This window comes from Eschrichtius robustus, chromosome 6, assembly GCF_028021215.1.
Source record: "Eschrichtius robustus isolate mEscRob2 chromosome 6, mEscRob2.pri, whole genome shotgun sequence".
Classification (NCBI taxonomy): domain Eukaryota; kingdom Metazoa; phylum Chordata; class Mammalia; order Artiodactyla; family Eschrichtiidae; genus Eschrichtius; species Eschrichtius robustus.
This window is the reverse complement of record NC_090829.1, coordinates 143,876,935-144,019,727: the sequence shown is the minus strand read 5'-3', so window position 1 is coordinate 144,019,727 and position 142,793 is coordinate 143,876,935. Positions and strand designations below refer to the sequence as shown.

Sequence of the window (142,793 nt, the reverse complement as noted above, 5' to 3'; positions counted from 1 at the left end):
AATAAGGATATTTTCCGTGAGTATAGAATTCTGACTTGACAGGTTTTCTCCTTTAGCACTTTAATATAGTTGTTCCATTGCCTTCCAGATTGCATGGTTTCCGATGAGAGGTCACTTGTCATTCTTTTTTTTTTCCAATACAATATTTTTAATAACTTTTTTATAATATCAATTCTTCTAAAATATACTTTAGGTATGTTTCCATCCAAACCTTGAACTGACATTTTTTTTTCATTTTTAATTTAATTTATTTTTTTGGCCAGCAGGTTCTTATTCGTCAACCATTTTATACACATCAGTGTATACATGTCAATCCCGATCTCCCAATTCATCACATCACCACCCCGCCCCCACCGCTTTCCCCCCTTGGTGTCCATACGTTTATTCTCTACATTTGTGTCTCAATTTCTGCCCTGTAAACCAGTTCATCTGTACCATTTTTCTAGGTTCCACATATGTGTTAATATACGATATTTGTTTTTCTCTTTCTGACTTACTTCACTCTGTATGACAGTCTCTAGATCCATCCACGTCTCTACAAATAACTCAATTTCATTTCTTTTTATGGCTGAGTAATATTCCATTGTATATATGTACCACAACTTCTTTATCCATTCGTCTGTCGATGGGCATTTAGGTTGCTTCCATGACCTGGCTATTGTAAATAGTGCTGCAATGAACACTGGGGTGCATATGTCTTTTTGAATTATGGTTTTCTCTGGGTATATGCCCAGGAGTGGGATTGCTGGGTCATATGGTAATTCTATTTTTAGTTTTTTAAGGAACCTCCATACTGTTCTCCTTAGTGGCTGCATCAATTTACATTCCCACCAACAGTGCAAGAGGGTTCCCTTTTTTCCACACTCTCACCAACATTTGTTATTTGTGTTCTTTTTGATAATAGCCATTCTGACAAGTGTGAGGTAATACCTCAGGATGGTTTTGATTTGCATTTTCCTGGTGATTATTGATGTTGAACATCTTTTCATGTGTCTGTCCACCATCTCTATGTCTTCTTTGGAAAAAATGTCTATTCAGGTCCTCTGCCTACTTTTAAAATTGGATTGTTTGGTTTTTGGCTATTGAGTTGTATGAGTTCTTTATATATTTTGGATATTAACCCCTTATTGGATATATCATTTGCAAATATCTTCTCCCATTCAGTAGGCAGACTTTTACTGTTTGTAGATTTTTTGATGATGCCCATTCTAACTGGTGTGAGGTGATACCTCATTGTAGTTTTGATTTGCATTTCTCTAATAATTAGTGATGTTGAGCAGCTTTTCATGTGCTTCTTCTTGGCCATCTGTATGTTTTCTTTGGAGAAATGTCTATTTAGGTCTTCTGCCCATTTTTGGATTGGGTTGTTTGTTTCTTTAATATTGAGCTGCATGAGCTATTTACATATTTTGGAGATTAATCCTTTGTCCGATGATTCATTTGCAAATATTTTCTTCCATTTTGAGGGTTGTCTTTTCGTCTTGTTTATGGTTTCCTTTGCTGTGCAAAAGTTTTTAAGTTTCATTAGGTCCCATTTGTTTATTTTTGTTTTTATTTCCATTACTCTAGGAGGTGGATCAAAAAAGATATTGCTGTGATTTATGTCAAAGAGTGTTCTTTCAATGTTTTCCTGTAAGAGTTTTATAGTATCCAGTCTTACATTTAGGTCTCGAATCCATTTTGAGTTTATTTTTGTGTATGGTGTTAGGGAGTGTTCTAATTTCATTCTTTTACATGTAGCTGTTCAGTTTTCCCAGCACACTTACTGAAGAGATTGTCTTTTCTCCATTGTATATCCTTGCCTCCTTTGTCATAGATTAGTTGACCATAGGTGCCTGGGTTTATCTCTGGGCTTTCTATCTTGTTCCATTGATCTATGTTTCTATTTTTGTGCCAGTACCATATTGTCTTGATTACTGTAGCTTTGTAGTATAGTCTGAAGTCAGGGAGTCTGATTCCTCTAGCTCCATTTTTTTCCCTCAAGACCAATTTTGATATTCGGGGTCTTTTGTGTCTTCATACAAATTTTAAGATTTTTTGCTCTAGTTCCGTAAAAAATGCCATTGGTAATTTGATAGGGATTGCATTGAATCTGTAGATTGCTTTGGGTAGTATAGTCATTTTCACAATATTGATTCTTCCAATCCAAGAACATGGTATATCTCTCCATCTGTTGCTATCATCTTTAATTTCTTTCATCAGTGTCTTATAGTTTTCTGCATACAGGTCTTTTGTCTCCCTAGGTAGGTTTATCTCTAGGTATTTTCTTCTTTTTGTTGCAATGGTACATGGGAGTGTTTCCTTAATTTCTCTTTCAGATTTTTCATCATTAGTATATAGGAATGCAAGGGATTTCTGTGCATTAATTTTATATCCTGCAACTTCACCAAATTCATCTATTAGCTCTAGTAGTTTTCTGGTGGCATCTTTAGGATTCTCTATGTATAGTATCATGTCATCTGCAAACAGTGACAGTTTTACTTCTTCTTTTCCAATCTGTATTCCTTTTATTTCTTTTTCTTCTCTGATTGCCGTGGCTAGGACTTGCAAAACTATGTTGAATAATAGTGGTGAGAGTGGACTTCATTGCCTTATTCCTGATCTTAGAGGAAATGCTTTCAGTTTTTCACCACTGAGGATGATGTTTGCTGGGTTTGTCGTATATGGCCTTTATTATGTTGAGGTAGGTTCCCTCTATGCCCACTTTCTGGAGAGTTTTTATCATAAATGGGTGTTGAATTTTGTCGAAAGCTTTTTCTGCATCTATTGAGATGATCATATTGTTTTTGTTCTTCAATTTGTTAATATGGTGTATCACATTGATTGATTTGCATATACTGAAGAATCCTTGCATCCCTGGGATAAATCCCACTTGATCATGGTGTATGATCCTTTTAATGTGCTGTTGGATTCTGTTTGCCAGTATTTCATTGAGGATTTTTACATCTATATTCATCACTGATATTGGTCTGTAATTTTATTTTTTTTGTAGTATCTTTGTCTGGTTCTGGTATCAGGGTGATGGTGGTCTCATAGAATGAGTTTGGGAGTGTTCCTTCCTCTGAAAGTTTTTGGAAGAGTTTGAGAAGGATGGGTGTTAGCTCTTCTCTAAATGTTTGATAGAATTCGCCTGTGAAGCCATCTGGTTCTGGACTTTTGTTTGTGGGAAGATTTTTAATCACAGTTTCAATTTCAGTGCTTGTGATTGGTCTGTTCATATTTTCTATTTCTTCCTGGTTCAGTCTTGGAAGGTTATACCTTTCTAAGAATTTGTCCATTTCTTCGTGGTTGTCCATTTTATTGGCATAGAGTTGCTTGCAGTAATCGCTCATGATCCTTTGTATTTCCGCAGTGTCTGTTGTAATTTCTCCTTTTTCATTTCTGATTTTATTGATTTGAGTCCTCTCCCTCTTTTTCTTGATGAGTCTGGCTAATGGTTTATCAATGTTGTTCATCTTGTCAATGAACCAGCTTTTAGTTTTATTGATCTTTGCTATTGTTTTCTTTGTTTCTATTTCATTTATTTCTGCTCTGATCTTTATGATTTCTTTCCTTCTGCTAACTTTGGGTTTTGTTTGTTCTTTTTTCTCTAGTTCCTTTAAGTGTAAGGTTAGATTGTTTATTTGAGATTTTTCTTGTTTCTTGAGGTAGGCTTGTATAGCTATAAACTTCCCTCTTAAAACTGTTTTGCCACATCCCATAGGTTTTGGATTGTCTGGTTTTCATTGTCATTTGTCTCTAAGTATTTTTTTATTTCCTCTTTGGTTTCTTCAGTGATCTCTTGTTTATTTAGTAACGTATTATTTATCCTCCATGTGTTTGTGTTTTTTACGTTTTTTTCCCTGTAATTGATTTCTAATCTCATAGCGTTGTGGTCAGAATAGATGCTTGATATGATTTCAATTTTTTAAAATTTACTGGGGCTTGATTTGTGACCCAAGATGTGATCTATCCTGGAGAATGTTCCGTGCGCACTTGAGAAGAAAGTGTAATCTGCTGTTTTTGGATGGAATGTCCTATAAATATCAATTAAATCTATCTGGTCTATTGTGTCATTTAAAGCTTGTGTTTCCTTATTAATTTTCTGTTTGGCTGATCTGTCCGTTGGTGTAAGTGAGGTGTTAAAGTCCCCCACTATTATTGTGTTACTGTCGATTTCCTCTTTTAGAGCTGTTTGCAGTTGCTAACAGTATATATATTGAGGTGCTCCTCAGTTGGGTGCATAGATAATTGTTATATCTTCTTCTTGGATTGATCCTTTGATCATTATTTAGTGTCCGTCCTTGTCTCTTATAACATTCTTTATTTTAAAGTCTATTCTATCTGATATGAGAATTGCTACCCCAGCTTTCTTTTGATTTCCATTTGCATGGAATATCTTTTTCCATCCCCTCACTTTCATTCTGTATGTGTCCCTAGGTCTGAAGTGGGTCTCTTGTAGACAGCATATATATGGGTCTTGTTTTTGTATCCATTCAGCAAGCCTGTGTCTTTTGGTTGGAGCATTTAATCCATTCACGTTTAAGGTAATTATTGATATGTATGTTCCTATTACAATTTTCTTAATTGTTTTAGGTTTGTTTTAGTAGGTCCTTTTCTTCTCTTCTGTTTCCCACTTAGAGAAGTTCCTTTAACATTTGTTGTACAGCTGGTCTGGTGGTGCTGAATTTTCTTAGCTTTTGCTTGTCTGAAAAGCTTTTGATTTCTCCATCAAATCTGAATGAGATCCTTGTCGGGTAGAGTAATCTTGGTTGTAGGTTCTTCCCTTTCATCACTTTAAGTATATCATGCCACTCCCTTCTGGCTTGTAGAGTTTCTGCTGAGAAATCAGCTGTTAACCTTATGGGAGTTCCCTTATATGTTATTTGTCGTTTTTCCCTTTCTGCTTTCAATAATTTTCCTTTGTTTTTAATTTTTGCCAATTTGATTACTATGTGTCTCGGTGTTTTTCTCCTTGGGTTTATCCTGTATGGGACTCTCTGTGCTTCCTGGACTTGGGTGGCTATTTCCTTTTCCATGTTAGGGAAGTTTTCGACTATAATCTCTTCAAATATTTTCTCCGGTCCTTTCTCTCTCTCTTCTCCTTCTGGGACCCCTATAATGCGAATGTTGTTGCGTTTAATGTTGTCCCAGAGGTCTCCTAGGCTGTCTTCATTTCTTTTCATTCTTTTTTCTTTATTCTGTTCCACAGCAGTGAATTCCACCATTCTGTCTTCCAGGTCACTTATCCGTCCTTCTGCCTCAGTTATTCTGCTATTGATTCTTTCTAGTGTATTTTTAATTTCAGTTATTGTACTGTTCATCTCTGTTTGTTTGTTTTTTAATTCTTCTAGCTCTTTGTTGAACATTTCTTGCATCTTCTCGATCTTTACCTCCATTCTTTTTCTGAGGTCCTGGATCATCTTCACTATTATTATTCTGAATTCTTTTTCTGGGAGGTTGCCTATCTCCACTTCATTTAGTTGTTTTTCTGGGGTTTTAATCTTGTTCCTTCATCTGGTATGTAGCTCTCTCCCTTTTCATCTTGTCTATCTTTCTGTGAATGTGGTTTTTGTTTCACAGGATGCAGGACTGTAGTTCTTCTTGCTTCTGCTGTCTGCCCTCTGGTGGATGAGGCTATCTAAGAGGCTTGTGTAAGTTTCCTGATGGGAGGGACTGGTGGTGGGTAGAGCTGACTGTTGCTCTGGTGGGCAGAGATCAGTAAAACTTTAATCTGCTTGTCTGTTGTTGGGTGGGCCTGGGTCCCCTCCCTGTTGGTTGTTTGGCCTGAGGTGACCCAACACTGGAGACTACCTGGGCTCTTTGGTGGGGCTAATGGCGGACTCTGGGAGGGCTTACACCAAGGAGTACTTCCCAGAACTTCTGCTGCCAGTGTCCTTGTCCTCACGGGGAGAGAGAGCCACCTCCCGCCTCTGCAGGAGACCCTCCAACACTAGCAGGTAGTTCTGGTTCAGTCTCTATGGGGTTTCTCCTCCTTCCCCTGGGTCCCAATGCACACACTACTTTGTGTAGGGCGTCCAAGAGTGGAGCCTCTGTTTCCCTCAGTCCTGTCGATGTCCTGCAATCAAATCCCACTAGCCTTCAAAGTCTGGTTCTCTAGGAATTTCTCCTCCCGTTGCCGGACCCCCAGGTTCAGAAGCCTGATGTGGGGCTCAGAACCTTCACTCCAGTGGGTGGACTTCTGTGGTATAAGTGTTCTCCATTTTGTGAGTCACCCACCCAGCAGTTATGGGATTTGAGTTTATTGTGATTGCACCCCTCCTACTGTCTCATTGTATCTTCTCCTTTGTCTTTGGATGTGAGGTATCTTTTTTGGTGAGTTCCAGTGTCTTCCTGTCGATGATTGTCCAACAGTTAGTTGTGATTCCAGTGTTCTCGCAACAGGGAGTGAGAGCACGTCCTTCTACTCCGCCATCTTGAACCAATCTCCGGCTCACTTGTCATTCTTAATATGCTTCCCTGTAATGCAGTGTGTCTTTCTGCCAGTTGCTGTGAAAACATTTTAAAATTACTGATTTTCAACAATTTGATCATGCTGTGCCTTGATATGGTTTTCTTTATCTTGCTTGGCATTCATTGAGCTTCTAGGATATATGAGTTTATATTTTTCATCAAATTTACAAAAAAATTTGGCCATTATTTTTTCAAATACTTTTTCTTGCCCCAATATTTCTTCTTCTCCTACTGGTACACTAATTACATGTATGTTAGTCTGCTGACACTGTCTCACAGGTCACTGAGGTTCTGTTCCTTTTTATTTCAGCCCTCTTTCTCTCTATGCCCCAGTTTGGAGAGTTTGTACTGCACTGACTTCAAATAAATCAGCCATTTCTTCTAAAGTATCTAATCTAATTAGAATTTTTCATTTCAGATATTGTCGTTTTCATGCCTAGAATTTCCACCTGGTTCATTTTTAGTTTCCATTTCTCTATTCAGATTTTAAAATGTGTTCCCTTGTTATATTTCTATATTTCTCTTTAAGTAGTTGAACATTTTAATGCAGTAACTGGTCTGTTTCTATTCTCTGTTATTTCCAGTGGTTACAGGTCCTGCTTCTTCACACATCTAGTAACTTTTGAGTTTGTGTTGAACATTATGAATGCTATGTCATGTGTCTGGATTTTGTTGTCTTCCTTAACAAAATGCTGAGTTTCGTTCTGTTAGGCAGTCAATTTACTTACAGATTAACTTGATCTTTTAGGACTTGTTTTAAAGTTTTGCTAGAAGGGGTATAAAGTGGCTTTACTCTAGAACAAGATCAAGCCTACTCTTATGGCATGTTATGGACTGAATCTTTGTGTCCCCCCCCCCCCACATTCATATGTGGAAGCCATAACCCCCAATGTGATGCTATTAGGATGTAGGGACTTTGGGAGGTAATTAGGGTTGGAAGAGGTCATGAGGATGGAGCCCCCATGATGGGATTAGTGCTCTTATAGAAAGAGACAGCAGAGAACTTATCCTTTCTCCACCAGGTGAGCACACATTGAGAAGGCCACCATCTGCAAGCCAGGAAGAGAGCCCTCACCAGAACCCTACCCTGCAGGCACCCTGATAATGAATTTCCAGCCTCCAGAACTGTGAGAAACCAAGGTCGGTTGTTTAACCCACCCACCTGTGGTATTTCGTCGTGGCCACCCAAGCTGACTAAGACATGGCATGGTTGTTCTATGTCCCTACTCAGTGCTTGGACGGCCAACAAGCCTTTCCCCTGGGGCTGGTCAGGACTCATGTGAATCTGGCTGCTGACAGCCCTGTCTCCTTGGTGTGTGTTCCTTCCTGGGAGCTGTTTCTTCCTGGCCTTGTGTGTGTGGCAGCTTAGCATCTGACTAAACCCCAGGGAGCCCCCAGTCCTGTTTCAAGTGCTCCCTCTCCTCTGGCCCCCACCCTGGAAACCCATCACCCCGTGGCCTCTGATTCCAGCCTCTGTCCCTCAGCCCCATGAGCCTCTGATGCTCTGTGGCCAGACTGTGTTTCTAGACAGAAAACCAGGTGGCCTTGGGCCTCCCCACACTGCGTCCCTTTCCGTCCCACACATCCTGTTGCTCAGCATCTGTAAACGGTTATTCCACATAGGTTTAGAGTTACTTATGGCAGGAGGAAGGGTCTGGTACCAGCACCTCCGTAATAATCAGAAGTAGACTGACATGGGTGACATCTCAGGGACCCCCCCCATTTGGCTTCTGTTTCCTGTGAGAACTGATAGGTAACATCACTACAGAGGAGAATTGCAATCCCACTAGGCGCGGGATGGGTCTGAGACTGGGCACTCCTGTGGCAGCACCAGCTAGCACAGCAGGTGGGGTGGGAGGGCCTGGAGACGGTCAACGGATGGGTACACCTGGGGGTGATGAGACAGGGGGGTAGCAGGTGGAGTGGGGACCGTGGGAAGCAGGCTGGAGAAGGAGGGGAGGGGGAGATGCAGACGGTACGGTGCTCACAGAGGGGAAGCCGAGGGGTTAAGGGACTGGAGAGTTTAGGTGTAACAAGGAAGCAGTAGAAGCTTAGACATCCTCAACAGGAAGGACATTCGCATGTCCTCTTTCAGAGGTGGAGTACGGGTTCTGAGTGTGCTCATGGGAGGGGTGGCAGAGTGGAGGAGGGATGGAAGTTCCCAGAGATGAGGAGGAAATAAAAACCTGAGCTCCTGCGGCTTTGGGTGAGATGTCCCTGGAGTGCTGAAACCGCCCAGGATGTCACACATCTTGGTGTGACAAGGGACAAAGCGAGCGTGGTGCTAAACCCTTAACAAGGAGCAGGCTGATGGTCAGCCGATGACGGTGGGGCAGGAGCCTTGAAGGTGGTACAGTCACAGCGGCAACTCTGAGGAGCGTGGTGACACTGGGGCTCAAGGTCAATGTCCAGCCCCCAGCCTGAGCCCACGTGGTGGGAGCACAGCCACCCAGCACAGCTTAGAGGTTGTGCCGTGCATACAGCTCCACGTTCAGGTGGGTGCCACTCATACTGTAGACATCGTATCTATCGTAATGACTTCCCCACACGTGGACGTAACTTGTCTTGAAGAACATGTGCCTTTTTCTAAAAGCACAAAAATACCATGTGGGCAGATGTTGCCCTGGATGGGGGCCTGAGCACCTCCACCTGAGATGCATGCAAGAGGAGCATCTCAGGGAAAATGCAGGCTTCCATTAGGGCCAGAGCAGGTCAGAGACCAAGGGGCTGATAAGCCGTCTCTTTGGCATGGATCAGGCAGTTTCGGTGGGAATCCCGGAAGGGCCAGGAAGGCACAGTGGGAAGTCGGGCCAAGGGGGAGGAAGCAGAGAGGAAAGTGGAGATGAGAATCTGGGGGAAGAGGGAGGACTTGGGGCCCTATGTCTTGGTGATGACTAAGAGTGACAGGGGCGCAGTGGGGAAAGGTGACTTTCTGAAGGTTTGCAAAGACAGAGTCATGGTGGTTACTCAGTGGGGGAATAGGCAGGGGTCTGGAGGGGCTGGAGCTGGATCTGGCAGAAGCCCTGAGCTCTCCAGACCCTGAGGACCCAGGGTTTCAGAGTCCATGCATCTCTGGGTTCCTGGCTGCTCAAGCCGTGCTGGACAGATTGGTGGTTCCTGGAAGTCCCCCAGAGTAGGGAGTTTACGATCCTCTCTTTCCTCCACATCACATCTTTCCTCTTTGTGTGTTGTGTGTCTCATCTCCATTTCTCTTTTCTCTCTTTGGGTCCCATCCACAGAGTCTTTTCCCTGGAGCATCTTATCCTAGGCATAGGCTGGCTTACAGGTGCCATTTTTTAGGAAACACAGACAGTTCCCATGGAAGAAAAAAATGACACACTTCAGGCTTTGCTGAAACGAACTTGTTGCTTCTACACTCATCTGGGGCTGTTCCTTACACCCGGACAGCTTCATCTCCACGAAGGGCAGCCTCCTCCCCAAAACAGAGACAAGGAGGTACAGACAGGGGCTGAGAGAGGGGTCTGCAGCCCTGAAGGAGGGTCTCCTGCCTTCCTCGGAGACCCTCCCATTCCTGGAGGCGGGGTCTTCTCTCTGTCTGCGGCTGGCCCATTTTCCCCAGTAGCCTTGGGCCCAATATTTAAAAATTCCTGTGGTAGCCAAGTACTTTATCAGGAGAAATCCGTGACCTCTCCCTTCCTGGGTGGGACCCTGTGAGTATCCAGCGCCACACGTGCACGTGGCCCGTCTTCCATGTTGGCATCCTGGCACGACCTGGCTCCCTGCCTGGGTCGGGGGAAGCCTGACTGTGCTCGGGGAGCCCGGAGTCCTGCTCTGTCACCACTTGGCCCTTCAGCCAAGCTATCTCAGCTCCTTTTCCTAACAAAGGTTCCAAAGTGTCGGTGCCACAGGGAGAGAGGAGGTTATCTTGCTTGCTGAGCAAACAGAGAGAAGCTTATAAAACAACCCCTCGCAGTGGGGAGTGTGAACTCTTCTGGCGGCCCTGGGTTGCAGCTGAGCATGGACATGGGACCCCGCTGCGCCCGGCTCCTGGCTGTGCTCCTCCTGCTGGGGCTGTGTGCCCTGGTGGGGGCCCAGAAACCTGGTAAGCGAGGGCTCAGGCCCTCGAGGGGCCGTGGGGAGCATGCAGACCAGTGAGCCTGGGGAGGCCTCTAGTGCCCCGAGCGCAGGGAGGCCGTGAGAGGTCCGCGTTTTCTGCCCCTCGGGGTGTCTCTGTGGATGTTAGTTTCCCTCAAAGAGAAAAAGCAGGCGATGAGTCAACTTGAGAAGGGAAGCGGCTGGGAAGGCGCCCTAAGGTTTGGGATGCTAGCCACGCAGCCAGCTCCCGTGTGTGTCCACCCGCTTCCCGCCACTCAGGAAGGGCAGCAGGGGGGCGTTGGAGGGGGCTGAGACCGCCCAGGAGGACCCCCTTCAGGATCAGTGGGATGGCCTCAGGCTCGGGTGGGCGGGCTCCAGGAGGGGCTGGCTGGGAGGCCCACTAAGGGCTCCTAGGGGCCCGGCCTTGTTCACTTTCATCCCGACCTTGGCCTGAGTGCAGCTGTCCACCTTCTTGCCAGAAGGTTTTATTTTTAAACTAAGAAAACACTTTCCAGCCAAGCCCTGTCAGTTCCTCCGAAGGACACTGGCTGCTTCAAATACGAGCAAGATAAGCCGGCCTTTCCCAGGGTGGGAGTGGCACTGATGGGGGCCCCGGATGTGCCCGAGGGCTGGGGGGCGAGCGCGGGGGGCTGGCTGACCCAGGGCCTCTCCGCAGACCCCTGCCAGTGCTCACGCCTGAGCCCCAAGAACAGGGTGAATTGCGGCTTCCCGGGTATCACCAGCGACCAGTGCTTCTCTGCCAGCTGCTGCTTCGACTCCAGCATCCCCAGGGTCCCCTGGTGTTTCAAGCCCCTCCCCAAACAAGGTAACGTCCAGGAGAGCTGGGACCCCCTCCTGTGCCCTGGCTGGCAGCCCAGGACCTGGTTTCTTAGGGCTCCAACACCACCTGGGCCAGCCCCAGGGAAGGGAAAACGTGCCCCGACCCCCATGTCCACACTGGACCCCAAGGGCCAGCCGCCGTTTGCCCTTTTGGGGAGACTTGTGGCAATCCGTTTGACTGTACTTGAAGAAAAAACAACTCTGAGGCCCCTCTTCGCTGTGGCTCCTGAAGAAGCTTCTAAGGGACATTAGCATTAAAATCAGGGCATTATTAACATAACTGCAAACAGACCCCAAATGTTAAGAAATTCACTTAAATCTTCTTGAGTTACCTTTTGAGAGTGAGTTTTGTGCCTGTGCCTATTATCAGTTTAGAAGGTCTGTGTGAGGAGCTGATCCGTGTGTGTAGAACTGAGGACCCTGGCCTCCCGTCCACACCCCCCCGAGGCTGCCGGTCAGAGGCTCCCGGGCTCCGGGGAAAACAGGCCCGATGGCTGGCTGTTGGTTGGCTGGTTGTAGCCAGGGCTCTCCCGGTAGTGGAAGCATCGCTGGGTTTCAATTCTTTGGTCTAATGCTTTACATCCTTAAAGGGTCCCCACAGGAGGTACAGTGGGCCACCCCACTTTACAGAGCAATGTCAAGTCCAGGGAGGTGAGACGATTTTCCCTCCAGACCTTCTGACTTTTGGCATCAGGAGGAAGCGGTGGCCACCTGCTGGCGCCCACTCTTAGTCCAGGGGTGACAGTCTCAGAAGCCCCTCGTGCTACCCCGAGCCTGTGAGCCCAGCAGTGCTCCCCTGGGAGGATGGGATGGATGTGTCCGGTTAGCTAGCTGGCCTAACTGAGTCCCCGTGTTGTCCCCAAATCCGGTGGCGCACGGCAGAGTCAGAGGAGTGTGTCATGGAGGTCTCGGCCCGCAAGGACTGCGGCTACCCGGGCATCAGCCCCCAGGACTGCGCCTCCAGGAAGTGTTGCTTCTCCGACGCCATCCCCCAAGTGCCCTGGTGCTTCTTCCCGCTCTCCGTGCACGGTAATGTCCGGTTCCTGGACAAGCATGATTCTCGAGGGCGGTGGGAGCTGGGGCGGGAGAGGTCCTAGGCTGGACAGGATGACTGATGCCATCCTGGCCAGGCCCCTGGACCCAGTGGGTGACCAGTTCAGGAAAAAGTGTACTCGTGTAGGAAGCCACCTTTACTGTGAACCAGCTCAAAAGGCAATTCCAGAATGTTCTCAACAACGACAGCTTCTTTTTAGTACGTTAAGCCCTCCAGCCTTCCCACTGTGTCTTTTGGATGGTTGTAAAAAGCATCCCTTTCTCAGCCGCCCCCCACCCCCCCAGGTCCCAGCACAGCCAGGTGGTGTCACTATTTTGGATGCTTTGAATGCCACGTGCTGTGCTGGGCATAGTGAGAGGGACCCAGAGGAGTGAAGCAGATGTGTTCTCTTCTCTCGTGGACCCCTCTGTTCTCTCCCGTGACCACGAGTGACAGGTCCTGCCCCAGCGCCAGTCCCAAGAGAGCCCATCTGCCCTCCCCCACCCCTCAGTTACAGTGTGTCCCTGACACTGAGTTTGATAAGAGCAAGGGAAGACCTGGTATTCCAAAAGATGGGAGGAATGCATTGATCCTTCGAGGATGCCTCTTCCCATTTTGAGGAAATCAGTGTGCTCTAAAGAGCATGGCCTCTACTTTCAGAAATTTCCAAGTGATGTTTTGTGTGACCTAAGTGTCTACCTGGAAAATTACCAGTTATCTGGGGAGAATGGACTCCCAGAGGGCATCTGGCCCCAGGGGAGGTGCCCTGCAGGCAGCTCCTTCTCCAGCAGGGACGGCTGGACTAAGGGCTGTAGCCCCGTGAACCCACGGGACCTCCTAGCGCAGGCTCCCTTGGCTATCTGACGCCCTCACCAACCATGTCGCGTTTAAATTTCTAGACTGTCATTATTAAGAGGCAGTGGCTTCAGAGAACCCCTCAGGCTCCTTGGATGTCCTGAAACAACAGAAGAATATGCACCATCTTACGGTTTCAGATTTCATGTTTCCCGAATTCCTGGGTTTTCTTAATCTGCTTTTTATCCTTTTCAATGGCTTCGCATGCAATTTCTTTAAATAAAGAAAACCCTTAAAATCTGCTAAATTTCATTTTGGCTTCATTGACACAGAGGTGGCCATAGCAGTGTGTGTGTGTGTGTGTGTGTGTGTGTGTGTGAGAGAGAGAGAGAGAGAGAGGTTGAGAGTATAAGTATGAGTGTGTGTGTAATTTTAATATTCTTTCATTTGCTAGAAGAGCAAGAATTCATCTAATACGTTCAGGCTACTCTTACAGTGAAAAAGTATTGCATGTAAGGAATTTCAGAATCCATGATCCCTTTATAACTCTCATACTAAATCACTGTATAAAAATTCAAATGATTTTACCTCAAAAATCATACTAAAAATTATATGCTGCTCTTGCAGCAACATATAATTTCAGATTGCAATTACAAAACTGCTTTGCTTTTACAAATGCATCACAGACCACTTGCTTTTGAAATTCGTGCCAGGCACCCAAATACCTCTTCCAAAGGTGAGTCGGGGCTTTTTGTGCCAGATTAGCTCCTATGAGTTCTCCCCTAGGCTTGGGAGCGCACAGCTGCAGCGTCCATCGTGTTGCGATTTGAAAGCTGTTCCAAAGAGGTAGTTGACAGCTTCCATCAAGGCTTTTCTGAAGCTTGTGGGAAAGTCGTTGCGTGAAAGATATTTCAGGCATCTGGGTGAAGGGGTCCTGGCATTCTTCGGCTCAAGGGTGGAAGTGCAGGTGGGTGACCCCAGGCCAGACTTTCTGTGGCCTGTCCCTCCTCCCTAACCCTCCTCCAGCCAGGGGCCTATGGTCACCCTGGAAACCCAGGGCCTCTCCTTCTAGGCGACACTGGCTTTGCATTGAAAGAAGGGAATTTTAAAAAGTGTTTCTTTCAGGAAGGGACTTGGCCTCACATCCCCTCTCGGGACCCCTACTTTGAGAAGGGAGCCCCATACAGTCTTAGGTCACTGTTGCATCTTTATCTTGCTAGTAACACACACATAAGCTCCATGAAACAACAGCTCTTGCTGGAACACGGGGTCTGAAACACTCGAGACAAGTGGCCGGTGGAGACAGGCGCGGCCTTAGTGAATTGATTCCTCACCGGGAGCCGTGTCCTCACGTGCGGTTCGCCTGTTCCGACTCAGCCCCGCCCTCCGCCCCCGCCGAGCCAAGGCCGGCCCTGGTATTGGCACATTGGGGAAAGGGTCTTTGACACATGAATTCTTCGTACCCACACCCCCGGGCTGGGAATTGGGTTGTGCTGCTCCCAGAGCGGCCCCGGCTGTCTTGGATGTGGGGTCTGGTGGAAGCTTTTGGTCTCAGGCCTCCTGTTCCAGGGCTGCAGGTGTGGGAGCCCTGGCTCTTTCTCAGGAGTCCTCGCGCACGACCCCGATCCCACCTCCTCTCGTACATTCTCTCCGACGCATTGACGCCCTCATTTCCCAGCCGGCTCCTGATGGCCCTTCCGATAACTGAGCACAGACTTTTAGATTTTGAAGCAATTTCAGTGGCGTTCCCCGGGCGGGGATCCGTAGGCCATTTAAATCTGTTTGACGTTATTTCGATAACTCCTCTTGCCCCAGCGCCATTGATTACAGAGAACGGCGTGGCCGCCCCGAGTGGTTCAGATCATCCCCGTCCCCCGTCTGTAGGTGGCCCATGGGGAGTGTCCTTGTTGCCTCCGGAGCAGCAGCTGGTGACATCCGACCCCCCTCCGTCAGACAACCGACCTTTCTTCCTCCCCCCTCCATCCCCTCCTCTGCTGGGCCTAGGCCCTCCAGGGGCACCCATAGCCCCGCTGGGCTCAGCTGGGACATAGCTGATGGTGGCGAAGGGCAGGCTGGGTGCAGAGGGTCTGGCAGGGGGAGGGGACGGCAGCTCCGCCCCTCACTCCCACTGTCCTGGTCCCCCGGCTCTGGGGCTTCACCCAGGTCCTTGCCCGGCTGCTTCAGGTAATGAAGGTGCTTTGAGAGGCAGTCACAGGAGAGGGGATGGGCCAGGTCTTTGGGGCGGACACAACAGGAGACATCACAGTGCTCGTGTGTGACCTTGGGGAGGTTCTCCACATCTCCTGAGATGTGGTTAGAACAGTGTCGGGCACGTGGCGAGGGCTTCATGACGATTAGTGCCAGTTATTGTTATATTCACACATACTGACCCCGATGGTCCAGGCCCTATTAAGTGGGGGGACAGATGGGATCTCCTTACCTCAGTGCCCGACCATCAGCCCCTCCGAGGTCGCCCCTGCTGATGCAGGAAGGCTAATCCCTGCCAGGTCCCCTCCCCGGGGGTCCTGCTGTGGCCCTGGCTAATGCCATGGTCCTAGTGGACAGCGTACCCACAGCAGGCTGGGCCCCAACTGCTGGCCCTCCTGGGAACACCCTGGGAGTTGGCCTGGCCAGCAGCGTTCCCGTGAAATGAGGAGAAGCTTCATCTTCTCTCTCGCTACACTTGGTGGGGACCCCGGAAGGGATGCTGAGCCTTGGCACCCCACAGCCTTGAGAAAGTGGCTGAAGCATAGTGTCCTCTGCAATCCCCAAGGCCACCGCTTCAGGGTCACACACACAGAGTGCAGCGTGTTTCTGGGGTTTGCACACCTAAGCATCACCTGGGTGGTGAGCAGTGCCCCTTCCCCTGGCTGGTGGCCTGTCCTGCTACAGTGAGGTGACACTGTGCCTCCCAGCCAGGCTGGCTCGGGGTGGCGCCCTCATGGACCACCGCTCTCCCCTGCCCGGTGTCCCAGTGCCCCTCCCCACTGGTCAAGCCCTCCCCTTCAACCTCCTGGGCCCTTCCCTTTCCACAGCCTCTGTCCCTTCCCCAGGGTTTGTCTGCCTCTGTGTGAACAGTTGTGGGAGGTTCCAGGACATGCTGCGAGCTTCCTGGGCTTCCCTGCGGCCCAGACGGGTGGGGACCAGAGGAGCCGCCTCACTCCACAGCCCCTGGGGGCCGGATCCCCGCTCCAGCCCAGCCAGGCCTCCCTGGCAGCTCAGACACACGCCCAGGTGTCAGGCACCTGGGCTGATATTGTTCTGGGGCTGAGGGGCAGGGTTTCCAGAAGAACCCGTGGGTGGCAACTTCTGTATTTATTTCCTGGGATCCAAAGAGAGCTCAGCACTTAATGAAGACTTGACCTTAATTTAACACAGTCAGAAACGCGGCTTCAAGGAAGGAAGGCCCGTCCTGTGTCCTGTTCGTCTCAGGACACAGGTTTAACGAACGGAAGGTGTTTCCCCATGAAGAACTTTCAGGCCCAGGATGCTCGCAGGGCTGTCTGTCCTCCGGTGCCCTCTGCTGGCCACCCTGGGGACTGACGCACCCGCCTTCACCAGGGGGCAGGGATTTGTCTGACAATAGGTAGCGTCCTCATGTCCAGAGATTGGCCTCAATAACTATTGTAAAAGGGGAAAGGGGGGAGCGGGAGGAATTGGGAGATGGGAATTGACATATATACACTATTGATACTATGTATAAAATAGATAACTAATGAGAACCTGCTGTATAGCACAGGAAACTACTCAGTGCTCTGTGGGGACCTAAATGGGAAGGAAATCCAAAAAAGAGGGGATATATGCATACGTAGAGCTGATTCACTTTGCTGTACAGTAGAAACTAACACAACATTGTAAAGCAACTGTACTCCAATAAAAAATTTTTTTAAAAAAGATTGTAAGTTGCTAAACTTATAAAGTTGGATCAGGCTGAATTTACTGATGTGGGTTCACGAAGCAGAAATGCTGCATGTAGTGTTGCAGCCTAGGAACTTGGAAAGGGCTCTCTTGCTGGTTTGAAGACGGCCACCTTCTGGCTGTCCTTACAGGGACTTTCCTAAGTGTATATACATGGAGAGAGAGGCAGAGACTGAGATAGAGACAGAGCGGGACAGGGAGGGAAAAAGCTATAAGGCCTAATCCTATCAGGTCAAGACCCTACCCTGATGACCTCATTTAAGCTTAATTACTTCCATAAAGGCTCCATCTCCAAATACAGTCACATTGAGGGTTAGGGCTTCAACAGGTGAATTTGGGGACACAATTTTGTCATAGCATTGACCTTTCATTCAGCTCACTGTCTTTACACCAGTAATACTGATAATTGTTATACCTTGAGGTGGTTTCTTTTTTTTAAATTAGCCTTATTGAGGTATAATTCAAGGCAATAAAATTTGTCTATTTTAACTGAATCAGTGAGTTTTGAAAAATGTTTGCAGTTGTGTAAACACTACCACAAGGAAGATATAGAAGATCTTCATTCCCCCCCTCAATTCCCTCATGCCCGTTTGTAGTCAATGCCCTCCTCCCACTTCCAGCCCCAAGTAACCAATGAATCTGCTTCCTTTCACTATAGTTTTGCCTCTTCTAGAATTTCCTGTAAGTTTAGTCACGTTGTGCATGATCCTTTGCATCTTTCTTTATGAGATTTATCTGGGTTGTCCACGCCTGTTGCTTGCTGAGTAGGATTCTGCAGGGGGGCATTTCACTGTGTGCTTACCAGCCCCCAGTCGATGGGCATTTGGGTTGTTTCCAGGGCTTCACTGTTAGGGACAGACCTGCTGGGGACAAGTGTGTACGAGTCTGGAGTTGGCTGTGTAAATACCTTTTCTCTTGGAAAATATCTTCTAAGTAGGATCGCTGGGTCATATGGCAACTGTTCTGTTGGACTTGATAAGAATCTAACAAATTCTTCTTGCAAAATGGTTGTGCCATTTTGCCTTCCCACCAACAAAGCATGAGAATCCGGAGGTTTCCCACACCCTCTCCAGCACGATGTTGTTAGCTTTTACTTTGAGTCGTGCTGCTATGTGATACGCATCTCATTTCCACTTTAATTTACATTTCCCTAGTAGCTAATGATATGGAGTATCTTTTCATGGGCTTGTCCTTTTTTTTTTTTACTTTTTCTCTGGTTAAGCATCTGTTCAAGTCTTTTTGTTTTAAATTGATTTTTATTGGGGTAGAGTTGATTTACAATGTTGTGTTCGTTTCTGCTGTACAGCAAAGTGAGTCAGTTATACACATACATATATCTACTCTTTTTTTAGATTCTTTTCCCATATAGGTCATTACAGAGTATTGAGTAGAGTTCCCTGTGCTATACAGTAGGTTCTTATTAGTTATCTATTTTATATATGGTAGTGTGTATATGTCAATCCTACGGTTTTCATAAGGTGTTTTGTCTTCTTTATATTGAGTTGTAAGAGCTCTTTATCCATTCTGCATACAAATCCTTTATCAGATTTATGTTGTGCAGATATTTCCTCCAAGTCTGAGACTTGCCTTTTCATTTCCTTAAGTATCTTTCAAAGAACAGATGTTTATAATTTTGTAGAAGTCCAATGTTTTCAATTTTTCTTTCATGATTCACACTTTATGTGCCCTAGCTGAAAAAATTATTTGCCTAATCCAAGACCACAAAGATTTTCTAGTATGTTTTCTTCTAGGAGTTTTATAGCCTTAGATCCTATATTTTGGGTTTATGACACATTTTGAGGTAATTTTTTCAGTGTGAATTTTGGCATTCTCCTTTGCTTTTTTTTAATTCTCTGGAACAATATATGTTGCATTGGGACTATTTGGTATTTGCAGCTTTGTTAGAATTTCTCTGTGAGACCATCTGGGCATGGAGAGTTTTACAGAACAAATCTGTAAAACTTTATAACCTTCTTTCTTTCCTCTATGGTTGATTTGAGCTTCATGCCTCTACCAGATCACTTTGGGTAAAGTGTGATTTTCCTAGGAACTTGTCTATTTCATCTAGATTTTCAAAATTAGCTGCATAAAGTTATTCAGAGCAGCCTCTTATAATTTTTAAAGTTTCCTCTATTGTAATAGGTGTTTCCCAAAGAATTCTTATTTTTATTTGGGTTTTTCTCTCTCTTTCTCTCTCTCTTTTTTTTTTTTTTCCATTTTCTTTATTAGGTTGGCTAGTGGTTTGCATGTTTTGTTTATTTTTCAAAAGAACCAAGATTTTGATTTATTACTTTATTCTTTTTCTCTTAGCTACTTCATTAATTTCTTCGTCTTTGTGTTATTTTGGCTTGCGTTCCTATTCTTTTCCTAGCTTTCTGAGTTGGGAATTTAGTTCCATTATTATTGATATGTGTTTAAAGCTATACATTTTCTTTTGATCACTATTTTAAATACTCTTCATAGATACAGAAATGTCGTGTTTTTATTACCATGATTTTTAAGAAAGTCTGTAATTTTGGATTGTAGTTAATCTTTTAGCCACAAGTGTTTAGTAGAGATATTTAAATTTCCTTATGCAAGAAACTTCAGAAATGTTGTCATTATTTTCTAGCTTTTTTTACATTTGACCGTAGAGTGATTGTCACATGTCTACCGTATGGAACACAATGCTTTCTTTGTGAACAAACATATGACTAAATTTTGTGAATATTTCACATGCACTTAGGAAGTTGTGTTATGGAACCCACGTTCGGCTGCTCGCTGCTCCTAAGCCAATAATTTGAGAGGCAAGTGCCGGTAGAAAGGAAAGTTGCTTTAATCAGAAAAGCCAGCAATCTGGGGAGAAGGTGGACTCGTATCCAGAGACCAACTCCAGAGATTCTGCTCAGCCATGGCAGTTTTTAATGGAAAAAAAACCGGGGCAGGGGGAGGGGCGGAATCTCAGTGAATTATGGAGTCAGGAGGTTGGGTTCTGCATCCTTCTCCATTGCGCGCAGACTGGACGACTCTTCAGATGTCATCTTGCCCAAGTGGTCTGCAGGATTGCTGAGGGGCTGTTGGGGCAGAGAGCTGGTCACCCTTTGACTGCTTACTTCTTCATCCTTACTTATTCTTATCTAGGGAAAGAATCAACAGGTCAGACACGGCATGGTGGGCATTGAGGAGAGCACACGTCAGGAGTTAGTTTCAATTGCTTAGTGATCTCATTCCTATAATTAGGTTCTTTGTAAGGTTAGAGGGGAACAGAAAAGGGGAAACAGGAAAGGGGCAAAAGAGCCCCAGTTCTAAAGGGTTATGGGCAAATGTCCGTCTTCTGTAACTTATGGGCAAAAGTGCATCTTCTGTCACTTCTTCATGCTAACATAGGATGCCATATTCTTAGAGTGGAAGATGTCAACATGGGTCTGTAGCATCTCTTGGCTGACAATTTTAGTTGCCTGCTTACAGACATGGGCAGAACAAGCTACAATTATTTTGATGCCCACAAAAATATAGATTACTATGAGCAATCATGTTAATCCCATTCTCTTGAGACCAGTTCTTGGAATTGTGCTAGCCACAAACTCAGCACTGCTCAAGATGGAGCAGCTTATGTCATGGCTGCAGTCTGGTCATCATGCAGTTAGCTTTTCCCCTCCAGTGGCAGTTACAGTATCTGTAAAAGCAATTCAGGAATGTGCATCAGACAATGAGTCTGTGACTCTATTGACCTAATTATTAACTACTCGGTTTTGTACTTGGAGGGTGCAGGGGCTTCAGGGTTCTGCTCGGTTCCAGTTGTATTATCAGGCCTTAATTTCGACATATGTATGTCCATAAGATCTACCTTATTGATTATATTGTTTGTCTATCTTTTCTTACTCATATTTTTGTTCACATGACATACCCAGAATGGTGTCCCCATCAACACAGCATGGTGTTCCCAACTCAACATCAGCTGTGTTTTTCTCTCTTTCTGCATCACCTATGCTTTCTGGTTAGTAACGTAGAATATCTTTGCCCAGCCCCTTATTGGTACAAAGATATTTGTAACTGGTATACCTTCATTGTGAATTGTGGCTTATAAAGTGTCCCTCTTCGTCATGTGTAAGTGCTTTGTTTTGAATTCTATTTCGACTGAGGTCAAGACACATCCCCTGCTTAATGTCACATCAGTTAAATCACTTTTGATCCTTAGTGTTTTCAAGTTTACATTTATTAGCAATATATTGACTAATTTTTAATCATAATGACTACTAGTTAAAAGCAAGAAGCAAGAGAATACTGGTCAAGAAATACAAGAAGCTAATGAGGAGAAAAATCATAAAAGTAATAATACTGAAAATTCATCTTCAGATCTTCAGCAGAGAAGTTATCTGATGAATTGATTTAAAAATCTTACAGAGAACATCAAATTTCCCCAGAAAGTAAAAATGTTAAGAAATAAACACAACTGTAATAGAAATGACTGCAGTTTTAAGGAAACACCTAAAAGAAAATATTTTTATATCAATTCACTTTATCCTACACCATACAAAGTTACTACGACTTATTTTTTTGTAATTCCTAGAAAAGCGTTTGAGGGTTTTTATTTTTTACCGTGAAAAGGGCACAGTGGAAAGGGCTGGGAAGCCCGGCTCCAGTGCCTGCCTTCACAATTCCTTATCACTCTGAACCTCAGAATCACCCCACCAGTTATTTACTAGCTACAGAATCTCTGAATTTTTCTGCTTTATGGCTACATCATTCTGCAAAAGGTACCTTGGCGCAGTGAGTGTATTGAATTATGGTCCAAATGACCCTCATTAAGGCAGATACACCCAGCACACAGATCCTGCCTGCCTGCTCTCAGTTCGCTTTATTAGAGTCTATAAAAGTGGGATGATAAGCAAGGGCCCAGCTGATGGTTCTCCAATCATTTAATAGCCTTTGGGCACTCGCCCGGAGCTGTGCAATCTGCTGGACTGCTAACTGCCGGCCTCAGGGTACAGCCCTAGGTTACAGGGCTCCTCATCCATGAGCTCCAGGCCAGGTCACCTCCTTCCTTCTCCTCCGTTACCCATCCCACTTCCACACTCACCTACTGGGAGGACTCCCATCCCCCGCAGCTGGGGTGTCAAGGAATTGAGCAGACAGCAGCTTCCAGCTCAGGGAGAAGAGCTGGCAGGGCAGGGGGTGCCAAGGGTCTGGTCCAGGACTGGACAGCTGCTCTGGGCACGAAACCTAGAGTGGGACCCAGTCCCTGAGGCCAAGTCAAGCTGAACTGAGTCTAGAGGGATGGAGAATGTTTATAGGGTTTGCACCTCCAGATTGTCACAACTGCACTAAAGCAGTCGCCTTGTATAGGACTCCTGTAATGATGGCAACACCACCCGCGACCAGCACGGGAATGATGCTTCGCCCATTAGATTATCCTGACATCACTGCTCCAGCCTCATACCCACCTCGGAAGGCGTCCTAGTTGCCCATCAGGAAACCACGGCTCAGGCATGCGCGGACACCCATGAAAGCTTGAATCCAGTTTTCCGTCTCTAAATCCCACAGGACCATCCACTCTCAACCTTCCTGCACGACAGCAAAGATGACATCATGGAGGGTCCAGGTCATGACCACTGTGCTTGGTCCTGGAGCTGCTGCCACGTGGACACCAAGTGCTGGGGACCCTTCTGCCCAGGGCTATCCAGGGTCTCTCTCACCACGTAGGCTCCAGTGTCAAGACTGTCTCACTCTGCCCTGATGCCCTGGAAAGAGGCGTGTTCTCGCTACATCTTCATCTTCCCCTTCCTCACGTTTCGGACAACACACCCCATTGCCCTCTGCCTGGCAGAGCTCGATTCAGGGTCTCCTGTAACTTTCATATTGATATATCCTCTGTTAGGAAGAGTGATGTGTAGACCTCGGGGCCCCAACACTCACACATCTTCTCCTCCCACACGACTGCCTGTGTGTTTTGAATTTATTTTTGAAATCAGCATATTCACCCACTCAATCTTTCCTAACATAACGAATATGAAAAGGAATGTATATGTGTGTGTGTGTGTGTGTGTGTGTGTGTGTAACTGAATCACTGTGCTGTGCAGTAGAAATTAACACAGCAGAGTAAATCAACTGTACTTCAATAAAATAAATTTTTTAAAAAATGAGTAAGTTTGGGGAATGATAACAGCTTCCTCTTACGCAAATCGATGTCGGATTAATTTAATTATTCATGAAAGGCTATGTGTTATTCACCTCTATTCAGATAGAATTAAAAGGTATATATATAATAGAAAACAAAGCACAAAGTTGACTATAGAAGTTTTTCAATTAATTTCAGGAAGAAAGAATTCTAAGGTGAAATTAAACTTTGAGACAATGTTATAGCATTTCAATACACATACGACCATGTAAAAATAAAGAAATATGGATTATAGAAAAATAAATAAGTTGTTGTATTGTGTGTACTTTTAAAGATATAAGCTATTTGGAGTACAGTGGAGTCTTTCATGTCATGTTAACAATTTACTTAGTAAAATACCCCCCAAAAATCTAAACAAAATATTCCTAACGTTTGGAGCCGCTGGAGGGAAGTAGCTGCAGCAGAAGGAATGCTGCATGGATTCTGTAATGAGGCATCTGAGTTTGAGTTCATGATGCTCCCTTCATGACCACAGCTTCCCTATCAACTGTGACCACATCATCTTCTCCCTTTGGAACCTCCCAGGCTATCTGGGCCAAAGGCTGTGCACACAATGGATGTTTAGTAAATATTGACTGATTTTTCTTTGCTGAATAATGTATCGGCCTATGGGAGTTGAACAAATATTAACGCTTTGGTAAAACCCCTCAAGACAGTCAAACACAAGCTATCATGTGAGTGCTGCGGATATGAATCTTCTATTAATGAGCCTTGGTTTTAGTTTCTTTACATTTAATATGCGAAACAGGGCTATTCTGAGTCCTGAGAACATGTGAGCCCCTTTATAACTAAGAGCTACATGTAGGGAGGCTTCGGCGGTTGAGGTAGGCTCTGGCCTGTTGATGTTGCCATTCTTGATGGTCTCACACTTTGCTTTCAATTCCCTGGTGGACTGAATTCTTAATGAGGGGAATATATTACAGCCGGGGAAATGCATTCTCTGAAACATTGAAATGATGGTGAGTATGAAGGGTCAACCTGAGAGATATGCTTGCTTCAAACCCATGTGGCACCTTAGCACAAGCCAGCCAGAATCCCTGTGAGCAGCAGCCCTGGAGAGGTGGCAACCGTGAGGAATTCTCCTCCATGCAGAGAAAGCTCCTTTCCCCCTGTGTAGACAGCTTCAAGGGATCAGTCGGAGATTCCAGTCTGGGTAGCGGATACATTCCCTTTGCAGTTTTGATGGTCCAGTATGGCTTTGCTTTTGGCGACACGTTTCTCACAGGACGGATCTGATCTCCGCATCTTCTGAATTCCCTACAAACTACTTTCTACGCAGCTGAGCCAACAATGGTCGGGGATGTGGTGGAAAGAGCCAGGGGTGAGACATGGCTGCAGTTTATGAGATGTAAGGTGCCTTCAATTCTGATCATTCTTATCCTGCGTTGTAGTGAAAAATCGAATGGGCCATTTGTTCACCTCTGCTGGAACCACTTGCTTTCTGAACAGCTTAGTGGTCATCCCTAAGAAGTCAGAACCACAACCTCCAGTTTATTTTCTCTGACGTACTTTGAGGTGAAGGATAAGCTGGTGCATGGTGTGAGGGTCACAATGAGAGCACATTTGATCCAGGGATTCATCGTATAAAACATGGTCACTTACTGGACGCTTCCCTGGTGGGATGCCAAGCCACTCTCACGAATGTTGTCCATCCTCACCCAGGGGTGTAGCCGGGTCTTCATACCTGGTGAATTTGGCAAATCTACTAATACACAGAGAAAGTTGGGATTGCACTGCAGATGCCCAAGGACCTAGGAATTAAAATAAGAAAACTTGAAATGACTTGAGACTTTTATTTACTCTTAAGCTGGATGCTGGGTGGGATTTCAGTGGTTCCCTCCCTCATCCCTGGGCAGATAAATCTCTTTGGTATTGACCGGGCATCCAGGATGGGACGTTCAAATGGGTCCCAAACCGGGTCCCCAGGGTTCTGACCCTCTTCCAGGCCTGCTCACTCTCAGCCCTTCCTCTCCCTGCTTCCCGGACCACCCTATTTATTTGGATATTTTTAATGAAAATTTTAAGCTGCCATATTTTAAGCCCTTTTCCTCAGATTAACAGTATATAATGTTATGGGCATCTATATACGTGCTACCCAGATTTATCCACCTTGGACTTTGGTTCTATTTGCCTAGATACCTCTCATTTTATAAAAAGAAATAAAACAATAAAAATGCCCCCTTAACCCATCCTTTTCCCCTCCCTCCCCAGAGTCAACTGTCATTCTAAAGTCAGTGTACATTATTCCCATCATATCCATAAGCAATCTATAGTATTTGTTGTTGTTTTAAAAATAATCAGAAATGGTAGGGACTTACCCGGCAGTCCAGTGGTTAAGACTCCGTGCTTCCACTGCAGGGAGCATGGGTTCGATCCCTGGTCAGGGAACTAGGATCTCACATGTCGCACAGCGTGGCCAAAAAAAAAAAAAAAAAATCAGAAATGGTACCATAATATGCAGGCTTTTCATCTTATATTTTACAGTTAAATTTTGAAATTCATTTCTATTGATAAATAAGTCTGATTCATTTAATTTAACATAGAATGCATTCCCCTACTGATAGGCAATTAGGTATATTATTCCCAGTTTCTTCCTTTCGAAACGATATGGACTTGTTCAATTTCCTAGGTGTTGCCCAAATGCTTGCCAGGGTGGATGTGTCAATTATGCCCTACCAACTTTAAGAGTTCCTAATTCTCCACACCCTTATCAACATTTGGTGATATGTCATTCTAATGTTAGTTTATTTTGTAATTATCAATTATGAGTGAGGTGGAGCCTCTTTCCACATCCTTATTGACTACTTAGGTTTCCCTTACCTTACACTTCCTATTTGTGTATTCTAAAAACCATGTTTGTCCTTTGTGGCCTTAGTTTGTAGGAGCTCTTTGTGTATCCTTGATAGCAATCCTTTGTCAATTATGTGGGCTCCAAATATCTTCTCCGAGTTCAAGACTTGACTCTTTACTCATCTGTCACATACTGATAAATATGTAGTCTTGATTTTAATTGAGTCATATTTATCAACTGTGCCTTCACAATTTGTGCTGTTTTAGAAAATCCTAAGAAAACTTTGAAACAAAAAAGTTATAGGATACAAAGTTAATATAAAAAATCAATTGTGGTTTTATATATTAGCCACAAGCAGTTGGAAATAAGATTATCTTCTGTGAATAAAGACAATTTTACTTCTTCCTTCGTGATCTCTACTATTTTTTTACCTTGCCTTATTACATTTTCTGGAGCCACCATCATAATGTTAAAAGAAGTGGTGAGATTGAGAATTCTTGCTTTGGTCCCAATCTTAGAATGAGAATGTCCACTATTTCACCTCAAGGTACGATGTTAGTTGTGGGGCTTCTTTTGCCGATACCCTTTATCAGCTTAAGAATGTTCCCTTGTATTCCTAGTTGCTGAGAGTTTCTAACATGCATGGGTGTGAATTTTGTTGAATGCTTTTTATGCATTTATTAAAATGATTGCATGTTTTTATTTTCATTTTTCTATTAATGTGGTAAATTGCATTAATTATCTGATGTTAAACCTACCTTGTTTTCCTTAGATAAATCCACCTAAATCCTGATGTATCATTATTTTTGTATCTTGCTGGATTCAATTTACTAATGTTTTGTTAGGTATTTTTGAATCTATATTCACAATGGTCTTTCATAATTCATAATGTATTTGTCAGGTTTGAGTATTAGGCTTCCTGACAACTAAGTTTTGTGACTTTAGGGATCATGGGATCACCTGAGTTTTCATCCCAAAAGGAAAAGAATCGGTCCCCGCTGAATGGGAAATGAAAACAAAGACACTTAATGATGCAATCCCACGGGCCCTGTGTGGTTACTCCGCTCACTGACTACTGATTAGGGCCTGCAATGGCCTGAATGTTTGTGTCCCTCCCAAACTCCTGTGTTGAAATCCTAATGCTCCATGTGATGGCCTTTGGGGGGTGACGAGGTCATGAGGGTGGAGCCCTCATGAATGGGATCAGTGGCCTTATAAATGAGGCTCCGGAGATCCCCAGCCCCTCCCGCCATGTAAAGTGCAGACGTCTCTGAGCAAGAAGGCCCATCTATGAACCAGGACAATGGCCCTCCACAGAAGGCCTTGGTGCCATGATCCTGGGCTTCCAACCTCCAGAGCTGTGAGAAATAAGTGTTGTTTATAAGCCGCTCAGTCTGTGGTGCTGTTACAGCAGCCTGAACACACTAAGACAGGGCTGGATATTCACACGCATACCCACATGCACACTGCCCGCCAGTGCACAGGCATGCACGTCAGAGCGTGACGGACCATGATGCACTCATGTTTGCAGCCCTTGGCTTTGTGTCTGTTTCCAGAGCTTTAGAGAGCGCCTTGCCAGTGCCCCATCAAAGCCACACGCTGTTCAAATCAGACTCAGAAGGGACTGCCACCGGTGAGGGGCTGGTTGAGTGCCCTCTTGGCGGGTGGCCTGGGACCCCACACCTGCTGTCCTGGCGTAATCGCTAATAGCACCCCATACTCTCTGAACATGTCCCAGTTTGGACGACTCACGACATGGTCACCTCCCTTTGGGCCTCCCCTGGCGTGGGCTGCTCCCTGCCCTGGCCCTTGAGGCCCTGATTGGGAAGTGAGACTCCTGCACTTCCCTGCTGGTCAGTGTGGTCCAGCCTCCCCAAGACAAGGAAATTGGAATAAAGGACCCGTGGGGGTTATTTGGGTGACCTGTGGAAGCGTGGGAAGGGATTCAACAAGCACGTGGTGATTGATTATAGTCCGTGATACATAGGGACCAACAATCACATGCGCACAGCGAGGACAAAGGCAGGGGCCTGAGACGGGGGTGGAGTCACAGCCTGCACAGCAGGAGGGCCAGGGTCCCAGGTGGGGGGGGCAATGGGCACTGGGCACTGGGCAGAGTTCATCCAGTTCGCCAAGGGAGGGTCAGGGTGGGGAAGGAGAGGGTCTCTTTTCAAGACGACTGTCGAGATCTTTAGCTGTGTCCTCCCCTCCCCGCCCCTCACCCAAGAAAGTACAAGTTAAAATAGACCCTCAGAGCCAGGTGTCCCTTGGGGCAACCATAACAAAGTACCACAAACTGGGTCGTTTAAGCCACAGAAATCCCTTCTCCCACAATCTGGAGGCTGGAAGTGTCGGTGGGCTGGGCTCCCTCTGAGGGCTCTCCCCTCTCTCCGGGCTCCTCGGGTCTGCCCGCGTTCCTTGGATCTTAGCGGCATCTCCCGGTCTCCTCGGGTCTGCCCGCGGTCCTTGGATCTTAGCGGCATCTCCCGGTCTCGGTCCCCGTAGTCAAGGGCATCTCCTTGCCTGTCCATGTTCACGTAGTCTCCTTTCTGTGTGTCTGTCTCTGCATCTCCTCCGCTCTTAGAAGGACACCAGTCAGATTGGACCAGGGACCCACCCTACTCCAGCCTGACCTAGTCTTAACTGAAACACTTACATCTGCAACAACTCTGTTCCAGATAAAGCCACGCTCTGAGTTTCCAGGAAGGATGTGAATCTGGGGAGGACACTCTTGCACCCAGCACATCTGCAAGTCAGTCAGCGACAGTGGTTTGATTCACAGGGAAGACGAGCGCGGTGGCTTATCCAACTTGGCTGGCGGTAGGATGGGGCTCCCCGGGGTCTCCTGCTGCTGCTGGGCTTTCGTCCTGCCCCACCTGTACCGGGGGCTCTCAGGGACCACCTCTGTCTTCCATGGCTGTCCTCCTGGGACACAGCGCAGGGCCAGGGGCTGGCGTTCGTCAGGCTCAAGTGGAGGCACACCCAGGTGCCACCTCAGTGGCTGCCAGGCCTCAGCTTCCTGCTGGGGCCCGTCCAGCTGCAGAGAAAGGCCGTCTGGGTCCAAAAGGCAGGGCTGTCCATGAGAGGCCTGGTGCCCCCCGGCCGGGCACGTCCGCTTCCGGCTCTCAGCTCTGTTTATTTCTGACTTATCTCTGTTCCTTTGGGTGCCCTCGTCGTCAGCTGACTTGTTCTTGGGACCCTTCCTTGGTCTCACAGCACCTGGGGCTGACGCAATAGCTCCAAACCCAAAAGAGCCCTGGACGTAGAGGTCACTGTGACAGCATCACCGGATATGTACCTTGAGCTGGACGCCGCTTTCCCTGAAACCCGCAGTGGCTGTCACATGCCCCTATATGTGGTATGATGGATGCTGGCCCAGGACTGGGGGCAAGAGATCCAGGGTCCATGAGGGGCGTACTCGGGCCCATAACCTCTGTCTCAACTCAGGACCCGCTGTTCTGGTGTGCGATACATGTGCACGACTCTAAGTGCCCTGTTTGTCCTCAGTGTAAACCAGGAGCCTCCCTGAATCGGTCCGTGGGTGCGTCCCCAAAGCATCCACACTCAGGTCTGGCTCCCCAGGAAGGGGCCAGCTGGAGCGAACTCTGTACAGAACACAGAGGGCAGGGCCACACCCAAGGCAGCTGCGGAGCGATGCGACAGCTGGTCAGCAGGAAGCTCCCTGGGGAGGTCTGTGGCCCCAGGGCTACCCTAGGTGTGTCGATCAATGTGACTTTGTACCTTCTATCTCTGTGTGGCTCTCTGCCGGCTTGAGTAACCAAGAGGGACAATATTAGAAAGCTGAGAGGTGACATGGAGTATATAGCCCTGACTGTATTTTCTGTGAGGTGGTGAGTTCATAGTGACTGCCTGGAACGCTCTTCTGACCTTCACCCATCTGTGAACTCCTACTCATCCCTCAAGACCCAGTGCAGATTTCACCCCAGATGAGAAGCCTGCTGGGTAACATTCTGCCAGATCTTGTGGCATCATACCACAGTTCACACTTCAAGGCTGGCTCACCCTCACAGGACTGCAGGCTCCGAGGGCAGGACTCTGCCTGGTGTCCTCAGGGCCCGACATTACAGGACAAGTACCAGGCCTGTGATCACGTTCGGTCCATGCTTGTTGTATACGTGCCAGGGGCCATGCATCCTGCAGGTGGGAGGTTGCGACTCCAGCACTTGGGGCCAGACAGCCTGCTTCTTGGTCCTCGCCTTCCCTGGGCACCAGCGTACAAAGCCCAGGGAGGGAGGGAGGGTTGCAGGGCAGGCTCCCAGGACGGCCCAGGCAGCTCTTCACCCTGGTCTCTGGGACCACTGGGCAAGCCATCTGTCAAGGCTAGGCCAAGACAGGTGACCCTGGGGCCTGCCGCTCTGGCACTGGTGTTACATCATTCCCGGAACTTGAACTCCCCCGGGGGAACGCGGATGGCTATGGGCCTGTGCGCTCTGGAGGGCAGGATGGGCTCTCTGCCCCCATCTTCTGCCCCTGGCGGACAGCCCAGGGTCCCCAGAACAGAACAAAGAGAACACACACGGCTGAACTTCCCCCAGCAACATGCGCTCAGTTCTCGAGGCTCCGAGGCCGGCCTCACCCCCTTCCCTCTAAGAAGCCTGTGCTCCATCCCCCCCACCCCCCTTCCCACAGCTGCCGCTTCTATCAAGACCTGGAGTCTGCGAGGCTGGACCCTCTGCCGCTGTAGCTGCTGCACTGCACCTGGCAAGTGGTCAAGTGTGACCCCAGCACCCGGTTCGGGCTCACCAGCTCAGGCAAACCTGCAAAGGAGGCTCTGTGTGACAGGCAGGGAAGCTGGGGCACTGGCGGGAAGTGAAGCGTCCAAGGTCACGCAGCCCCGGACTTGGGACCAGGTCTCGTGGCTTCATCATTGTAACGGGGACCCCGTCTCCCAGTGAGGGAGTCTTTCAGGATGGGGATCTGCCCCCTTGTTATTCTTTCCTCGGCCCCAAGCCCCAGGCTCCTGCAGCGAGGGCTCCATCCACATTCACCGAGTGAAACTGAAGCAGAGCATCAGGCGGTGGCTGGCGCTGCTGCCGGGAGAACTCAGCGGTCTCGCAGGCAGGGCCCGGGGGTCCACGCCGGTCCGGCCCTCCAGGCGATTCCAAGGGCAGCCAGGCGGGCTCCCTGCCAGGGCGGCCTTCAAATAACTGTCCCTTCTAGGCCCGTTTCTGGGGGTCTGTGCTTTCCTGAAACCTGGTCCAACCCCAGCCTGGCCTGGCCTGGGGGTACTATGGGGAGTGGGAGGGCGGGGGTTGTGGCAGCAGTCTGGCTAGAAAAGGCTCCCAGGAATTTCCCCTACGATGACATAACAATCATGCCATGTGTTAGCTGGGACGACTGTCTCCCTCTGGGAACAGAGCAAGTGGCGTGAAGACGATGCAGAACCCGCTCTGTCTCCAAGCCTTAGAGCGGGGAGCAAACCAGATGCGGGTGTCACCGCCTGTGGATTCCCCCAGGGCTCACTGGGTAGCAGGGCTGGGCCAGGGGAGTCGCGCGGCGGGACAGGGTTCCCGTTCCCAGTGCGCGCACAGTCTGGCCCTATCGGTCGCTCAGGGGAGGACAGATCTGAGGAGGAACCCCTGGGTGGTTTGGGGACCCCCTCCAACACCGTACCCCCGCCTGGGGATTAAAGTGTGGCCAGCAGGTGGGCCCGCCCTGGGATGGTGTACAAAACCTACCCCACGGTTCCTGGGTCAGAGCTGAACAGAGAGAAGAATAGCCCAGCCAGGAAGGAAGCCTGAAGATCACACGATAACTGGACCCCAGGGGCTCCCTCTCTCCCCAGTCAGCCAGCTGCAGGGCGGGGTGGGCACCCTGAATGGAGAGTGGAGACCTCAGGGTCCCACAGAGGCAGGTCGAATCCCAGCTCCGCCGGGTCCCCTAGGTAACCTTTGACAGCCATCCTGTAACAGAGAAGAACAAACCCGACTCCATGTGGGATCTGTGCCCTCAGCTCTAACCTTTGTGCTCTGTGCTTAACCATGTTGCCTCTTCACCTGGGCACCGGAATGTCACCTATAGCCTGAAATATACATAACAGCCCTTTCTCAAGGCTCTGCCTCCCAGGCTTGACCTTTAAAGGTAAAACCCTTTTCATTCACATAGGGATAAAAAGTTGCACAGTAGAGAATAACACTTGTCTTGTTGGAAGTTTACAGGAACGCGGTGACTAGACCTGCATGGAAAGCTGCAAGAACAAAGGTCTGGGTCTGGCGGCACTAAGAAGTTTGAGGCAAACAACCACACCCCCTCCCCTTTTAGAATAAAAGAAGCCCGCATTCTAACTCGGGTAAGATGCTTCTTTGGGACACGAGTCCACCCTCTCCTGTGTCTGCGGGCTTTCCCAATAAAGCCACTATTCCTGCCCCAACCTGTCTCTCGATTTATTGGTCTGTTGTGTGGCCAGCAGTATGAGCTTGGATTCAGTAACAACATTTTGAGCCTTGGTTTGTTCCTCCAGAAAATGGGTAAAATTATACCCGTCTCATTTAGATTTGCTGTTATAAAATAATTTCCAAGATATAACCTTCACTTAAAAAAAAAAAAAAGCCAGCTGGGCAAGGTGTAAATTCGCCTTTGTGTTAAAAATGTGCTTAAATGTACAGAAAACATTCTGGAAAACACCTAAGAACGTGTTAAACATGGACAGCGCCATACAAAAGGGGGAGAGTCTTCTGTACTGTCTGATTTTAAAAACCTACTGCAGGGACTTCCCTGGCGGTCCAGCGGTTAGGACTTCACCTTCCATTACAGGGGGTGCGGGTTCAATCCCTGGTCAGGGAGCTAAGGTCCCACCTGGCTCCTGGCCAAGAAACCAAAACATAAAGCAGAGGCAATATGGTAACAAATTCAATAAAGACTTAAAAAAAAAAATGGTCCACGGCAAGAAAATATTAAAAAAAATAAAAACCAGCTGCAGGTATTATATTTTTATGAAAACGTATTGAATAAGTTTATTTAATATATTTGTTAACGTGTAGCTGATGATAAAAACAATTTTTTTGCTGCAGAAAAGCAAAAAAGAAAGAAAAGGAACTTCTACCTTTCAAGAGTTGTGAAATCTGCACGCACCACATACCGCACTTGCGCCGTCACCTGTCTTTTCAAGTACCCGAGGCTGGTCTGCGATTAAGCTGAGCTCTTGTCGCTGAGCAGGAACCCTGGTGGCCTGCTGCTGGGCGGGTTGCAGGATTGATGCCCAGGCCTGTTGACCCTGCCCTCCAGCCCCACGCTGAGCCTTTATCCTTTTCTCCCAGCCAGGCTAACACAGGCATTGACATGGCCCTGCCCCCTGACAGAGAGGTATTCACAGGCAACTGGAATCTGCTACCACCGCTGGCTTGCTACCAAAAAAGTGGGGTTGGAAGCAGCCTCTCCCCTTTGGAATGGACGACGCTCTGGGGGTTGTACCATCTTGTGCAGGGGAGAAGCAGGTGGGGCCGGACCTAGAGGGAAGGGCTCCCCAGACAAACAGAATCCGGAGTGCCTGTGTAAACACAGGGGTATAAATGAGTCTTCTCGGCCGACGTGGCATGTTCTCTGAGTCGACGGGTCCCCAGAGCCTGCCCGTGACCATGGAGGCCAGAAAGTTCTGGCTGCTGGTGATGGTCCTGGCCTTGGTGTCCTCCAGCTCTACTGGGCAGTACGTGGGCCTGTGTGAGTACCGCTCTGACCTCCTCCCACTCAGCAGGAAGGAGGAGGGGCCGGGTGGCGGGGTGGGAGCACATGACGAGGGGACGGGACGTGGAAGAGCCAGGCTGGGGGCTTCCTGTGGCTTGAGGAGAGTGACCAGGTCCCTTAATAATTTAATAATTGCCACCTACCAGACACACACATTTTCTCTCAACAGCTCTACAAATTGGGTCTTGCTGTCCCCATTTTACAGACAAGGAAACTGAGGCTCAGAAAGTTTATAACTGACCCTCTCGGGCAGTGTGGAAATCAGGATTGGAACCCAGGTCCACCTGGCTGGCAGCAAACACCGAAGCCCACTATCCCACTGCCTTCCTTGCTGGAGATTTCCGAATTACAATATAGGTCTTTGTGCATTATTCTGGCACATTCGCAAAACAAAAAGAAGAGACAAATGAAAACGATCACTTCCAGAACATTTTCAATACCTACAAACACAGTTTTCATTTAGCCATTGCACCGCAGTTCCAATGGAATGTGGCTGCTCCATTAACCAGGGTGTGAAGAAATCAGGGTGTGGCAGTTATCTACTGAGAGGTCTCAAACTTGTCACCCATCAGAATCACCTGGAAGATTTTAAAACTCTCAAAGCCCAGGATATGCCAACTATATCAGAGAGTCTCCGGGTGGGAGGCGGTATCAGTGGTTTTTCAAGATCCCCGGCTGATCCCAATGTGAGCAAAGTTTGGGAAGCAGTGGAATAAGGAATTATGAATTGGCAGCCATAGGAGAGGATCTGAGATGCCACGTGATTTCTATTTCCCTAAGGAAAAATCCAGTTTAAGAAATGAGGCAAAGTGGACTTTTGCTGAACTTCAGACATAAAGACTTACTTGGAAAATGAATATTAGAGGCCCAAGGATGTACAGGGAAGGTTTGACGGGGGGTAGGGAGATGCAGAGAAGAAGCAGAAAATAACACGCATTGTGATTTCCTCTTTTGAATGCCCGCCTTCTTCTTTTGTTTTAAGGGGGAGATTTTTTTGATAAGACAATGAAGGGGAACATTGTTTCCGGGTTCAGGGGCCCTGGATTCCCATGGGTACCTCCCAGCTGGAAGGAATCCAGGCCCTATTGACTTCCTGACAGGGTGCTAGGAGCACCCAAGTGAGAGGCACCAGGCAGCCAGCCAGATCTCCTACAGAACGTTTCTCTTTAAACATTTAAGGGGAGAGTGTCCTCGACACGCAGACAAGCACAGGTTATGGGAGGGGTGAGATCACAGCCTTTGAACTCAGGAGCTGCGGGAGGGTGCAGACCTGCAAAGTGCAGCCGGTAGACCAACCCCAAGCCAGCAAGTGCTCTGACTGGGCTTTGTTTGGGACAGCACCGAACCAGTGCAAGGTCCCGGCCAAGGAGAGGGTAGACTGCGGCTACCCCGAGGTCACCTCTGAGCAGTGCAACAACCGGGGCTGCTGCTTCGACTCCAGCATCTTCGGGGTGCCCTGGTGCTTCAAGCCCCTGCAGGAAACAGGTGAGTCAGCCCCACGTGCACGGGGGACCTTTCCGGGCCCCCAGGAAGCCACACACACCTGGGCCCTGGGTGGGACCCCCTGCGCCACGGCTGTCAGTTGGCCGAGGAGTTCTGTGCAAACTCTAATCATTCCAGAAACGTGTTCAAAGTCGAGGCCCTATGGAGAGGGAACTAGTTTAAAAACTACTCTGGAGAGAAATGGACAATACGTAGGTTTGGAAAGCTGGGCGGATTTCAAGGTCATTTTCAGCACACGACCCCTGCAGAGTCTCTGTCCTTTGCGACTGGCGACATGCTCTCGGCTGGGCTGGAGTCCTGGCACCTCTCCCCGCCCTGCCATCCCCCACCCCTGCCCCCAGCACGAGGTGCTCAGCCCTCCATCGCTGGAGCGGTGGGGTGCAGGACAGCCCCTGGGGAACTGCGTGTCAGGAGCAGGCTGTGCACGGGGCATTTGCTGTCTTGGCTCCATGCCTCACCCATCACACGGGGGGCGTGGAGGTGGCCGTGAGCCACCTGGCAGCCCCGGTGCCAGCTCACCGTCTAAGATGAACGTAGCTACCTAAGGCCCCTTCCTGGAATGAGCACCCGGGGGGGCCACTCTTGCCCTTCGTCCTCGAGTAACGACAAAGGAGGCCGCATCTCAGCCTGATCCCGGCTCCCTAATCAGCACGGGGCCCCCGCCCACTGTCCAGGGGCTCCTCCCCTTCCCAGCAAACCTGGGCAGAGGTCCAGATAAGGCTCTGGGCCCAGGAAGGAGAGTCACCCCTGCGCTGTCCGTCCCCGCTCTGCCGGCTCCTCGGCCTGCGACGACACTTCCTTGAACTCTGGCAGTGGCCCTGCCTGGGCCCGTCTCCAGTGCCATCTGCCCCGACAACCTGGGTCCCTGTGGGGCATGTGGCTATTGTCCCACGAGGGTCGGGGGGAACTCAACCCTTCCCCAGGGACTTGGTGTGGAAAGCAGCAAACGGTGCTGACCTTGGAGCCTGTCTGGAGCTGGAGAAGCGGGGCAGCGGGAGGGCAGGGATGAGACGGCTCAGGGTAATGCGTGTCTGTGCTTTGTTTCCAGAATGCACCTTCTGAGGCCATGCTGCTGCCCGACGGGTGGGAGGGGGACTCTCTGCCTGGTGCTAGAGCCGCTCCTGTTCTATCACCTGCTCCCGGCAAGCGCCGCCCCTAACGTGCGAGGCCTGATGCCTTAAAGAATAAAGCTCCCATACTCAGCATGAGGACACGTCTTGCTGAGACTTCCTGCTGTTGTGTTTTATTTCTGCCGAGTCACTCTCCCCCTTCTGAGCATTTCACAGACGTGGGCAGCGGAGGGTGTCTTAGCATCTCCCAGCAGAGGGTCTCCCCCAGGCCTGGGGAGGAGGGAAGGGCCCCAAAGTAGCTCCCTAGCTGTGAGGGTGCAGCAAACCTCACATCTAGGGCTGACATGACGGGGAGGGCAAGCCACCTTCTAAGTGTCACTTGAGAAACACCGTTTCAAATGTAAGTTCCAAAAAAAAAAAAAGATTATTAATGTCTTTCTTGGCGAAGAGAAAGCCAATAAAACCATCTTACCAATTGGCACTTTTTGGTATTTCTTTGTTAAGTCGAGTTTACCACCTGTGACAGCTTGGGTGGCCTTCTTTTGCTTCTTTCCTCTGAAAATGGATGCAGCTTTGTGGATAAATGAGCAAGTGTCACCACGAACGCTCATGAAGTCTTAGTAACCCCGAGATGGGGAGTTGTCCCCTCCCTCACTCTTGGGGACACGCAGCTCTCCACGGACACAGGGAGGGTTTCCACGGACACCGGGAGGGTTTCCACGGACACCAGGAGGGTCTCCACGGACACCAGGAGGGTCTCCACGGACACCAGGAGGGTTTCCAGCCATCCACGCTGAGCGTCCTGCTCTCCTTCTGCTGACAGGACTCTGTTAATGTTGCACAGACGATTCTACTGATTCTACCGCAGGGCTTGTTTAGGCCGCACGGGGGCCAGAAAGCAGCGCAGCCTCCGGAGGTGGGGTTTCTGGGTCTGAGCCATCCTTCCCGCTGGAAAAGAGACACTGGCTCCTTTTCGAAACAAAAGGCTTTGTTTTTAAGCTTGCACTTTGGGCCAGGTCTCTCGAGTGAGATCCTATGAGCATCCTTGTAGTGAGATATTACCTTTGTTGTAGGATAAGTAACTCATCTCAAAGCCCCCGCTGAGGGGACACCACCCCAGAGGCCCCAGCATCCCAGGCCCCTGCACCCGCCCTTCTGGATGGAGCTCGAGGCCCAGGGGGGCTGCTATCTCCCCTCACAGACGCTGCTGCCACCACCCACCCGTCACTCCCGTGGTCAGATCTGAGCCACTGCTTCTGTGTCAAGGCCACCGACACCATCAAGGGAGACGGTCCTCACCCCACACCCCCAGGCCCCAGGCGGCGGCTTCTGTTCCCTTGCTGGCTGTTCAGGGCCCCGTCTTGCGAGTGTGCTTTCCCGGGGACTTGGGAAGACCCCAGGCCAGACTCAGACGCTGGAGCGACCTTCATCCCTGCTCAGGAGAATCGTCCACAAGTGGGAGGATGGGGAGGTGGGCCTTAATCTTCCCGTCCTGGGGCGCACACCTCTCTCCCCAGCCTTCGCTCTGCTGTTCATGCAGGGGGCAGGGGGTGTCGTCGTGCAAGCCGGGCCCCGTGTGCCCTGGGGTCCCGGTGAACAGGAATACCAGCCCTTCCCCAAAGCCAGTGCTTCACAAGTGGTTGAAGCAATGGACGTGGATGTTAGAATCACCCAAGGAGTTTTCAAAAATCTCAGAGTCTGGTGATTAGGTCAGGGTGTCTAGGGCGGAGCACAGCCCCAGTGATGTCCAGCCGGGCAGAGAAGCCGGGCACGCCCATCTGTGCAGGGCAGACACCTGACAACGGATGTGAAGTGAGGGGCTGTGAGGGGGAAGGACCAGGTCTCCAGAGACTGGCCTGACCAGGCAGACGCTGACCCAGGCTCTGAGACTTGCACTCTCCAGCCTGCGGTAAAAGCGAAATAAACAAGCAAAACCGGTGGCTCACTTGTCCCCTGAGCCATGAAGACCACAGACATGTGGGCACCCCTCCAGGCCACTTTTAAAAAAATTACATTAAAATATCGTTACTGAGTTATGGGCACCCCCTTCGATCCCAGGCCTCGCCCTAGCCACACGGTGTGGGAGGCTGTGGTAGTCTCATAAATGTGCTCACAGACCACCATCAGGCCGGACCACCCTGACCACGATGGAGCCGGACACAAGCAAGCCTACTTCCCCGTCCGACCTGGCCCAAACCTCAGCGACCATCAGCACCCGTGCTGGCTGACCTGAGTGATGATGGCTTCCTGCAATCCCAGCGGTAGCCTGGCTTCAAGCCATCCACCTCCTAGATAAGATTTATTACGATACCCCACCCCCCAGCTACCTTGCCTGCTGACAGCATGCGCAAGGCTGAGCAAAGCTGACCCCCAGTGTCCACCGATTAAGGGAAAACATCTTTGCAGAGAACTTTGAATTTTTTCTCATTCTCTTTTCTCTCGTGGTTAAGTCTAACCCAAGGCATGGCCCAGTGCCCTTCATTTTCCGCCTCCAGAGATGTCCTCTGGGCCCGGTGGGTGGGGAGAGAGAGAGGCGGGCGTCTCAGGGAAGCGCCCTGTCTCCCCCTAAAAATACTGAAAGAGCCGCTCACCCTCCTTTAGTGCCCACTGCCGCAGCCCTGTGGGGTTTTACACATTTGACTTCCTTTAATTCCCACAGCAAAGTACGGATGATCATCTCCATTTCTGCAAGTGAACAAGCAGAGGCACAGAGAGGTTAGGTCAGGACCCCAGGGTCACACGCAGTGCAGGGAGATCTGGTTCCAGCATCCGAAGACACTCACCCACCCCAGCAGCTCTGAGCTCTCACAGTAGAGGGGGCTCTTTCTCCGTTCCCAGCCTGGACGCCTGACGGGGCAGCCTCCGGGTAGGGGGGAGGGGAAGATGCGTGGGGGTGGTGGGAGACTCCAGTGCCCTCAGGTCAGTGAGGACCCCGGTCTGCTGTGTGTCCTGCCAAAGAGAGCTGGAAGCAGCCCCGCTGAACCCGCAGGTTCCAGAAGGGTCTGGGAGGGTGTCCCATCGGGACCCCACCTCGGTGCACGCCAGCCCGGGGGCGGGGGGGCTTGCGGAGGTCCACACAACCCTGCCCAGCATGGAAGCCCGGACCCCAGCAAGCCCCAGCTCGCTCAGCAGGGAACGGGATGGAATTTGCCCCAAAGTGCCTGGGTGGGGATTTTAAGTTCAGCAATAGAGAAGACTCAAGTCACTGATGTGCACATCACAAATGAATTTTGGGGTGAAGCTGAAACACGTGTGTACCACATTTTGTGTGTCTGCCCTAATGGTGTGGTTGCCTCTCGTTTCACCCTTTGGGCAGACACACGAAGGGTCTGCGTGAAGCCCGGCATCTCAGGGTGACATCTGGGGGGTGGAAGGAACTTGGGGAGATGCGGTTCCCGGGGTGCTCTGCGTTGGGGGCAGGGTGGTTTCTGCCTTTATCCTTCCCCCGGGTACGGACATCTCACGGCGCAGCCAGCCGGGAGTCCCTGGCGGACACCCAGAGGAATCTGTAAAGATAATCAAAGCTAATGAGATGATCAAGCACTTGGCATGCGTCAGACACCCATCAGGTGCTTGAGATTTGCTAACTCCTCGGAAGCCCACGCGGTGAGGGGTACCACCATCCCCATTTTCATTTCCGGAAGAGGAAACTCTCCACGGACCCCTACAGTAACTTGGTCAGGGAGTGGCGCCCAGAGGCAGCCTGTGAGGACAGGCCAACAGCAGGAGGCGGGGAGGGTTCAGAGCCCTTCTAGAAGGTTGTGGCTGAAGCATAGCCCCTCCCAATGGTCATTCCCACCTAATTCAGTTTGTAAGTCACAATAGATTTGGGATAAGGAAATTAAATAGTTAATATGTTTCCAACCTTGTGTAAAGGTCCATAATAACTGGCTAGGTTTAGAAAGGAAACACTGAAATGCCGATAAACTAGAATAATTATTCTAATTACTGGCTTGCCAGGAGCCAGCAGATGATCCCACTGAGCCCTCTTCTGTCCTTGCGTTCTCTGTGACTCGATGGGGGTCTCTCGGGGGGGGGGGCTTCCCTTGGGAATTTTAAACAACCTTCTTGGCTCTGGACAGCAGATGTCAATTAAGTACCCAGAGAGTGCTAACCGATTTTAAAATTCTGGGATAAGAAGTACTACAGTGTGGACCGGAAACTTTTTTTTCTTTTATCCAGAGTGCAGTGAGTAACTTGATCTATTTACCTTACTTCACCAGTGAGGACACTGAGACAAATTCGCTCAAGGACACGGCCTTGCTAAGACTCAGACCCGGGGTGGGCTGGCCACTTTTGCTGGGCTGCGTCTAATATCATCATCATCGGTGGACTTCAGCCCCCCTAAAGGCACTTAGGTGACACTGACTGCCCACGGCCCACGTGGCCTTTACACTGCCCTTAAACCTCTGCACCTCCTGGTCAGTGCGCCTCTAAAATTTGAATCCACAAGTGGCTCAGGGTGAATTCAAATTATCAATTGAGTTTCACAGGATCCAGGGATCACTTTGATATCAAGTACCTTCCTCACTGACTAATGGTGCATATTTGTAGAACCTTCCAGAAACCATGGAATGAGAGCTTTGACTTGCCAAGGAGAAGCCAGAAGCCCAGTGCTGTTGGTGGAAAAGGAAGATAACACCAGGCTTCCCCCCCACCAGCCCCCAGCACACAGCGCGGCCACTAAACCTACTGATAACTTCTTGGGGTGTTTATATGCTTCTCCCTCCTCTTGTGTCAGTACGGTTGGTCTGTAAGAGCGTCGCTTCAGCATTTCTTATTTGGCAATGGTTCCCTCTGCACTGTTCCAGAATATGTCAAAAATTCACTGGAATTCATCATGCTATTCCAAGAATTCTTGAACATTCAGTGGCATGGAGAGGAGGATTTAGCTTCAAACTCAGACACCCGCACAGGGTCAGATGGTCAGCAGACTGATCGGGGGGGGGGGGACCCTGTGAGGAAGGAGAGCGGGTGCAGCAGGAGGTCTCAGATCTCACTGCGGATCTGACACCACTGAATGGAGTGGTGAAGGAAAGACTGGGTGGGCAGGGTCTCAGGCCACAGCCAGCTTAGACAAGGTCTCCAACAGGTGGATGGACGGTCCCTAAACCAAGGTGCCCCGTAGGGGAATCCCGTTTGGGGCAGGAATGGCCTGGTTGGGAGAGGCCAGGGGGAAGCGTCCCGGTGTAGGTGACATGGGACCGGAGGCAGCATGTGGGTGCTGGATGGGGCTGCCTTAAAAGCACCATGAGAGTGGGGGGCACCTGTGGGGTCTACAGTTACACCTCCAGTGGGAGACCTTCTCTGCGTGCCTGTTTCGCATTTTGGATTTCCTTCCACTTGAGTTTCCAGAAAAGCTTCTGTGGTTTAAATGGTAGGTTGTAAGGATATAAGTATAAGGATGTTTTCCAAATTTTCAGACTTACTGAAGCGTGGTTGTTATGGTAGAAACAACCACAGCAGGGCTCAGAAGGGACATGGCTCTACGGATTCTGGAACATTCTGACGAAGGCGTGAGTGCTGTACCTTCTGGGCCAGGGCGCTGTTGGCAATCTGGGGCAAGGGGCGGGAAGCGTGGCGTGAAGAGTGTCTTTCTGGGTGGGAAGAGGGGCTGGGTGAGAAACTGCCATCTGGTCGTCAGCTCTGGTTACCTCGAGGGGATGGGCTTGGGGAAGGATGGTTTGGGGCTGAGATTACTAACTTTTGTATTATTTGTTCAAAGAAGTGTGCAGAATATTTGTAAATTAAAATTTCTAATAAAGATCATTTGGGAAGGAGTGGGGATTTTGGTGGGGAAGGTGGCAGGTGGTTCGGGAGCACACGACAGCATCCAGGGACAGAGAAGCCTGGGCAGGGAGAAGGAACGGGGGCGCCAGGTCCTCACTGTGGTTTCTCTGTCCTGTCCCTGCACGCACACCTTCCTCCACAGCTGCAAAGGTAACCTAGTCCAACCCCATTACGGCCACACCGGGTGATTAATGCCAGAGTGACGCCTGAACTCCAGTGCTGACCCATATGGGGCCCTGACAGCACAAAGACCCCCAAAGCTGACTCCTGGGGATGTTCGCCCATCACCCTACCCTAAGCAAAGCGTCTGGGAGAAATTTCCCCTGGGTGTGGGGCACGGACTCCCCCAGGCCACTTCCTGTGACCCGGTGGATTCTTCGCTGTCAGTTCTTCAGTGTCTTCTTCCAAACGAGAGAATGCGAAGCAGGGGTCGGAGCGCCGGTTCCCCGGCTACTGTCACCGTCTGGATTCTGCCTCCATCACTTGCCTCGGGCCACTTGTCTAATCTCTCTGAGCCTCAGTTCCCTGGCCTGTGAAATGGGCTGGCAGTGACACGCTGGCCCCAAGGATGGCAGTGAAATGAGACCACATATAAAAGGCACCTGGGGGCTTCCCTGGTGGCACAGTGGTTGGGAATCTGCCTGCCAATGCAGGGGACACGGGTTCGTGCCCCGGTCCGGGAAGATCCCACATGCCGCGGAGCGGCTAGGCCTGTGAGCCACAACTACTGAGCCTGCGCGTCTGGAGCCTGTGCTCCGCAACAAGAGAGGCTGCGATAGTGAGAGGCTCGCGCACCGCGATGAAGAGTGGCCCCCGCTCGCCGCAACTGGAGAGAGCCCTCGCACAGAAACAAAGACCCAACACAGCCAAAGATAAATAAATAAATAAATAAATTTATAAAAAAAAAAAGGCACCTGACCCTGCGCTACCACATCACCTAACAAGCGGGGCTTGCACATCGCCACCATCACTCTTATTTTTCTTTCCAATTTCATCCAAAGCCATTGTAACACCTACCAGAGGAAGTTTTTCATTAAAAGAGAGGGCAGAGCAAGAAGGAGAAAATTCCCCACAGGCTCCGCCAGACCCCAGGCCCAATCCTCCTGGCTGGTCTGCAGGCTGCTGTTGTTAAAAGCAAAATGGAGAGAGAAACAGAAATCTGAAAAGAACGATGCTTTATTTTGATTTATGTCACATTTTCATAAATGGCATCTAACTTCAGAAAACAAAGTTCAAGTCTGCAAAAAATGCACGTACAAATTTTCTAAGGAGATCTCTGCAGAAATATACAAAGCAGGACCACAGTCTGTAGAGTCAGAAAGCTCACATCTTAGGGTCTGCTTGGGTCTATGTTCCAATAGACCCAAGGGAAACAGCAAAGGAGACAAGTACCCAAGGGAGCCGCTGTTATTTTATATATATATACATTTATACACACACACACACACGTATATGTGCACGTATGTATAGATGTCATTCTCATCTGGGACAGTGCACACCTCTCCCAGCATGCAAGCACAGTATTTCCTAAAGTCATGTGGCTAAATCAATGTAAGGTTATACACACAGCATTATAAAAACCAGACATTACATAATTACATATTAAATATACAGATATATGCACATCTTTACACGATGATTTAAAATGTTATTTGCATTGACTCTTGCTTTGGAAGGAAGAACAAAGGAAAAATGTTAAATAGCTAACCATTAAGTAAAAGGTAGCGATTCAGATTCAGCTGTGAGCAGGTATTAAGCCACTATGTCTGCAAAGGAAACACAAACCCGGGTAAGGGGGTCAGCTACACACACGCTAACTTTTTAAACATACACATTCTATGGAGAAACTCATTTCTGGTCACCCCCTTCCCCAGGGAGCATTTGACTAGAGAAACAGAAAACTCCTTGTGTGGGGTGGGTGGTCCACTCTGTTAGCAGTTTGGATGATAGGACCTTCGGCTACCATTTGTCACTGGCCGAGGACTTGAAATGAGACATTTATGATGAAGCTTGGACAGCCCGTGTTCCGAAGGTTGTGGAAAAGAGACCCCCAAGGTACATGTTGACAGAATTGTGAAAACATGTAAAGATATAAAAACAAAATATCTACCATGGCCACTGACATATTCTCAAAGAAACCAACCGTGGTACCTTTCAGATCAGGTTGCACCGGGGATGTCCAGGAACCCATGAATATAGGGACCTTAACCTTGACCCAGGTACCCATGACTTTCAGCCTTTCCCTTCAAGGCCTGATCCATTCCACCCAGCACAAGAGAGCACATGCTGGGGCCCCAAGAGCGGAGGTCGGTTTGGTAACTTCTTTGGTAACTTCTCCCCCAGAAATGGATGAACCTGCTGTTTCCTCTGCTTCAGCAAAGCCCTGTTGGGTAAACACCGTTTTCTAGAAAGCTCCACCGTGCCGATCCAGGGCTGTGATGGAAGGAAGGGGCTGACGCTGGACAATCACCTCACGGCAGGGGAGATGAAAGAACACTCCACGCCCAGTGCTGGCAGCAAGGGCTCCCTGAGCCCTCCTTCCAGGAGATGCCCTGGGGGACTTGAGAACTGGCCCCCAAGCAGGCGGCAGGGAGGGTCACACCTCATCACTCCGGCCAAGCCTCAGCATCTCCGTCCCAGCTCAGGTGCCCGCTGCAGGTGAGGGATGACGCCCGTCCTGCAGAGGTACCAGCAGGTGGCTTACAAGTTCCCCAGAATCAGACGTCCGAACATCAGTGAACGTAGGAGATACCATTTAACTGTACACAGCATCAGGGCCACGGTTAGATTCACGTGCAAAGTACAGGCCAAAGGCGCCCACAGGTGATCAACAGGGCTCTCTTTCATGCTTATTCAGACACACCAAGCAGAGGGTGGGGCGACGCCACTGAGAGAACACTTCAGCTGAATGTAATCATTTCCAGCTTTGCTATTTTTCGCTTGTGTGGCTTGGGCTCATGCCGTTCCCAACATCTGGGTCAAACCACGAACCCCAGGGAGAAACACACGTGCCTGTGGCCACGTCCCTGGCTTGGGGTGTCTCCCTGGGAACCGGTGGGCCGGGCCCTCCAGCTGTGTACACACATCCCACCACCCTCCTTCCCAAAGCAGGGCTCAGACCCGGCCTGTGACAACACAAGGGCACTTTTGTGCTCCTGTCCCTTTCTCTTCAGCTTTACAATGGTCCTTATATTGTGGAAAAGCCCCGAAGCCATGCCTCCACCAGTGATGACCCCTTGGCTGGACAGAACGTGATGGCCAGTGTGCCTGGGGTACTTTCTCCTTTTCGACACCAAGGGACTATTTTGAGAACAGGGAGGTGGTCAGGGGCTCTGAGCCTGACCTGTGCTCACTTTAGTCATTTGTAGAAACCTGGCTTCCTTGGCTGGCCTCAGGGCCCGCTCGACCAGGTCACAGAATGTCAGTTTGAGGAATGATTCCAAGTGGACTGTTCAGAGGTAACATAAAAAATCAAGCTAATGCTAAACCCTCGTTTCCTTAAAGATGGGGAGAAGAAGGGAAGGATACGCGATAGTTAACAGAAAACCTAGGCTAGGCCCGCAGAAGGATGGGCGTGAGTGCATCACCTTCACGGCGACTTCCTGCCCAGGAGGCTGGCTTTTCAGCACAGGCTGAGCGCAGCCTGCAGGTGTGAAAATTAGACTGTGCAATGGGGGTGTGGGGCTCCCCGACTTCTTCCTGCTTCTGGTCCCAGGGAGGCGCCAACAGGGACGTCAGGGACATCTGGCTTTGGCAGAGGATGACTGTCTCCGGGGAATCTCCCTGAGGCAGGAGGAGGCCAAGTGCAGGGACCTGAAGGACCATGACCTTAATGGAAGCCGCACAGAAGAAGGGCGGGGTCCGCAGGGCAGGAGGGGTGCAGAGAGGAGGCCAAGGGAGCCTTGTGAGCTTGCCCCACCCCAGGGCGCTCTCTGATGCTCCCCGCACCCTCTCTCCCTGTCACTTGGCGGGACTGCAGGGGCCGTCCACTCTGGGACTTGGCCCAGCACCGCGTTCTGCCCTGTGTCCCTGGGGAGGAAGGCAAGCCGGGGATGACAGCCTGGCCCTAAGCACGCTGCTCTCGGAAGCGCAGCTCAGTGTACTTTACCCACCGAAGTTGGGGAGCTGAGCTAAGACAACACCCTACACCCGGCTCCTAGGTCCTCCTGCCCAGGCCCCGCGTTCCCGGGGACCATTGCAAGGGAGGCACACGTGGGGCCCGTTCATCTGGGCTCTGGGCAATTCTTAAAGCCCCGGCCGACATTAACAAGAGGGAAGAGATAGGTGAGGAGGCTGGAAAACGGAGGAAAAACACAAAACTTTAAGACAGTTCAACCTAAAACATGAAAGTTACCAAGAGAGAAAGGTGACTATTGACAATGGGGTGTTAGACCAGAACACTGAGGAATGAACCAGAACCCATGCTAGACGTACAGCAAAGATATTCCAAATACAACCTAAAAATCCCCTTTACCTGGTACAGTTCAAGCCAGTTATTTTGAATTTGAAGCATTTAACACTGAACACAAGTAAAAAGTTTTATATAAAATATTTTATTAGCAGTCTTATTTCTTCAGAGCATCTAACTTTATAGCCATACACGCGGCACCACCCTCCGCCCTGCTGGGTTGTTTTGTTTTGGTTTTTGTCACATTCTAATTGAGCTGGCATTTGCTGAAAGACTTACTGGGTTCTGACTATACTTTATCTGCTCGGCAGGCATGAAGTGAGGGAATTTTCTCTTTCTTTCTTGCAGTAAAGGACGATGGAGGGTTTAGAAACACCACAGATAATACTATGAGATACATACCCGGATCAAGCTGGCACGTGCCCTTGTGTGTGTGCACACGTGTGTGCATGCACACGCTCATAGGCACGCACGCATGCACACACACACACACACACACCAGCCTCTCTCGGGCCCCAGCCAGCCCACCGGTACGCTGAGTTAAGAAGCCAAGGCTGAGCAAGGGCAGAGGAAGGCACCTCTCCACTGAGACAGGGGGGTAAGAAGCTAGACCCCCAGGCCAGCTCGGGACACCCCTACGCCAGGCAATTGAGGAAAGGGGCGCAGGCTACCCCCCATCTCAGCTGTCCGTTTGGTGACAGCAAGTCCGGAGCTAACCTAGTATTGCACTTCATACCTTGCAAAGCGTTTTCACGTACATTTGCACACTATGAACAGGAGGCAATACGGCAAAACAAAAACCAGAGAATTTGGGGTCAGACTTGGGCCCTTTCCCGGCCCTGGACCCGGGGTCTCACGGACCCTCTCCAGCCTCGGCGCCCTGCGTCTGCAGAACAAGATCCCCTACGGCCTGCCAGCACTGCAGGGCGAGCCCGGTCTGAGCTCCAAGCCCCTGTGCCTGGGCCACACCAAGCACGCAGGGATGGGTCAACACACGTCTGCTGAGTGAGTAATTGAACAGAGGCCTTGGTAAGGCATCCAGCCAGCTCCTGGGCCACCCGGCAAGGAAGGGTGCTTGGGGCACTGAGGCCCAAGCTGCTCTCTCCTCAGTGAACCCACCGGAGGGCTTTCTGCCCCATGGATCCAGCCCGCCCCTGACCTCCTGGCAGTGCCTTTCTCAAGTGGGAAAATGACCTTTTTGTGGGTCTCCAGGATGAGTTTTTACCTAAAAGCTTAAGTCCTATTTCTTGGTTCTGAAGGCCCCTCCCCACAAGGTGACTGATGCTGATGATTCCAGCATCTTCTATGTAAAATGTTTACCTGATTTCTTTCCTTCCCATGTCACCCACACAGGAGCTTTTGAAGCATTTAATTCTCGAGCTGATACCCAGCAAGGGTAGAAGAAACAGAGGCACAAAATGCTATGAACGTGGACAGAGGTGCACGGCCCCCGAGACAGGGCTGGTCAGCAGACCCAGGCCCTGACGCCTCCGTGGAGCGGGCACTAGAACCCAGCGGAGGCCCTTCCTCTCCCCAGTTCCATTAACAGCGATGTTCTTTGGACTTCCACTTTCATCTCTACTAACAACTGGAAAGGCTGCACGTCGTTCATCCAATGTTTCCTCCTTCCTTCTAAACGAAGAAGCGCAATCAGAGAGGAAAGGAAGATCCGAGTCATTACATTCAGAAATTACTTAAAAGGAGTAGATTTGGGAAGTCCGCCTGGTTTAAATTCCAGTGTATGAAAGACGGCACGTCACCCCCGCCCCACTTCTTAACGACACCTACTTAGAAAAATTAAATCAACAAGGTACTTGCATGTTTTCTTGGGCCAGTGCAATAAGGTGTTTTATCAATCTTCCCTACGGCAAAAAGCAGAGGGGAAGCATCTGGAGATCCAAATTGCTGCGTCTGGGTCTATGCTGCCAAGGGTTTAGGATGAGAAAGCTGGAGCGAGGGGCGAGGGGCATTGCTGACACTTGAAGTGTGATGAAGGCAGCTTCCTAGGTCGACATCCTCCCTGGAGCCGGCCTCAGGTCCTCCTAATCAGATTATCCTGCGGTGGTGACCTCAGTGTACTCACTGCACTCCAGGTGGCATCCTTTAAAAAATACCCGTGTGCATGTCCTTCCTGGGCTCACAGACCCACGACCGGAAGGACTCACCTGGAGGGAAAAATCTTTCAACACTGGCCTCAGCTGATGTAAATCTGAGGCATGGTCCAGGACCTTTCCTCTTCCCAACTCTCTATTTCACCAGGCTGTTCCCATGTGTATCTTCCTGCGTGTGACATTCGTACAGGCAAGTCTATCTTGAAACTGAATAAAGACTTTTTATAAAGGCTAAGTTTGACCCTGGTTAAGTAACTTAATCTGGAAGGCAACGCCACATTGGTGTAAAACAGGCAAACGTAAAATTACATTTAAAATACCTCAATTGTGTTTACTAAAAGGGATCTAAGGGTGACAAAGAGGCCCCTAAGCACCTGCAAATCAAATCCACGTGTGAGTAAAATTTGCACCTTCCTCATTCTCCTAAATAGGAAATAAAAGTTCTGGAACACAACCTAGGAACCTCAGAACCTTTCAGAGCTGAACATGACCTTGAGGACGATCTCGTGCTGTTCTTTACAGGTGGGGAAACTGAGGCTCAGGGAGATGAATGAATCTGTCCACAAAAAATACAGTCTTTCATTAGGAGACCCTGATTCCAGGTTCACGGCATTCTAGAAGGGGAAAGCGATTCCCTTTTCCTTCCGAGGACCTTCTTTGGCCAGAGTCCCCTTCCACCCTGGGGTCATACTGCCGCCAACAAGCACACGGGCACCCACCATGAATTCGAAGGCCGTTTACCCTGCAGATATGCCCACTGCTCCTGTGCTAGAGGGATTTTACTTATGTGACTGCATCACTGGAAAGGAGTTTCTGGTCTGGAAAGACTATGCTAGCCCGGCGCTGAGAAGGTGAAGGTGCCGCTGAGATGCCATGGAAACCAGATGTGGGAGACGGAATCTCCCACGGCTCTCAGTGCATGATTTGATGGAGCTCCAGACACCTCGGCCACACTAAGTCTTCGCCAGTTTCTGGCAAAGGCCTTGGATTCTCAGGAAATCTCACCATCTTCCTTCCTGTGAAGTTAGCGCATCTTTTGCGGGCTACACCTGCAGATACCACAATGTTCACACCTGGAGTTTCTCTAAGCCCAGCTTCCCCAGGTTCAGTGGAGGTAGTTGATGTGATATGTCAGGGAAGAGAAATGTTTGTAAAAAATCAACAGGATTGATTTTCCAGAATTTTTTTTTTTAGGCAAAATTAAGGTGCTTGGAAAGTTACGAAGAAAAAAAACCAATATATTTTGCTTAAAGTAAGAAGCATGGGGAAAATAAAAGACTTTGAAAGAGATGGCCAATTTCACCTTACAACTTTCTGTGTAACTTTAAAAGATTTCCACACGGCTTAGTGCATACGGTTCCAAGGTCATCCTTCAACCCGGGGCCGGCTTCTGTGTCTTTCCCAAGTTCTGTCTGTAAATGAGACCAGCTCAGCGATCAAGTCAAACCCCTCTCATCTCTAAACAAAGTATATTTACCCTGAAGAATTTTCTTCACCAAGTACTAAAAAGGTACAGTTTCTGGAAATGAGTGAAATTTATCGACTTTTGGCTTGGAAAATGACCTCATTGGAAAAAGAGACAAACCGTAGAAAGGTGAAACTACGAAAACACCAGTCACAGAATGGAATCGGCTCCGGGCTTCGCCTTTCTGCCCCTGGACGTCTGACTGCACAGGGATCCCCAGGAAGCTGCCTGAATCCCCCATCCAGGACCAGAGCTCCCTGGTCAGAAGGAAGAATTTTGCCGAGGAACCCCCTCGTCACCAGCTTTGTTGCAGTTTTAAATTCTGCCTCAGGGGTGGTATTCTAAAATCCTGCACATGGGAAAAAAAACCTTTCTACATCTTCTTCTTAGTTACAGCTAGAAAGGGTAATGGAGAGAAGGCCCAACCCAGCGGGGCGGCGATGTCCAGCACTGGACGCCCAACAACCAAACGTGGTCCCAGGGGTTGGGTCCCAGGAGTGTCTGTGTCCTCGGGCCCGGGCTTGCCACAGGTTCTGCAAGTGGCCCTTGGCCACTGTGTCCAATTTTCCTCTCTCTGGCTTTCCACTGCTTTACCTCTCTGCCCGGATTTTGTATCTCAGCACAAAGTAGGCAATGAGACGCAGGGAGATGAAGAAAATCCCCAGGACGATGAAGTCCAGGTAGAGCTTGGCGTTCTCCACGTCCAGCTCTCTGAGAATGGCCTCCGACTTCTGGAAGTGGCACGTATCATCGATGTCACAGTGTAGGTCTTCCCGGTCGAGGCCATAGATGGAGAGGATGACCCCTTCAAACCCATACCTGAGGAGGGAAGTGCCAGCGTGAGGACGGCTCAGGAACCCTCACCCCTGCCTCTGCCCACGTCTGCGGAGGATAAGGTACAGGTACCACGACCATCACCCCATCCTCAGCCTGGCTCCCCTCCCTCCCCGGAGATCTTTCTCCCTGGAGCACTTCCTAACCGCTCCACACCTTCCTAAGATAAATCCATTCAACGGCTTGACGATGTGTTTTCCAATTTTGTTTCCTCCAAAGTCTCCACAACAAGAAAAAAAAAAACACACAATAAAAACAAATTGAACCAAGAGTAGGTATTGTTCAAGGGTTTTACGAATGGAAAAGTGCTTTGATTACTTCTGATATCATACTTTTTTTTTAACAGTTAAATATAATAAAGGGTCCGATAGCTTTCCAAGGACTGGGGAGCATTTAAATAAAACATTTCTGCATCACCTTTCATTCTGTTCCAGCCCTGCATCATCAGAACAAAAACGCTAATTCTGAGAAGAAAGACACGGGTTTCTGATTTCTTGGTCTTGGAAAGTGCACCGATGGCTGAAACTCTGTACAAGTGCTTTGTCTTGATTTTGTTCTCCGGAACAATATACCTGGATCTGAATTGACATTCTAGAAAAGACAAGCTTGTTCACAACTGGGGACCCTGGCTGTCACGTGGAATGGCTGTGGCTGGGGAAAAAAGCTCTAACGACCGGCCCCGCCTGCCGAGGGCCAACGTGCCGAAGCACCTCTGAGCCGAGAGCGTGAAATCTGATCGCCTAAGTGCTGAGGCACCAGAACCGTCTTGTTCAAGAATATTAGGATGCTTGAAATGCGACCTGTTTTCCACCGGATTTCTTTTTAAGGTTTTAAGAGTTCAGAACCTTGTTATAAGCAGTGTTTATCCCAGAGAGGAATGAAGTTCCTAAAAGGTGGAAATATGCAAGGCAGCTCTCCAAAGCATGCAGGACACGGAGCCACGAGTGTGTATGTGTGTGAGGCATGCACAACTAGGAAAAAAACAAAAGGCACCAATACTCTTTGGGTTCATAATCCAAGAAACATGCCATCATCTAGCTGACAGCGAACAAGGGGCTTTTGTGAGCCTCTGCACATCCCCAAGTCCCTTCCCTCTGTTGTCCTGAAGTCCCTGAGTCGTAAGGGGCCCCCGCACGTTACCTGACGTAGGAAATGTAGGACATCCACTGCAGGTAGGTGGGGATTGTGTCGAAGCTGACGAAGAATCCTGAGAAGAGGAGGACGGGGATGGCTGTGACGGGGCCCACGAAGGTTGCCACCTGAGAGGGGACACAAAGGGGACTTACTCCCATCCACCTCCTCCTCCTCAGGTGGCCCGGAGGCCACAGCCCATGTCACCAGCAGCTGGGAAAGGGCCAGAGATTTCAGGACGGGTCACACCAGGGCCAGGACGGCGCAGAGAAGCACCCTGTTTGGGGAGCGAGCTGGCTGGTCTCTGGCACAGGGAGGGGCTGGGGTTTGTGCCCAGAGGCCCAGCTGGGCCCAGCAGAGGGGACAGAAGGTAATAAAGAGTAGAAACCCCACAGAGCAGGGGTAGCACGATGCTGGACATGGTTGTGAGGGCGCTTGGTTGGGAGGGAGGCACAGCACCCCAGGACCTGACGTCAGCGTGTTCCAGGGAGGAAGGGTCGGGAGCGCGATTCCCTGGGTGCTGACTGCAGCTGGCGTGGGCCGAGCACTTTCTACGGCTGTCGGCTGTGGGGTGGATGCCATCGCTATTCCCATCCACAGATGAGGGTACCGCCCAGAGGCTCTGAACACAGGAAGGAGACCATCACACGCCGGGGAGGGGGGCGTCAGAAGGCCACGGTGGTGCTGACTCCCCAGGGTTCTGGCTTTGTTTTCTAAGGGTCGGACTGGCCTGAGCACCAGGAAGCCCCAGAGGTGCAGAAACTGCAAACGCGGCGGGTTTGGCAGGTTGCGGGTGGGTGGTACCAGGCATCCAGAAGGGACACCTGGAGGGGCTCAGGAGGGTGGGAGCATGGGGTGCAAAGGGGAGTGTCTAGGGGACAGCTGAGTGGATCCCGAAGAGGCAACAAAACGTAGGCATTGAGAGCTTGGCCTCTGAGCGGCTGTGCGACTCTGACAAAATCACGTTGCCCCTCTGGGCCTCAGTCTCCCCATCTGTGAAATGGGGAGCACTGCACGTAACTCACGGGTGTGCTTGGACCCGATGAGCTGACGTTCAGAAAGCACTGGGACCAGCACCTCTTGTGCCCCAAGCTCCACACAAGGGCACCTGCTGCTGTCAATCTGCCCATCCTGAGCAGCCAGGACCACTCGATCCCTTCCCTGGGGGGTCAATCGACCTACCGAAGCCAGTCTAGGAACTCAGGGCAGAATCAGGAGGAGGGTGACAAGGAAGGGGTGCCGAGCCCCACCAGAGCCACAGCCCTGGTCACATGGGCCAGGGTGGAGAAGCGAGGCCTGTCCTGCGGTGCATCCTCGGCTGGTACCTGCAGGGACGTGGAGGCGGCTCCAATCAGCAGGCCCAGAGACTGCGCCACCAGCGAGGTCATGGTGCCCAGTGCCGCGAAGAGGACGAAGCGCACGGCGTCGGACGGCTGGGACGTCATCCAGTACACGATGCTGCAGTAGGCCACGGGGAACATGATCTGGAAACACAGGGCCTGTCACCCTCTCCTGCAAGCCGTACCTCCCTCTCCCCCACTGGGGGTACCGGAGAACCCCCGCCCCTCTTCACATCCTGCCACTGCCACTCGCATACCTGGAAGGGCACGTCGGCCATGGTCTTGGCCAGGTAGTAGGCCTTCAGGCTGTACCAGTAATTCAGGTGTTCTCGAAGAAACACTCCCATCTCCAGGGGAACTAGGGGGCGGGAAAACGGAAAGGGTCAGGCAGACATCGCAGTGGGATCACCACCTCAAACAGGTGGTCTCCTGCCGAGCCCTCTGTAGCCCCAACCTGTCCTACACCTCCCTGTGGACCATGCAGTACTTAAAAGTACCTGAAGTTTGAATGCAAAGGTGTGAAACGATTTACCCGTCTGGAAAAACTGCCCATCGTTTCTAGAACGGAAGCGTCATGAAGGGGAGAATCCAAGTGGGGAGTATCGCTGTAGTGATGGGTGCAAATATCTATGGTTGCCCTTATTTTCACTGAGCAACTGTAACCATGTGATTCCCTTCCTGGACAAGACCTCGCAAGCTGCTCTTGGAAATTCAGGGCAATTTAAGGAGGAGGCATTGCCGGGAGGGGGTGTTTAGGCTGGAGAGCTGGTGAAGCAACAGCTTTCTACACTGTCTCCCTGAAGTGGCCAAGGGCAGCCAACTTTGCAAATAGTCTAGAATTGCATGGAAATCCACCGAGAATAGCTTTACCCACTCAAACTTGGCCACACCAGGGCTGTCTTAACTGAACGAGGTAATGCTCATGCAGTAGTGTTTAAGGGGACCCTGATTAGAAAACCTTTTAGGAATGTCCATCAGCCTTCCACCAGGCTTACAAGTTTTCCTAGTGGTTCATTTCTTTGGCTTAAATATGGTATGTATTTTCTTGTCTAACAGAAAATACAATAATCCCTACATCTGTCAACAAAGAAAACGGTAGTGAAAAACATAAGACGCTGTGTGTTCGTGGCCAAGCAAGCCATGGCCTCAGTGGCAGATAAGGAGGGAGAGGTGGGCATGGGGTCCGCCAGGCACTCACACGTGAGGACGGTGGGCATGAGGGCTGCGAACATGAGGAAGAGCATGGAGAAGAAAAGGAAGCCGGAGTTGCTCAGGACCTTCTTGGCCTCGTTCCCGATCCCCAAGTAGAGCAGACCAATGAGGAGGCCGATGCCAATGTGGGAGGTGATCCGCAGGTGCGTCAGGACCTGGGGGCAGATGCGGTTCACACTCAGGTGCGCGGATGCTCGAAGGTGGGCGGTGAAAGAACAAGGCGGCCAAGGCCCCCCGAGGCGGCGGCCAAGGAGGATCACAAGCTCTGTCCTGCCCCTTCCCCCCACGAAACAAGCCCCCGACCCTAAACCAGCTCGCATGCGCGCGCGCACACACACACACACACACACACACACATGCACGCATGGCAGCATTTTACTGCTGTTAAAACAGAAGGAATTGCCATCCTTTGTGAAATCCCCTTCAAAAGTGGCAAACCAGGGAGGGCAGTGTACCTTCAGAGGGGAGGACAAGGGACAACGATGGTGGTGAAGGGGGCAAAGAATGGATACATGACAGGCCCGCCCTTGCAGAGCTCCGCCTGGTGGCCACCAGCCCCTACGTCTTTCAAACTGGATCCCAGAGGCCCCTGGGCACTCAGCCCCCTACACAGGTTGTCAGATCATCCACTCGAAAGGGTGGATCTCGTCATGGTCCCCAGTCCTTCACCAACTCCTTCCTGTAAGTGTCTGCACAACCCGCCATGCCCTGTGTCGGGCGGAGCTTTCCGGAGGGAGGAACACACTTCCCGATGTCAGCCTTGGCCAACGGCATGTGAGCACCAGTGACCGTTTCCCTCCAGGAGCCAGAGCTGTAAGGGCTGCCATTTGGTTTCTCTTGCACTTTCCCTCTGCCATGTTCCAGAAAGGAGCCGGTCCTCCATTCTGGATCCCAGGACGAGAAGACTCGTGGGGCAAGGCCATGACCCACAACACGTTACACGAACCAGACATAAGTATTTACTGTCCCAGCCACTGGCATCTGGGGAGTGTTTGAAAATGACCCTACAGCTTCCTTTGCCACGGAGAGTACTGCAGACCGCCTTACCGAATCCCTCATGATGCTGAGGAAAGTCCTTTTGAAGAGGATGCAGAACTGGGTGAGGCAGCTGGCAGAGAAGCTGTGACAGCCTTCCATGGAAGTGGAGTCCTGAGGACACACCAAGGAGGGAGGAGGGGTGAGACCCCAGCCCTGGGACGCCTCCCCTCTCGGCTAAGAAAAGTTCTCACGCAGCGGGCGCACGAGGGGGCGTGCAGCGCTGCTGGGGGCTGGGGCTTTGCATTACCTTTCTCCACCCCTTCAATCGTTTTGCCTGCTTTACCTCTTCAGAGGGCCGGTGCCAAAGAAAAGGGTTCACCTCGCCATCACCTCCGGGCTCTCTCCTGTACTCAGAGTCACACATGCCCTCCCGGACGGCTCTCACCAGGCGGCCGTTCTGATCGCCATATTCACCGGAAGCGACTTCCATGACTGCACCACGAGACACAGACAAGGTCACCCTAGGCATCGCTCATGTGAACGGCGGGCCTCTTTGCTTTACAGCAAAATCATTCATCTAGCAGGAATATTTTTAACTGATTATGTAGATGCTGTGTGATGATGCTAATGATATGATAAAAATCATTTAGTGAACACTGTTCTTTTGGCTCTAAACGCCCAGCAAGGCCATTTATCACGTCAGGAGCCTGAAAACGCAAATATGGATTGTGATGTCGGAGAGCCCAGGAAGTCAGGAGCTCCTGCATCTGTTAACTTATTCATCTGTCCAATATGTACTGAGTGCCGGCCACAGGCATTCAAGCACCAGGGTTGGAGCTGGGAGGAGAGAAGAAGGAAGCAGGATTCCTGCTGGGAAGGCAGTTCCCAGGGCGGGGGTGAGTGATGGGCGCTGTGGCAGCTCTCTGGGACCAAGGAGAAGTGCCAGGGGTCCTGAGGGAGGTGCACTCGGCATCCTGGGGACGTCGAGATCATGGACCACCGGCCCCGCCTCTCAGATCCCCAGGGACCATCTCCTCCGCCTTCCCTCCTTGGCCCCGGTGTCACGCCTCTGCACCCCAAACTGTCCAAGGCCCCACGCTGCTCCTTCTCTCCTGGGTCCACACGCCCCCTGGCGACCGCTGCTTCTGCTGTCCTCCCACCTGCCCTCTCCTCTCCCCCATCCTGACCCTCCTGGTGTGGGTCCCAGCCCCTCACCTGAATAAGATTCTTGCTAATGCAAAGTCCCCAGGGACCCCCCTCTGGCAAAACCAGCCGTCTGTTTCCTGAGCCAGGGTGGCTAAGCCGTCCTCCACCTGGTCACACACCAGGAGAGGCTGTCCTCACCAGAACGTCACGATCGATGACACCAAACGAGCCAGCACTGACCACTCTGCTGGTCACTCACACCCACCACCCTCCAAAGGGCCACTCTCTCCTCATCTCTCCCCCTCTCCTCAGGTGTGATAACTGAGGAGCTAGAAGCCACCAGAAGGGCACACCTTCCCCTTCTTGGGCCCCCCTTGCAGTCCCACGTGCCCTGTTCCTTCTCCCGTCATCCTTCTCTCCAGGCTCTCACCTCTTCGCAGGCCATGGACCTCACTGCCCTTCCCTGTTCAGCAGCACCTGTCCCCGACCGTCCTCTCTCCTGAACGACTGTGCAGCTACCAACCTGATCCATCCCCGCCTTTATAGATGCTCAAGCCTCCTCCCCCTCTCCCCGGGCCCTCATGTCCTTCCAGCTCCCGGCACTCTGGTTCTGCTTCGTCAGAGCCCCCTTCTTTTAAGAGAGAAGCATTTCCCAGCAACAGTGTCCCGTGGAACACAATTTGGGAGATGACATGTAGAGAATGCGGGGTCTGGATGCTTGAGCGTAAAACAACTGAGTGAGAAAGGCTGGTGACCAGGAGACCAAGGAGGTGGAGCCCATAAATCACAAGCTGCAAAGCACGGAAGCGCCAGCCTCAGGACCTCCGAGTCAGGAGGAGTAACTCGGACCACTAGCCTGGTCTCTGGCCTCCCACGGTCACATTTTTTGTTGGGTTTGGTCAAAATTCGAATCAGCATTTTAACATCTCCGTTAAGGGTTTTTCTCTAAGGTTATTTCTTTTCAGAAATAACTTCCTTTAGACTAGAAACATCACAGAGTAAAGTATGAGGAAATATTTCTCCTAACAATAGATCCCTTGTTGTAGTTCCCAGGTATTTTATCTGGAGGAAACAAAATCTCTTTTGACTTGGTCCTAAAAGTTCTACCTCAGGATGGCACTTGAGCTATCTGTGGAATATTCAAGTAATTCTTGATTTGGAGGCTTCAGGTAAAAGCGGAAACCCACCAAGAATAAAAAAGACCCCCTTTCTTTTCTTTCCGGCTGGTCAAGGCTCTCTACTTACCAAAATCGGCCGGGTTGTGGTAGGTTGGGCAATTCAGACCTAAATCCCTCAAATACGGTACAAGATTTGAGACTTTTCCCCGGTACACACACTGTCCTTGACTGAGGACATAAAGCTGGAAAAAAGTAAGAAGGGAAACATCAACTCCGCCTTCCTCTGTAAAGCAAGAGAAACTCTCAATCCATCCATCCATCCATCCACCCAACCACCCATACATTCATCCAGCCATTCATCCACCCATCCATCAATCCATCAATTTCTCTCTCAGGAGAGCTTTATGTTACCTCCCAAGGACTCAAAGTTCAAAGGGAAATCCATGATAAATCAGGGAAGACAGAAGATATCATATGACCAGGAATTATTATTATGTTGCTTTTTTCCCTTCATGCTAACCACCTGCTTAGGAAAGATTTTGGAGCTATACACATTTCATTCCTTGGGACATTTCTTTTGCTCATGATAATATCAAAACCTAAGATTTATAAAAGAGATGATATTGTCCAAATATCACAACCTGCTATCTCATTCTGTATGGCAAGTACTCCCCCACTGTCACCAGGGGGTGGGGAATGAAGCATCAGTAATGTCAGTGACTCGCCCAAGACCCCATAGCCGGACACCAGCCCCAGAGAGAGGATACTGACCAACTCCTCCTACCCACTCCGGTCCTGCCACCTGAGCTGCTTATGGAGCCAAAATCTTAAGAAACATAACACTTAAAGCCACTCAGAAATGAAGACACCGCAATGAACTAAGGGGAAGCCGTGAGTACCGGGATTTGGTTTCACTTGGGCTGATCACAGCAAGGCCTACGTACCTGGTCGAACAGCTCGAAGAGCTTGGCGCTGGGCTGGTGGATGGTGCAGATGATGGACCGCCCGCCCTGGGCCAGCCCCTTCATCAGGGAGACCACCTGGAAGCAGGAGGTGCTGTCCAGGCCGCTGCAAGGCAAGGGGCACCGTGAGACGCCTGTGGTCCCCAACCAGACCCTGCATTCAGTGTCCCGGCTGGGTCTGCGCAGGGAGGGGAGGGGATTCAGGAGGTATCCCCTCCTGCCGGCAGGGAGGGCAGGGGTCCTGCCTCCATGGCTCCTGCTTACCTGGTGGGCTCATCGAAGAACATGACCGGAGGGTTGTTCACCAGCTCCAGTGCGATGGCCAGGCGCTTCCTCTGGCCACCCGAGAGGCTGCCGGTCCGCGTGTTGGTGCAAGACAGCAGGCCCAGGGCCGTCAGGATCTCCTTGACCTGGGGGACAGTGGAGCCAGAGTGGCATCAGGGATCACCTGCCCACCTAGCCGCCTACAGGGCCCACGTGGAACCCCCAGCTGCCTCCCCAAGCCCACTCGCACGCCTGCCCTTGGCCAAGGTGGCAGACGCTCGGCAAGCGTGAGCCCAGGAGGCTGAGAGGCAGTGCTGGGGCCAGGCCGTCCCGGGCTGGAGTCCTGGTCCTGCACCCTGCCGGTCACCTGTCAAGTCCCTTCACTTGTAAGCCCCGCTCAGGGCCCGGGTCAGGGAAGATGTTGGATAAACACTGCAGAAAACGTGGATCAGTGAATACATAGGTGGACGAGTGACCAGGTGTCTGACCAGCACAAAGGGGAGGGCCTCCCTGATTGTTTGATGCCATACAGTAAGTCCCCTACATATGAACCTTCAAGTCGCGAACTTTCAAAGATGCGAACGTGCCCCTGTGTGCCAGCTGTTATACTGTACTACGGTACTTTTCAAGGTACTGTACTGTGATATTTAAAATGTTTTCTTTATTTTTTGTGTGTGTTTGTTTTTTATGTATTATTTCTGTGAAAAGTATTATAAACCTATTACAGTACAGTACCATAGAGCCTATCATGTTAGTTGGGTCCCTAGGCTAACTTTGTCGGACTTATGAAGAGATTGGACTTACGAACATGCTCTCGGAACAGAACTCGTTTGTAAGTAGGGGACTCAGCGCAGCGGATAAGATGCTTGGCACACAGTAAGCATTTACTCGAAGGCAGCTATTAGTGACACTGTTACTAGTGTACACAGCTCCTGTAGGCTCAATCACGCAGGCCGGGCCTCTCGGAAAGAAGGGGTGAAGCCCCTTTCACACTTGTAAACAGGCAAAGAAGGTCTCTGATTCAGCAGCAAGCCGAGGAAACTGCTTAAAGCTGCCCCCACCTCCCTCAGCGGCCCTGCCGATGCCACCCTGGAAGCAGCCTGGGCACCAAGATATAAACAGCCCGCTGCGCACTGAGCCCTCCCCAGCTGCTCCCGGTCATTGATGTGGTATCGACGCGGGGAGCAGGAAGGTCAGCGGACTTCGGTGCAGGCTGTGGCGTGGGTTTCCGCCGCAGTGTTCAGTGTTCAGGGTCCATCCCGGCATCTTCCCAGGGCAGCGGCCCTCCCTGCCTCCAACTCCAGGTTCACCTCTCGGGGGACAGCCTGCCACGGAGGCCCTGCCAGCATTCACTGGGCCATCGTCCCAGCTCCTGGCAGCAGCGGGGGGACCCCACTCCGGCGGCTTCTCTGGGGAGATGAGGTCATCCAAAAGGAGAAGAAACTCACAAGGAAGAAAATTTCCACCCCAGCTCTTGAATTACTTGCACGGTCAGGACAAAATGTGGCTTTGGTGACGGGAAGAGTCAGGGGATAGCGGTTCCACGGGCCGGGGAGCAGGCGGGTCAGACAGATCTGGGTTTGAATCCTACTTGGCCTCTCCCTTGCTGAGCGAGCCCTAACCCAGCTCCACTGCCTCTTCCCCGGAAGGCAGGTCAGCGCGGTCGCCCAGAAAAGGCCATCTTTCAGGCACACTTTCCCTCGCGTGGACCGTCTGCTGGCCTTCCCAGGACAACACGGCTCCAGCGGTCCCCGGGAACCCAGGCGGAAGGTGCAGAACGAAGACCACATCCCCACCTGCCCTCAGCCCCACCGGAAGGATGCTGGAGGTGGAGGTCAAGGTAAGCTCCTCCCGTTTCCGCCCTGTGCCGGCCTCTGGTCCCGGGTTCTCAAGAGTGACGCCCTGAAGGCTGGTTTTGTTTTAAAATTAATCAGAAAGAACAATGTTCCGGCCTTGGGAGAACTGAGGAAGGCTCCTCGCTGGGTGTTCTCGAGGGTTGAGGCTGCTTTTCTGGGAAATGAGGGAGGTGCGGCAACGTTCTACCACCTGCTGGAACATTCCATTCTACTGTGTTTCCTCGAGAAGTAAACAACCAGGACCTAGGCACACACAGGGGCTGGAGGGAAATGAGTCAGGGCAAGCCCTCAGCAGCAGACCTCTGCTTAGACAGTCACACAGTCCCGCTGATGGGCTCTGGGGGGGGGCAGGCCCCGCTGAGGACCGGGAGGAGGGGTCAGCCCAGCCGAGCTGGGAGCTTCCGGTGGGAAGCGTGCGCAGGGGCCCTGCCGGGATGCTCCCAGCCTCGTTCAGTCCAGCGGCAGAGCCCTCTGCAGAGAAGTACAGGGTTAGGGTTGAGTTGAGTTTCCCTTAGACGACGTGTAAACGTGAAGGGATGTGTAAATATAAACCAGGCCTCCCCACTAAGTCGGGGCTTCTGGCGCTCCCTGCGGGGTCTGCTTACCCAACACCCTCGTGCTCCCTGGGGTTTTAGGGAAGCAGAAACAAGCAATGAAAAGGATTAGGAGATCTCCATCATCCCAGAAACTTGTCTGTGTTATTTTTAAAAGGCTGGTTAATAACACGTAAGAACACAGTTTCTTCTTGCAAATGTGTCGGGGTGGACTCTGGTTATTTTTAAACGAATGATTAAGCATCTTCATTGTTGGTGTTGTATAAAAAAAAAAAACCAAAAAAACAATGGAGCATAACGTGTATTAAACACTGAAAGGGCAGAGCGTTGGGTCTAACCCTGAGGCTGGGTCCTCAGGCCGGTGTCCTGCACATCCTCACTGCGTCCGTGTGTCTGCGTCTGAGACCCTCTGGCGGCGTGGTCACTCCGGGTGTGTGCCAGCCCAGGCGCACACCGCGATGCCACCGTCACCCACACGAGGACAGCCGGGGCCAAGCCACAAACTCAACCAGCCCCCAAAGGCCCCTCCACGCGTGTGCGCTGAGTGGATTTCATGCAATTCTGGACCACCTGTGGCCTAAGCAAACACACTTACCATCTCCCTTCTGCCTTTGTCCTTCTCCTGGAGTTTCAGATGTGCAGACACCTGCAGGGGATGAAGGCAACAGTGTGGAATCAGAACAGGTGGCCGGCAACAGGACAAACTCACTCAGCGACCACAGGCCCAGTGCCCCAGGGGGGGGCTGAGCCGCCAGATGACGGAGGAAATCCTCAGAGGCCTGGGCTTCCAAGCTTCCTTGGTTAACTAAGGTAGGTCCAGGAGAGCAGTGAAGCCTGGGATGCACCCTGTTACCTCAGGGGATTCTCTGCTGTGCCCCGAGGGAAGTTAGATGTGGGCAATTGAGAGATGAGGAATCCCCAGGCATCGAGGGCTTGAAGCCGACTGGTGCCTATTCAGGAATTTCAGAAGCCACCTGCTAAACCACTGATAGCTTATAATTATCCATAGCACAGTATTTATGCCACAGAAATTGGCAAGTGGTACATATAAGAACTCCAGTTTTGTTGTTGCCGTTGTTTTGTTTTGTGTTGTCTTGCTTTGTTTGAGATCCTGCCTGCTAGCACACCATGGGGCCCCTGACCCTGCTTGGTGAAACCCTGAGTAACCATCACCACGCCCAGCATCAGCCTTGGTTCTTCTCTGCCAACGCCTGTGACCTAGGGAAGCAAGGACCCTGGCTTCCTCATCAGCACAGTGGTGAGGTTAGAACCTGCCCACCCGGTGAGCCAGTGAGGTTGTCCCGAGGCTCCATGAGAGACTAAGATGCAGGGGCGAGGGGCCAAAGGGCCATGGTCCCAGAGTCAGACAGAGCCAGCCACCGGCCATGTGACACCAAGTGTCACATCTTGGCTTGCCTGGTGGTGCCTGGCCAATATCATCCCTACACGTGGCACAGGACTTTGCAGAGCGAAAGGTACCCTTTTTCTCATTAACTCAGGTTAACTGTATTTATCAAAGGAATCGTGAAATTCTCAAAATCAAAATCTAATTGATTTTAACTCTGAAAAATAAATGGATTTCACAGCAGAGCCTGGTGACAGGTTGGGGGAGGATGGAGGTGACAGCAGGAGTCACCAATCTTGTTTGCAAAAGAAAGCAGTGATTGAGCTGGAAATCAAAGTGAAGTTTCTCAAACAAGTAACCAAGGACTTCATGCAGTAACTCTGACAAGCCAAACTCTGGTCACCCCAGATGAAGGTGAAGTAGCGATTAAGGAATCCACAGGGTCGGTAGAAACCTTGTATTTCCTAACTTTACCACCCTATTTTCAAATGCCTCCTGAGCTCCCTGTGCCCCCATCAGTATGCCCACTTGGAGGCCAGAGAAGCTACGTGGTCGGGGTGCCCGGCGCTCATGGCTGCTGGGGGAGCCCGTTAGAGGGCAGATCACGTAACCGACACCTTCCCTGCTTCTCTTTGCTCAGCTAAGGATCTCCTGGAATTGCCCTTCGGACAAGATGCGACCCCACAGAGAGGAAGCCTTGCCCCATCCGAGTCAAGAGCGCAGGGCAGCACTTCGCCCGTAGTAGCCCAAGAGGAATGCCCATCTACTGCCCAAGTACACGGCAGACCAGCTGGGAAGGTCCCAAACGTGCCAGGAGAGGCCTGGAGGTCAGGCACCGCCTCGTGCCGTGGACGAGGCAGCAGAACAGCAGGCAGCCCCGGGCGCACACGCTCCGTGACGGACAAGGGCGGCCCCCTGACCTTCCCATCTCCTCTGACTGCGAGGCTCTCTAGTGGCTCCCTGGCCCACGGTGGGTCAGCGTGGCCCCTGTCCACCTGGCACTTGGCTGGGTCATGGTCTGTCCAAAGAGCACAGCTGGGCCAGGCCATCCTGGACCACACTGTACAGGACGCCCGGGCTAACTGCTAAACTCTCGGAGGCGCCCTTCCTCGTGTGCTTTTGCAGGATTACACGTCTGATGACTGTGCCGGGCTGTGAAGGTGAAGGCCTGGGACCCAACCGGTGTGCAGCAAACTCTGGTTTCACCCCCACCTGGCGGGCAGGTGAGTCAGAGGACGAGACCCTCGGGGCCCTAACCCAGGCACCAGACTGCCTGGAACTTGGGCCCAAAGCCACAGAACCCTGATGAGAAGGGAAGAGCCTCAGCTGGGACACAGGACTGTGGTCACCCTGGAAACGGTCCCTCACATCAGCCAGGTTAATAACCTTCTCAGAAACCTGACCTCGATTTCGTCATCCAGGGTCTACAGAACCCAGGGCCTTGAGGGGTTGCCTTGGGCAAAGCTGTCCACATAGCACACCCGGTGCCAGGACTCTGTGTGAGGGAGGGGTGCTGGGCGCCGCGCTGTCTCATGCGAGGAGGGGGGGGGCGGCCAGGTGAGGGACTGCAGGCCCCAGGACGCTCACCATCATGGCCTCCTGCACGGTCAGGTGTGGCAGCAGCATGTCGTCCTGCATGATGTAACAGGACACCTTCCGGAAGCAGCGTAGGTCCCGCGGGAGGCCGTTGATGAGGACCTCGCCCTTCATGCCAGTCTCCCTGCAAGGCCAGCAAGAGCACGTGTCAGCCCGATCCCTCCTGCACCTCTTCCTCCTCCTCTTCCAGGGCCTGGGGAGGGGACAGAGGACGGCCCCCCCCAGCATCTTCTGACTGGACCAGTAGGGACACCAAGCCAGGCAGGGACGGGAGGCCCAGGACAGCACCAGAACTCAGAGGAGGGAACTGCACAAAGAAAACACTCAGCGTGGAAAGGGAGAGGCAAGCACGGGGCCTCTCTGGGATAGCACATTCGTAACAGCTGCCGGTGGACCAAACCAATGGAGATACACATGGACACTCCTACATGCAGCCACGAGGTCCCATGCACACCTCTGGCTTTGCAGGGTTTTATAAGGTGGGCGTATGAACAATCCTGTGTGTAGCCGAGGCTACACCAACCACCCCAAAGGCCCCAGAGGCCAAGAATCTTCAGTCTGGGGTGTGGCCACTACATCAGAACCAGTTCCTGGGGGTTGCACGACTATGACGCTGGCTGGGAGGACCACTGCAGGCCCCCTGGGCTCAGACGGCTCAAAGAGGAGGAGGTCGGCGCCCCGAGCCTCCTTGGCCAAGCGATGGGAAGTTGTTCTCTCTGACCACAGTGGAGGCGGGGCATCCTATGTGTACTGTGGAGACGGAAGGGCACGGCCCCGCCAGCCACGCTCACTCCCTCATCCACAGACCCACTGGGCATCTCTGTGGCCCGAGGCTCTTCTGGGTCCATCATCTCAGCCCAGGGACACAGTGGGAGCCATGGGCATCCTACTAAGGATCCCCTTTCTCCAGCCCTGCCTCCTCCATGCCATGAAGAACAGAAACACAGAGGGTCTATGGAGACCAGTGCAGTTATATCTGGTCTCCAACTTCCTCCAGCCCACTGCTGTGACCGTGGGCCCTGTGGTGGGTCCCTTCTTTCCTCCAGGGAATGGGTGGGATCAACTGGCGTTCCAGGGAACCAGGCTGGGAGCTCAGTTGTCTCCAGGTTGCCATCTGTGGCTCCAGGACGGCCACGTGCCGCGCAGGCTGGACAGCAGCTGAGGATGTGGGATGAGCTGAGAAACAGCTGCTCCCACCAAACAGAAGCTACTCTCCCCTCCCGTGTCCCCAGCGTGACACTGGGTGTTGGAAGTTTGGCTCTCACCTTTAGAAGTGAATACAACAGACAGGAATCTGCCATAAGTGAGACTTTTAAAAATCCTAATTTTCATCTTTAAAGACTAATTCAGAAGTCCTAAGGAAGGGGGTGGGGGTGTGGAATTTATCTTTCTTTGCCAGGAAATGAAGTTATTTTTAAAATGTATTTGCTGAAGTAGCAAATGGAAGCCATGAGATCTGAAGAGAACTGGCTTTAAGAGAGCATTTTGTTAACACTTCTGAAGATTCAGTTTTCAAATCATTCTTACATTAACGTCACCGGACCGGATGTCGAGAGCTGTGGTTTCCGAACGTCGGAACAGCTAACATGGCCACAAGCAAGAGTCGCGTGAGCTCTGGGCCCCAGCCTGACGCTGCTGCTTTTCTTCTGAAAATGGCTCATCTTACCTTTCGCCTTCATTCGTACTTGTCTCAGCGTTCTCCTGCCATCCCCCTCCCCAGCCCGGACCTCTCCATTACTTCCTGTCCCATAAGGCCCGGCCCTTCTGCCCCAGGACCTCCCTCTCCTGAGCACAGTATCCACCAGGTGACAACCAGCAGGTGCTGCCTTCTGACGCCCCCAAGGCCGGAGCTCTGTTCCCTTCCCAGATTCCAAAGCCTCTTAATGTGAGACACCCCTCAGGCTTCCCGGGAGCCTGCCCAGAGCCTTAAGAAGTGACGGGATGGACCATTCATACTGTTGGCCCCTGGCTGACCGCTGGGTGAAGGTCTGCTCACCTGTATCCGGCCAGGATGTTCATGAACGTGGACTTCCCAGCCCCGGAAGGACCCATGATGGCCACCAGCTCTCCACTGTTGAACTTCCCAGATATTCCTTTCAGAAGGGTCTTGTATCCTGTGAAAAGCAGATCACATTCATTTTCAAACCAGGACTCACTGGTTTTGCCCCCAGTACCGCAGAGGCAAACACACAGTACACTTGGCTGCAGAACCAAGGCCAAAGGCAAGGCTTTTCACACCATGGTACAGCGTTCCCCAACCTTTTTGGCACCAGGGACTGGTTTCGTGGAAGACAATTTTTCCACGGATGGCGGGGGGGATGGTTTCGGGATGATTCAAGTGCATTACATTTATTGTGCACTTTGTTTCTATTATTATTACATTGTAATATATAACGAAATAATTATACAACTCACCACAATGCAGAATCAGTGGGAGGCCTGAGCTTGTTTTCCTGCAACTAGAGGGTCCCATCTGGGGGTGATGGGAGACAGTGACACCCGAAGTGTGTTGCTATGTTCAGTCTACTCCGTAAGATGCAGCTTAATTGTCACTTGCCACTCACTGATAGGCTTTTGATATGAGTCTGCAATCAACTGATTTATTATGGTCTGTGTGCAGTCAAACCTCTCTGCTAATGGTCATCTGTATTTGCACCCACTCCCCAGCACTGGCATCACCGCCTCAGCTCCACCTCAGATCATCAGGCATTAGATTCTCATAAGGAGCGTGCAACCTAGATCGCTCAAATGCGCAGTTCACAGTAGGGTTCGCGATCCTATGAGAATCTAATGCCGCAGCTGATCTGACAGGAGGCGGAGCTCAGGCAGTAACGCGAGCCATGGGGAGCGGCTGTAAATACAGATGAAACTTCGCTCGCTCCCCCGCTGCTCACCTCCTGCTCTGCGGCCTGGCTGGGGGGCGGGGTTGGGGACCCCTGCCATAGTATTTATGAAAATGCTGAGTTCTGGGCAAGAAAATGGACCTCAGTTCTTTTGGATGCCTCTGCCTACTTCCTCGATTGCATGTCATGGGTGTATCAGTGATAAGTACCAGTGCACGTACAACGCTTTAGAGTTTACAAAGCCCTTTCGTGGACATCGTCTAGGGTACGAGGACTCCACCATTCTCATTTCGGATTGAGGAACTGGATGTCCAGTGGGCCTGGGCGACTTGTCCAGGACCCCAGAGCCAGCGTGAACAGATCCTAACCCAGGGCTGCACCACCCACCACAATGGTCAACTCATGCCTTTATCAATTAAGTGATTAATTTATTATTTCATGTATGAATGTTCTATTTCTCATCTCTACCGGTATAAATTATTTGTATAGAATTTATTCACAAATCATTACTTTATAATTAAATGACTCATATATTAATAATTCATTAATAATTCAAAGTTTATCATTTTTCAGTTGCATCACATTGCTTTGGACTTTCTGCCAAATCTCCATCCAAGAGATTTGTGAAAGGAAAAAAAAACTACACATGCCAGACGGAGTCACATTACTTTTTCTCAAGCAGACTGCTCAAATGAGCTACAAAGAATCAAACAGAAGCAACTGGATTCATCTAAAGACTCCTAATTCAGAAACATTTTTCAGGGACTCCCCTGGCGGTCCAGTGGTTGAGACTCTGCACTTCCACTGCAGGGGGCACAGGTTCGATGCCTGGTTGGGGAACTAACATCCCGCATGCTGTGCGGCGCGTCAATAAAATAAAATAAAATTAAATTAAAAAAAGAAGAAACACTTCTCAGTCCCTGAGAAACATTCCAAGGACATACCCTTAAATGATCAGAATCGGGCAAAAGCGGTACTTTGGCTTCCCACGCAGAGCTGAAAGGCGCCTGATGAGGAAAGGGCCTGTGGAGCCCTTGACTGAACCCTGGTCTTGGGCTCTGCACCTAGTCGCTCCCTAGACCCCCAAACCTGTGTGTCTACTCGAGCCCCAGCCTGGGTCTGGGGAGTCTCCTCCCAGCCACCTCTCGTCTTTCACAGATGGGACACCCTAAACACCCAGCCTGTCACCAGCTGCCTCCCTGATCTGGATGGCAAGTCCCTGAGGACCTTTCAATCAGGCAGAGAGAAGCGGAAGCAAAAGGCAGGAAGCATGCGGCCCTGCGAGCTGACTCGTTACGGGGGGCGGCGGTCACCCCCGGCTGGGGGGGAAGGGGCCACGGAGCAGACGGACGGGGGCAGGGGGGCCTGGGGGAGCAGCTCAGGACCACACGTGAGTCAGACTCCTACCCCCGGGACGTGGGTGATGGCAGGTGGGCAAACACACGGCAGGGGAGCCAAAGGAGACCAGGGTTGGGGGTCGGGGACCCTGAAAGATCATGTCTGCCACATGGTGGACAGATGGAGGGAAGAGCTGGGGGACAGCAGGGCCCCCTCCTCTGCAGGGCCAAGCCCCAGCGTGGGCTCCTCATGGGATGGAGCTCTGCGGAGGGGGGCCAGGTGCTCCGGGCCCCGGGCCCAGGGGACCTGTGTGACATCGCTGAGGGAGCAGTAATGCCGGGCATCTGCTCATTACTGGCCTCCTGGGGGTTCAGGCGGCATCGGGGTTACTCCAGAGCAAACCTTCCTTTAGGCTGTCCTTCCCCTAGTTCAGAGCCGATCCCCGGCTGGTCCCCTGGCAACCGGGAGCCACCCGGTTAGGGAAACGGATGGCTGGGGTGACCACTGGCCACTTAGAGGCCACGTGCAGCCTGCCCCTGGGTCATGACGCCTGAGGACAGCCTCACCTTGGGGATCTGAGGGGTCCCTTCCCTCCAGCGGGGCCCATGGTTGCTGCTCTCACCGTGACCCGTGGTGTTGGGGTCCACACGGGGGCACCAGATAGTAACACTGCCAGGGAGCTCCCACAGGCCGTGACACCCACGGCCAGGACACCAGGAACAGACATGGGTCTGGGAGGGGGGAGCGTCAGGCCTTTCAGGGGAAAAGGCAGGCAGACCGGGGTTATAGACCATGGTTTTGTCATTTACAGCCAGCAAACTGGAGTTGAGGGTCTGGCTGTGGACCCCAGAGCTAAAGTGATACACATGGAGCCAAGCGAGTTACCGGCCCCCCAGCTCTTGCTCTGGAGGGGCGTGGGCTCCCAGGGGGACGCGGAGCGAGGGGCAGGGAGTATGTGTGATGTGATGCAAGGCCGGCCAGCTGAGAAGCGTCCTCACGTGCAGCCCACCCTCTCGGGCGGTGTCTCTCTAATATCACAAACCTGTTCTTCTTTTAAAGCGACAGACTTGCATTTGGGATTGAAGAATCTCTCAAGTGGCACTGGACTCAGAAGTCCAGAAGGCGTCCGTCCACCTGTGTCCTCCCGGACCCACAGAGATGGGACGAGGAGACAGTGCACGCTCTGAAGCAGGCTGAGGGCCCGGGAGCTGGTCAGGGGCTCTCTCGTTGGAGCTGAGCTTGTGAACACGGGGGCATCCCTGTGTTCATGCAAGGAGATCGTCCTTCACTGCAGAGCCTCGCGGCTTGTGTCCTTGTAGAAATAGGAAATGGAGATGCTCCGCCCGCCCCCCCCCAGCCCTACTTTCCCGCCATAAGCTCTGCTCAGCCCAGTTCTTGGCGTAATGGATAAGCTACCTCCTCTGTGTGCTGCGGGCGCTTGTTCACACGGGTGCTGGTCCTGGGCTGCTCCTGGTCGGGACAGTGACCCCTCGGAAACCTCCTGAGAGGCACGGCCACGAATGCCCATCAGCTCCACGCAGGGTGTGGGTGTTCTGCCCTTAAAAGGCCAGACCAGAAGGCAGATCCAAACCCAGACCAGGGAGGAGGGGAAAGATGGAGAGAGACAGACAGACAGACAGTGAGATGACAGTGCCCCGGGCCCACCCACCCCAGGGGAGGGAACTCTGCTCAGACACTGGGTCCGGTAGGAGTTTTGCTAGCATCCTCTCAGATGGGGAGGGCACCATCTGCAGGGAGAAGACGGGGGCCAATGGCAGGAGTGCCCCCCGAGCCCCCAGCGGCAGGAGCGTTGGGGCAGATGTGTCGTTGGGCCGGAAAGAGGTGCCGCGGGGGCCACAGATGGAAACCCAGGGCTCCCGGCACAGAGCCAGGGCCAGCCGGGGCCAGTTTGTCTCACAGCCCCCGCTGCTTTACATCTAGGGGATGTTGAGAGGGGTCTTCCTGGGGAAGATGACAAAAGTAAAGTGTGATGTTTGAGTCTGGCTGAAAGACCAGTCGCACCCGGACATTTGGAGGAAATACTATTGTTGGAAGGGTGGCTAGAGCAGGTACCCAGCACACGGGAGGACCATGCGTCTGAGGGCGAAGAGAGGCCCGATGCAGAGGAGCAGACGTGCCTGAGAATCCTCGCAGCCCCACTGGCCCTAAGGGCAGCCCAAGGACCACCTCGCCTGGTTCGTCTTTGGTGTTCAAGAACAGTCTGTGAGAAGCAAGATTCGCTTTCCAGAGTTTTGCTTTACAAATGCCCTTGCTAGGCACGGTGTGTTATGTAAGGGGAGTGACAGACATGCCACAGCATTTCAAACTATCCCACAGATCCACTAAACTTGGAGCTGGTGGACGGGCCGGCCTTGTGCCTTGCCCAGTGGGCATCAGGAAGGAAAACCACGATGGTAAAACCGGTAAAGGCTTTCTCCGTAAACCCCGCTAGTGACACGAAAATGAAGCCAACTGGAAGGGACTTGTCCATGATCTAATCCTTTTCAAGGGGAGTTGTGACATGTACAGAAAATCCACACGTCCATTCAGCACCCACCTGGACTGTCTATTAAGACATGGAGATAAAGATGCTTATTAGCAGCTAGCGTTAAGTGAAACTGAAGGGCTTTCTTAGTTATGCCTGCAGTGACTTACTTTTAGAATGTTACCAGTTTGGAAAAAACCTGTCCAGACATCCTGAGTTTCGAGAATGAAGGAGACATCTGAGCAGGCTACTTCTTCTAAAGGCGACGCCCGCATGCTAGCGCCAAACCGAGTGCCCGACAGGAGCCCAGCACCTGATACCTGCCCCCAACGCACACCTCCTTTTGCGCCCCGGCCCTAGCATTGCCCCTAGAGGCCGTGAACACCAGCTCCACGAAGACATGACCAGAACAGCCTTCTGAAGCACCGTGTCCTGTGTGTGGAGCGGTGCTTGGCACGTAGTGGTCACCGAAAAAGCGTCTATGACGTTAATAATGAGAAGGTGAACTCTTTGCACAAGTGAATTCAGAGTGACAGCCACTGCCTCGGGCATTGCCGTTTGGTTGCCACTTCTTTCCAAGCCACCCCCAACAGGACCAGACCCCTCTGGCGAATGCTGGGCCAGCAGGAAGCGGCCAGGAGCTCCCGGAGGACCAGCTGTCTGGATGGTCTCTGAGATCAACTCACAGGGCGGGCACTGCCTTATGGAGGGGCCGTGGTGTCCCTGTGTCTCACATCCTGTAAGTATAAACCCACGCCCAGTCGCCAGTAAACTCTTAAGTAACAGCAATCAAAATGTGCACATTCCATCATTTCTGAGTAATCACTTTTGATGCAAATTTTATTGAAGTATAGAATACACAGAGAAAAGTGCACATGTCTTAAGTGTACACGCGGCTCAATATACGCCCCCAGACAGAACCACCCCACGGAACCAGCCCCCAGATCAAGAAGGAGGACGCACAGAGCCTCCGGAGGCCCCTCAGGTCCCAGCCGTTCAGTGCGTAACTGCTTTTGAATCTTAAATAGAACCCCTAGGGCGTTGATTTTTTATCAGAGGAACACATCTTTCCCAAACAGAGAAAAAAAAAAAAGATAATTTTCTCCCTTGGAAATGAAGACACCCTTCCTTCGCGATGGACGAGTCAAGGATAACCCCTTAGATGGGAAACCACTTCCCAGTGTCCGGCGGTGAGTGCCTGTTTGCGGCGTGTGGCCCCTGCCCTCCTCCGGCCAGACAGCAGCTCCTGGGATGAGCTGATTCTCGCCCAGAACGTACGTCAGGAGACCAGGGAGAAACAGAGAGAGCGACTGTCACATTTCCTACGTCAGCTAACGGCGCTTTAAAGAAAAACGGTCCTTGTCAACACCTCCGAGGTTCAGTAAGGTTGGTCGGGTAGGGGGATGGATTTTCTCACTGTAGACACGCGCCCTTGAAGGAGGGGCCGGGGAGCAGCCCCACCCTCGGGAAGCGCCAGCCCTGGGCGCCCTCACTCAAGGTCAGCACAGGCCAGCTTTGAGACATCTTCCCCTCCACGCCCCACAGCAGACTGAGTCCCGGGTGCCTCTCCATATTGCGCAGAGGAGAAACAAGGGCTCAGAGAGGGTTCGTGACCTGCCTGAGGCCACACAGCGGCTCAGCAGAGGAGCCAACATTCCAACCACTTCTGCCTGACTCCAGAACGGCCAGGAGCCTCTGCCAGCCCGGGGAGCACAGCCGGGGGGTCCAGGCAGCCTCACCCGTCCCTCCTTCCACGTGCAGGCCCACTCCCAGTGAATCCCGAAGGTCAGCTCAATTCGGGAATGCGCATTTAGTCTGCTGTTGCGTGAAATATTTAACAGAGGATGGGAAGAAAACACACACCTTCCTTCCCCAAAACATGAGATGCCCTTGGTCACCGGAGGCCGTGGTTGCCACCTGGGTGCCAGCAGCCTCTCCCAGTGGCAAGATGTTCTGAAAGCCAAGCTCCCCAGATCCTTCTGTGCGTCCAAAGGGCTCCTGATTCGTCCAATTGTCCCTCATCTTTCAATATCTTTTTCATTTTTATGAAATGTCCTGAAGTTTAAAAAAAAAAAAAAAAGGAAAGAAAGAAAACCAAACGCTTCTTGCCAGGATGTGGGAAGCTTCTTTTGCCGGAGCGGGGGACTCAAGCCCCGCTTCTGTTAAGGACCCTCACCGCATGTCCAGTCTCCAGCCCACGTGGACGCTCCCTGTGGTTGCTTCTCATGAACCCCTCTCGCCTTCACAGTCAGGAGCGGGGTTGGCGGGGGCCACGCACAGATTCGTGAAGAAGGGGCAGAGCAGCAGTGTCGCCGGCCACTTGGGGCCTCTTGCCTGAACCCCTCGGGAACCGTTAGGCCCCCGACCCCATTACCTGCAGAAAATAATAAGCGGCTTGTCCGTCAGACTCCAGCCAGTGGCCTGCTCACTCAGGTTTCATTTTAACAAGCTGCGGTCTTTGTAACAAGGGGCAGCTCTTCTAGGGAGATGCCAGGGTTGGTCAGTCTGTTTCCGAGCCGCACTGCACAGAGGCCTGTGGTCTGACCGTGCAGCGGGGCCGGGCCGGCCCGTGGGCACCCTCCCAGGCAGGCTATCTGAAGGTCCAGTGCCACAGCGGCAGCTCTGCCCTCGGGACCCTCGGCGGCGTCGGGGGGATAAGTGTGCCATAAAAATATTGGACGTAAACCACAGGGACCACAGCCAGCGCGTGTGCAGCTCACAGAGGTGACTGGGCCACACAGAACCTTCCTCCTCTGAGCCTCGTGGCAAAGAGGTGAGTTTCACCACAGAGGAGGGTCCCCAGTGGGCAGAGAAGCCGGCCTGCAGGGGAGAGGGGGAGGGGGCCTCCCAGATTCCCCTCCCTTCCCCCACCTGGTCCCCTCTCATCCACCCCCAGGGTCTCCACACCCATCAGCCAGGCTCCGAGACAGAGTTTCAGATCCCGCTGGTTCGTACCCTCAGTGGGAGACCCCCTCTCACACAGGAGAGGATAAAGCACACACCGAACCGCCCCCTCTAAGCCCACCCCCATCTCTGCACATCCAGGAGGTCAGTTTTCCAAGTAAAAAAACAGATCACTGTCAGCACTGACCACCTGACCACCAGGCGCATCCGAAACCCCTACGGATGCCTCCTTGTCGAGACCCCCTGCAGCTACAAGGAGGCCCCTAAGCTACCGGGGCGGGCTGGGGGTGCCCCGCGCCGTCTGAAGACGGTGCTCGGGGATTCCGTGTTGGAAGGGGAGGGGGCAGGAGGACACTGGTGAGGAACCGGCAGCCCACGTCGAATCGAGGGATGCCGGCCTCTGGGTGCTTTCCCCGTTCCCGGGATGTCTTTCCGTTTTTTCTTTCTGCTGATGGATATTTTCCTGCCATCAGCTCCTTGGCTCCCTGGCAGAAGTGGGGCTGGGGAGGGGGAGGGGTGGGCACAGGAAACCCCCGTCCTGCCTTCTGCTGCCACCTCTGGTGTCACCAGTCAGGTGGGTGGGTGGGTTCAGATCCAGGTTTCTAATTGTCCAGGATTCCACGCACGCATATCCGCACTCCCGCCTCCTTGCAAATAGCGAGCTTTTAGATATTTGAGCAAGCTCTTTTTAAATGTCTCAGCTCTAAAAGGACCACAGCAAAATCATTCAGAGGGAACAGGGGGAGGGGAGAATATGCGACTTTCAGTCACCTCCCGGTTTCAGCACAGTTCATGTGTCATCCAGGGACAAGACCCTGGCTGGTCAAGTGCTGACAACTCACATCTCAGGCCCTTCGGGAGGAGTCTGGTCCCAGCTCGGCCACCACCGAGCTATGGGACTCGGGCCAGTTCCCAGAAACGGTCGCTGCCCCATCTCCGGATCTCACCTCAGGGTAGAGGCAAGCGTCCGCTCTAAACATGCGGCCCGTGTCACCAGCTTTACCCGAGAGGTGGCACACGGTCCTCACCTTCCTCCACGGGTTGGTCCAGGAAACCGTAATCCTTTGCCCTTCCTGCCCTGTGAGCCCTGGCATGACTGGTGTTGACAGAACAACACGTCCAGGATACAGTGACCCTCACTGCAGAGGGACTGACAGCGTGGAAGCAGTGCCTCCAGAGGCCATGACCTTGTGCAGTAAATGCACACAGAGGGACTTCCCTGGTGGCGCAGCGGTTAAGAATCCGCCTGCCAATGCAGGGGACACGGGTTCGAGCCCTGTTCCGGGAAGATCCCACATGCCACGGAGCAACTAAGCCCGTGCGCCACAGCTATTGAGCTCGCGTGCCACAACTACTGAGCCCATGCACTGCAACTACTGAAGCCCTCGTGCTCTAGGGCAGGCGAGCCGCAACTCCTGAGCCCCAGTGCTACAACTACTGAAGCCCACGCACCTAGAGCCCATGCTCCGCAACCTGAGAAGCCACCGCAATGAGAAGCCTGCACACCGTAACGAAGAGTAGCCCCCCCTCGCCGCAACTAGAGAAAGCCCGCGCACAGCAACGAAGACCCAACGCGGCCAAAAATAAAGAAATAAAACAAATAAGTAAATAAACGCGTGTACAACTGCCTGACAGGCGCAAAGACGTGCTTCCAGCAATCCTGCCAATTTCACAAGATGAGTGACAGTTAGGTAAGCCAGACAATGGCCAGCTCCTCAAAAGCCACACTGGCTCCGGTCACCTCCGTAGTCCCCAGGCCAGCACGGCGCCCCTGCCAGGGAGGCCTCCAGGAAGCGCTCCTTGAATGACCGGCCAGGTGGCAGCAATGACAAGGTTCAAACCCTGCAGACCAGGCGTTGGCAACGCTTTTCTGTAGGGGGCTGGATCATCAATACTTCAGGCTCTGCAGGATGCACAGCCTGTCGGAACGACTCAACGCTGTGGTTTTGCCACAAAAGCAGCCAGATGTCACAAACAGACGCAACTCTATTCCCATAAAATTTTACTCAGAGAACCAAGCGGTGGGTCAGTTTGGTCCCCAGGCCGTCGTTTGCCGGCCCTGCCCTAGGGCCCTGGGGCGGGGTGAGGTCCAGCACCAGCTACAGCCACTTCCTATCACATTATCCCTCCAGTTAAGGAGGGGGCACCAGTTCTCGGGGCAGAACAGGAGGGCTGAGGCGGGTCTGAGAGCGAGGTGCCCACTTTACACCCAGAAACAAGGACGAGCAGTCACCTGGGCCTCAAGGAGCTCTGGACGGCACGTTCTCCAGCCTTCCGGAGTGAATGACGCCCGCTCGGCCAGCACGAGAGAGAGGGGACGGCCTGCGGGCGTCCCAGCCGCTAGGAAAGCTTTGGGCTGGCTGCTTTCCCATCCCTCCCAGACTCTCCACCGTGCCGCCCCAGTTGGGACACGAAGCCGCTGCCAGGGGCACCACCGGAGCCACGGCCTCGAGGGCCACCTGCGGGGCAGCCCTCATCAGATGTCCTGAGAGCAGGTGCTGCAGCTGTCCTGCTCCAGTGGCCCCTCCTCTGATAGAATGTTCTAGACCGTGTCTCCAAAGCTCACCAGGAACAGCAGTGTCACCTACAAATTGTCACTTGCCATCTACCTCTACAAGGATTAAATTATGAGCCACTGCAGCCACTGACCTTCAACACCGCCTGAAAGGAGTTCAGGGTGGAGAACGGGAATGAGGCGCTCTGTGCTCTGGGAAAAACTGGCAGAACAGGCCTTCAGATAGTTAGATATTTTCAGGAGAAGATTTTATGAGCCCAATTCTGGCATCTCCTCGTTATCTAGAAAAGCACTAAAATCCTTCATGCTGACATCTGCTCCTCGTGACTAGCAGCAACCTTCACAAGACTAGTAGAACCTTCTGCAAAAAATATGTGCTTGATTGCATGGACTCCCCCTTCACCAAAACCACATATGTACTGACCTTCCCCCTACCTCTTTGGAGCAGCTTTTCAGAGCTATCTGAGACGCTGTCCTCATTTTGCCCCAAATAAAACTTAACTCACAATTCTTACATTGCGCTTTTTTTTTTCCCCGTCAACAGCAGGAACACGTTCAGAGCAATCATCTCCAACTGCAACCCCCAGGGTTGTTTACAGGCCCAGATTGTTGGAGACTCAGGGTGAGGAGAACTCTGGGTGGAGGGAGGAGGGAGGGAAGGATGGATGGGGGGGTGGATGGACAGAGGGAGGGGGGGTGGGATTCATGCTCTGCCTCACTGGGGGTGGGGCAGAATAATAGTCCCCAAAGATGGCCACATCCTGACCCTTGGCATCTGTGAATACGTTGTCTTACACGGCAAAAGAGACTCTGCAGATGGGATTAAATGAAGAATCTTGAGACGGAGAGATTATTCTGCATTATCCTGGGGGTTCCAAAATCATCACAAGGGTCTTTACAAGGGAAAGAAGTAGCAGGAGAATCAGAGGCAGCAGTAGGAGATATGACGATAGATGCAGAGAACAAGAGAGAGAAATTGGAAGATGCAATTCTGTTAGCTTTGAAGGTGGAGGAGGAGGCCACTGGACCAGGAATGCAGGTGCCTCCAGAGGGAGAAGAGGAAGGGAAGGGATTCTTCCCCGAAGCCTGCAGAAGGAACACAGCTCTGCTAACACTTTGATTTTAGATTTCTGAACTTCGAAACTTTCAGGTAGTAAACTTGTGTGTGTTTTTAAGCCACCCGGTTTGCAGCCATCTGTTATAGCAGCCACACGAAACGAACACGCCCAGCCTCCCACTGCCCACACCAGCCACGCCCCCGCCAGGCCCCCTGGGTCCTCCCTGGGGGACCACTTCCCCCTGAAGATAACTTCCTGCTTCCTACATGAACATTATGTAAAAGTTGCCCACACCAGCCACGCCCCCGCCAGGCCTCCTGGGTCCTCCCTGGGGGACCACTTCCCTCTGAAGATAACTTCCTGCTTCCTACATGAACATTATGTAAAAGTTGCACTTTTTAGCCAGCAAGCCTTCACAAGGGGCAGTGTCCTGAGAAGGGATGTTCTAGAAGCAATGAGAGCTGCCATCTTGCAGCTTTTCCAGGGGTCCTTCTCCAATCCAGGGTCATTCTCAGACTTTCCTGTGCAGCCCACGTGGGCACGAAGCCAGTGCAGGCTTTTTCATAATGAGGTTAAAGGAGCCGATTAAGCTCTGTCCAATTAAATGTGAAAAGAAAGATGATCAGCCTTGGAGTTTCCAGTGGGGACCTCGGGAGAGGGGGGAGCACGGGCGTGGGTGGCAGCCCGGGCCTCGTTTCCAGCCGTGCTCATGGCTGGACAGTGGCCATGCACAAGCCGTCCACCATCCTGGCCTCAGTTTCCCCTGATGAAAGAAGAGGTCTACCCTCCAAAGACCCAGAATTCACCAGGTGTGCGTCACGTGGGGCTTTCTTCCCTAGACAACCAAATGTCAGTTGAGGTTCAGGTGTGGGCTTTTATCAAAACGGCCAAGAGTCCCAACCTAAGGGCCGGAGACACGGAACTCCATGTGCAGACTCAACGCTCACGGCAAATGTTGCTATTGAGGCTGAACCCAAGTTTACCGGCGTGCAGAGCCTGGCCCAGAACCTTTCCTCAATCTGAGGCAGGTCTTTCATTTCACAGAGATGTTTCTCAGTTGGTTCTAAACAATGACAACTAAAAAGAAACGAGGGAGCCCAAGCAAATTACAAAGAGCCAGGCAATAAACCCAGATCACTGACTGTTTTCAAATGGATGTGTGTCTTTAATTTTTTTTTTTTTTAATGGTAAATTTTTGCACAGCAGACTCACAGGATTCTAGAGTGAGACATTTCCTAGTTCTGCCAAAGAAGACTTGCCCAACCCCAATGCACTGCCCTCATACCACACACATCACTGGCTCTCCCCTACCCGGAACTGTGCTCACTGACTGTGTCTTTTGTCTGCTGAGAGGTAGAAACGAGGCAGACGTTCTCACCCGGCTGATGATAATTCACGTCGATGTCACGGGATGCAGAAATTACGGCAATCAAAGGATTGTCTGATGTGGTGAGCACGAATCACTCCAGGTCCTTCTCAATGTTTGGAAACCAGGAAGGGAACGTCGGCTGAATGCTGGGAGAGGGAAGTGGGGCTGCGGGACACAGAAGAGGCTGCCTCGGCGGCTCAAGAGAGGACAAGGCGTGTTCTGGTTGTCCAGTCGCCTCTGGGAGGAAGTGTAAATGTCTCCTGTGCTCGCCAGTGTCGTCCGTTGTACCCAACTGGCATAGAGCAATTCAGCCCGTATGCACATGGTCCATCCTCATGAAGCGTCACTTTCGAGAACTCCTTTGCTGGTGTGATAGCTGGTTTCGCTCTCGCCATGCAGGGAAGCACCTCTGGACTGCAGGCGTTTCGGTGGCCAGCTCCATCACATTCTAATGTGTGTGAAATTCTTCTGGACCACGAATTTAAACACATTCCAGTTTCTGGAGTGTTGTATCCACTGTGGGGGGATGAGCACAGCGGGTGGGTGGCCTGAGGGAGGGGTCGGGCCAGAGTCTGGATGTCCCAGCACCGTGCCTTCCCGCGGTCGGTGTCTATGCCCTCACACTGACCCAGCAACAAGCTTTGGGACGAGGCTGCTTAGAGGAGGGGGGACGGACAGCGGGTCTCAGCTCATCTATCCCCAGCACCAAGCAAAGTCCAGCAGGTGTCCTGCTGAAGCTGCGTCTCTCTTCACCAGCCCTGTGCCTCCTTAGTAATAACTCCGTAAACAACGAGGGATAATTCGGACCAGACACTGAATGGGAAATAATTCTGCAGAGCCGCCAGCCCCGTGGTCCCCAATATCGCCTGCATGTGGAGTCTTCCTGGAGCTTTGGAAACAATTCTGGTGGAGTCGGTCTGGCCCCAGGGGCCCCTCCGTCGCCCTACAGCTGTGCCTCTAGTTTGCTGTGTGACTGGGGCCAGTTCCGTCCGCTTCCTAGACTCACCTTCCTCACCTGGTGATGGGCAGGAAAGAGTACTTGACCTTAAGGGCGTTTGTGAAGATAGAACGAGATCACGTGTTTGAAGAATGTCACAAGGAGCTGCAGGTAGATGATGCAATAAGCAGTGGTCGCTAGAGATGCAACTGGGACAAAACGCATCCCGGGAACCGCAAGCCATGTGACATCAGTGTCTCTTCACCTGAGGAGGAACAGCTGGACCACCATCCTCATTCACGTGGACTGAGGCTGCCACATGTGTCCTGGCGCATCTGCAGGGAAGGGGCGCCCACCAACAGCGCCCACCTCAGGGTTAACATCCTGGATTTGGCTGCTCAGGCTTGTGATCATTTTCAATGAGCCAGAGCCCATTTCTGGAAGGCTCCAGAGTGCCTCCAAATGCTGCTGGGTGCAAAGAGGCCGGTCAGCCTCTGTGAGGAGGGACAGGGCTGCCTGGGAACCTTGACCCCAGCCTCCCCAGGAGAGGACTTGCATCTGTTTACACCATGAGAACCGCTGTCTCTCAGTGGCTCAGGGTCCCAGAGAACACTGATGGGACATTGCTGGGAAATCATTTCCTGTCACCCAGGCTACACAGCTCACCTGGAATCACAGCCCCCTCAAGCCAGCACTCCTGGGCTGGGTGCTCAGAGCAGCTCTGATGCTAACGCCAAGACAACAGGCTGTGCACCGCTACGTGCACACACACACCATGAACACACATACCGTGTACACACACACCGTGTACACACACTACATACACTGTGTACACACATACACACCATGCACACGCATACTGCGTACATACATACACTGTGTGCATATGCACACCTTGTACACACACTGTGTACACACACATACTGTGTACACACACACCATGTACCCACACATACCACGTACATACACACACTGTGTACATACACACACCTTGTACACACACATACTGTGTACATACACAGTGTACATACACACACCTTGTACACACACATACCATGTATATACACACACTGTGTACATACACTGTGCACACACACACCGTGTACACACATACCGTGTACACACACACCGTGTACACACACACCGTGTATACACACACACCGTGTACACACACACCGTGTACACACATACCGTGTACACACACACCGTGTACACACACTACATACACTGTGTACACACATACACACCATGCACACGCATACTGCGTACATACATACACTGTGTGTATATGCACACCTTGTACACACACTGTGTACACACACATACTGTGTACACACACACCATGTACCCACACATACCATGTACATACACACACTGTGTACATACCATGTACATACACACACTGTGTACCTTGTACACACACATACTGTGTACATACACAGTGTACATACACCTTGTACACACACATACCATGTACATACACACACTGTGTACATACACACACCTTGTACACGCACATACTGTGTACATACACACACTGTACATACACACACCTTGTACACACACTGTATATACACACACACACCATGTACACATACACCCCATGTACATACACTGTGTACACACACACACCCATGCCCCACAGGCAGCTAGTTCATCAGCACACTGGCAGTGGAGCCCCTGCCCCAGTGCAGATACTAAAATATAGACGGCAGTTATTCACATCTGCTTGTCAGGCATGAAGCAGTTTTCTATCACTGCAGTATTTTTATCCTTCTAAAAGAAGAACTGGTCTTTTTCACAAGTTTCTAAACCTGCTAGAACGATGAAGAAAAAAACATCCTTCTGATTACTTAAATTATGCCAAAAGCACCAATAAGGTTGCCAAATAATCTCCTAGTATCACGTCAACTTCAATCTGAAATCAACACAGCAGGTCCATTTCTGCACCCAAAGTCGTGCTTTTCCTCTAGATGCCAACATTGACCAGATAAGTCCAGCTGCATTCCCCACCCCTACCCCCTCCCCTTTCCCCTTCCCCATCAGTCTCCCCTTGGAGCTGAAAGGGGCTCTTGGTGAGAACAGGCAGCCTTATTCTCCAGAGCCCTCTTCCTCCCTCTCCAAGAGAAAGCTCAAGGCAAAAAGGACAAAGGTCCATACTCCAAACACCGGTGACATTTCCTTCTCCCCCGCCTGCTTCTTCCCCCTAATGCCCAAGGGTCGGCTCATCAATGCCTCACTTCTCCTTATTAAGGGGCAAAGCCACACCCACAGCTCAGACCTCTTCTTGTTTTTCGCACCTTCTGAAATTGAAAGGGGGCTTTTTCGCTGACAATAACAACAAGAACCAGGTCTGGGAAGCTGGGCTTAAAAATATCAACATGGACCCGACCATAACATGTGGAGGCTTCTGAGTCACGGGGAGGGGACACCACTCGTGAAATGAGGACATCGTCATTTGTCCCCAAACCGCGCAGAGAGCACGTCACCCGCTGCCAACCCCCGGGGGATGTTACAGCAGGAAGTCCACTCTGCCTTCAGAACAGCTGCTCAATCTGTCGGGCTGTGAACACGGACCCCTGGATTTTTAGCAGGCGCTCACGCTCTGGAAGTCGACAGGGCAACAGACACGGTGGCAAGCTTTCTGGACGGTTCCCCCGAGGCGCGACTTTAATGGACGTAAAATGGTCCCCTGGGGACTTCCCTGGCGGTCCAGCGGTTAAGACCCCGCGCCCCCAATGCAGGGGGCCTGGGTTCAATCCCTGGTCAGGGAACTAGATCCCGAATGCCGCAACTAAGACCTGGCACAGACTAAATAAATAAATATTTTAAAAACACACACAAAACCTCCAGGGACACCCAATCACAGTGGGTCCCCACGCTTTTAAAAAAAAGATGGTCCCCTGACCATAGCTCAGGGATGCTTTCCATCCTTTTTTCCTGAGGTCCTCTCCCCGCTTCACCACCCCAATCTCCCTCACGTTTCGGGGTCCCTGTCAGTCTGTCTGCCTGCCCCCGCCCCCCACAAACCCAGTGCCCCCCCAGGTTCCACTTCTGCCCCGACCCCGAGCAGAAACAGCCTCTCATCCTTCTGCTGAGGGGGTCTAAGTACTCTGAATTTCGCTGGCCATTATCACGTCCGTAGGTATCGTGCACAATGATGCTGTGTCCACAGCACCGCCAAGGGGGCGCACATGACCTCCTCTCGCCTCTCATCCCACAACACTGCTGGGAAACCCACCACCTTAAAATGCGCCCCTGCAACACAGAGCTGCTTGCCTGTCCTTCAAAGCCCACTACTCTGCAGACCTGGAGGACAGTGGCATGTCAGGGGCCACTCGGCAGGGTCGCTGAAATGCAATTTCCCTTTCGTGTTCCCCAGAAAAAAGTCATAGCACCGAGGGTGGCGCCCAGCTCCTCCCAGGCGGGCTCCTGGCCTGGGGACAGTCGGATGCTGGCTGCAACTGCCCGACGGGTCCCACCAGATGGGGGCCTCCCTCCCTACCAGGATCCAAGGGGCTCTGTGAGCAAACGAGGCAGTGGGCTGCATCCCAGGCCTTGCTGAGCTGAGCCCGGCCCGGTTCTGGCCCACTCCCCACCCGCCGAGGGGGCACCTGAGCTCCCCTGGTCTGATCCTGCGACCTGCTCTGGGCACCTGCCTGACAGGTGCTGTGGTCTCTGCCCCTCGCCTGTGCTGCCGGCTGACATGCCCACGCCGACCCTGGCGTCTCCCGCTGGAGCAGTGACCAGCCCTCGATTCAGGGCAGAGCAGGCGTACTCCCTGTCCCCCCAGGCTGGGATCTGGATTTAGATGTCTCGTCTGCTGCTTCCTGAAGCTCTGGCCACACCCGTCCCCACGTGTCGCTGTCACATGCGGGCATGCGGGGACTCTGGAAGGCAGAGCACACAGGTGGCAGCCCCAGCACAAAGGTCCCTTCCACTGCTGCGCCCAAGCAGCAGCTGCCCCTGAACCTCGCTCACTGCCGCCACCACCTGGCCTGGGACGACATCGAGAGGTGGCCTTCCCTCCAATGACTTCCCAAACCCCGTCCCCAAAGCGGGTTAAAATCCAAGCGGTGGACCTTGAAATCCAAGGTTGCCGGGAGGAGGGAGGAAAGGTCACCTCCAACCCGCAGTCACCCAGCCGGGGAGATGCTCTAGGTCCCCAAGCAACTCATCTGTGAATAAAGCTTTCTCTTGGGACGCATTTCAAAGCTGAATGACATCGGAGCCACCTTCTATTAAAGGAAGATCACACTACAACCCCAACCAGAAGCCACAGACTCTCAAGAAAGGCACAGGTAAGACTCTCGAACAGGACAGCCCAGAAGGTGAGCCAAAATGCCCCGCATCCAACAGCCACCCAAGCTCTGTGCCTCTGAGCTCGGCTTCCCAGCCCCGCTGGCCGATTCGCAGTAGAGGGTCTCTATTTCACGAGAGCCGGGATCACTGCTCTGATACAGCCAATGGCTGTACTCCTGGCCCCAAATTCATACTGTGAAAGAGAAAGAGAAAACAAAGCAAAAATCAGCACGCACACAAAGGCAGGTGCAGAGCACGTTGGAAGCAGGGCTTGGCTGACCACCACTGGGCTTTGGCGCTTCCCCGAATGTTTACGTTAATGACATTTTTCAGAGACCGGCAGCCCCCAGCTGATGCGCCTCCAAGTAGCCAGGCAGAGCTGGAGATGCTCTGCTCAGCCACTGGCTGCTGTGCGGGAGCATTTTGGGGGCAGTTTTAGAAGCAGCAGCTCAGAGAGCTGCTGTATTTCCACAATGGGAATTTTCAAGAGCTCAGTGACCTGGCCGAGGCGGCTGCCACCTGCTTCGTGAACTTGCCCTGTGTCCTGTGGAGAGAACGCTGCACACAGGGCTGGCTGTGTGTCCGTTATGTGTCCTCGATGGGCTCCGGGGACACATCCTGGACCAGTGGGGCTCCTGGGTGGGATGCTGGGCCTCTCAAGGCTCCCTCTGGATGGGGCCCCCCATCTCCCTCCAGGACCGACTCTACGTGCCCCAGCCTGGGGTTCACGGCCTTCCTTCCACAGTACAGGTGAGCCCTTCTAGGCCCATCTCCCTTTACCCCCCCCTTTACCCACTGCCTCAATTTCCCTGCACGCCGGGCTGGTCTGCTTGGGGTCTCCCCAACCCACCCGTGCTGGTGCACTTCCTCCACTGAGAATATGCACACCGTCCTCTCTCAACCTTGCCTACCTGTTCTTCAAACCAGTTTCCTAGCCCCCGAGGAAGAGAATAACCTTTATAGGGTGACAACAGCTCAAATCTTAAACCCACCCCTCGCATATCACAGGACTTGGGACAACTTGATGTAGCTCTGTGAGCCTCTGTTTTCTCATCCATAAATTGGGGATACACATACCTCCTACCACTGGGTGCTGCTGGAAGATGAAATGACATGAGGACTGGGAAGCATTCCATCCGTGGTTGGGTCTCAGAGACCGCCCCCCACAAACCTAAAGCAATGGCTTCTTCCTCCAAGCAACTGGGCCATTTTCATCCATTTGTTCAATTTGCCAATTCATCATTTCACCACCTTGAGAGTCAAAATGGGAGGCCTGGAGGCAAACCAGCTGATCCCATGCCCACCTCCCTCCTGGGCCAATGACAGAGTCCCCTGGGCCCCAGGCTCCTCACCTTCAAGGGGAGGGCGGTACAGCTCCATCCGGGCTGTAGGTGGGTAAATAAGGCAGCGTGTGCCAGGCGGGGACAGAGCCTGGCACCGAGTGGGTGCTCATCACGCTAGTTACTATTATCGACGTTGTGTTGCGATCACATCTATCGCTGGCAGCAGTGTACTTATTAGCTCTGCCGTGGTTCCCCTTCCCAGGTGGCTGGCGGGTCTCCCCCTGGAAGCCCGACCCTCCCAGGTACCGGGAGCAGGCCTTCCACACACCGCTGTCTGTTCCCTGGTCTGACTCCTGAACAAATCCCCAAGCCAGCAATCAGGCATGATAGGAGAAAAGGTACAATTGCAAGAGAGACAAAAAAGCTTGTGTTATCCTCAGTTCGGTGAACACGAGGCATAGAACCAGCCTGGGCTCACGGTACCGTGTGAGAGACCCTGATGCAGACAAGCGGGCCTTCTGCTGACACCGTGAGTGACCCCAGAGGACCAAGAACAGCCACGGGGGAACCCACGAGCAGGCCAGGAGGAGGCGTTTCTCCCGAATGGCCTTGACTCATTCCCACAGATGCCCCAGTGCCCATCTTCAGGCGCCCCTTCCAAGGAGCAAGCTTCAGTGCGGCTTCTCAACGTCTGAGCGCCACTGCAGGCAGCTGCCTGTCCCTGGGGAGCCCGGAGCCGCCCTCCCGGTGCAGGACATCCACAGGAACCCCGAGGAGACCAGAGGACGATGCAGTGCCCAGCAGCACGGGGAGGGCGAACTGGGTTTCAAGCTGCCTTCTGTCCATTTAAATGCTTTCAAAATGTGGCCAGAAGGGCCAAACCCCACCAAGTCCCGGCTCAGCTCCAGCCCCTGCTTTCCCCTGGGAACACGCCTTCAACAGGGCCCCTACAGCAACGACCAGCAGAGTGGCGGGATTTGCCCCAGGAGAACGCCCACCACCCAAATAGAATCACCAGCTCCTGCCAGGCCTCACCCCTCTGTCTTCATTTTGTGTCACTGCCTCCTGGGGTTCCCGGTCACCCAGGCTGACAGGATCCCCACCGCCCCGTCCCCGTGTGCACTCACCTCATTTCTGCACGGTCCCGTCCCTTCCTTTTTTTAATTTCAGTGTACTTTACATTTACAGGATGACGATGATGATGTGATGACAACTACGACAGCCGATGCGTATCCAGACGCACCACGCCCTGCACTATTCTGAGCTCTCACGCGTATTAACTTTCTCACCACAGCCCTATGTGGTACAGACCTTAACATCCCATTTTATAGGTGAGAATATTGAGGCACAGAGAGCTAAAATAACTTTCTTAAGGTACCATGGCTCACAGGTGGAGGGCCAGAACTTAACACCAAGCAGTCGGGCTCTAAGCCCATACTTGACACTATACTAATTCTCTAACGCAGATTGCATGTTTGGGAGGTTTAAAGAAGAAAAATAAATGAAGACACACGCTGTGCCCCTCCTGACCTCAGTCCCCTGCCTCACACTCCAAATGTCACCATTGTCTTGAATTGTATTATTCCCTTTTGTCTCTATTGTATCACATTTGTATTTATCCTTAAATAATGTTGGTAAGTTTTGCATGTTTGGGGGACTTATATAAATGGTATCATAATGTGTGTCTTCCAAGAATTGCTTTTTTCTCCTCTCCACTTTATTTTGTCCGTAAGATTCATTCTTGTTGATGCTATGACTGTGCTCATTTTCTTTCACGCTTCTACAATGTTCCACCGTGGAGTTAACCACCGTTTGTTACCCACTCTTCCTTCGATGAGCGTTTGGGCTGTCTCCAGTCTTTCTGCTATTACGAAAAACACACGACTGCATTGCACACACCTAGGAGGGAAAGTGCTGGGTCACCAAGCGTATGCGTCTTCGACTTGGCTTCATAGAGCCAGATATGTTTTCCGGGGCTGCACCCCTCCACGCCCCCGGAAGAGAGGGGCCGGTCTGGAAGAGCACGCTCCTTCTACATCCTCACCAACGCTCCGCAGTAAGGTTCTTTGTCAAAATGTTGATCCCTTCTTTTCTTTTGTAGTCGTTTCCTGGAGCTGCCTCAATAAGTTACCCCAAAGTTTGCTGCTTAAAACAACAGAAATGTATTCTCTCACAGTCTGGAGGCCAGAAGTCTGAAATCAAGCTGTGAGCAGGGCCACGCTCCCTCCAAAGGCTCGAGGGGAGGGTGCTTCCTGCCTCTTCCAGCTCCGGTGGTTCCATGCCCCCCTGGCTGGTGGCCGCATCTTCAATTTCTGCATCTCTCTTCACCTGCCTTCTGCCCTGTGTCCCTGTGTCTTTGAGCTCAGAGTGTCCCTTTCTCTCCTAAGACCTTGTCCTTGGATTTCAAGTCCACCCTAATCCAGAATGATCTCACCTCCAGATCCTTAACTTAAGAAATCTGCCAACACCCTTATTCCCAGTAAGGTCCCATTTACAGGGTCCAGGGTTAGAACATAGAGTCATCATTTTTCAGGGTCACCATTCAACCCACTACCCCGTTGTCACTGTGGATGAAGAATGTCACCTGCCACATGAGTAAACAAAGGATGTTGCGGCCATGAAGCCAGCAGCCCCTGCAGGCGACCCCAACCTTGCATCCTGAGGGGACTCAGGATGGGAAAGAATAGGATGCTGGTCCCAGATAGCTAAGGTGCCTATGCAAGGAACGATTTCCATGAGCCCAGACTCTAGCATCTTCCCATACACAGAAAAGCACTAAATATATTAACTTGAGATATCTGGTTTTCTTTAATTATCAGTAATCTTTTGACGGTCCAACTACCTGGTTTTGTTGCAAAAACTCCTCTATATCCTGGCTCCCCCTGACCTCTTCGGAGCCATCTGGGGGGCTGCCTCCTAGGCGGGCATGAGTCCTCAGAAAGTTCACCAAATAATCAGCTCTCAACCTTTAGGTCGTGCATTTTTTTTCAATCAACGTCACACTCGAGTCCAAGATCTTCACCCGAATTGTGGTGAAACACCCTTAATGGGCCTCCAGCCTCTCTCCTCCCAGGCACCCTGCACCCTGATCAGGCAGCCTCCGGAAAGCCCATTTCCATCACCAGGTACCACTGACCTCTCCCAGCACCAAATCTCAACTCCACAGCCAAGCCCTCAGCAGGGTCCTTCCTTGTGACTCCCACCCGCCTTCTGTTCTAAAGAGGCTGCCGGCCTCTGCTCCCCCTGGACATTCGGTCCCCAGCCCCCTCTTCCTCACCAACTGCATCTGTGCCCTGTCTTCCCAGGTCATCCAAGTCCCCCCTCCCAATGCCCAGAGACCTTCTCCGTGCCAAAGAGAAACTCATTGAGGGCCATGGTTCATCCACTTTTTCCTCCCCAATACTTAGCAAAAGTACTTTGCTTATAACAGATAATTAAAATAAAAACATGTTGAATGACAAACAGACGCTTAATCCCGCAGAATGAAATGGAAAAAAAATTCAAATATTTTCTACCTTGAAAATTACTCAGATTGAGAAAGAAGCAAACTCAACAAGAATTAGGAAAAGGCTCAGCCAGAAATTGCTTCTTGAGAGTTTATAATACCTCACATTCTTACCTTAGACGTTCATGACTAATTTGAAGTACAAGGTTTCCCCAGTGTCATTGTAAAATCAGGGTCAAGGCTACAGCTTTGTGGCTCTGTTGTAATTGTAGGTGTTTGATTTTTTCTGACTTATCCTAATCTGGTTACATGAGGCTTTAGTATTGACAGAAGAATCATCAATATTTCACTTTCTCACTCAGAACAAAATAAATACATGTATATGACACAAATTTAGATGTGGCAGAAATAGGACTTGATCTCAAAAGCTGGTTTATCTTAAACCAAAAATCTCTCAACCTGCGACTTGGTTTTCTAATCTATAAAATGAGAAGATTGAACTACAGGAATCTTTAACGGCTTTTCCTAACTTAAAAAAATACTCATATATAAATATAATCACACATGAATGTATTTATAAATACAAGCACAAGTATATGCACATGCTCTTGTATCCTCAAGTTACATTTCTTCCTTTCTGCAAGGCAAATTTATGAAAAAGAAACTAAAAAGCTCATGGAGTTGTATTTCATCCCTTTATGTCAGTGAGGAAAAGCCGTGCCTGATGACTTTTCTCTTCGCCAAAGCAGCTCTGTTTACTCTTTTTGCACTGGACTGAGCTTCAGTTATGAAAATATTCATTCACAGGCAAATTATTAGAACAGCTTTATTGTCTTTGCCAGTATCTTAGGTGAAAAATGTCTCGATAGTAATAATTCCTTTTAAAAGCTATCTTACATCCCTTGATGACTATGTTCCCCCTCGAGCAACAGCCTCTAAAAATCCCCATATTAATTCCTCGCAAGCGCTTGGATGGCAAATTCAGTCCCTGCCACCTCCCAAGTCTGGAAGCTGACAGGTGAGCCAGTGAGCTGCCCAGAGGTGGGAGCTACTTGGTGAGACAGCGACCTCCTGCCCTCTGGACATTGGCTCCTGTCCCCCCTCCCAGAGCTGCTACCTCCTCCGGTGACAGGTGTCCCACTGCCCTGGCCTCTCTGGGATGCTCCTGCCCAGGGATGCTGTCCCTGATCTTATTCCGGGACATTTTGTGGAAGAGACGCAGGCAAGGTGCCTCATGCTGCCCCGCTAGCACCTTCCCCGCCTTGAGCCCCGTCTGCCAGTCGTCAGAGCTCCAACAAGACGCTCAGATGTGGAGATGCCTTCGAGAAAGGGGGTGCTCAGAAACAGACGGGAAATGCTGGATCGCCTGGCTTCCCCCAGAGTTTGGCCAGTGAGCTTAGTTCCCACCCAACGAGGAACCACTGAGCCACTCTCGTCCCTGCCCTGACGGGACGTCCGCCCGCCTGTCCAGCCCACTCCCTCTCCCCGGATCTCTCCATGCCTCCCTCCCACGAGGGGACTCGGCTTGTCTTTGCTTCTGCTTTGCCATCTGTCCTGTTCCCTGGCTGGCCATCTCATCTGTGCCGGATTGCAGGATGTGTGGCCCAGCTTACAAATGAGGGGACCCCAGTGTTCACGAGAGCACCTCGCCCAGGCAATGTCACTGTCGTGAAGCAAATCAGGATGAAGGTGTCCTGCTTCCCTCATTGGGTAATCCCTTTATCTGGCCCGAATGCCTAAAGTCAACTGGAGAAAAATGCAATTTCTGGTGTCTTTATAATTTTTATGACTACAAAAACCCCAGACCAACGTCTCCCTTATGAATCAGGCTTATACACAAACCAACGAAAAGGCTCAAGCTTTTACATAAACCCCTTTTTCTTTGGTTCTTCCATCTATGGACTTTCAAAAGTCTTCTGATCCTGGGGCTTCCCTGGTGGCACAGTGGTTAAGAATCCGCCTGCCAATTCAGGGGACACAGGTTCGAGCCCTGACCTGGGAAGATCCCACATGCCGCAGAGCAACTAAGCCCGTGCGCCACAACTACTAGGCCTGCGCTCTAGAACCCTCGAGCCACAACTACTGAGCCCATGTGCCACAACTACTGAAGCCTGCACGCCTAGAGCCTGTGCTATGCAACAAGAGAAGCCACTGCAATGAGAAGCACGCGCACCACAACGAAGAGTAGCCCCCGCTCGCTGCAACTAGAGAAAGCCCACGCACGGCAACGAAGACCCAATGCAGCCAGAAAAAAAAAAAAAAAAGTCTTCTGATCCTAAAGTCGGCTTCATCCTACACCCTCTGGTACAAAGCACAGGGTGTCTAGAATTCACTGGAGGAGGCCCAGAGGCAGCCCCAGGGGACACACTCCAGAAAGTCAGCTCCTAGGATGGGGCTGAATTTCAGGAGGCACCTGAAGGGCAGAGCTGGGCCGGTGACTGGGGGATTCAGGACCTGCCAGGCACGGGGTAGTCTTCCTTGGAGGTCACCCTCCACAAGTGAGTCGGGAAACGATGGCGCCCACATTTCTGGTTTCTCCTCCCCCTCCCGGAATGACTCTCTCTGAACCTGAAGTTCCTCCAGCAAGTTTGGGGTTTTCTCTGCCTAAGATCACCCCCCGCCCCCGCCAAAGGGAAGGTGCTTCCCCAGGGGTGCAGGTCACAGTCAGCTCTCGGCAGGTGTTTTCCAAGCTTTTTGTAGAATCAATTATTTTTGTGTCGGGGGAACGGACTTCCTGGAAACAGGTCCTCCCTTCAGCACAGAGGCAAGAAGGCTTCCGATCACCCAGCTCATGCTCTAACCACTGGGACACCTCTGTGCTCCAAGTAGAATTTTTAAAATTCATGAATTACTGTCCCTGCAATTCAGAATCTGCCATCTGGGAGACGAGGAAGAGGCTCCAGTTCTTTGCCAGAAAGAGAGTGGGGATCACAAAGTAAGACAATGCCATCCATTAGACTGTGGGTACCCGGTGCGCGAGAGGACAGACTTTTGAGGCCTCTCGGATGTGCCGATTGATTGGCAAATCAGTGACAACATCAGCTGCCTGTGTTTCCTATCTGGTCCCTGGAGCTGCTGCAGAGGACTGTGGACACGCCGACCTCATTCTGCAGTGACCGGTATCACTACATACAAAATACCGAGAGAAGGGCTCAGACAGGCTCATGTCAGAACACAGCACCGGGAGGGGACGGAGAGGCTCAGGTCCAGTGCCCCATCCTAATCACCCACGAGCCCTGCAGCTGCTCCTGCCGTGCTCTCCCCACCCCAGACTGACCGCAGGCTCCAGCCTCTGCAAAAGATTTTGCTACTTGCTGTGCGGTTTTAGCCAGAAGAGGACAATTCTTCTTTCAGTCAAAGATAAGGAGGTTTACAGACAAGGAGAGAGGACAGCCAGGGTAGGAGTGCGTGCGTCTGGCTCCCGCCGACCACGCTCCCACCGTCCGTCTGGGCAGTGCTGCGAAGTCCTTCCCACCAGCCCTCTCCCCAGATTTCACAGAGGAACTGGCCAGGGGATAAGTCAGACAGTGACAGAGATCAAAACAGCTTTACTTGGGGGCTTGACCAGGTTTTGCAAGTAAGCAGAAGGAAACTTTATCTTCTTTATCCTGCACAGATGATACTGCAAACCAGGGAGCATGAATAAACACACACACACACACACACACACACACACACACACACACACACAGGGATGGGTACCTAGAACACGGTTCTCTGGATCAGATGAAGATAAAAATACAATCTGTGCTCTCTTAAATAATGGTATAAATTGCTAAATCCTGGGAATTCCTTGGTGGTCCAGTGGTTAGGACTCTGCGCTTTCACTGCCGAGGTCCCGGGTTCAATCCCTGGTCAGGGAACTAAGATCCCACAAGCCGCACGGCGTGGCCAAAAATGAATAAATAAACAAATTGCTGAATCCAGGCATTCCTGCCCTGTTATCCAGCATCTGGAAGCACAGAGACGCCCTGAGGGACAGTGAACTTCTACAGGTCGCAGTGGAGGGGAGGGGCCTGCAGGCTCCCCGAGTCCACAGAGTGGGGGGCTCAGAAGCTATGCCTGGCCCTGCATCTCCCACGAAGTAAGGTCTGCCTCCTTGTCCCACCACCCTCATCCCCAGGGAAGCCGACTGTGTGGGCAGGGCCGTTTCCGGCTCTGGCTTTTAAAAGGTCAAGTGTGGTTCTCAAGTGGCCGCCAGCTTCTCTGCTCTACCCCAGCGGCTCTCAGAGCAGGGTCCCCGGGCTGGCATCAGTGTCACTCGGCACTTGCAGGACACACCGAGGCTTGCCAGCCTCAGACCCCCAAAGAAGAGCCTCGGGGCAGGGCAGGGGGCCGGTCACCCTCTGGGCCACTTTGGTGCTCACTCGGTTTGGGACCGCTGCTCACTGTGATGGACTCCTGCCACGTCAGCTTCTGGGGGCATGAAACAGCCAAAGTGCCACCTCCTGGGCCGTCGCACCCTCAGAGCAGCTGTGGACGTGTGAGGTGTGAAACAGCCCCCCGAGAGGTCGGCCTTCTCCCAGCAGCAAACTCACCCCTTACCTCTCGGCACTTCTCTTCATCCCCAGATTGACCATCCGGTTCTGGGTACCAAGCATCACTGCCCTTAACTGCTCCAGCACCCTCCTCCCCTCTCACAGCACAGTTTTTGAAAAGCCACTAATCCCTCATGGGAACGCAGAAAGTCCAAATATAGTAGTAAGAATAGCACATGCTTTGATAATTTTGCACAAAATAAAATGAAACCTCACTGCCCCACGTTCCTTAGGGATGTATCTGGCTCCGCTGTACTGTCCATGGCAGGCACGTTTGTAAAACAAGTGACCACAGCACCCTGGGGCCTTCTCCATACAACGGAATCATTTACCAAACAGTATAACATTATCAAACCCTACGGATTTTCAAACTCCCCCCAGAAACACAGCTCTGATGTGTCCCCCTTCAGTCTACAGCAAGCTCACTGACATCATGTGAACCAAGAAGGCCCACTTTGCACAGGTTTTCATGAAACCTGGTGGCCCAGCCGGGTCGTCCGGCTCACATTCCGCGTCCAGTCACTTCTGGACGTGGGCAGGGCTCTCAGAGCAAGTCCTTGAGCGTCAGAGTCATGAAACTCCCAGAGATCCACGTGCCCCTTCCTGGCCATTGCAGGCCCCCGGGCCCCCGATTCCCACTGGGAAGTCTGCCCACGTGGCCACCCCACCCCCGCGATGCTGACAAAGTCCCAGAGCAGCGGATTCACCCCGCACTGCCCTGCGTGCGCGAGTGTGGTGTCCACTTGTCACGGCCGTCTGCTGTCCCCAGAGGCGCAGAGCAGGCTTAATCTGGGCCGGATGTGAGCCCTGGTTGCAGGATCCCCACACCACAGCCTCCAAGCTCATCAGATTTCTCTCTGATGACACTACCTCGTTCTCGATGAAGACAACGCTGCAGGGCACAGGCGTGAAAGAAGGAAATATTTTAACGTTTCAAGTTCATTAAAAATGCCCGTGGACCTGGGAGGTCAAAGGATCTTTTGACAGGGTGCAGGACAGAGAGGAGGAGCCTGGGGTCCTAGTGGCCCTCGTAGGAAGCCTGAACGTGTCGCTCACGCTTCTCCAGCAGCGGTTCCCTCGTCAATGACAAGGCGGTGGGGACGCCAGCAAGGCTGGTCACACCACTGCCATCCTCCTCTGCCCACTGGGGGGCCTCGCAGCCCAAGGCAGGTACACAGGGCTGGACCCTCCCTCTAACACAGGACTTACAGCCCTGTGACCTCCGGAGGTCCCGAGCACCTCCCCCTCCTCCCTCGCGCCCAGGAAACGCTCATCTAAGTCAACATTCACCATAACTGTGCAGCAGTTTCACTCCTTTTATTTCTAAAGCCTCAGATTTTACCCCCAACTTACTTTTAGAATGATAACATCCTGTTGGCTCTAGGCTATTATTATTTTATTATATCCCATATAATACCATTCATAAGGACTGTAACTACTGTTTATTAAATGTGACATGTTGGGCACAGAGCTTCACCTGTATCAAGATATTTGGTCCAATAAGATGGGTATTATTATTATTAATAATAACCTCCCTTTCTACAGGGAGGTTACGTGACTCAGTCAGTTGCCCAGCTAGTAAGCGGTAGAGCCGGGTTTTGAACCCTGACTCTTTTAGTCTGGAGGCCACGTTTCCAGCCCCACCCCCTTCTCTGCTGAGTGCATGTTGCTAAAAGGCGCTAGACCGGGAATCATTTTATTAAAATAAACAGAGAGAGAAAGAAGGAAAATGTTAACTAATCCCCACATACAATTCAATTCATCTTAGTCTCCTTCTTGGTACACATTAATTCAGAATTACTGTAAAGGAAGGAAAATACATTTTCTACAAAACTACGGCCAGTGGGATTTCACGTTAAATATCTGCAAATCCAAGAACAGCCTTCACGTGCTGGCCATGCCGCTGCCACGCTGAGACCTCGCTCACCACCGACACCCCCGCGGCTGCCAGTTGGAGCAGTGGGTACAACATCCTTAATGTTCAGTCGTCAAAGTCTAGCCACCAGACTAAAATGCACGGCACCTGATAAAATCTCACATCCTCCTAAGGTAACCTACACAAACCTCACTCCTGAGGCCAAGCTCTAAAGTGTAAGGTTGTGGGGAGCTTCGTTCCAACGGTGGAAATTTCCATCCAGTAACGACAAGTGTAGATGCTTCCATCTAAATATCTGGACCATGCAACCCTCCTCGGGTGGTAACCTAAAGCTCTTGGAAGACCTCCCGGATAGAATAAACTCTACCTAGCTGGTCCACGAAAGCACATGCGTCTTAACAAGAGGCATTTGTCCACATCTCTGAAACGCTCGGTTGATTTAGTCCTAATTGTTGCCATCAGCAGGAAACCCAGGGGCACGGTAGAGAAGGAACAGTATAGAAATTCTCTCGGAGAACAACTCTGGGGAAGCTTGTCAGCTGTCTCCCTCTGGGAGGGCAGGAAGCTCCAGGCATTTGGATGAGAGATCCCGGATGCCATGCAAGAGATGGCACTTCTGTGCTGCTGGACAAGTGCGTAAGGGAATTAACTGCTCTGAACCACAGGGCAAGGGTAAGCAAACCTTCCCATGGGGTTGCTGGGAAGACGGGGTAAGTTACTGTGCATGAGCTGTATTATTATTATTTTTTTTATTATTATGCCAAATCTTTAATGAAGCTAAGAACCCAACCCTTCAGAGACCTTTGACCCACACACTAAAAGGCATTGAGCCCCACTGTGTGCACGTGGGCCACAGTCACTCCCCACTCCGACCCTCTGAGACCGGCACTCTTATCAGCCCCATTCTGCAGATGAGAAACCGAGGCCCCCAAACCACGTGGAGCCAGGCTTCAACAGCAGGCTGCCTGACCCAGAATCCAGGCTCTCCGCACTGCCCGGCACCCCGCCTGCCCGTCCACGATGCTGTAGCTGAGGCCAGCGGTTGAGCTGCCCCAAGGAAGCAGCACCTAGAAACCACTTCCCACATGGCTAGTCAGAGATGGCTCACGGGCTTGACACAGCAAGGGAAGATCAAAACACTCCATCTCCTCGGGGCTCTTGCTTTTCCTCCCCACTTCTCCTAAGACCTCTTCTGGGGTAAAAGCATATGCTCTTCTACTGTGATTCAGATTTTTGTTATTTCATTCATTCATTTGGCAGACACCTAGATAGTGCCGACTCTGAGTGAAGCCTGGGGTAGGTGGCAGAGATGAGGGGTGACTGACACAGCCCCTGCTTGGAAGCTCAGAAGAAGAAACACATAAAATCATGCACTGAGTTCTATGATCGTAGGGCAGAGGAGTAGGGAGGTGCCCAGGAAGGACCCTGGCCCCGGAGGTAAGGATGGATGAAGGCAGGCTTTCCGCCAGCTTGGGGAGGCAGGGAGGGTTCCTGGCAGAGGGTGTGGCCCGGCAGAGAACACACAGATACTGGGTAAGCAGCCCCTTCTGCAGCAGGCGGTCCAGCTGGCTGGCACATGCAGAGTGGCTGCGGAGAAAAGAGACAAGCACGAAGGGCCCACAGAGAGACTTTCGGCCAGGCTAAGCACTTTGAGACTTATAGAGACTTATCCAATCCTGAAACTAAGAACACTCTTAAGAAGAGACAAAGTGACAAGATGACAGTTGTCATCCTCCTCTCTAAGCCAGACAAAAATCAGAGATGAGGAAAGGGTGTGGGGTTTGGACCACGGCATGCAGCACATTTGTGACAACTTACAGGGTAGACCAGAAGCCCATGATTAGACAGCGCCCTCTCATACCATTTAGGACATAACCATTTTCTGGACAGGCCGACATGCAGGTCTTAGAAACAGGAAACCCACAAGCTTCCTTTCCAAGTCTCAATGGGGACTCTCATGAAATGTGAAACTAAATGTAAGGGCTCCCCACTTTTCAACCAGCTTTTGGATATAGTCTGTTCTTGTGTTGGCAATAAGCACTGCTATTGTTTATAGCAACGGAACATCTCAGCTATCATAAATGTGCACTTTCTTCTTTTCTCCAAAGGTTTTTCACCCACCTCACCAGCAGCACCTCAGGAAAACACAAGAGGGAATTTATGTGTAAAAGTTACCCACCACCATCTCTGATTCCTGTATCCTACCTTCAGGTCAGTGAGTCTCAGAGATTTGAGAACCATACTTTCTAGGTAGGTTTATAAAAATGTCAACTGTACAATCACAAAATCAAATAAGCAACCAAGTAAAACCCAAGACTATTCTCATAAGAACAGTCATTAGCTCCCGGTCTCCTTGTGTTTGGTCAGGAGCCATATGAATGATGGCATTGAACGTTTCATAACTCACCTAAACTCAGCCCATAGGAACCAGACCGGCTGGGTGTCTAGGGAAGACCCTGGTTCCCAGGGAGAGGCAAAGCATGGCACCTCCAGTTCCATCAAGGCATCCCAGGCCTTTGAGGCGCCGGAACGGAGCCCAACTTGTAGAAATCACGTTTATATTTATGATCGCATGTATGGATTCTCACACACACACACACACACACACACACACACACACGATGTGTACTGGATGCTACGGGAAGCACACCTAAAGTTCAGCTGCTATTTCTTTAAGCCTCGCTAACACGCCCAGGATGGAAGTGAGTCAGCAGGGATCAGGGAAGCTGCAGCCTTGCAGCGTGACACTCTGGATTCCAGCCCACTTAGTGGACCTGCCACTCAGATTCCTAAGGGAATTCCAGGATTCCAAAATCCACCCTGGTCATTTGTAAACGCTGACTGCCTCATCTGCTTGGCCCAAACCAGAAGGCCCTGCCTCTCATTACTTCACCCACGGGGAGAACCTAAAACAAAGCAAAACAAGAATATTTCATGAGGATTCAGGTATCGGTTGTCTCACAGGAAACGCATGCACCTGACCTAATGGCCCCACTTGCCACTTTAAATAGAAGTCTGGAAAATTCCTGAAGCCTCCCCATTCTGATGAAAGCGATAAGGACTGAGACACTCACTGCACAGGACGCCAGCCACTTTCCTGAGGACAGCCTTTCTAAATATCTATGTGCTATTTCTATTCCAGTGAAGTTTCCCAATTATGCTTAAAGACATCAAAATAACAATCACTGGGTAAGAAATATCTCCATTCCTCAGATGCATTTTAGTGATGCCTCCGGAGCAAAATTAGGCTACTGGAAAGGTTCTCCCACTTTCCGGGCCCAGGTGTTCGTCGGATCTGGGCTGGAGCAGTGGGGAGTGCGTGCCCGGGGGTCCGCTGTGCACAGGGCAGCCCCAGTCGGGGGTAGGCGGAGACCCCGGCCGGCTCGGAGGGGCCACAGCATCCGGATCTAGGAGCTCGGCATCCTCTGCTCGCGCTTAGCAACAGCGCCCGGCACGCAGCCAATCGCGCGGCGCCGCCGAGGTTACCCACGAGCGTTGACCGGTAGTAACCCCGGCGCGGGCGGCGGCGGCGGCGGCGGCGGCGGCGGTGGCTGCGCTGGCGGCCACTGCGCACGCGCAGCGGGGCGCACCTGCCCGGCCCGCAGCTAGGCCGGCCGTGCTCTTCTCTTTCAACCATTGAAAATTTAGGATTCCCGAGGAGCACGAAAACCTCCAGGGAGCCTCTGCCGGACCCTCAGCCAGATCTATATCTGAAAGCAGGTGTGTCCCTGCCGCTTGGCTGGGACAGCGCAAACGTCGCCCTGGGCCCCATGCCTGCAGAGTCAGCGTCCGCCCCGGCCAAGAAAAGAGATGGGTTTTTACTCCCATTTTTAAAGCCGGCGGAAGAGCCCTCTCGGCGGGCGGGGGGTGGGGGGCGGGGACTGGCCAGAATGAATTCGCTCCTTCGAGACAAGCCGGTCAGGTCGCCCTTGGAAGGAACGTAGGGGTGGACGACAGGGGGCCCGATAACCCCGTCCTGGAGAGGCAGGGCGAGCAGAGGCGCCCCGCACAGACCCCAGCCAGCTGGACGGAGTTCTGATTCACGATGGAAGCCAAAACTGCCCCCAGCCCAGCTCATGAAGGAAATCTGGGGGTCCCCTTCCCCAGCAGATGAGGGCTTTTGTGGCACCCCACCTGCCGCCGGGGTCTGGGGTTGTGTCTGTCATCCGCAAAGAAAAGGTGAGAAAAACATTTCATCTTACGTGGACCTGCGAAATGACAAAAGGGAGAAGGGTTCTCAGCAGAGCTTGTTGAGAGGCAGGTCGTTAGGACTCGCGGTCTGAGCCTGAACCTGAGATCTGTCTCCTTCTAAGCCTCCTTTCCTCCTGGGTAATGTCCACACTGGTAATGCCCCGTGGCTTTCCGGGGAACACTTAATGAGACAATGTGCTAAAGCAAACAGCATTTGCTTAGTAAACAGTTATTTTTAATTAAGAAATAGACACTTCTCCCGCCAAAAAAGTGGGAGGGAAGAAATAAAAACTGAGAAATCCCATAAAATTCCTGCTAAAAGGTTCGCTTTCAAGATAGGCAGTGGAGCTATCAAGGCGAGGGACTTTTTTGTCGGGGCCCATCAGCTCACCTTATGACAGTAAAAGAAACAGAAAGGGTCACTCAGGTTCTGTTTTTCCGTTGATCTCCACCCTTACCAGTTCACAACCAAGACCAAGAACATTCCAGCAGGGGCCCCTGCTCACTGCCCTGCCCCCAGGGATGCCACTGTGGTACCTACTCCCAAAGCAGGACTCCAGCCTCATCTCCTCCACGAACCACAGGCTTCTTATTTCCTCCTTTCCAGGTAGCCCTGGATCTTGATGTACCTGTTCTGTACATGGTTAGGCTTTTCTCCTCCCAATTCGTGAGCTCATTCCAAGACCAAGGTTGTACGCGTTCTGCAGAATTCCAAAAAGCAGAACTTGGATCAACAAATGAACATGACTCGAATTGAGATTTCAGCTCAACAGACAGAATTCTAAGAATGAGAGTTGTGCAAACATGGACCTGGCCACGCAGGGAGATGTCAGGCTCTGGCTGCTGCCCAGACAGAGGCTGGCCGCCCGTTGTCATGGGGCGAGAGGGACTGCTCCACGGGTGAGAGGTCAGATGAGGGAGCTCCCAGGCCCCTTTGGGCTCCAAGATTCAGGCTCTAAATATAGGTCTCAGCTGGACATAATCACAGTCTTGAAATCACTCTGGCATGTCTTAATTTTGACACCGAACGCCATTTACCCCACAAGCACAAAGGTGACTAATGACAACACAGCTGACAAAGTGCGAAGTAAAACTAAGGGCTGTGGGTCAGGCCGGGTCCCTGCAGGTTCATCAGCCTCCATCCTTCACTCTGAAAACTCCTCTTGATGCCTCTTCTCAAATTAGGGGCAAAAACACTCAGTATCAGAGATATTTTACTTGAACGTAAGCTTTCCTATAGAGGTTTTGGAACTCCATCAGCAAGGGTTTTATAGGGCATGTACCTCCATTCTACAAACCCCTGGTTTGTACGGTTCAGTCTTTCCAAATGTTTTTTAATCTGACCCACGTGGTTACCTGTGTTCCTTAAATAAGCAAATCTGTTGACTCTAGAACTAAACTCAAATAGAGCAGGTGTATGGTTACTAAACATTTTCTTCTGCCAATTGATAGACAAAAGAAATGGTTTCGTGTTCAGCAGAATGTCACCCTGTGTTATTTCTTGGCCTTGATGGATTCGGTTCTGGTTTATAAGAGAGGACGTTAGTTCCGGCATGTGAAGTTTTCAAGATGTCAGCATATTTGGGGTGTTAAAGGAAGGCAGGAGGGCACCCCCCCCCAGCAGGTGAAAATGAGTGTCCGAGAATGTCCTTGAAAAGTGATACAGTGACACCAACCCCCCACTGAGCAAAACACAGTCCTGCAAAGTCACACTGAAGAGACCAGATGTCTCCAGACCAGGCACACTCTCTGGAAAAATAGCAAAGTGTTACTGTGCCTTGTCAATCGGAAGGCGACGGGGGTGGCCTGAAAGTGAAGCAAAGGAGGAGAGCGAGTGTCGGCAGGGCCACTTGTGCTGTGTCTACGGGGGCTGTTGAGCCTGATCGAGCCACACTTGAATCACGCACCTCTGATTCCAGGTCCCAACTGGTGACGGCCTGGCTTCCATGCAGCGTGCTCCAAGGGAGAGAGGGGGCTGGCTGGAGAAGGGGCGCCTAGACCCCCTGGATGTTCAAGTTCTGCCTGTAAACTAGCAAACCCTTGTGGTTTTGTAGATGGTCACACTACATACATCTGTCCTGAGAGCCCATCCTCCACAGTTTTTCAAAGCCTCTTTCAGAGCATATAAGACGGAGGTACAGAACTATTCCAGAAGACCTCATCACCAAATGGGCCTGAGAGGAAGCCACTGAGAGCCTGAGAACTGGCCCCGGAGGGGATGGGAGGAGCTCTCCAGCCATCTGCGTTCACCAAGGTGACCTGGGGTCATTGGGCTCTGTAAAGCCCCAGCCTCAAGCAGGGAGCCCTGGCCAGCAAGGTTTAGGTTTGCCACACTGCACTATAAGACCAGTCACAGCCTCAAATAGAGACAAAGGCACAGTATCAAAAGCCATTTCTTTTGCACCCCAAAGAAAGCCCACCCTAGCATGATGGTTTCCAAGAAGTACAAAAGTAATTCATTCATGCTAGGGGAGCATAAACCCACCTTTGCACTTGAGCAGCCCACCCTCTGGAGCCCCCTCTCTGCTCTGGGATTTCTATAGTCCCCATTTCTCTGGCCTTCCCTCTCCACCCCTGTCCCAGCCGCTTGGATCAAGTCACCCAGCGCTGGGTTGGAATCCAGTCTTCCCTTAATGGAATTACTGCAAGGGATTTTAATGGCACATTCTACTCATTTTAGCCAGGCTGTCAGTGCAGGCCTTGTGAAATTGCCATGGAAATTAAGGGAAAGCAAACTTCAATTTGAGAAGGGTGTTCCAATGCATTTTTATAGCTCAAAGCAAACCAATACAGATAATCTGATGTGGGGCTGCCCAGAATATTTAACTCCATCCTGGCATTTGGCAAGGATGAGGCTGGAGGGTCCGGTTTCAAAGTAGGAGGTACTGTCCCATTCCATCGGAGTGTTACTGTGTTGAGGCCCCAGCCGGGCTGGGGAAGAGTAAAGAAAACTCTCCAAACCCTCAGATATGATTACTTTTGTTCTCAACCCACAAGGTAATCTTGGGAGGTGTTATTTCATTTCTAAGAATCATGTCACCTGTTTGTGCAAAGCATGCCATACATGCCAGCCTCACCTCCCTGGGGAGGAGACAGGACAGCCAAGCGTCTCCATGGGATTGGGAAACCTCTTTATGGGTCCTTGTGAAAGGCAGAGGTGACTGACATCCAAGCAGGCCGATTAAAGGGGAAATGAGTCAGAGGTAACAGTCAAGGCCACCCCCAGTGGTTTTGTAAAATGGGGTGAGGCACATCCGTGCCATCATGGTCCCATTGTGTGCCCACGTCAGGGCCGGATGTTTTCTAGGTGTCTTGTCAGGTCCTAGCCTCAAGCCCCCCAGACCTGCCTTCACGTCCCACCTCCCCTGCTCCTGTGACCCGGGATGTATCTCTGAGCCTCGTGTACTCCACACATTGGAAGGACAGAATTGGCCCCTGAGCCAACTGGACCAAAGGACTGCTTGAATTGTATAAATGGAAATGGCTCCAGTCTCCTTGGGGGACAGAGTACCCCCTTAACTCCACTGTGTGGGCGAGCTCTGAAAGACAGAGAGTGCTGTCTGAGTGTAGAATTTTCTCCGCTCCACCTCAGCATTTCACAACGTGGATTCTCTTCTTCACAAGGGGTCCTAAATGTTACCAACACCAACGCAGTGTCTACCATCCAGGCAGCAAGAGCTGCTTTCAAAAATAAGTCACACTGTGGTGAGTGAGGACAATCAAACCAGATTGTTCCCCTACGTCCCTCGACACAATAGTTTGTGTAACGGCACCAGACTCCACATTGTTCCAAATCATCTGTCCCATCAACTTAGGCTACGTGAGTGAATTCCTTGAGGGAAAGTCATTACTGTATCAGAAGCCAGGGAAATCATCCTTGGGGTGTACTTTTTTTCTCCTGAGAACAGTTCCTTTCACAATTATGTTGTCTACTAGGAATCTATTATACGATCCAGTTTTCCCTCTCAAGACATCATTAATCATATGGTGAAAATGGAGTTACAATTGAAAATACAAGATGTTTTCTTAGACGCTGAAGTCAATGCCTGGCAATTGTCAAGCTCAAGAATTATAAAGAATCAGTGCCTGACACTGCCTTCTTAAAAATACTGCTATGGAGTCACTTATGACCTTTCTACTGAGGATTATGAAGCTCTCTTTCTCCGTCTTCTTTCTTTAAAGTAATTGTGTAGGAGTTTTTAATATTATTCTAATCCCAGTGCCAGGCTTTGCTACAGCATTCTGTGTTGAGTTTGTGTTGTAGCACCATGTTCTGGGAGAAAAAGGCTTTCCTAGAGTTTACTGGAGTGGCCCAGTGTCTTCGTGATGGAAAGACGCCTGGACTAGGAATCCGACGGCTGGGTGGCGGACCTTGCTGGCTCCGACCTTGAGCGAATCACTCCAGCCCTCAGGCTCCTTTGTCCTTCACTACACACTTCACTGTGGTCATTACAATGAGCTCAGCACATAAAGTTGAATTAAAAAAAACAAAAAAAACCACTAATGACTTGATACAGACAGAAAAACAGAATATGGTCAGAGAAGTAAGAACAAAACCTCCTGCCCCGAAGTTTGGTCACACTTGGCATCACGCTGGGCATCACACAGAGGCGACACGAAATATAAAACTGCCACCAAGAGAAAAGGGAAATGCTTGCCAGCTCGGCAAGCATTTGTGGGCACCAAGCCTGGAGAAGGAGCACAGCTTCCCCATGGCAGTGGGGACCCTGGCACCCTGAGGCCCTGCACCAGGCGCTGCCCGGGGGCCCAAGCTGGACCACAGAGTCGGAAACCACCACCCAGCCCCCGGCCTACCCCCCAGCGCAGGCTGGGGGCAAGCCCTTCACACGTGGCTTCCTTTCTATTCAGTGCGAAGGTGGACGAGTATCCCACACCCTCAAGGTATGCGGGAGTGATAAACCGTCTAAATTCTGAACTGCGAGGGTACCAAGAACAAAGGAAACGATGGGCGGCACGGGAGGAGGGGCACAGAGAGGGAAGTGGACACAGGCGCTGGGGCGGAGAAAGAGGCCAGGAGGAAGCCAGACAGAGAAGTCAGGCCCCGTTGGTTGAGAAACCAAAAACCTGGACACACCAGACTGATGGTGCCTGACTTCCTCTCCAGCCGTAGCCATCTCTGACTCACAGGCAGGTCCCTGGGGCCCACTTTCTACTCCTCCCTGCTTGAGCCCACAGAGGTTACTGCAGGGCAAGTGTCTATCCGGCAGCCATCTGGGCGGGGCTTCCTAGGAGGCGACCGGCCATGGACAGTAGTGGCCCCTCCCTCATTAATTAAGAGGCCTTCGCCGTTGACAATCAGTGTGACCAGTTCTAACATGTAGAGAACATAGGGTGGGCAAGCCGCACACCTGACCAGGAAATGATATTCTTCACCTGCCAGCCCCAGGTGAACACCTGCTGGGTTGGATTTCAAACCAAGATTCTGCCATGGTTTTCAAACATGTGCATTTCTGCATTTCAAGCCTTCACCTGAGAGGATACCCATCCAAGCGTTTTCAGCATCAGGACCACGTTTCTAAGGCCACGCGTAACACGTGGACAGAAACCTGCCCACGTGGCCCACATGTCTGCCTCAGTTTATCTACAGAGACACATCAGGCCAAAACCTCACAACACCCTCCTGGTCACTCAGTGCATTTTTTTCGGTAAGATCTTTGTTCAAGTGGAGAAGGAAAAGGCTGGAATCTTATGTTGAAATTTCAAGAGGCTCAAACAAATGGGCCCAACCCTGAGCCTCTCACAGAATTTCTTTGTTAACAAAACAGGTCAGCACACTCTGAAAATGTTGAGTCTCAGATAACAATGCTATGGTATCAGCCGCTGAGAAGGTTTGGGATCTGTTCCCATTTGTGCAAACAGACACAAAATCATCCCACAACCAGCTTGGCTCGAAGGTCCCAGGGACCAGTCAATCAAGGTTCTAAAATCATGGCTCCAAGGAATTCCAGGGTGCCCATGCCAACCGTCTCAACTGCTTCACGTCAAGAGAGTAGGAAGCAAAATGAAGGCAATAAGGGGCAGAAAGATGAAAAGTAAACAAGTGAGTCTTGGTGGGTCTTCTTCAAAAAGGAAGAAGGACTGAATCTAGATTTAAGTTGAGAGCTCTAAACCCCAATATTCCAGGATATTCCAGGGGCACCTGAGTCACTTTGTTCCAAATTCCTCATAGATTTTCAAGTTGTTTTAAATGATTCATTAGAAACTGAGGACCACTGTTTCTGGGTGATGTGTAACACGTCCTCTCCCAGTCACCCCCCCTCAAAGATGGACAGATGGAGGGTGCACGGAGCAGGGGGGGATGAGGGGTGAGTTCCACGGGAAGAAGTCGGTCAGGCTCGAGAAAGAAATACCAACCCAGGGAGGCATTAACTCTACACACTTTGAAAATCTAGAGCTGGCAAAGGAGCATCCACGTTGCTAAGAAAACTCAAAATACCATCAGTCATCAATTCCCAATACCATGCAACAGGCCGGCGGCAAACTCCTGTGTGTGCGGCTCTCCGGAGACCTCCGAGTCCCACCTGCTCCATCATCTCTTCTGTTTTTATGGACAGCCCACCAACGCCCCCCATGAGACAGTCCTTTCAAGATCTGTAAACATACGTGACTGGTTTCCAGAGAGGTTACTATAGGTCACTGGTTACTTTTCAACACTTCAAGCTTGGGAGGAAACACCTGGCTTCCACTTTGCTCTGAAACATTAAAAAAAGAGTCCTATCTCGAAAGACTAACATTAACAGCATCCAGTAAAGAGGACCCTCCGAGTGCAGACAGGAAACCAGCACACATGGACCCTGGTCAAAGTCTGTGATCATATCAGAGTTTAAGAACCAGTGTGTGACTCACAGACATAGAAAACAATCTTATGGTTACCAAAGGGGAAACGGGGGGGGGGGGATAAATTAGGAGTTTGGGGTTAACAGATACACACTACTATATATAAAATGGATAAACAACAAGGACCTACTGTATAGCACAGGGAACTATATTCAATATCTTGTAATAACCTATAATGGAAAAGAATCTGGAAAAGTGCATATATATATATACGTATAACTGGTCACTTTTCTATACACCTGAAACTAACACAACATTGTAAATCAACTATACTTCAGTCAAAAAAAAACAAACGCTGTGAATCTTGAGTCATCTAATCTGATCTGTTCATATCATAAGTGAGGAAAAATCGGGCATAAAGCAATTACATACATTGGCCACAGCAGAGCCAGAGTCTGGAAAGAGAAATCAGCCCCCCAGCTTCCAGACCCAGATCTTCCCAAACAACCTGTTCCTTCCTCCGAGGTGCCTGCGCCTCTGGATGCACACAGCAGCCCCCGCCCTACCTTTCTTCCTCCACCAGGGGCCTTCTGGGACCGAGTAGGAAAGGTCCTTGAATTCGATGTTCACAGCCGCCCTCCGCGGCAGGGAGGAGAGGCGCTGGGCCTCTGTGAGATTGTTGTCCTCTTTCTTCAGATGTCCGTTCAGCAGCTCCGTCTCCGTGACCTCCCTGTTGCTGGAGACCACCTCGTCCACAGAGACGCACACTGACTTGGGCTCTGTCATTGCTGCAGAGTAACTGGTGCCATTCTAGAAAGATGGGGAGGAAGCACCAAGGGCAGGTATAAGTTACATCACGGGAAGGACCACAGGTACTCACCATTAGGCTCAGGGCCATCGATCAGTCAGAGTCATCGATCAATGCTTCTCACCCTCCACGGTGCCCTCAGCATCACAGGAAGAATGCTCACCTAGAGGAATTCCTCCTCCCCAGCCCTCACTTATTCTTCTACTAAAAACGTGCTAAAGATAAACTATGATCTACCGTCTTATTTAGGAATCATAACATCCGATCATAAAACTGATAAACACATCACCTGTCTCAAAGAATGAAACACCAGCCACCCTAAAAATGATCTACCTACAGTCCACTCATTAAAAAAAAATCCCATGAAAATGCATGAGGCTGCTAAGAAATGCACAACTGAAAAAGCTTTACAATGAGCTCTTTTAGTCCCTCCCTGGCGTAACCTCATAAACATTTCTCAAGAGCAATGATACCACTTGGACCGATGGGGCTTGTAGGAGATGGCCTCTGTGTTCTCCTTGTAAATTTTCCAAATCCCTTACAGCTCTCCTCTCTCACTGTATCTTCATAATAGCACTGAAGTGTTGGAAAGGTTAATCTGTTTTTCTCTGGGATACAGACAAGGAAACTGAGGCACAGACTATTTTAAGGAACTTGCTCTGAGCTCTACGATCAAGTGAGGGGCAGAAGTGATCCCAGGGTGTGAGTCATCTTAAAAAACAGGTGCCTCTTCCACTGCATCACCTGGATACCTAATACGTAGCTACATTGGCTTTTCAAGCTTCCACGGGAGCCCACTGAACTGTTACAGATAAGCCAAGAACCAAAGGTATTTAAGCAAAGGAAGGAATGTCCTTTCTGATGGCTTGGCAACGCTGGACAAGTCAATATGCTTCAGGCACCTCCAAAACAGAGAAGAACCCTGGGGTGGATGAATAATGTGCTGTGCTTTTTCCAGCTGCCTCCTGAATCAAGACAGAACATTCCACAGTGCCAAAAGCGTGGGCCTCTGGCGACACTCGTGCGTACTGTTGAAGGCAGTCAGCCTGATCCGGAGAGCCCGTGGACAACCACCTTTGATAATTCAGGCCCTTCTGATGGCCGTAGGACTGGGGAGACACTGCCATGCTGCTGTTTGTTCTAAATAACATCATACTGTCATTTTTCCACAGGGTGTGAGGTACTTCTTTAAAGTTGACGGCTTTTTGATCGTTACTGTTTCTAACAAAAAGCTAAAACAAAACCAGAGACTGGATCATCCATAAGCATCCTTATAAACTCCAGCAACTCTAGTGACCTGAACAAGCCCTCCCCCGCGTTAGAGTGGCCTCTTGAGGGTACGTGACTGCATCCTTGAAGAGGATTTCCATTATTATTATTCCACGTTATTTCCATCGTGGAAACCTTGGACGATTTGGAGGCTTTGAATCTTTAAAACACAAATAGGGGGATGGGGAGCTGTGGGCACAGGGGTTTCCGCTTCTTGTGCTGTTTGAAAATGTTGCTTTTTGCTGTTTAAGGAAAAGACACACACCTCCCAGGCATCTCCTACCTCTGGAAAGCTTCACCGCATCAAGTCTTAGCTCACTGACTCTAACATTCTGTGGCTAAAAATTAAAGTGCGGAGTAAAACTCTGACAAAATTAGTCTTGGTTTGCCGCTGGCACCGAGCATGAGAAGTGCTTCAAACACAAGCAGGAGTAGGTTCGTGCACCCTCCGCATAATTGGGGAGGTTTGTCTTAGCCTGACAACGGGCCTTCTCAGAGCCTGGGCTGAGAACGAGCCTCTCCTGCTCCCCGGAGGGCGCTGCAGGGCGCGGCCTCTGCATCCGGGCTCGTCTGGTGCCTTCTGCGTCAGGGCCCCTTGAAGGAGCAACCGGAGACCCTGCCCCAGCTCAGCACGCTCTTGGCTTTGACCTGCGGGTAAGAACGTGCACCTGCAGCTCCAGCACCCAGAGCAGCACCAAATGCCATCCCTGGGCCCACCTGTCTTGCTCTTGGGGAACACGAGCTGCTGTCCCAGGGTTATAACCCCGTTTGACTCCACAAGGGCCCTGGAAGCACCAAATCCTGGCTTTGCTGGGGGCAGGGTGGGTAGTGGACAGAGCAATGGGTGAGACAGTTAGCTCCAGGCCTGGTCCCCAAAGTCCACCCTCACCCCCACCTGGAAAGGTGAGACGTCTGCTTCCGGACCCACGTCCTGCCGGGGCACTGGCTCTAACGCCGGGAGAGCCAATTGCTCTGTGTTCAGTTGGGGGCGGGAGCTTCCAGCAGCCCCTCCCCAGGGCGTGGCCCCCTCCACCTCCAACCACCTTGGACCATCCACACCCTCCCCCAGCACCCACCACTCGCATCACCCCGAGGAAGCCCAGGGACAGGTCGGGTCTTCCCTCTTTAATGAAACCTACACGAATACAGGGACGAACAGCCATGACTCCACCCACCTGCCAGCTGGAGCAGATGCCAGACCTGGATTACGAAGAGGGTCTGACTTGCCCGTCTAGACTCCAAGCCTATCTATCCTCTCACTCACTCACTCACAGCCCAGATAAAGCCCTGGGGATCAGTAGTCAGCCAGACAGACCTGGCCTGTGGCCTCAGCAAGCTCAAGTCCAAGACTGGGCCGCAAGCAATTTCAATACCAAGGGGCAAGAGCTAGAACAAGACGATGCAGGGACCCACGAGGGTCACGCAATGCAGTGGGGGCCCTGGGTGGGGATACACGGTGTTTCTGCGGAAATAAACTGTAAGCTGAGCTTAGCGAGGTGGGGTGGGGAAGGGGTGCTCGTTCACGACCGACATTCCCTGCGAGGGAACAGCATGTGCAAAGGCTTGGCAGCAAGAGAGCAGAACAGCTGGAGATCTGAAATTCAGGGGCTGGAGCTCTGATTTGGGGCGGGGGGGAGGGGCTTTTGGAACAAGGTGGGACTAGCGAGGCACACGGGGTCCGCACGGTGGAGGGCTTGCAAAGCTTGTTAGGGGATGTGCACTTTATCCCGAGGTCTCTGCGGGGCCGAGGAGGCATCTCATGGCGGAAGTAGCAGACCAGCGGGCCGGTGAGAACCGTCTCCTGCAGCAGCCTGCAGTGGGGAGGGTGCGTGGCCTTCACCAGCGGGGGGCAGTGGGGAGGGAGACAAGTGGACGGGCCAGTGGGACAAAGCTGGGGGAGTAAACTGATTTAGGAGCGAGAGAGTGAAGCCAGAGGCCCGTACTTATATTTACAGTTTTGCATTATAATACCTCCCGCGTAGTAGGTAAGCAATTATGAACAGTAGCGACTATTCATTCAGCAACGCACAATTACAATGCGCTCCTTAAACTCCAGACTGCACAGGTTACTCCTCCTCTGTCTCCACAGCTCTCCGTGGGCGGGGGCCGGGTGGGGTATGACCCTCTTCCGCTCCATTTCACAAGGAGACCACCTCGCCTGCCTGAGACCCCACCGTTAAGGAGTAGCCAAGCTGGGGTCCAGCTCTGTGCGGCTTCCCTGCCGGCACGGGTCCTCCCAAACAGTCCCCAGCAGTGCCGGGACGTTGCTTGGCTTTCTGTAGGCAAGCTGTAGTGGACCCTGGGTCACCCCAGCCCCCAGCCCTTACAGGGAAATCCACAAGAGAATGGGGAAACCACACAACCCTATACCCGCAAAGCAACTGACACCAAAGTGGTGCATGCCATCACCCACCTTTCCGCCATGGGTGTCCAATTAATAAAATCCTGAAATCCTGTCTGATGGGTGGCAGTGGCTGCCACCCCAAAATAGACCAGCTCTCTGGAAACACATCCTCCGATGAGAGCCGCTGGCGATGCAGGTTACAGCTAGCTTGTCCTCAGCCTCCTGAGCTCATTAAAGATGAAACAAATACACCCTCCCTCCCCATTCGTTCCCTTTCTTTGTTTGCTTCCCTATCTTGCTGAAGCATTCTCTTTGACCTCCCCTTCCACACACAATTTGTGCTGCATAATAAGTGGTAAATACTAGTGAGTCCATTCATAGGTGTTGAATGCAGAGGAGACCCTATTTGGACTGTTTCTGCCTGCTGTTGGTAAGAATATTTTCTTGGGCACTGACTTCAATTTGAATGCTAATATATTGAGATGCTTGTTTAGCTGGGGAGGGTCTCTAATGGTCAGAGAGCCCCTGAGCCATTGTGAGGTTGCTTCACTCTCCTTTGCCCAGGGAAGTCCAGTTGGAGATAGAAACTTTCCCCACAGCATCTTGGGGAAGGGAGGAAAGCCAAGGGGAACTCACAGGCTCCAGGCATGCACTCTCTCTCACTTCTCTCACTGCTGCCAGCTATGGTGCCCACCTAGACCAGCGGACCCTGCAGTTGAAGGGCAGATCCCTCCCTGGGACCCTGGGCACACGAGAGGAAAACGTACTGCTCCAGAATCCTCAAGGCCACCGCCTAAGGGAAAAGAACCCAAACGTCACGCCCTTGACTAAGCAAAGGATAGGTGTCACTGGCATGGTCACTCAGAATGCCAACCTCATTGTCTCCAAAATCTGGCTTCTAACAGCCCCAAATACAGTCCCATTGGGAGCCCTTGCCTGCCCTGCCCGGCCCAGCTCAGGGATTCCGAAACACCATGTGGGTGCTTCTTCCATCCTCCAAGGCACCTTCTCCAGACTCACACCTGGCAGCCAGCCCCGGGCTTGACCGCAGAGCAAAGTTTAGGATCCTGGGTATCTCCCAAGGGCTCTGTTTACGACTTAGGTAGAATTTTTTTAATTAAAAACAAAAAAGCAGGGCTTCCCTGGTGGCGCAGTGGTTGAGAGTCTGCCTGCCAATGCAGGGAACATGGGTTCGAGCCCTGGTCTGGCAAGATCCCACATGCCGCGGAGCAACTGGGCCCGTGAGCCACAATTACTGAGCCTGCGCGTCTGGAGCCTGTGCCCCGCAACAAGAGAGGCCGCGATAGTGAGAGGCCCGCGCACCGCGATGAAGAGTGGCCCCCGCTTGCCGCAACTAGAGAAAGCCCTCGCACAGAAACGAAGACCCAACACAGCCAAAAATAAATAAATTAATTAATTAAAAAAAAAATAAGGCTTTCTGTTCAAAAAAAAACAGCACAAGGTTTTCAGGGAGAATGGTTTTCACACAAAACAACATTCTCTGAAAAAATGAGCTCAGCCATCAGCACCTCCACACGAACGAAACACCTGAGCTCTGGGGTTGTCTCAAACCATAACGTAACATCCAAAATATCTTGACATAGAAACACCTGTACCTTAAAACATTCTGCTTCATTATTGTCCCACATCTATGAGCTACTTTTGCAGCTTTGAAAGGGCTTCAAGAGTTAGTTACCCAGTACCTCCAAGACCTGAAACTTTCTTTACCCACAACTAACAATACTAACCTCCTTCATTTTCCATTACCACCATCATTTAGGAATCCCAAAGAAATGAACACGGGTAAAATGAAGAATGGCCAAGTGTTACCCAAACATGCAACCAGATAAAAGCAAATGTCATGAGGAGGGGACTGCCTCTTTTATTTTTTGATCCCTCTTACATGGAAGAAGCTAAGTCATAAAGGCAGAACATGCCCAGAGATGGGACCCGGCCTGTGGGTCCCCCTGCCCCTGGCTTTTTCCTGCTCTACCAACCTGCTTAATGTGTCCGAGGCCCCATTCTATCGGTTTACACAAAATCATTATATAATGAGCTGCCGAGGCTCGGTATGTTCTACAGTAACCTGTTTGGAATCATAGGATGCAGTTGTCAGAGCAGAGCATGCGCAGAAACCCGGCTACTTTTTTTTTTTTCTTGAGCTCAAGGCAAGAGGTAACTGTCGGTCAAATCCTGCTGAGCCCTGCTGACTTCAAATACAGGATGCTAAAAATGAAATAAAGGCGAGGGGTGGAGGTGAAAACCCGATGTGCACGGTGGGGTTACAGCTCATGGGAAGTGACTAGCAGGATAGTAAATACATAGACAAAGGATAGAAGGGGGATGGATAGGGAGGGCGAGAGGGCTTGGAATACGGAATGCTTTCTATCTGTACTTTAGATGACCTGAAATCGGTCCAGAGGTGCCTAACTGCACTGTCGGCGCGCTAGGCATAGAACTGAAAGGCCCTAGGATGGGTGAGACGATGGTTAGTTTGTTTGGGTTTTTTTCTAATGTGACTTTATGGAGCTATTTTAAAGGGGCAAGAGGAGACTCTTGACCACTCAGAGGAATAGCACTTACTGTAATAGTGTCTAGCAAAGAATGCGCCTGCAGCCGGTGGTCCCCCTACGGAGCTGGCACCCTTGGGAGAAGTGAGATGCGTGCCTCTGTCCCCACCCTATTCTCTCTACAGGGTGCAGACATGTGGCCAGAGGTACCCAGGCTCGCCCCTCATGTGCCTCCCCATGACTCCGCCGCCGCCTCCTGAGCAGGTCCGGGAGAGGCTGTCCCCGAGGGCGAAGGGGCAGCGCGGGCTCCGGCTCTCCACCGCCTCTCTCTTTTGTTCCCCCAGACAGTGCCGGTGCTCCGGAGAGTAGCGCGAGAGGCGCCCGCTCCCCAGGCTCCGGCCGCTCGCGCCGGCACAGGGATGGGGCCCCCTTTCCCTCTGGCCCAGGCTGCCGCCCCGCGCCAGTACACTCCGGGTCCCCAGGCCCCTCACCCGGAGGCAGACGAGGTCAAGGCCATCAGTACACTTGTGGGGCTGCTGGCCTCCTTCCTCCCTGCCTCTTCTGGCCCCTCCGCCTTCCCCGCATCCTCGGCTGCAAGGGGCATCCCGAGGAGCCAGGTAGCCAGGGCGGGGGGCGATGGGAGTCGGGCGCCTCTCCCGGGGCTCGGGGGACAGGTGTCAGGGTGCGGGTGCGGGTCTTTGTGCGTTTCTTATTCTTCTAGAGAACAGAACCAAGCCCCGGGGCCGAAGGATGCGCTCACTCACCATGGCGGTGCCGACCGAGAAAGCGGCCGTCAGACAGGCCATGCCCCGGGGGCGGCGGCTGCGGGGACGAGGCTGCGGGCGGCGGGGACGGGCGGCGGGCAAAAGGCTGCGCTCGCCCCAAGCTCGGCGGCTGCGCCCGACGCGGGCTCCGGCTCCGGCTCCGGCTCCGGCCGCAGCTGGGGCCCCGGCCCCGCCCACGACCCGCCCGCGTCGGACCCGCCCACGACCCGCGATTGGCCGGCGCGCAGGGGCGGGGCGGAGCCGGCAGGTGCGCGTGCTCTTGTTTTGCTCCTGTGCGGCGCGGCTGCCCCAGTTCCAGGCAGTCCGGCTCCTCCCGCTGCCCGCGCCCCTGGCCTGGCAGGTGCCGAGGGTCCGCCCCGGCCCCAGAGGCCAGAGGCGCCGAGTTCGGAAACTCGCGGGGCCTGGGCCAGCGACCCCGGGCCCCCTGCGGTCAGTCAGCGGGGGTCCCCCTCCAGGACTGCCACCTCAAAGCCTGCAGTGCTGGGCCAGGGGGGGCCAGGGGAGGCGTCTGGCGGGGGAGGGTGGACGGGCACATTTTTCCTTGTTGGGCATCTCTCTGCCACGTAGGAGCGTGAGAACTAAAGGAGAGATGGCCGCTCCAACGCCCCCTCCCCCGCCACTGCAGCTCCATATCTGGGGTGGTACCCTCATACTGAGGCAGCACACTCACTCATTAATGCAGCATTGCTGTGTGCCAGACGCAGAGCCAAGTGCTGGGTAGCAAAGGGGTGACTAGGTGAAGATGCCCAGGCCTCTGCCCTCCCCTGGCTCCCACCCCCCGACCCCAACAAAAAGAGAAAAGCCTTTTTTTTTTTTTATTTCAGACACGATGTTCCCAGTACGTGGCCCAGCACCTGGCCCAGAGCTGTGTTCATGTAACTTCATAAGGAGTGACACTTCAGGCACCCTGTCATGTGGCCTCAGATGGGAGCATCAGATGGCCTGGCCTCTGCTAAAGCCTTTATTATATATAAGTGGGACCATTTCCCGGTAACCATGGTGATAAGACATTCCTTACTCCCAATCTCAGAGGCTAATGCTTTTATTCAGTGGTTTGCATGTGGGGACCGCAGGTAGGAATGCATGTCTTCTCCCCTCCAGCACACCTGGATCACCCCTCCCCACTACCCCTCAGATGAGCAAAGCCCCTGTCCTTCTCCTCACCTAGAAAGAGAGCACGGCTTTTCATGCCAGGCAGGAGGGCTTCACACCACAGCCTGATGACCACAGGCAAATTCTCCCCTCAAATCAAAGGAAGCCAAGGCAGTATAATGTATGATTTCAAGAGAGAGAGGACCCTGCTTTTGTCTGCATAGTTCACTTGAAGAGTCCACGCATTACCTCTATTCTATTGTTAGGAAATCTGACTGCTGCATTTCCAGGTGCCACCCTCTACATGCCGGGCCCACGGGGCTGTGTGGTGCCTTAAACGTGCTGAACAGGGAGGCCAACAAACTCTGAATGCCCTGGAAAGAGGATTCAAATCCACAAACCTCCCTGGGAGAGTTTAGGCCAAAAGGCAGAGACAGAGGTGCCTCATCTCTGGGACCCAGGATTGGTGGCCAGCACTGAAGCCCACCACTTGCTCCAGGGGCAGATGGGACATAAAGCTGGGGAGAAAGACACAGAACGCGGCCGGGGAGAGATTCTCTATGAGAACCCGGCTGGTCACTGCCCAGCTGTGTGGCTGGGACAAGTGACAGTGTGGTCCTTTTGCACTGGCATCTATTCTCTGCCCAATATCCATTCTCCATGCTGCTAGGAATGTGTTCAGAATTTCCTTCTGGAACTCCCCTTGCCCCCAGTTCTACACCATGTGATCTGTTCAGTGGTTGGTCAGGAACCAGAAGTGTAAGGCGATGCTTGCCGGGCTCCTGGGAATGGCCAGGGGGACAATACGTAGAGCCTAGGATGAAACCAGAGGGGGTAGACAGTGATAAAGTGGGTCCTTATTGCCGTGGCTTGAGCTGCTGGCTTTCCACTTACAGGCATGGAAAGAGTCCCACTTACACATCTATACGTTGGGGTAATAATCATCTCAGCCACATGGGAAATAGTGCCTGTCAAGTGCTCTGCGCTGTGCATGGCACATAGCTAGTACTCCAGTTCCAATCCTTACCAATGTTATCCCCCTTGCGCCAAAGCTGAGAATAAGCAAATGGTAAAGTAGGTCGGATCTGTGACATTGCTATTGGGACTTTTGGTTGTAAGTGACCAAAACTCTGCTCCAAATGGCTAAAGGGAAGGCTCAGGGCACATTGGTATCAGGCCTGCCAGGACCAAGCACCCATTCTGGGTTTTCATCCCTTGATCTCTAGCTCTCTCCATGGCTCTGCCTTCCATCTGCTGGCTTTCTGCTCCATGATGAGGCTGTCACCATGGCCCTCCTGGCAGCTCCAAGCCTGCAGCCCGTCAGTGTTACCAAACCAAATTTGGGTCCACTGGCCTGCCACACAGCAAAGCCAATCTACTGACACTGGGTTGTGGTGAAGGAAAGTACAGCATTAATTGCAGGGCATCAAGCGAAGGAAGGGGAGACAAGCCTCAGAGCCACTCCCACCTGGTCTTTGGGGTGGGGGATGTGTTTAAGGGGAAGAAAAAAGAAGCTGAGGTGAATCCTCTTCTTGTGACATTTCTGAATCATGGTTTCGGGAGTCAGGGTGTCGCAGGTGGTCCCCAGCTCCGGGGTCTATGAGCTTACCTTGCCCTGGAGAAACAACCCGAGTTTGTACGTTAATGATGAATCTATAATAGCAATTTTAGTACGTTAATGATGTTATGGGCAACAGCAACCTTAAGCATCTGACTCTGGTGATTAGTGTTGTTAGCACTAGATTGAGGTCAGAGGGGACAGAAAGGAGATAAAGTGTTGGATAGAGAGATGAATCCTAAACTTGGTAAAGGAACTTGGTTTTAGGGGACTGGGTTTCATCAGCTGGCAACCAGCCACGATGCCCAGTGAGGGGGAACCAAACACTGACTGGCCCGGCTTGAATCCCAGGGAACCAAACAGGCCAAAGGGAATGCCGGCCCTAATGGAAACATGCAGAAAGAGTGGGACATGGGTGCTTCCTCAAGGCCATTTTGGGGAGCTCAGAGCCCAATGTGGGTGCCAAGCAGGCAAACGTAAGAGGGCCTCATCACAGGACTGCCCAGTCCAGACCCCAACCCCAACAGGAATTTCGACAGGACATCACAGGCAGGTGGACCAGGCTGGGCTTGAGAATGTCCAGTGGGAAAGCACTTTCTGCCTCAAAGGGCAGCCCGTACCAGTTTGAAGTAGTTGTCATTGCAGGGAGCGGTCCCTGTGCCTAATGGGACTCCCTGTCGCCCCAAGGGCTCTGTGTTCCACCGTGTCAGTGAGCCCCGCCTCCACACAGCAGGACTTGGGCTCTTCAGTCATGGCGCCATATTTCTCTCCAGGCCTTAGCTTCCCTGGACAAATCATGCCTGGTCCCTCCGACATTGTTCTGTAGAAGACGCCCTTTCTTCCTGCTCACCTTTCTCTCTGTGAGTCCCGTTTTCTCAGTGTCCCCTGTGAAACTTGGGGTCCACAACCGAGCACCTACTCCAGGTAGCTCCTCCCCTCGCTAATGAGCATTTGCTCCCTCAAATTGCTGGTAAGGACCTGCTACCATGCTGCAGAACCAACTGCCTGATGTCCTGGGAGCAAGCAGGTCAGTGGACTCAGTCAGCAGCCGACTCAATTCACTTTCCTTGTAATTGTGTAGTTTCAGTTGCCTGGTTTGCACTTTATCCCCCAAATCCCATGTTAAGGAGTGTCCAATTTATCTATGCTAGACATACAGCCGCCAAGGCTGGGAAATGGAGGGGACACCCTGAGGACTTCGTCTCTGGTGCAAGGATTCCGCTCTTGGTGCCTGGGGAAGTGGGGCAGGTACAGGTAAATCAGATGTCCAGGTGGCCTTGCAGCAAGCCTGTGGATTGACCCAGGTGTACTTCTGCAGGGAGCTGGCCACAGGGGGTGAGCATGGCCTGGCCTCTTGGATGGCCCCAGCACTGGAGGTCCAGAACAAAAGGTAACTGATCCCTCCAGAGGAACCTTTGGGCACATCCCATGGCTTCCCGGCCTCCCCACTCCCAGCTGGCTAGGAAGGAATCGAATGAACACAGTCTTCTTCACATCTGGGTGATCTGGCTTTCGATAATTTGACCTTGAGCCTTCTTTGATTACAGGGTGGCCAGCTCTGAATTAACCTAAGTGATTAACCTAAGTGGACCCTGCTCGGCCGACTTTCTTCTGTTTGACTGCAGAGCTCCACCAATCTGAGCTTTGTTTTCTTTCCAAGACCTATGATTTCAGCCATGCCTTTCAGCAGACAGAAGTACCTGCTTCACTGGGATCCGGCCTCAACGCTGGGAACCCAGGGTGGACGAGATGGGGGAAACCAGGCCTCAGGTGTGGTCAGACAGTAATGGGGAGAGATTGGAGAGCTGACATTCTTATCTAAATTGGGTATATTTTTAACTTGTTCCATGAGCTCAATGTATTTTGTAAATCATTAGAGGAGCTCTCGCTGTGTAGTTTAAGGGAGATCCTGCCAGAGGTAAACTGGTGCCACAGGGGCCTCTTGGTTTACCGCAGTCCAGCCCTTTTGGAGTCAGCCTTTCAGGTGTCCCACCCTTGAGACTTGATATCTGCAGTTGCATCCCCCCAAACTGCCTCATCCCCATTGCTATGCCCCCTTGTAATCTGGGCATATCATGTATCACATAATTAATTTACTATTGATTGTGCTTACTGCCCACCATACCCCTTGAGAATGTAAGCTCCACACCGGCAGGAATGTCCATCCACTGATGGATCTCCAGCCCCAAGAACGGTGCCTGGTAAGGGATTTTGTCCCGGCTCATCAGCTATTTGGTCGATACCTCCCACCCCCATCCCTCTGGGTCCCCCAGCCGGGCTGTTTCCAGTGTGCATGAAGCCCGCAGTGTGGAAAGTGCCTGCCCTGCAATGTTCCATCAGGGGAACTTCTCTGGTACCCCACCATTTCCCAGAGGAAAATAAAAACCCACAGAAGCCTGGTCCCCCTGCCCCGTCCGCAGCTCCTCTCACCACCTCGACCCCTGCACTGCGGCAATATGAGGGTTTATGGGATTTCTTTCCCCAAAGCCTCACCAAACTTGATTCTGGAGGCGAGGTGTAGGGAAGTGTTTGTTTGCTTGCTTGCTTTTTACAACCCAAAGCTCTGACTCTGAAAGTAAATGTTTTCAGTCAAACGAAAGCAAAATCTGGTGCCGCCACAGCCAGTAATAAAGAGAGGCTAGTCCCTTCCCCGGGCTGACAGTTGTGGGAGACATGGTGGGGACTCCTGGGAGGCAGGGGGGTGGGGAGGAACCCTGCCCTATTATATCCCCAGGCTCACGACAACACAACAGGTACCGGAGGCGTCTCTGGGGGACACTTGCCCTTGTCTGGGCTGGAGACCTGCCTTCGGGTCATGGCCCCTGCCTTCTCGGCTTCTCTGATACTTCCACTTGTGTTAGCAGAGAATTAGTGGCCATCAGGCCCTTTCTAGCTCTGTTCACAAGGAAGCCATTGCCTCCACTTTTATAAAGGAAGAGAGAGAGAGAATGAGAAAGACAGAGAGAGGAGGTGGGAGGGAGGGAGGGAGGAACACAGGAAAGAAGGAAGAGGGGGGAGGGAGAGAAAAAAGACCCTTAAGTGGTAAGAATAGGCGCCTTAGCCCTTGACGGGGAAAGGGTAGAAAGGGGAGCAGCTGAGCAGACAGACGCAGAGACAGTCCCGTCAGGGAGGGTGACGGCCTGAGGTCAAGTCACACACTAAATGGGGACTCTTTAAATTGGCGTATTTTAAAGCAACGTTATTTCCCTCTCTGTGGTTTGCTTGATCCCTAGTTTGCTGGCCCTCCTGACTCCTCCAGCTTCTGTCTCCACCCAGTTGCTTCCATCACGTGTGGGCGCCAGCCCAGCTCCAGAGAGGGGCCCCTCCCTCCCCAGCCTGCCAGGAGGTGGGGGCAGAGGAGGGGCCATCGGCTGAGAGTGCATAGCAGAGTGGAAGGAGAGAGAGGGAAGAGCCCAGAAAGTAAGAAGGAAGGTTGAGATGAATGAGGGAGAGGACAAGGCAAGTAAGTATTTCATAAGCTAGGTTAGCAAGAGGCAAGTTCACCATTGCAAACAGATTATTTCCGCTTTCTTCTGTTAGCATGGAACACAGTGTGGTGGGAAAGATGCAGGAGACAAATGAAGAGGGAATAGCATCTGGCAATGAGATGACCTTCAAAGCTGAAGATTAGGAGAGAAGTCTCAGAGGTGGACCCTGGAAAATTACCAGAGGCCTCCCATCCCCCACAAAAGGTCCCAGCTGGGACATAGCTGGAACCCCCAGGCCACTGGGCACCCACTTGTCCTCTGGGAAGCTGCCCTCCCAGTCTCCATGTGCTCAATCCTACAAAGCAACCCCTACCCAGATCCATTCGATGATGCCATCTAATGGTTTGAAAAACACTGTAACATGCATTACCCCTGCGGGATCGGAGGGCAGATGCCATCACCGGAACACGTGTGAATTTGATTCCCAAGCCACAGATGCAGCACAGGCCATGCCCCCGGGACACAAAGAGACTCTCCACGCCTCCAAAGACCACAGCTCAAGTCCAGTGTGCTCAGCATCCTGGCCACGGGCAGAAGCCCTCTTGCCTCCACAAGACAACTGAGCTCTCCTGGCGTCTGCCCACCCACCTCTCCCCTCTCCAGGCCTGGAACATGCTTCCTCTACCTCCTGCCTCTCCCCTCCAGAGCCCCAGCTCCATCCCATCCCCTCCCCTCCAGGAAGACCTGGCGGTCACTTTGCTGAGCCCTGGCTTTTGAAAGCAAAAGTCTGGTTAGGGAGATTATCTTCTGCATGCTTGGAAACTTCTGGGCAGAGCCCTGCAACTCAAAAGTCCCCAGGGTGAGAGAGAATCAATTTAATTTTAAAAAAAGTCTTGGCTACTTTTTAAGGGAGGGGAAGGGAAAATAGCTGGAGCAGGGATATCAGTGTCAGAGATTATTTCAGCAAATTATTTCCTGCCACAGAAAATAAGGAGATGGAGCATGAGCTTTGAAACCTGCCCAGGGCCCTGATGCCCAGGGCCATGATGCCCAGGCAAGGACCCAGCTCTCCCGACTCCTGCTGAGCACCTCTTCCACTTTTTTACAGCTGCCAAACGTTTGTTGAGAATAACCCAAACCTATTTCAAATAGGGAGACAGCTACAAGAAGTCCAAGTTCAATCTTTTAAAAGTCACAGGCAAGCTAGTAGGGAGATGGAGTAAACATGCTTTTCTCTCTTCTTCCCCCCAACACAACTAAAAACTCTGGACATTATGCCAAACAAACACAAGGAGACTCTGAAAGGTGGAGAGGAGAAGGCAGGGTGGTCAGGACCCTGGGACCCAAGGAAGCACACGATGGTGAGGTCCCGGGTTTTCTTTTTGCCACATAGATAGTCTTCAGAATTTCCGCTGAAGAAAGCAATAACCTGGAAGTGCCAATGGACACGAACAACAAAAGCCCCCACAAAAGACTGTCCTCTCTCACCACGGGAATAGAAAAGGAGCAGCCTAGCACTATAGAAAATTTGTAGACAATTACTGCTCTATTCCAGCCAAATACCATGCAATAAACTCCCCGTACCACCCACACCAGCAAAGATGAAGGGGGAGTCTAGATGTCCACGCTCCTCAAGCTGTAATGAGGCACCAAAACCTGTCCCATCCCCATTTAAAATGATGTCAGAGCAGGCCAAACAGGGAGTCTGGACCATACCCCTACTGGCAGGAATGGGGAGCCCCTCCCCTTCTCACGGGGGTGGTGGCTGAGGAGACCCAGCAGAATCAGGACTCTACCACCATTCAGTGGTAACAAGAACACAATACTACCCCCCAAGCCATGATGCCAGTGGATAGCATGTGGGGAGCAGTAATGAGGTTCACCTCTCCCAGCCAGGGAGGTGTGGGTGGTGACCAGGTGGAGAGCCAGGATTCCAGCCCTTCCCAGCAGTAACGAGGAGCCCCTCCCTTGGATGTCAAAAAAGGCTGAACAGGGAGCCTGGACTTCTATCCTCACCTGTCAGTAATGAGGCAGTGCTCCTTCTCCCTCCCCTGCCCTAGTGATGTCAGAAGAAGCCAGCTAAAACAGAAACCTTAAATAAGATCTAGCGTCTTGTAACGTAATACCAAAAATATCTAGGTTTCCATCAAAAATCATTCATCATCTAAAACCCAAGGGAATCACAATTTAGATAACAGAGGTTTATAATTGGAGCATGACTCTTTGAATTTTTGCTCATTTTAATTCTATAATTAACTGTTATATCAATATCAGAAAAACAAACAACCCAATCCAAAAATGGGCAGAAGACCTAAATAGACATTTCTCCAAAGAAGATATACAGATTGCAAACAAACACATGAAAGGATGCTCAACATCACTAATCATTAGAGAAATGCAAATCAAAACTACAATGAGGTATCACCTCACACCAGTCAAAATGGCCATCATCAAAAAATCTACAAACAATAAATGCTGGAGAGGGTGTGGAGAAGAGGGAACCCTCTTGCACTGTTGGTGGGAATGTAAATTGATAGAGCCACTATGGAGAACAGTATGGAGGTTCCTTAAAAAACTAAAAATAGAACTACCATATGACCCAGAAATCCCACTACTGGGCATATACCCTGAGAAAACCATAATTCAAAAAGAGTCACGTACCACAATGTTCATTGCAGCTCTATTGACAATAGCCAGGACATGGAAGCAACCTAAGTGTCCATCGACAGATGAATGGATAAAGAAGATGTGGAACATATATACAATGGAATATTACTCAGCCATAAAAAGAAACAAAATTGAGTTAGTTGTAGTGAGGTGGATGGACCTAGAGTCTGTCACACAGAGTGAAGTTAGAAAGAGAAGAGCAAATACCGTATGCTAACACATATATATGGAATCTAAAAAAAAAAAAAAAAAAATGGTTCTGTAGAACCTCGGGGCAGGACAGGTATAAAGACAGATGTCGAAAATGGACTTGAGGACACGGGGAGGGGGAAGGGTAAGCTGGGACGAAGTGAGAGAGTGGCATGGACATACATACACTACCAAAAGTAAAATAGATAGCTAGTGGGAAGCAGCCGCATAGCACAGGGAGATCAGCTCAGTGCTTTGTGACCACCTAGAGGGATGGGATTTGGAGGATGGGAGGGAGATGCAAGAGGGAGGAGATATGGGGATATATGTATATGTATAGCTGATTCACTTTGTTGTAAAGCAGAAACTAACACACCATTGTGAAGCAATTATACTCCAATAAAGATGTTAAAAAAAAGTTAACTGCTATAAAGAGCCCTGTTGGAATAAAGATCTTTTCAGAAACATTAAAAAAAAGAGAGAGAGAGAGAGAATCACAATTTAAATGAAAAAAAATAAAAGCCAATCAATAGACACCAACACCAAGATGAAAAAATGTCACAATTACCCAACAAAGATTTAAAAGCAGCCATCATAAAAATGCTTTAGTGAGCAATTGGGAACACACTTGAAACAAATGAAAAAATAGAAAGTCTCAGCAGAGAAATAGAAGATGTAAAGAAGAATAAAATGGAAATTTTAGAACTGAAAAATACAATAACCAAAATGAAAAACTCAGTGGATGGGCTCAACAGCAGAATGGAGGGGAGAAAGGAAAGAATCGATGAATTGGAAAGTAGAACAATATAAATTACCCAGTCTGAACAACATAGGGAAAATAGGCTGTACAAAAATTGAGCAGAGTCTGAGGGACCTGTGGGACCATAACAGAAGATCTAACAGAAGATCTGACAGTCCCAGAAGGGGGTTGGGAGGCTGAAAATGTACTCAAAGAAATAATGGCAAAAAACTTCCTAAATTTGGCAGAAGACAGAAACCTACAGATTCAAGAAGTTGGGTGAACTCCAAACATGATAACCTAAAGCAATCTACAACAAGACACACTATAGTCAAACTTCTGAGAACTAAAGACAAAGAAGTAGTCTTGAAGGCAGTGAGAGAGACATGGTATGTTACCCGGAGGGGAAAAGCCACTCCAATGACAGCAGATTTCTCATTAAAAATAATAGAGGTCAGAAGGAATTAGCGCAACACTTTTCACTTGTTGAAAGAAAAAAACCTGCCAGCTCAGATTCCTATATCCAGGAAAAATATCCAGGAATGAAGGGGAAATCAAGACATTCTTAGATGAAGGAAAACTAAGAGAATTTGTCACCAGTAGACATACCATAAAAGAAAAGTTAAAGGAAGTTCTTTAAACATAAATAAAATGGTAAAATAAGGAAACTTTGCACATCAAGGAGGAAGAGAGAACACTATAAATGAAAATGAGTAAGTAAGGTGGATTTTCCTTCTGCTATTGAATTTTCCAAATTTTGTTTGCTGGTTAAAGCAAAAATTGTAATACTCTCCGATGTGCTTCTAAATGTGTGTAAATAGTTAAGACAATTATATTATAAACAAAGGAGAGTAAATACATATAAAGGGAGGTAAGATTTCTACACAGCACTCAAACTTATAAAACTATAACACCAGTAGACTGATAAGTCATGTATATGTAATAAAATACCAAGAAACCAGTAAAAGAGCTATACAAAGAGGTACACTCAAAAACACTATAGATAAATCAAAATGGAATTTTTAAAAATGTTCAAGTCCCAAGAAGGAGTTATATAGATAACAATAAACATGAGAGCATAAAAAAGAAAGCAGGGCATTGAAAAAGGGAGAACACAGGGAAAACAAAATTTTAAATGCATACCTAAGCGTACCGTGTTAGTACTTACATTAAATGTAAATAGACTACATCAATCAAAAAGACAGAATGGGGCTTCCCTGGTGGCGCAGTGGTTGAGAATCCGCCTGCCAATGCAGGGCACACGGGTTCGAGCCCTGGTCTGGGAAGATCCCACATGCCGCGGAGCAACTAGGCCCGTGAGCCACAACTACTGAGCCTGCGCATCTGGAGCCTGTGCTCCGCAACAAGAGAGGCCGTGATAGTGAAAGGCCCCCGCACAGCGATGAAGAGTGGCCCCCGCTTGCCACAACTAGAGAAAGCCCTCGCACAGAACCGAAGACCCAACACAGCCAAAAATAAATAAATAAATAAAAAAGAACCACTATGTCCATCAAAAAAAATTGTTCCCTTTATGTAAACCAACTATACTTAATAAAAAAAAAATTTGCTTGCTTTAAAAAAAAAAAAAAAACAGAATGATTGGCAGAGTGTGTTAAAAACATGTCCCAACTACATACTATCTATAAGAAATTCACTTCAAATATAATATTATAAGCAGCTTGAAAGTAAAAAGATGGAAATGGTGTATCGTGCAAATATTAATCAAAAGAAATCAGGGATGGCTATATTAATACCAGATAAAGTAGACTTCAGGCAAAGAAAATTACCAGAGATAGAAAGGGACATTATATAATTATAAAATGACCAATCCACCATGAAAATATAGCAATTCTAAATATGCATGAATCAAACAACTATAAAATATGTGAAGCAAAAACTGATAGAACTGAAAAGAGAAATAGATAAACCAACAATTACAGTTGGACATTTCAACACCTCTCTCTCAATAATTGCTAGAACAACTAGACAGAAAATCAGCAAGTATATAGAAGTATTCAACAACACCACTGGACAAGAGGATCCAATAACATTTATAGAACACTCCACCCAACAACAGGAGAATACACATTCTTTTCAAATGTTCCTAGAACATATAGCAAGACAGACTCTATCCTGGGCCATAAGACAAACCTCAACAAACATAAAAGAACTGAAATTATACAGAGTGTGTTCTCTGATCCAAATGAAACTTTTTCAAATCAATAATCTAAAAGTTTCAAATCAATAATCTGAAAGTTTCAAATCAATAATCTAAACTCCCACCTCAGAAATGTAGAAAAAAAAAGAGCTAAATAAGCCAAAAGAAAATAATAAAGATAAGAGCAGAAATCAATGAAATTAAAAATAGAAGAACATTAAAGAAAGTCAATGAAACACAAAGCTGGTTCTTAGAAGTGATCAATATAATTGACAAAACTTTATCAAGACTGACAAAAAAAAAAAAAAAAAGAGAGAGAGAGAGAGGACAAAAATTACCAATATTAAAGATGGAACAGGGGATATCATTACATATCCCACAGGCATCCAAAGGGTAATAAGGGAAGAGTACCAATAACTCTACACACATAGTTTTGACAACTTAGATGAAATGAACCAATTCCTCAAAAAACTACAATTCACTGAACATAAAATAGGTTATTTGAATAACCCTATAACTATTAAGGAAATTAAATTAATAATTTTAAAACACCAAATAAAGAACTCTCCAGGCCCAGATGGCTTAAGAAGGAATATTTCCCAATTCATTTAATTTGGCTAGTATTACTCTGGCACCGGACAATTATAGTATGAAAAAAAGAAAACTACAGACCAATATCCCTTATAAATATAGATGCAAAAATCCTTAACAAAATATTAGAAAGTAGAATTCAACAATATATTTTAAAACTTAAGTATATGCTCAAGTGGGGTTTATTCTAGGCATACCAGGCTGCTTCAATTTTTGAAAGTCACTTAATGTAGTACATTGTATTAACAGAGTAAAGAAGAAAAATCACATGATCTTGCCATTTGATGCAGAAAAACCACTTGGCAAAATTCAACACCCATTTATTATTTTTTAAAAAAAGTCTATCAGGAAAAGAGGAATAGAGGGCAACTTCCTTAACTTGATAAAGGACATCTATAAGAAGCCTACAGCTAACATTCTAATGAATGGTGAAAGACTGAATGCTTTCCCCTTAAGATCAAGAATAATGCAATCACCACTCTTATTCAACATAGCACTGGAAGTTCTAGCCACTGTGGTAAGGAAAAAAGAAGTAAAAGGCATACAGCTTGGAAAGGAGAATATAAAACTGTCTCCATCTGCAAATGACATCCTTGTCTTCGTAGGAAATTCTAAAGAATCAGCAGAAACACCCCTAGAACAATAAGTGAGACCAGCAAGCTTGAAGGATATAAGATAAATGTACAAAAATAAATTTTATTTCTATATCCTAGCAATGAACATATGGACACTGATATTAACAATAGTGTGTCACTTACAATTGTTCAAACAAAAGTAAATACTTAGGAATAAACTTAATGAAAACATGTAGAGGGCTTGTGTACTAAAAACTACAAAATGGTAATGGAAGAAATCAAAGAAAATCTTTTAAAATGGAGAGACAGATCATGTTCATGGGTTGGAAGACTTAACATAGTAAAGATGTCAATTATTCCCAGATTGATATATAGGTTTGATACAATTCCTATCAAAATCCCAACATTTTTTTTGTAGACATAAACATGAGTAGTCTAAAATTTTTGGAAAAGACTTTGCCTTAGAATTAGAATAGTTAAAACATTTTTTATGGAAGAAGACTAAAGTAGGGGAAATTGTTCTACCTGACTTCAAGACTAATTATAGCTACAGGAATCAAGACTGTTTGGTATTGGCAAAGGGAGAGACACAAAGATCAATGGAGCAGAATAGGAAATCTGGAACTGTACCCACACAGACATGCCCAGCTGATTTTGACATAGGTTCAAAGCACTTCAGTGGAAGAAGGACAGCTTTTTCAATAAACAGTGCTGAAGCAACTGGACGTCCATAGGCAGAAAGAAAAAGAAACTGGGTCTAAGTCTCATGCCTTATGTAAAAATTAACTCAAAATGGATCACAGATTTAAATGTAAAACAATAAACCTTTTCAGAAAAAAGTAGGAGAAAATCTGGGATCTAGGGCAAGGCAAGGAGGTTTTAAATATCAAAAGCATGATCCATGGAATAAAATATTAGTAAATTGAACTACATCAATATGAAAAACCTTGATTCGGGCAAAGACCCTGTTAGAAAGATGAAAAGACAAGCTACAGCCTGGGAGAAAATAGGTCTAAACCTCATATCCAACAAAGAACTAGTATCTAGAATGTGTAAAGCACTCTCAACACTCAACAGTGAAAAAACCCAAACAATCCAATTAGAAAATGGGCAAAAGACATGAATAGACTTTTCACCCAAAAAGATATACATACAGCAAATACGCACATGAACAGAAGTTCAGCGTCATTAACCATTAAAGAAATGCAAGTTAAAATCACAATTAGATGACACTACACGCCTATAGGAATGGCTAGGATAAAAAATGGTGCAACACCACCAAATTGGAGTATGTAGATCAGCTGGATCACCAGAACCTTACGGTGGTGGGAACGTAAAATATACAGCCACTCTGGAAAGCAGTCTGGTAGTTTCTTCAAAAACTGAGCATTCAACTACCGTTCGACCCAGCCATTGCACTACTGGACATTTATCCCAGAGACACAAAAACTTACATTCACACAAAAATCTGTACACAGATGTTTACAGCAGTTTTATGTGTAATAACCAAAACCTGCCAACGACCCAGATGTCCTTCAACAGGTGAATGGTTAAACCAAGTGTGGTCCATCCACACCATGGAACATTACTCAGCCATAAAAAGGAATCAACTATTGACACATGCAACCACCTGGATGGATCACCAGAGAATTCTCATGGAAAAGCCAATCCCAAGAGGTTATACGTTGAGTGGTTCCACTGATGTAAGATTCTTGAAATGACAAAATTATACAAATGGGGAAGAAGTTAGCGACTGTCAGAGGTTAAGGAGGGGCTGGAGTGGAAGCACAGATGATGTGACTATAAGGGGGCCATAGGAGGCATCTCTGTGGGCGTGGAATGTTCTGTATCTGGGCTGTATCAAGGTCAGCATCCCAGTTGTGATACAACTGTGCTACAGTGTTACAAGTGTTACCACTGGGGGAAACAAGGTAAAGGCTACCTGGGATCTCTCTGTGTCCTTTCTTACAACTACAACCGTCTCAAAGTACAAACATTAATTTTTTCAAGTCGCAGGACAGTCCTGAGTGAGGCCACTCTGGCAGTGGGGGGACTTACATGGAGTGTGAGGAGGAAGAAAGTGCGTGGAGGACCTTTGGTGACGAACAGGGAGAGGACCCAGAATGAGAGGGCTTCAGCTCACCCAGAACCAGACAACTGGGCTGCAGGGCAAGGGCCTGTTTGTGACCATTCTTTGTCAACTGTCAGCTTGAGAAGGTGAAGACCAGGGATGATGCTCTTCCCCCTCCCTAGAACTCTGAGTGTGTGTGTGTGTGTGTGTGTGTGTGTGTGTGTGCGCACGCGCACACGCGCACCCACGCCCAGGCATCTGCAGGCAGACAGCGGTGGGTGGGATGGCAGCCCCATCACTGGCTGTCTGTGGTGCTGAGCTGGCACCTAACCTCTCAAAGCCTTCATCTTCATCGGTCAAATGGGAATAAAAAGGGTACCACTGTGGTGGTTGAATAAGATAGGGTAGTTAAGGGGGTTTCCCTGGCGGTACAGTGGTTAAGACTCCGCACTTCCACTGCAGGGGGCACGGGTTCGATCCCTGGTCGGGGAACTAAGATCCCATATGCCACACAGTGTGGCCAAAAATTTAAAAAACAATAATAAAAATAAGATAGGGTAGTTAAGGTGCCTGGGAGCCAAGAAGAGAGGGTGTTTCGTATGCATCTAACATTTTCCACATCTTGAGACACTGACCCTCCATCTCCCCCCTTCCTCCTTCCTCCCTTGCTTTCACTGCTCACCATCTGGCCAAGTGGCTTTATTCTTCTTTGCCTCCTATGATGAACTGCTGTGTGGGATATCCTGCAAAGAAAAAATATGTGGATAAATGTACAAAGGAACATTGTCACCAACCTCAGAATGACACATTTCAGTATTAAATATGAAGACATCAATATGGTGGACAAAGGTAAAAACTTCCAGTTGTAAGATAAATAAGTCCTGGGGATCTAATGTACAGCATGGTGGCTAGAGTTAATAATACTGTATTGTATATTTGAAAATTGATAAGAGAATAAATCTTAAAAGGTCTCATCACAAGAAAAAGCATCTGTAACTATGCGAGGTGACTGACGTTAACTAAACTTATTGTGGTGATCATATTGCAGTCTATACCTATAACAAATCATTATCTTGTTCACCTTAAACTAATATAATGTTATATATCAATGATTTCTCAATACACCTGGAAAAAAATATTTTTGCTGACTCTTAACTCATCTGAATTTACACATTTGTTCTGTCCCCCACTGGTCTCTGGATCCAGAGGATGGAGTCACTCTGACTGTTTCTCACTGGTCCCCAACATCTAGCAGGTACCTGCCTCCTAGGAGGCTCTCCAATATTTGTTGACTAGCTGACTTAGGTCGCAGACACTTTACATCAAAGTTTAAATTCCAAATTCCTGTTGGCTGCGTGTACTAGGAGACATGACATATTTTCCCTGATACACATCTAGTTAGTTACATTTACTCCATGAATTTATATTAAACATTTTTTCGTAAAATGCATTTTGTCAGTGACTTACCCACAGCTTAGACATAAACACTTCCCAAGGAGCCCTTCTGCTGCAAAACAGACCCCTCTGAGGTGAAGTATATTTATCTTGCAACTAATAAAGGGAAGAAGCCCCTGCCTTATGTAGGGCAGGTTTGAGCTGTCACCACTGTAGACGTGTGAAAAACCCCAAACCCCCAACCATGATTCAGTTTCTGTTTCATAGTACAAGGAGAATTATTATACAATAGGCATGATGCAATTATATGTGTAATAATATTGCCCAGTGTAATTGTTACTGTAGAAAACAGGAAGCGAGTGAGGTTACTAAAGGGCAGTTTTGCTCCCTCCCAGGTTACTGGCATAAAAAAGCACCCACTACCTGTCTGTCTACAGATTGACCAAGTGTAAAAATCTAGGTATTTCCCACGTTTAGTCAGATGATAGATTTTGCATTTGTGAACATGGTGGAATTTTTCATAACACACATTGAACACAATTACAGCAAAAACTGTAATTCATCAAGGTCTACAGGATAATAATAAAAGTAAACAGAGTAAAGAAACCTGGAGTAGCAATTCTCATACCAGACAAAATAGACTTTAAAATAGAGACTACTACAAGAGACAAAGAAGGACACTACATAGTGATCAAGGGATCAATCCAAGAAGAAGATATGACAATTGTAAATATTTATGCACCCAACACAGGAGCACCTCAATACCTAAGGCAAATGCTAACAGCCATAAAAGGGGAAATTGACAGTAACACAATCATAGTAGGGGACTTTAACACCCCACTTTCACCAATGGACAGATCATCCAAAATGAAAATAAATAAGGAAACACAAGCTTTAAATGATACATTAAACAAGATGGACTTAATTGATATTTATAGGACGTTCCATCCAAAAACAACAGAATACACTTTCTTCTCAAGTGCTCATGGAACATTCTCCAGGATAGATCATATCTTGGGTCACAAATCAAGCCTTGGTAAATTTAAGAAAATTGAAATCATATCAAGTATCTTTTCCGACCACAATGTTATGAGACTACATTTCAATTACAGGGAAAAAAATCTGTAAAAAATACAAACTGTCCATCGACAGATGAATGGATAAAGCAGATGTGGCACATGAATGCAATGGAATATTACTCAGCCATAAAAAGAAATGAAATTGAGTTATTTGTAGTGAGGTGGGTGGACCTAGAGTCTGTCATACAGAGTGAAGTAAGTCAGAAAGAGAAAAGCAAATACCATATGCTAACACATATATATGGAATCTAAAAAAAAAAAAGTGGTTCTGATGAACCTAGGGGCAGGACAGGAATAAAGACGCAGACGTAGAGAACAGACTTGGGGACACGGAGAGGGGGAAGGGTAAGCTGGGATGAAGTGAGAGAGTGGCATGGACATATATACACTACCAAAAGTGAGATAGCTAGCTAGTGGGAAGCAGCCGCATAGCACAGGGAGATCAGCTCGGTGCTTTGTGACCACCTAGAGGATGGGATAGGGAGGGTGGGAGGGAGACGCAAGAGGGAGGAGATATGGGGATATATGTATATGTATAGCGGATTCACTTTGTTATAAAGCAGAAACTAACACACCATTGTAAAGCAATTATACTCCAATAAAGGTGTTTAAAAAAAAAAAGTAAACGGAGTATTTCCTAGTAGAAGGTCTAGAATAACTTATATAGTATCATATCATGATAGTTCTAGCCAATGATTATCGCTGCAAAGTGGAGAAAAAGTGAGCTGGGGAAGTATCTGAGACCTATGAGCTTGAAAAGAGCTTAGCCGTCACCTGGTAACAAGAACTACCAGCCTTGGAGGCCGTACTAGGTGCCTAGCACCGTGCTTTGAAATTTAGAGCCATTAATTCACTTAATCCTCATCACAACTCCATGAGCCAGACACCATTATTAGTCACAATGGGGAAATGAGGCACAGAGAGCTTATGTAACTTGCCTGGGGTCACACAACAAAAAAGTACCAATCTCAGATCCAAAATAGTCAGGTCTGGTTCCAGAAATTGCAAATTTTTTTTTCCTATGAGAAGGATTTTTTTCTTTTCTTTTTTTAAGTAAAGAACACAAATTTCAGTGTAAACCTTGGTGAATTTTACATATCTATTCACTTGTATTCACATATCTATACACCTGTATACTCACCGACCACGAAATAGAACATTTCCAACCTATGAAAATGTTTCTTGTGCCCTTTCCCAATCAATTCCTGTCTTTGGAGGTAAACAGTATTCTGGCTTCGATCACCATAGATTAGTTTTGTTTATTCTTGATCTTCGTATAATTGGAATATAGTACGTACTACTAGGTGTACTCCTTCTTTCACTCAACATTATGTTTTTGAAACTCACCTATGTTGTACGTATACATAGTTCATTCCTTTATGCCACAGTTTACTTTTCCATATTCCTATTGATGGACACTTGTGTTGTTTCCAGTTTGGGGCTATTATAAATAAAGATGCTATCAACATTTTTGTAAATGTACCTTGGTGGACATAAATATTCATTTCTCTGGAGAGTATACGTAGCAGTGAAATTGATAGGTTAGGGGACAAGAACACGGTTAACCTGCGTAGATATTACCAACCAGTTTTCCAAATTTATACCAATTTCTATTCCCACCAGCAATGTGAGAGCTCCAGCTGGTCCACATCCTTGCCATCACTTTGCATTTTCAGGTTTTTTTAAAAATGTGGCTATTCTCATGGGTGTTTTTTTCCTCTCTGTGATTCATTTTGTATATTTTCTCTTGATCTGTGTTCAAACATACTAATCTTGTGTCCAGCTGTATTCAGTCTGCTGTCAAAGCCATCTGAAATACCTTCATTTCTGATATTTATTTGCACTTCCAAAAAGTCCATTTGATGATTTTTGTAGATTCTAATTCTCCAATGAAACGCTCACTTTTTGCATCCAACCTTGTCTATGTTTTACTCTATTTTTTAACATATTTGTCAGAGTTATTTTGAAGTCCTTGACTGCTAACTCTCTTCTCTGGTCATTCTGTGAAGTTTGGCCTCTAAACATACCAGCCATTTCCACAGACAAGAAATGAAACACGTCTCCTGACTTCTGTGCACTGGCTGTTGCGTTCGTCACCTTTCACCTACCAGTTTGGATGTCTGGGTTGGTTTGCCGTAGAGTCTATGACCGCATCCCCAGGAACCAGGCCAGGAGGTGCATGTTGTAGTAACAACACCAATGCAATAACCCAAATCGTTTTGAGTCACCAGACGTCAGGAGGCATTTTTCCCTCCCTGAAACTATTGGGGAAGCTGTCTTGGGCAACACAGGGTCTAGAGATTAAAACCATTTTCACCATTTTCCTTGAACTGGCCCATCCATATTGAGGATTGTCAATGCACCCCGTTACAACCCACCATTTGAGTAAAATGTTCTTTATTTTTCAAAAAGTCCTAAAATTGACGCTCATGGCAATTTAATTAAAATAGCACGCTGTGCACATTACAAACCCTGTTCTCTTAAAAACAAAGTTACCTCATGGTTCCCATAACTGGTTCACTGGGGTTTTGTCTGCTTCTGTTGATGGAGGATTTTGAGGGATTCCGTAAAGTTTTGTGATTAGTTAGAGACAAGCACCCACGTGGGCACTGAGATTTGTGTGATAAATATCTCACGTGGAAAACTTGAGGGTGTTTCTGTTTTTATGTCTCAGTTGCTGCACAGTTTAGAGTTTGACACAATGCAGATACTTTATTATTTCAGTTGTACCAAGTTTTCAACTCTTAACCACACAAGAGGTTAGAAGCGCTATTTGGGCTGTCAGCCAACAGTGCTTGGTAGGGAGTAAAGGGGGAAACCATGCCAGGCAAGGATTCAGACCTGGAACCGAGGCCATGAGCGCTGTGCTGAGGGCCCCGTGGACCCGGGGACTGCCTGCGGTTTGCTCTGTGATATCCACTGTCCCTGGGGCCTTTCTGGCCCCATCTTACTCAGTCAACCTCATCCCCACCAGGCTGTCCCCCTGCTGGCCAGGCACCAGCATCCCATCATCCTCACGCTGCCCTTCACGTCTCCAGCCTGAACACCTGTCCCTCACCCGATATGGGCTCCAGATGTGCTTGGGTTCCGAGGCCTCTTGTAAGAAGTTGTGCCCACATCGCGCTCCCTGCGAATATAGCGTCGTCGTGAATTCTGCCCTGGAGGTGAGCTTGCGGACTCCTTTCCCTGTTGTGTCGTTGGTACGTAAACCCCCAGCCTCCCCACTACTCATACCCAGAATGACCAGGCCTCCTGTCCCTTGCCCTGGTGACCACACACAATGTAGTGAGTCGTGCCCAAAACAGGCTGCCCAGAAGAATCTCCTGGAGGAGGGGCTGCTAAAAAACAGTAATGCCTCCAGGTCGCCCCAGACTCATGAATCAGGACCTCTGGCTGGGGTCCAGGAAAGGGAACTCTGATGGCCACACCTCAGGGCCCGTCCTGAGCCATGGGAGCAGCCCAGGCAGACGGAGGCCTGGAGGCCCCCTGACACCCCATCTTTCTCACAGCCCTTCGCCAGTTCCCCACTCACACCCCTGGTAGCTTTGCACCCCTGCTGGAGGTGGCTATGCTCCTTCCCTAACCTGGCCTGTTGGCCTAAGTCTGTCCAGCTGCCTGTCCCACGTGGCCGTGTGGTCTGAGGTCACTCACTCCAGGGCAGGATTGTGGCGTATGGGCTCAGGCCCATGAGGACGTGAGGATGAGGGTGGTTTTTTTCCTGATGAACCACAGGGTAAGAAATGAGAAGTAAAGCATGAGCCCCAGTCAACTGCCTTATTTGCAATTCCAAAAAAAATGTCCGGAGTATATTCTCTATGTGCCAAAGGTGAAATGGCTTAAGAACTCCTGGCACCAGAGCAAGAAGACAAAGAAAGCTGCGGGCAGGGCCTTTTACTCCCAACCTGGAAGGAGGGATCCTAAGGTGCTCCCAGGGGCGAGCAGCAGGTTCTTGTAGCCACTTCTATCCATGGAATCGCTCTGAACGTGGAAACTGGAAAACCACATAAGAATCTCTCACACAGTTGGCATTGAAAAATCGATAGATGATAGATAGCCAGATACGTACAAACAAACATACATACATACATACACACATGCATGCACAGGTTGAGGGCTGTGAGTTGATATAAATCACAAGCATGTTGGTCAAACCTCAAATCCGCTCACCAGGACAGCCTGGGTCCTGCCCACTTAGCCGGGACAATCCCAGTGGCCCTGGGGAAGGCTGTCTGTGACCCTGGAGCCAAGAGGAAAGACAAAAACAAAGCTAGCAAGTACCTCCCCCGGGCCAGAGGACTTGGAGGGCAGGAAGGTCGGGTGGCTGGGGTCTGCGCAGGTGCTCTTCACCTAATGTGCTGCAAATCCCCACGCGGTCACCATCAAATGTGGGTGGGGTTTGCCACAGTCAGGTCTCTGGGCGATGACGATGGGGTCTGGGTATGGACAGCTGGGCCGGGTGAAGCAGGGTGTGCAAGGTGACCTAGAGCACGGGACAACTTGTGCACAGGGCCACAGAAGCATCGTGCAATGTCTGGAACCCCCCTGAGAACCAGCCTTGATCACTGAACAGATGAGAAAATTCTATCAAGCAGCAAGCAGTCCTCTTCCAACAGAGCTGAAAGGGCAGCCGCGGGGTAACAGTGTGATTCAATATCAGCCTTCCTGTGCCCCGGGCGTGCTCTTTCCGTCACCCTGGACCCAGAACGAAAATGTGCCCTCCTTATCAGGACATCAACTTCCAAAGGCTTTTTGCCTTTTGGAATCATAGGAATCCCCACTTAAAGATTTTGAATCTTACACTCTCTTTACAAAGTCCTGCTGCAGCCCTGGAGAAAGGGTGTCTAAGCCCAGATCCCTCCCTCAGGTCGTCAGCTCTGAGCTCCGGTCCACGGGGGACACGCTGCATCCGGAGTGTTGGCAGCCCCAGGCAGGGCGTGCCAGGGCTTTCTCCGGCTTATTGTTGAGCATTGCAAATGCATTTTCCCATAGACGCGGGGGTTAGGTTCCCAGGCCCGTCCATAAAAGCCCGTTTTTGTTTCATTTGTATATCAGTTGCATTACTACAATTCTTCACGGTACTGAAATGTGGAACTCTCAGTATAGAGCGCTCTACAACGCTGCGTCAGAAAATGTCCCCAATTCAGCCTCGGCCTCCAGGAGGTGTGGTTCGGTGATGCAGGTCCTGGGGCACCCACCTGGTCCAGGAGGGGGTCAGTGCATGGGCACTGTGGCCAGCATTACCCAGAAGGTGGTCCAAGGCTATGGCGTCAACCCCAGGGCCAGGGAGGAGAACTGGGGAAGGAAAAGATGGGAAATGCTGAGCCCCAGACTGAGGCAACCTTTCCTACGTTAAGGATATCAGCTGGTCCAGCAATTTCTGCAGGGGGAGCCTTACATGTCCTGCTAAATTTTCTGATACCCCACACAAGCAAGGACGGATGAAGTGAATCCAGCCAGACCTCCCCATCAGGACAAAGGGTTTAACCTGGAGAAGGGCAGTTAGGGCTTATGTCACAGGCTGAGTTGGATCAATCAGTAAAGTTGTCATTACCTTAATCCGTGTCATACCATATCCAGGTTCAGCAAGCCTGGTGCCTTGATCGATTAGTGATGTCTGCCAAGGCAAGGGGCAGGGACAGTCTGCCGCGAGGGCTACCCTCACCCTGGGAAAGTCAGTACCTGCCATATTTCTAGAACTCCCCCTGGAAAGATTTGCTCTTACGTACAAGCAGACCCTTGGATCTTTTTCAGAAGTCCATAATAGAAGCATTACTTGGGCACAGAAATCTAAAAATGTTCTACACCAAATGATGTCTATGCAACGTAAAGAAAGTGGTCACGTTCTGGGGGAAAGGTGTTGCTTTTGGGTACACAAAATTAAGTGTAACCTGGATAACTGATATCCGTACTGTTGAAAATTGTATGTGTCTTTCTTCAGTATCCAGAAAAACTTAGTTACGTAGTGCATTTGTGGCCACTGTGTATTGTACCTGAATTTTTACTGTAATTTTATTTCACATACTTTATGCTCCTTCAAATGTGTATATTAATATATTGGGGGAAGTAAAATACTATTTTATTGATTGTTCGGCAACATAATGTAAATGATGCTTTATCTCTAAAATGCTAAAATTCTATTATTGTGGCTTTAAAATGTTTTTCACCTGCAATCACCCCTCATACGGTAGGTTTCCGTGTAGGCTCAGGACCTTCTCCCGATGTAGTGTTTACACTATGTAGGTGATTACAGGCCTCAAGGGGAGCATGGCATCAATCCTGGGATAGCAGAGGCTCCTTGGGAGATTTCAACGTTCATGATGCTCCCTGAGAGAGTTTGCTCCAGCACAGCCCAGGGACTGCTGACCTATGGGCAATCATATGGTCCATGACCAGGCCCTCCAGCAGAGTTGCGCATGCTGGGCCCAGAGCTTCTGGTGGGAAGCGCTGGCTAGCTCCCTGACCCTTGCAGAGGTCAGCTCTCCACTGAAATCCACTGCAAATCTTTCATGCTTTTTAAATTAAAAAGATACCTTTTTATTAATGTAAGTGAGTGCAACCCATATGAAGCAATCACATTCAGGACACCTTTCTGAATGAATGAATGAAAGATAGATAGATATAGATATGGATCGATGATAAAGGCAGAGATGATAGATAGATAGATAGATAGATAGATAGATAGACAGATAGATACTTAGTTGCACAGAGGTAAATATGATAGTTGGAAGGTAAGACAAATTTTTAAATGAGTAAACACACAGCTCAGCCCCTTTTGCCAATCTTTATTTGACTTCTGCTCTGAGGTCTGAATTCTGGGCTGAAGACAAAAGCTCTTCCTGGTCACAGATCTGTTCTGCATATTCTGGAGCCAACTGATTACGGACTGGCTGCCCTGCTCCTCCTCGCTGCCTGGTTGTTAGGGCTTCAGCTGAGAGGGTTGATCACAGTAAATACCCTGGTTTCTCTTTTTGGTCTTGTTGCTAAGGCTCCTGCAGCGCCTCTCTACCTGGGGGAGAAGGATGTGGGCAGTCAGGCCCCCGAGCCCTCCAGCAGCCTGGTGGTGTCAGACTGCAGACGACTGGGCAGGTTGCCCTCCTAGAGTACTGTCACCGCTGCATCGATCCCCGTTACAGCTGCTGCGTGTAAAACAGACTTGGCGGTACTCACCCCGGAGGCGGGGGAGGAGTGTGCCCTGGTCACCGGCTTGACACTGGCCCGCAGAGTGAAGTAAAATATAAACATATAAACATGCACTTCTGATCATCTGGCTTGTTTATAATCCCTAATCTTTTTGGTACAGTAGATTTTAATATTTCACACTTTCTCTCAAGTAGAAGATGTTTGCGGTTTCCATTCTTACGAAAATAATAATTTCTTTTTACCAAGTGTCTGACACATGCCTGGCATTTCCTGGGCTGGTTCCATGTTTCCTGCACTTCACTCTTTAGGACAACCTAGAGGTGGGGTATTATTTAGGGTGAGCAGCTGTCAGGTTTTTCCAGGACTGGGGGAGGACGGGAGAGGAGTTCCTGGGACGTGGGACTTTCAGTGCTAAAACCAGCATGAATTGATCACCCTATATTAGCCCCATTTTATGGATGGGGCAACTGAGGCTCAGAGGAGCCCACGGCTTGTCCAGGGCACACAGCGTGTGGGGCAGCGGGATCCTCATCCTGTTGGTCCCAAGGCCACGGCCTGTGCTCCTGGCCAGCCACCACAGGCATGTTCTTATTTACACAGAACCATCAAAACATCTTTCCTAACGATTCAGACTCAGAGTGGGCTGGGAATGTCTGTTTCCAAGCCTTAAATTAATCCTGAAGACATAGGAGCAGAAAGTGGGATGGACCTGCATGGACCGAAGCTGCACGTGCAGCCTCCCACCCCGAGGACACTCCCACACCTTGCTCTGGCCCCCACGCCCCACCCCATGCCTCCCATCCAGGGGAATGGCCCTTGTCCTGGTCAGGCCCCAGCCCCTCCTTCTGAACCCTGGCACTGCCCCCACTCCAGGGGACCTGCCCTTCTCAGCCCACTGGAGGACTTTAGGGCAGAATTTTTCAGGAGGGGAAAGGAAGAGGAAGACCCACTTTTAAAACTAAGACAAAGTATACATACTTATTATAACAAAATAGAGATAGATGAACAAATACTTATCCCCTCTTTACCTCCATCACACACACGACACACCAGTGTAAAAAGGTTGGTGTATATCAGCTATAGGCTGAATTGTGTCCCCCCAACATTCATATGTTGACGCCCTAACCCCCATGTGGTGGTTTTGGAGGTGAGGCTTTGGGAGGGAATTAGGTCATGGGGGCGGGGTGCTCATAGCGACATTAGTGCCCTTCTAAGAAAATACTCCAGAGAGCTTTCTCCTTTCTCTCTGCCTCTCAGTCTCTCTGTCTCTCTCCCTCTCCCTTGGGCGGACACAGTGAGAAGATGCCATCTGCAAACCAGAAGAGGGCTGTCCTCAGAACCCGACCATGCCAGCACCCTGGTCCTGGGCTTCCAGCCTCTAGAACTGTGAGAAAGAAATTTCTGTTCTTTATAAGCCACTCAGTCTATGGTATTTTGTTACAGCAGCCTGAGCAGACCAAGACAATATCCTTCCATAACTTTCTCTTTAGTCATAAAATAAGCAATTGTCTGTGTGCACCTGTGTATATGATTTATGTAAAGTATTTGTTTGCTTTTAAATAGATATGGAACTATACTAGACACATTACTTTTTTCCTCACATGAAAGTATTCCATGGCAATATATAGATATCTCCTCAAAGCTTATGTTAGAAAAAAAGGAGAGGCTAAAATAATAATAAAATGTTTCCAACATAAGAGATTAGAAAAAGAACAAGCAAATAAGCCCAAGGAACACAGAAGGAAGGAACTAATAAGTGCAGAGCAGACATTAATAAATCAGAAGACAAACTGCGTCAGATGCCTTATGCACATCTCAGTTCAGCCTGGACGCCGTCTGATGCCAGCTGTGGCCTCAGCTTCCGGTTGACGGCCCTCACCTCATCCCTTCCCAGACCTACACCTCATGTGTCTTCTCTGATGCCATCAGGATCCCACTCAGCACTCATCGTGGAAGTACAGGAGGCTACCGCCTCATGGAGTAATTTCCCCTGTGGGAAGCAGGAGTCCCAGTCCTTCATTTCTTGGGCAGAAAATGATGGCACTGAAAACAAGTAACAGGTTCCCTCGCCCGCTCCATCCCTAAGGGGAGGTGAGCTGGGTTGAGGGTAGGGGTGTGTCCAGGGGTCGGCCGGAGGGGTGGCTTAGGTGATTTGCCCACCCCTTTGGTGGTGTTGAGTGCAGGGGCCATGCCCAGTACCCTGTTTTTGCTTCCGGATCTTCAGAAGTGGCAGCTGGGGTTTTTTGGTCTTTTTGTATCTTTTGGGGTTCTTTGGTCTTTTTGTATCTTTTATCCAGAATTTGCCCCCAACTGCACATCACACAGTTATTTTTAGTCCCATAATGTTTCTTTGTATTTTGTTGCTGGAGGAGACAGTTTATCCAGGTACAAGCATTGCAGCAAAGAGTCCCGGAACCCAGCCTGTCTCAAAAAGTCTGGGAGAATTCTACACCCATCTCAATAGGTCCCAGGTGGGCCAAGCCCCAGTTGCCCATAGCAGTGGCCCCAGAAAATGTTCATTCCTTCAAGTGCACATGGAACTAGGTTAATTAACAATAAGTGAAGTGTTCTTTTTTTAAGTTTCAACAGGTTTTTAAAATTGCCATCATCCAGAGCACATTCTTAGACCTCAGTGCAATTAAATTACAAATCAACAATACAAACACTTCAAAAATGTTTAGAAAATTTCAGTGTTCTCCTAAATGACTCTTGAGTTAGGAAATTATAATAGAAATTGTAAGACGCTGGCTCCACCGGAATGGATGGCTAGCAAGAACACAAGATTTCATCATGTTATCCAGTCCAAGCTCATACTGCTAACCAATAAATCTAGACACGAGGTGTTGGGGCAGGAATAGTGACTTTATTTGCAAAGCCAGCAGACAGAGAAGATGGTGGACTCGTGTCCCAAAGAGCCACCTTACCAGAGTGGAGTTAGAATTCAGGCCTCTTTTATAATAAAATAGGAGGGAGTGTGGTTAATTGTTGCAGACTTCTTGGTGTCAGAATCCTCTGTTCTTGCAGTTGTTCAGGTAGGTCTGGTTGTGATGTTTCTATAAACCTCTAAGGAGACAAATGTTATTCTCTGCTCTGCAACTTTTTACCTCTATGTGAATAGAAAAGTGTTATACTCTTAAAGGTCAGATCCTTTAGAATGGTCTACCCTGTATATTTCAGGCTCTAGGCAACATTCTTAACTTGTAGCAAAAGCAATAGAATACAAAGGTTAAAGTAAAAGAAACAGATCCAGTACGGAGTCAGATTTGTTCTTCCCTATTACAATAACAGTCAAATAACCCTAGAAGCAACAACAACAAATCAACAAACTTAAAAGTGAGTTCTTTGTAAAAACTAAGAAAACAGAGAAACCTATAGCCGGAATGCTATAGAAGAGGAGGCGAGGGAGGGAGGGGGGAGGAGGGAGAGAAGGGGGAGGAGAACCAATTATGACTCATAAGAATTAAAAGTGGGATTTAATTGCAGTGCAAATTAAAAACACATTTAAGATACTATGAATAATTTTATCCAATGAATCTGAAAAGAGCAATAAAATGGATAATCTTTAGAAAAGCAAAAATCACCAAAACTGAATCCAGAAAACAAAAGCCTGAATAAACCTATAAACCCTTACATAGATTGAGGCAGTAGTTAAAATTTCCCACCTTCCCAGGTGTCCCAGACAGATTTTCAGGTGAATTGTATCAAATATTCAAGAACTAGATCATCTTCACCTTATACAAATTGTTTCAAACAATAGAAAAAGAGGGAGTGCTATACAGTTCATTTTAAGATGCTGATACAAGTTTGATAAAATCAGACTAGGAAAATACATAGGTGCAACTCAACCACAAAGAGTACCGTGGACTAGATAAAGAAATCCTACAAACTAATAGCAAAAAAAGTCCAAACAATCTAACATTTAAAATGTGCAAAGTAGATGAACAAGAAATTCACAGAAGAAACTCAAGCATCAGATAAACATACGAAAAGACGCTCAGATTTGTCAGCCGACATGGAACTAGAAAGTAAAACAATGAAATACCATTTCACACTCGTCAGACTGGCAAATGTTTTAAGTCTTTAGAT

At 50.2% G+C, this 142,793-nt stretch overlaps 3 protein-coding genes across 5 annotated transcripts; 2 read left to right on the top strand and 1 right to left on the bottom strand.

Moving 5' to 3' along the window:
* Window positions 1-10,431: 10,431 nt before the first annotated feature.
* TFF2 (trefoil factor 2) lies at window positions 10,432-12,446 on the top strand. The gene is made up of 3 exons (XM_068545707.1): window positions 10,432-10,516; window positions 11,186-11,335; window positions 12,232-12,446. Exons 1-3 carry the CDS (start codon window positions 10,432-10,434, stop codon window positions 12,444-12,446), a joined length of 450 nt encoding a protein of 149 aa, XP_068401808.1.
* Window positions 12,447-33,572: 21,126 nt separating this feature from the next.
* Window positions 33,573-36,472, top strand: LOC137766081 (trefoil factor 3). Its single transcript, XM_068545789.1, has 3 exons — window positions 33,573-33,720; window positions 35,083-35,229; window positions 36,296-36,472. The coding sequence occupies exons 1-3, from the start codon at window positions 33,573-33,575 to the stop codon at window positions 36,307-36,309; spliced, it is 309 nt and encodes a 102-aa protein (XP_068401890.1). The 3' UTR covers window positions 36,310-36,472.
* Window positions 36,473-49,843: 13,371 nt separating this feature from the next.
* Window positions 49,844-114,162, bottom strand: ABCG1 (ATP binding cassette subfamily G member 1). 3 transcript variants are annotated; one of them, XM_068545786.1, is made up of 15 exons: window positions 114,005-114,162; window positions 106,876-107,119; window positions 66,424-66,541; window positions 64,419-64,551; window positions 62,082-62,132; window positions 59,077-59,222; window positions 58,795-58,918; window positions 57,978-58,092; window positions 55,894-56,078; window positions 55,656-55,757; window positions 54,595-54,763; window positions 53,654-53,754; window positions 53,382-53,540; window positions 52,066-52,184; window positions 49,844-50,910 (listed from the first exon to the last, which is right to left on the bottom strand). In XM_068545786.1, the coding sequence occupies exons 1-15, from the start codon at window positions 114,044-114,046 to the stop codon at window positions 50,682-50,684; spliced, it is 2,037 nt and encodes a 678-aa protein (XP_068401887.1). In that variant the 5' UTR covers window positions 114,047-114,162; the 3' UTR covers window positions 49,844-50,681. The 3 variants fall into 3 exon arrangements, with proteins under 3 accessions (XP_068401887.1, XP_068401888.1, XP_068401889.1); XM_068545787.1 differs by having other exon boundaries at window positions 55,930-56,078; XM_068545788.1 differs by lacking the exon at window positions 55,894-56,078 and having other exon boundaries at window positions 50,685-50,910.
* Window positions 114,163-142,793: the final 28,631 nt, after the last annotated feature.

Coding starts and splice junctions, on each gene's coding strand:
- TFF2 (XM_068545707.1), top strand. CDS start 10,432: ATGGACATGGGACCCCGCTGCGCCCGGCTCCTGGCTGTGCTCCTCCTG. Junction 10,517..11,185: donor GGTGGGGGCCCAGAAACCTG/GTAAGCGAGGGC, acceptor GCCTCTCCGCAG/ACCCCTGCCAGTGCTCACGC. Junction 11,336..12,231: donor CAAGCCCCTCCCCAAACAAG/GTAACGTCCAGG, acceptor GGCGCACGGCAG/AGTCAGAGGAGTGTGTCATG.
- LOC137766081 (XM_068545789.1), top strand. CDS start 33,573: ATGAGTCTTCTCGGCCGACGTGGCATGTTCTCTGAGTCGACGGGTCCC. Junction 33,721..35,082: donor TGGGCAGTACGTGGGCCTGT/GTGAGTACCGCT, acceptor TGTTTGGGACAG/CACCGAACCAGTGCAAGGTC.
- ABCG1 (XM_068545786.1), bottom strand. CDS start 114,046: ATGGCCTGTCTGACGGCCGCTTTCTCGGTCGGCACCGCCATG. Junction 107,120..114,004: donor TCTCGGTCGGCACCGCCATG/GTGAGTGAGCGC, acceptor CCATCTTTCTAG/AATGGCACCAGTTACTCTGC. Junction 53,755..54,594: donor CATGCCCACCGTCCTCACGT/GTGAGTGCCTGG, acceptor CCCGCCCCCTAG/TTCCCCTGGAGATGGGAGTG.